The sequence below is a fragment of the Astatotilapia calliptera genome, chromosome 13 (assembly GCF_900246225.1).
Source record: "Astatotilapia calliptera chromosome 13, fAstCal1.2, whole genome shotgun sequence".
Taxonomy (NCBI): domain Eukaryota; kingdom Metazoa; phylum Chordata; class Actinopteri; order Cichliformes; family Cichlidae; genus Astatotilapia; species Astatotilapia calliptera.
In genome coordinates, this window is record NC_039314.1 from 23,668,785 (window position 1) to 23,792,662 (window position 123,878).

General features: G+C 39.9%; 5 protein-coding genes across 16 annotated transcripts; 2 read left to right on the top strand and 3 right to left on the bottom strand.

Moving 5' to 3' along the window:
- The first annotated feature begins 6,184 nt into the window (after positions 1-6,184).
- Positions 6,185-33,227, top strand: LOC113034860 (sprouty-related, EVH1 domain-containing protein 2). Its single transcript, XM_026189977.1, has 6 exons — positions 6,185-6,787; positions 22,015-22,207; positions 22,310-22,478; positions 23,554-23,618; positions 29,302-29,451; positions 29,558-33,227. The coding sequence occupies exons 1-6, from the start codon at positions 6,762-6,764 to the stop codon at positions 30,341-30,343; spliced, it is 1,389 nt and encodes a 462-aa protein (XP_026045762.1). The 5' UTR covers positions 6,185-6,761; the 3' UTR covers positions 30,344-33,227.
- Positions 33,228-36,208: 2,981 nt separating this feature from the next.
- actr2b (actin related protein 2b) lies at positions 36,209-49,760 on the bottom strand. The gene is made up of 9 exons (XM_026189427.1): positions 49,606-49,760; positions 47,381-47,491; positions 45,522-45,737; positions 45,228-45,300; positions 44,436-44,572; positions 43,902-44,051; positions 41,833-41,978; positions 41,233-41,365; positions 36,209-37,855 (listed from the first exon to the last, which is right to left on the bottom strand). The coding sequence occupies exons 1-9, from the start codon at positions 49,651-49,653 to the stop codon at positions 37,685-37,687; spliced, it is 1,185 nt and encodes a 394-aa protein (XP_026045212.1). The 5' UTR covers positions 49,654-49,760; the 3' UTR covers positions 36,209-37,684.
- Positions 49,761-52,005: 2,245 nt separating this feature from the next.
- aftphb (aftiphilin b) lies at positions 52,006-64,608 on the bottom strand. Of its 6 annotated transcripts, none has more exons than XM_026189425.1 (11): positions 64,262-64,608; positions 62,732-62,995; positions 61,512-62,575; positions 61,153-61,319; positions 60,519-60,645; positions 60,337-60,393; positions 60,000-60,122; positions 59,831-59,891; positions 54,206-54,292; positions 53,545-53,668; positions 52,006-53,446 (listed from the first exon to the last, which is right to left on the bottom strand). In XM_026189425.1, the coding sequence occupies exons 2-11, from the start codon at positions 62,958-62,960 to the stop codon at positions 53,308-53,310; spliced, it is 2,178 nt and encodes a 725-aa protein (XP_026045210.1). In that variant the 5' UTR covers positions 62,961-62,995; positions 64,262-64,608; the 3' UTR covers positions 52,006-53,307. The 6 variants fall into 6 exon arrangements, with proteins under 6 accessions (XP_026045210.1, XP_026045209.1, XP_026045206.1 ...); XM_026189424.1 differs by having other exon boundaries at positions 62,690-62,995; positions 64,262-64,607; XM_026189421.1 differs by adding an exon at positions 64,081-64,138 and having other exon boundaries at positions 61,512-62,995; positions 64,262-64,607.
- Positions 64,609-71,132: 6,524 nt separating this feature from the next.
- On the bottom strand, positions 71,133-80,932 carry lgalslb (lectin, galactoside-binding-like b). 3 transcript variants are annotated; one of them, XM_026189532.1, is made up of 5 exons: positions 80,437-80,932; positions 79,855-79,886; positions 79,625-79,672; positions 78,637-78,823; positions 71,133-76,163 (listed from the first exon to the last, which is right to left on the bottom strand). In XM_026189532.1, the coding sequence occupies exons 1-5, from the start codon at positions 80,467-80,469 to the stop codon at positions 76,020-76,022; spliced, it is 444 nt and encodes a 147-aa protein (XP_026045317.1). In that variant the 5' UTR covers positions 80,470-80,932; the 3' UTR covers positions 71,133-76,019. The 3 variants fall into 3 exon arrangements, with proteins under 3 accessions (XP_026045317.1, XP_026045316.1, XP_026045315.1); XM_026189531.1 differs by having other exon boundaries at positions 79,855-79,895; XM_026189530.1 differs by having other exon boundaries at positions 79,625-79,713; positions 79,803-79,886; positions 80,437-80,930.
- On the top strand, positions 79,829-117,299 carry abch1 (ATP-binding cassette, sub-family H, member 1). Of its 5 annotated transcripts, XM_026189528.1 has the most exons (22): positions 79,927-79,943; positions 82,340-82,601; positions 84,293-84,398; positions 87,227-87,375; positions 88,906-89,065; positions 89,915-90,069; positions 93,439-93,546; positions 95,028-95,121; positions 98,140-98,214; positions 98,462-98,642; positions 98,928-99,024; positions 99,109-99,277; positions 99,745-99,845; positions 103,782-103,852; positions 105,199-105,248; positions 105,600-105,656; positions 105,779-105,849; positions 106,303-106,391; positions 107,322-107,425; positions 110,942-111,101; positions 112,295-112,399; positions 114,200-117,299. In XM_026189528.1, exons 3-22 carry the CDS (start codon positions 84,327-84,329, stop codon positions 114,304-114,306), a joined length of 2,175 nt encoding a protein of 724 aa, XP_026045313.1. In that variant the 5' UTR covers positions 79,927-79,943; positions 82,340-82,601; positions 84,293-84,326; the 3' UTR covers positions 114,307-117,299. The 5 variants fall into 5 exon arrangements, with proteins under 5 accessions (XP_026045310.1, XP_026045311.1, XP_026045313.1 ...); XM_026189525.1 differs by lacking the exon at positions 82,340-82,601 and having other exon boundaries at positions 79,829-79,943; XM_026189526.1 differs by lacking the exon at positions 82,340-82,601 and having other exon boundaries at positions 79,829-79,943; positions 84,293-84,392.
- Positions 117,300-123,878: the final 6,579 nt, after the last annotated feature.

Here is a 123,878-nt window from a genome sequence, read left to right on the forward strand (position 1 = left end):
ATAATAAAGAAGGAAGAAGAATAAAAAGGAAGTAAGAGAAAGTCCAGTGTCACTGTACCATCCTTTCGGCACCATAATGTACCATAAACCCTCAGAAGGACTGTAACAGTTGCATATAATTCTGCAATAGCTGCTTAAATCACACATAGTTTTTCTTGCTTTTTGTTGAACAACAACATCTTTATATAAATTTATGGCATTTGCATGTTCTCCTTCTGCCTATCAGTGCTGATTTTATTAACCAAGAATTTTTGCCACAAATGTTCTGATAATTTTCTGCGCTGTAAACAAATAAAAAAATAAAAAAGTAAATTTAAAAAGTCTCAATACACAGTATTGTACTGGATGTAAAGATTTCACATATTTGTTATTTACAGTATGCTGCTGAGTCAGCTAAGTCAGGTATTGCAGTCCTATTCAGCGGAACCCCAGGGGTAGACCCAGATCTCCCCACATCTTGGTGTCCCTGGATGAGCTGGAGGAGGTGGCTGGGCTTCTCAGCTCAGACTGCTGCAAACACAACCCGAATCATGATGAGTTGCAGAAAATGGATGGAGTTATTTACAGCTATCTTTCCATATGTTTTCATTTATACAATGAATTGTGGAAACAAAAAACCCCATGGAGGGCAGCCATTGCCCTGACAGGGTTAATTTTGGATTCTGGAGCTGGAGAAACTAAAGGTTTCTTGTATGCTTGTTTACAGACCTGAAAGTTGCCGTTGCGTAACACGTTACTGATGACAGCTGTGTAATGTGATTTGTATAGTAAGTGGGCATTGTTAAATAAAAGCTGTATTTGATGTTGTACAAAAACTTGCTCTAGCTCTTACAAAAGGATTTGCATGGAAAGAAGGCTATGTTGGTTCTTATGGACCGCTATTTACAGCCTGATAACCATTTTGAAGTGTATGGTCACAAGTATAAAGTGAAAATAATGGTCTTAGTTCTCGAAATGCTGATATGAGGTTTTTGTAGAACAGCAATAATATTTGCATTACATATAACAAAGAATGGCAATACATGTGTTGTATACGAGCAAAATTAAAGACATTGGTTTGTTGTTGCTAGTCAAAGAAAGTAAAAGCAGCATCTCTTATTTGTCAGGTATTGTATGAAATATTACTGCCACTATATGATCACACAATTGGTTTGAAGTAGAATTTATAAAGGAAGAGTTTGAAAACATTGTGATGTAAGAACCTATGTTACATTAGTCTTTCATTAACTAATCCTAAGCTGGAGTCCTGAATGTTGCAGTTGCATTAAACACTGTAGATGATGATGATTTTTGTACCAAAATAAAGAGGAAACAACATTATGAGTTCAGTATCCCTTTGCCATCCTTTCTGCACCACAGACACAAGAGGACCCATCCATATGAACCCAAGGAAGAACCAAAACAGTTGCATGTAATTATGATCACAAGTGGTTTTGCTTGGTGTTTTTTTTTTTTTTGTGGCAAAGTAACATTTTTATAACAGTTTATAGAGTTTGCATGTTCCCCTTGTTCCTACTAAACTAATATATTTCGGTATGTGTTCCCATTTATATTAGAGTTTAAGTACTATAATAATTTTATATATATATATATAGCACCTTTCAAAACAATGTTACTGTCAGGGACCAAGCAGTAAAGCATAAAGGACACAGGTGTTTTAATTCAAAAAGGGGGTTTTATTGACCCAAAAACATGAAGATATATTTAACAAAGCCAAAACTTAAACAGGCAGAGCAATAAAAGAGGTCAACTCAATAGACTAAACTCAAGATAATAATTAACAAAACCTCAAACAAACATAAGATAAACTAACCTGCTGGTTTAGCTAAACCAAATGACACACACGGGGGAAAACAAACTGGCTGCCATATAACCAACTAATACAAAACAATTAAACAAACATGAAACCCTACCCCCCCTCCACCCCCCAGGCAATGAAGCATGTGGTTCTATCCAATTAGGCTGTCAGTGATAAACACCTTTTGCCAGACAGGAGGAGAAGCCAAACCCCAGGTAAGTCAAACAAAGAAAGATGCATTAATATAACATAAAACAGAACTTTGACCTTGCAAGGTTAATATGTGTGCACGCCATATAAACATTGGAAGGCGTGATCGAAAAATACATACATTTAATAAAGAAACAATATTGAACAATAAGTAGAATATATTAAAGTAGTGACTGTAAATTAAACTAAAGTGAATCAACCCTGAAAGGGATAAGCGGAAGCGAATGGATGGATGGATGGATGAATCAACGGGTGGTGAGGTGTGGAGCTTACCATGTGTGGCATGCCATCACAGTTGCAAAGTACTTCACAGGATAACACGCAACAATAAAGAATTAAAATTAGAAAAATTGGTCAATAACCATAACTCAAATTAAACGATTATTAATATCAATTATAGACAATTTTTTGTTTTACAATACAGAAACCCCATCAGCTGGACTGATGCCAACTTCGATAGAGATCTGCATTCCTCTCATGTATGACAAATTTTACACCTCTCACTATAGTTTCACACAGCTGCTATTGGTTTGCCGCTTCCTGCTCTTCCTACAAGGTTGTCTTGTGAATTTATTACACACCTGGAGCATCAAACAGCAGCATGCAGTAGATCTCTATCACAGTAGTGCTCTATCTAAGCACATTTCAATGCTCAGCTAGAGTACAAAAGTGCTATATAAGACGCAGTCCATTTACCATTCACCACACAGGCACAGTAAACTGGACTGGACTTTAGATATTTATAAATAAAACCAATGTAACTCCTGCATTTACGCTCACCAGTTCATTTTGTTTAAATTTTAAAATGTCAACCACCCCAAAAGGATATAAGACACCTCCACGATTGTAAAGTCCATTAAGTTGGTCAGTTTTTCCTCAGTAGGTTGTCTGTTGTGAACAGTGGTGAAGAATTATCATAATTACCTAATGTTTTTTCCATCTTCATCTGCGATTAAGAGTAATAGACTGTATAGACTTATTACATTCTCTTACTGTAGGTGTCACAGTATAATACTGTTCAAATGAAAGAAACTGATTTAAGTGTAATACACAGCATGTCTCCTCCTTTTCTAAAGTGACTGTTTTTGTGTATATGGACCTTTTTTTTGGAGTTTTTACACAATTCTTGTGAAAGTTGGAAATGGAACCACAAATGGTTTCCAGACATCTTGTGACTCAATCAAAATCACCCTTTCTCATTTACATTAACCACTAATATGAATAATGAGTACTACAAGTACAAGTTTTCTGATGCTGATACTGTAGATTTTTTTCTAATCCTTGCTTTTACATCTTTTACTGTATACCTGGATACTTTGCGGTAAAGTCATAATAGTTAATTAAACTGAAGTAAGAAGTAAAATTATGTGTGAAAAGTATTTTATTGAACTGGAAAGTTTTCAAGTTTTCACAACATACTTGTGTAAGTTTGATTTGAGACCACAAGTGGTTTCCAAATAACTCATGACTCAATCACATGTCACACAAATCGTGATCAGATGGACAAGTGCCAAACTCAGGCACAGATCATCTGTGAAAAAACAGACTTTTAGTGCACAAAAAAAATTAAAAAATAAAAATGTGTGGCTACATTGTATCACTACTGGGATTAATACAATGAGTGAAATTACACATTAGGAGGTCCCAGTTGATCAAATAGCACCTTACAAACTACAAGACTATACAACCTGATTCATTAAATGTGACTAGTTTTATTAAATGGAGTAACTGTTGAATGCAGCCATTCAAAAGTATGTTAATTATTGTAAAATGATACTATAATACATTTCCCAGAGCTGAGAAATGGAAAGCTGAGACTAAAATCATAGTGTTTACTCCACTGAAATAAATGGTATGCTGTGTGTGTGTGTGTGTGTGTGTGTGTGTGTGTGTGTGTGTGTGTGTGTGTGTGTGTGTGTGTGTGTGTGTGTGTGTGTGTGTGTGAGTGAGAGAACTCATTTACTGTTTATATACACTGGAGAGCTGTTGATGAATGACCCCTTAACACCCTAAGGGGAAATTTCTGTTGCATGAAGTACATACGGAATATAAAGCAAATATTAGGACAGCACAAGCACACAAAAACAACATAACTTCTGACAGAAACCAGACATAGTATAAAACACTATACCCACTGGCTGTACTTTTAAGGGGATCAAAGACAATTCTTAATTACAACTGCAACATGGGGACATGGTCTTGGATAATTCAATAACATTTTACATTCTATTATAGGAAAATCTTGACTTTTTTTTAATACAGTAAATAATATTTCATTACAGCAACTGACAATTTGACAAATATGCATATTAATCTTTTTGGGTCCCGTTAAATGTTATTAGCTGTATAGCTAGGGATGTCAAACTTATTTTATATTGCAGGCCACAGTGTACAGAAATGTAACTACACTTATAATCAATTAAACATCTAATATCAGAAAAAGAAGCCCAATTTCAAAAGTATGTCTCAGTTTTTCTACATGATAATAAAATGCTGCTGTAATAAATTAAAAATATCTGTCAGCGTGACTCTATGGGCTTAAATTGCAAGAAGTAAATGTTTGAAATGACAGAAATCTACCATTTAATTACTTTGGTGTTGCGTGAATGCCAATGGGGAGGTCTTTGTCAACAGAAAATGTTGTAAAAGTTGTGAAAATACAGTTAAATGTTGAAAATGTATATCCTTCACATTTTCCAAAGCCATCCAGTGGGCTGTGGAGGATGACTACATTCTGAAGTTACACGTTCAAACCACACCGTGTCAGTGTTGAACACATGGACTGTTTATATTTGGCGCATGCAACCATTCATACATTCTTTGTTTTGCACAAATGTCAGTACGCTTGCTGCACATGTCATAGTTTTACTACATACAATAAAACTTGCTTCTGCTAAATTGGCCCTGGCAGAGACGTCACTGTGTTGGAGAATACTGGTATAGCTATTATAGTATTTCTGTGCTTCTTTTATTTTTTTTAAGAGAAAAGTCCACATATCCCCACAACCCCTCGTGAATACATCATCAAGAAGTATGTTTCTAAAGACAACACTAAGTACATGTGCAACCTACTGTAAAAGTATGTCGTGATTACTGATATGAGGGCAAATGCTCACTGAGTTACCCTCTGTAAACATAAACAAATAAATTAATAAATAAATATTATGAAAAATTTGTCTTAATGTATCCTTGGAAACATATATTTTCATTAACTGCATGAACACAGACTGTGAAAACTTAGAGGGAATGTCTTGGCTTTACTTCAAGGTCTGACATTGTCCCCTGTGAACTCTCAGAATGACATTATTATTATTACTGGTCAAAACCAGTAAGTCCAAATGTGTAAGCTGTAGGAAATACCAGTTGAGGGCGCTACTCGACCACAGTAATAAACAAGACTTTTTTTTCTTTTCTGTCTCTCTGTTTTTTTCTTGTTTTTTTCTTGTGTTTTTTTTGTCTAGGCATGAACCTGAAAACAATACTGGCAACTGTTTGGGGGCAGGAACACAAATCTGGCAGCACTCAGAGCAAACAAAACAGGCTAATCATCTAACTTACACACACCTTAGCAAATCAATAGGTATTAAAGACCTCAATCCCCAGAGTAGTTCACGGCACAAAGGCAATAAGAGATTAGCAGATAGTCTCTCGCTGATATGGTGCTAAAAAGTTAACACGATTAGCCAGCAATCGCTTTTAATCTTTTTTGATTCATCAGGCATTATGTTAGTTTCTGAAGTCTGAACTTCGCCTCTTCCCCCCCCCCCCCCCCCCCCCCGAAAATTGGGGGTTTTTGTGAGCAACTCGGTGCTATTATATTGCTTAATAACGAGATCTATACTTTTAGATCTTATGAATAAATATTAAATAAGTAATATCATGATGATAATAAAGGCTGATTTATTGCGTTGAAGGGTGTTAACACTGGAATGTAGTTGGGGGGGGTTTCCTTTCTGTGAACTATCTGCACTGTGCCCAGTGAAGGATTTCATATGCGCACAAAGGTGACAATTGAGGTTTAAAATGAAGGATTTTCGAGAAATAAAGACGAGAGAGTGCGTTTGTCAAGAGACCCTTTGGCTTGCAGCCGTCGTGGGCCCTCCGTTAAAATGTAAACTACGTCACCGCTTCCGCCCCCTCCTCCTGCTATCCCTCCCCCTCTCCTCTCCCGCCTCCCTGCCCCGGCGTCGTTGGAGCTTCTCGGCCGCCTGCAATCCAACATGGAGTAGAGAGAGATGGGGCTCTAGCGGGGCCACCCCTCGGTAACAGCAGCGACGACGCGCTTTTTACGCACAACTGGAACCGGAGTCGTCGGTGAAAACATGCGCCTTAGGACTTAAAAACGGAGTGTGTGCCCTGTGCGCCCGTGTGTGTGTGAGAGAGAGAGTGCGTGCGAGTGTGAGTGAGTGAGTGAGTGTGTTTGGGCAGGGAGGGGGGTGTAATAGAAGACCGGAGCTGGATTAAGCTACAAAATTGTCCGTTCATGCTAGGTGATGGTGTGTTAAAGTTATAGTAAAGCGGGCATTCGCGATCCAGAAGAAAGAGGGTGGCTCCGGGGGTAAAAGAGGAAAATTTTAGGGGTAAAGAAGACGGAGGCGCAGCCAGTCGAAGGCAAGCAAAGAGCCGACACTCGCACAAAGGCGCAGGGGGATTTATGCGGAATTGGAGACAGAATCGGAGGAGCCACGGTGAAAGAATGACAAGCGAAAAGTATGCAACCGCCGTGGTACATTACCTGAGGTGAAACGAGAAAATGATAGAAGAAACACACCCAAACGAGTAAGTACTGGGACTCAGAAGATTTCTCTATATGTTTACTGCTCTCTCTTTTCTGTCTTTTCCCCCTTGCTTCCCTCCGTGACTACAAGTTAGAGGTGATTGGAGCAACTTGATGGAATGTGCATTCTGTGCAGATCAGTTCATGGTGTATGCTTTTTATTAATATTCTTTTTATTATTATTATTATTATTACGCTCAATTGGTTGGATTTGCTGTTTGATGGTGCTGTGAAGTAATGCATTGACAGTGCTGTCGAAGAGGGTTTTTAGGGCCCCCACCTCGGTGTAGACTCCAGGCTTGGGAAGGCAAGAGAGAAAGGAGAGGGGAGTGGGAGGAGGAGGAGGGGAATAAGCGTGGGTGGGTCGGAAACATTTTCTGAAAGGATCTGAAGCGAGAGAGCAGGCCCCTGTTGCAGCGTAACTTAGAAACTCCAGCACGCCCAGAAGTTACACCTTTTATAAATACACGCTCGGCGGCCAGCTCGCGAATCTTTTGTTTGTGCGTAGCTCAGAAGAAACAAACAAGCAAAAAAAAAAAAAACACTGAGCGGCGATTGCAAGGACATTTTCGCTTTGTTTTAGTCACATCTGTGTGTTTGTCTCTAACCGAAGGGGAAGTCTCACAGGATGTGAGATATCCGATATGCCTCATCCGCCATCTCTTTCTCAATCGCCCTCATTTGCATAGCCTACCACGCTCCATTCATAAAAAATAGCGATCGTAAACGTCGACTCAGCCTTAAAAAAAGAAAAAGAAAGAAGAGAGACTGGTCCGTTTTTCCTAAACTGGAAACTGGCGAAGTTGTGTTTGACATGCACACGCGGGGATCGTGCTTTTTCTTCTGCGAACTATAGCTTCTACAAAGCTGTTCACTGCCTAGGCCCACAGATACGTTCGTGTGCGAACCGATGGGCCTGCACTCAAGCGGTTAACGCTTAGAATTTGCTTAACAGCAGATTAATATGCATTGTGCTACCTTTACACTGTGTAGGCTGCAGAGCGCCAAAACAAATATAGATTATATAGCCTGTTCCTTTTTCAATCCTGCAGCCTTGTCAGGAAAAAAAACATATGTACAGACATACGAGCAGGCCTGCCAAACTATTTAATTTACTGGCTCCTGTTTGCATTTTTACAGCTCTGTTAGCCTAGCTGTATCGTCAGCGTCTGTCTCTGTCAGTCTACACGGGGCTGTGCTCGATGGGAATGCCTGCCTTGCAAATCTGTTGAGGGGGGTGGAAGGGCGAAGGGCACCGGAGGGGATGTTTGCGCTGCGGTGGCGTGACGCCGGCTCATTCATAAAAGCCTTCTAACCTTCAGCGCGTCCCCATTCATGCCTGCCGGCCGTACTCTGCTCTACGAAGCCAGCGTATGTGTGTCTGTTCCCGGTCCCAGGGTTTGAAAGAAGCAGGGACTGCGACCAAGCCTTTGTCTCTGCTTGTCATATGTTGCCAGACACACATTTGGGGTGGTGGTGGGGTGTTAGATGCAACCAAGAAATCAAACCACGCTTTGCTGTCTTGCCTGTCTTCTGAAACTCTGCATTTCCTGTATTAACATCTGTGCTAACTGTATCTTTATGGCCTTGTTCTGAGTCATGTGTTTCTGATAAACAGCGTTCTCATGGTGTGATGGGAAAAAGCACTCAAAAGAACCGTGGCTGATTGACCATCAATTGGCAAAAGAGGCCTTTTTATGTTTTTATGATTCATTATTTTACACTAAAATGGGCAAAAAGATCAGTTAAAGTTCTTGCAGTCATTAAAACCGGCCTATATAAGCTTCTAAATGCAATAACAGTAGATTTTTTTTAGTGGCAAAGACTTTACAAAAGTGAAAATAGACGCCACCGCATGGCAAAAAAACTGCTCAGGATCGGTTAGGGGAACACTCAAAGAGCCACAGTATTTCACAATAAACATCAGGTGGTTTTAATGTATGAACCTTTGGCTGCCAGATTTTAATTTATCTTTTGGTTTTATTTTATTTTTTCTTTTGGACTGAATTAGACTGTCTCAAAACGTCTGACAGCTGCAGATTTGCCATCGCAGTCCATATGTTTGTATCTAAATAGGAATATAGTCAAATAAAATCACCAGTAACAGGCCAAGGTTTTTTAATCCACATCTTTCTCTAATTGGCTTTTTGTTGCAGTAATAACTTTATTCTGCACGGTACAAAATCTCCTTTTTTGTATTGTTTTTTTTAATGTGAACCACTCGGCTATGTGGCCTCATAAAGGTTTTTATTGTCCAGTTACTGGAAGGAAGTGATCGGCTGTTGTTATCTGCAACTTTGCGTGTTGTGGCTTTCTTATCAGAAATTACACTTTTTGTGGGATTACAGGTGTGTCAGGAAGTAAGACACACCTTTTTATGTCATGTTGTGCAGCATTGTCACTGCTTCTTTTACAGCTTCAGTTTTATTGTGCGTCTTTAGCTTGTCTTTGTTGATCCATGCTATGGACATGGTCACATGCCCATGTGTCAGCCTACTATCAGCAGGCATTGTGTTTAGTAGCGCACACACATAGTTTTTGAGAGGATCTTTTGTTGACTGCATACCTTAAACTATAATGTCACTATCCTCTTTGGAGGATGTCCCTCTTTTGCACCGTCCTTCTGGGGACATTTATTACCTTTTATAGAAGTAGAAGCTCTCCCCTGCACCGAGAGTCACAACACGAGCCGAGGACGTATTGATCTAATGTGAGCTGCTGCAGGGTCAGCATGTGCACAGTCAGTATTAGACAGGAGATGTCCAGTGACATTCAGAGAAGGTCAACGTAGCATCGAAATATAATCCCTGAATAAAAGCACTCATCAATTGACCAACCCAGGCGTTAGCAGGCCTGCACGTTCCCCCAGCAGGATTGTTCTGTTCCTCGCACATAATGCTTTTCTCCATTAGCAGCATTCGAGCTAAGGTTAAGATAAACCATAAGAGGTGTCCCCACTAGCACGTTTCATTAGTGCATGAACCGTAATTAGTCATGTTGGAGCTGCACTTTTGTAACAAGTGCACGTTATGTTAAAGAAATACTGCTTACACTGTTATGAAACCTATTTTGTTGGCTGTACATGTTACCTCAGCTGGCCTTGTCTCTTGTTTTGTAATTCAATAAACGAGAACACTCTCAGATAGGTAGTTAGTGCAAGCTTTTTAAGAAAGCTCTAGCTTTAAAGTCCTGCTGTAAAGTTCAACATTTTAACACCTCGATTGACTCGCATTTTTAGTTAGTTTGCCCTGTGGCCTTTCAGGGAACTACAGGGCTGTTTTGGCATGTTTATTTGGGCTGTTTGTTTGTTTTTTATGGAAGTTGAAATGTAATGTATTTATTGAGGCCTTTGTCTTTTGTGTGTAAATTGACCTTGGGTTTCTCTAAGGATGCTATATGATTGTTATTATTCATGGAAAGTTGTTTCTGCCACTAAAAAAAAGTAAAAAAATAAGTTGAAATTTTGAGACACATAACTGAAAATTTAGACTTTTTATTTCTTTTCTTTTTTTAGTGTTGGAAACAGACTTTCATATTTTTACCCTCAGAGGTTGCCAATGAATTCTAACATGATGAACACAGTGAAAGGGTATATTTTACACAAAGTAGGATCTTTTTGTAATTTCAACCATAAAATGCTCCTAGTTCAGACTTAACTTTAATGTGTTTGTGCCATTCACCCTACCTGCCACCTAATATGAACTTTTTCTGCTCTTTTAAGTGGAAAAGCTCATGTATGTCGCTTTAGGAATGCTTGCAAGGGTTGTTTCACACTGTATCCGTCATTTACCAGTAAGATCACTAAACATCAAAAAGTTCTCCGAATGTGTTGCAGGATTTATTGCAGCGAGGGCAAAACTCAAACAGGAGACTTTGCCTCCATGTGTTGGGAGTCACTTTGCATTGCCTAGCAAGGCTTTGTTTGTTTGTTTGTTTCATTTGGAAATTTTTCTGTTGGTATTTTAGCATGCTTGGACGCATTCTACTGTCAAACTTGCATTGTAGATGGCTAACTGGTCTTTCATGTATACAGTGTTTTCATATACTGTAACAAGAGTACATAAATATAACAAAACAGTCTGGGAAGCATGCATAGACCGACCAACTCAGTGGTGGGAAAGAAACTCAGATGGGCTTGATTAGCAGCTTCTCTTTAAATGCTATGTTAGAACAGCAGAAACACGATAATATCCTAAAATAAGAAATACTCTTTGTATTAACCAACCTGCAAGACAGATGCAGTACTTTGAGTATCATTGTTAGTACAGCGGCAGTTTATTTAGGTTCATATCTGGGTAAATATCAAGTCCACATATGTGGATACACATAATTAACATAATAACTTCCTTTACAGACCTTTTGCATTTCTTCTTTCAGTCTGTACTCCCTCTGCACGCACACACATATGCACACATCATGTGGAACAGATCCCTTTTCACAGTGTTTCCTGTGTTTTACAGGGCAGCTCATCACTGGTTGCTATCCGGAGCCTTTATATAATGGCCCGTGCTGTTTATATCGAGAGACTAAACAATGGAGCCGGATTGTTTGTCTGTTTTTTTACTAATCTCTGCTCATCAGCTGACTAGATGACCAAGATTATAATAGCTCAAGTTTTCATTCACTCCACTCTGTGTTTTTCGCTTGTCACACCACATGTAGAACAATCCATTGGGCTGGTTACTGAAAACACTTCTTCTCAGTGTGTGAACCCTGTGAACTCCCATTTCGTCAATAACCACTTTACGTTCGTGCTTAGTTTGGTTTGGTATTTCATTACCCTAATAATTTACTTAAATCAACACAAACAGTGCAGTTTGCATGCATGCAGTCGGTTATTTTGTAGATAAATAAAACTGTACTGTGGGTTTTCTGTTATCCTGGCTGATTATTAATCTCAAACCTGTTGGCATTTATAATTTAGCTTTTCGTCTACCAGTGCCATATTTTCTTCTTGTATGATGGCTAAAATAATACAAGTGTGTTAGATAAAATGAGAGTGTACTTTGATTACTTTTTTACACTTGCTGATAACACGACCTAAGACTTTATTTTGCAAGTTTAAAGGGAACCTACTCTACTTTTCCTTAATGTTGCCCATGCAAATTAAACATACTCAGTTTTTCAAATAATGAGATCATCGTATGTACAAGTAATTGTGAAACTCTAGGTTTCAGACAGTTTTTTCTGCCCTTGGCTACGTATTATGTCAAGTTAGTCATATGAGGCTGTGAGCACGAGCGCCACCCACTCACTCTTGAAATCTTTTGTTTGCGAGCAGCACCCAGTTAAAATAAAGTTGGCTAAAACAGGTAGTTTCAATAGATGGACTGAGGGGCTGTGCCAAAGCCCGGTATACGATAAATGAAGCGAAGCCTGGGAGCTAGTTCAGACAGGAAACTTGAGCTGTACTGCCTCATGCACGCAGTTCGAGTGTGCATGAGGCAGTGCAACCCACCTCTCTCTCCTTACATCATGCACCAAACACAACTACCCCAATGTGGTGGTCTATTTGAGTTGAAGTATTTCCCACTTCTCCTGCAGACATGTCGGTGCATTTCTGCCTGCTTTTTCAACCCCTCCACCACCCCAGCATCCACCTGTGGGATCCAGGGCGATGTTTACTCATCGCTCACTAATTTCCGTGTGTGTGCAGGGAATGAGAAGCCTGGAGCCCAAGTTCGGACTTTGTTATTCTGCTGCAATAAACCATTTCAAACATGAGTTTTCTGACTGAATAAGGATTGTATTGAAGTGTTACTCTAGTAGTAGAGTTACAATCAAATAAAAACATTTAATTCAAAATCAGAACAATAGATCCTATTATTCACGTCATGTACAAAACAATCTCTTGTTTATTCACCTTTGCTAACCTTAGCTGAGCAAACTGGTTTTTAATTGTGAAATAAGTTCCACCACACTTTGTGAGATTCACTTTCATTTCACATAGTTTCAAACCAGATGTTTCAGGATAAAATGAAAAGTATTCCCACACCCATGAAAAGAGAAAAGCTGAGGTTGGTTAATCCCAAACAGCATCTTGAAAGATTTCAGCCGCTCATGTGTAGCGGTAAAAATAAGTATATTTAAACGAAGCCTAAATAGAACAGATGTCCTGCTGTTTATTATGCAAATAACTTTCCGTTTCTTTAATACCCTGGAGTAGCAACACGGGTAGACCAATCACAAGATAAACCATTGACATCTGACAGTTTAGATGTGAGCATCTACCTGATTAAAAGACCAAAGTTGGCACAGATGTAGATTACAGATGTAAAGACGATTAAAATAGTTTCCCCCCCTCCTTTCACCGATCACTTAACGGGTGGCCAAAGTGTCAGGTTTTAACGGAACCTAAGCGGATATCTGGTAAAGAGTCTTAAGTTGGTTTAGTCGCCTTTAAGAGGTTTAGAATCAGCTTTATTTCAGTAAAGTTCATGTTTAGATGGAGGTGCTGCTGCAGAGTCACCTTCGCACCGATGGCTTTCTCTTGGTGTACAAACACAATGCCGGAAACACTGAATAGCTCAGCGCTCATGTTCTAACTGGTCATTTGGAAATGGGATGTTTTCCTTTAACACTTCTCTGAATATTGTTGACCTCTCTGATGTCAGTTGACCCATTCGCACTCATTCACACTGGCAGCTTGTGCTGCCCAAACATGTGACCGTTCCATATAACAACAGCTGATTGACAGAAAGCTGATCAAACTTCCCCCGAGGAGCCTCCGGTGTCAATAATTGTGAATGAACTCTCTTCACCCAACCCCCAACCCCCACTCTATTGCCCTCTGAATGAAAGCCAGAACAGGAAAGAACAACATTGTAAGATAATTCCCCATACTACTGAGATTCATAAATCTATTTTCATATTGTTTTTACGCAGTGTGCTTTATAGCGTGCCTCTAATTAATGTACACGCTACTCACCAATTGTAGCAAGCTGCCTTGTAAGACACGAGGAGTTGTCTTACCAAGACTTTGATAGCAGCACACATTTTTGCCCACACATTTGATCAGAAATACACACCACTCCACAGAAGCTGTTTGTCACACATCCTGGTTAGCTCTGAGCTCCTTACCCCGTCTGTAAGGCCCAGCATGTTGACTACTTGTATTTCCAACCTTCTCTTTCAGTCATTACTCAAATCTCAAGACTGTGGCTGTGCTCTGTCCTCACTACAACAGTCTGGTACAAAGCTCACATTACCACTGACGCCCTGCCAATCTAACAGTCCACCTCATGCTCCACATATTACTTTTTTTTGCTATAGCTTCATGTCAGCATTTCCAGGTCTAATTGCCACACACATGACGTCCATGCTTGCACCTTTGCACAGAAATTATCATGCACATGAAGACTAGCTACACTGATAGCCTGCAACCTTATCACAAAATGAGAGAAAGCAGACAGAGGGGCATTGCTGTTTTCTGGTTAGATTTTTTTTTTTTTTTTTGCTTAGAACTTAGAGGGTCTACTTTTGTCTTTTTGTTTCATTGCGTGAATTTTTGTTGGTGAAAGAGTGCACAGTGGACGTGAGGCTTGTGAGTTGAAGATAGGGGAGTTCAGGGTTGCCACCACAACCCTTGTGCCCTAAGCTCTACGTTCTTGTGAACCAGAACGGTTAGCTTAAATAATGCATCTAAATGACACAATGTTCACCTTTGTTCAGTTCAGTCATTTTTGTACATATAGGAACAACTATATGACTTAATAACATTTTACTGATCTCTAAAGCTGATCTCTAACCACTCTTACAACTTCATTTCTGGTCACTCTGAAGTAAACTAACACATATTCACACATGTTTGGTCTGAACATGAGTGAAGGAACTCACAAATTTCAAAGTTACAGTGATGTGAAACAAAAAACATCAAGTCGAAACATTTAAGAAATATTTAATCAGCTCTGCTCTACATGTGGCCTTACTCACAGCAGTTACTGAGGCGGAAGTGTGAAACACTGTAAGCATTCAGTACAATAAAACAACCCTTATTCTGATGGACCTTTTTGTCACTTCCTGACACAGGGAGCATGTGTGTTGTGTTCAGATGTACATAGAGACGTGGGTGTGTGTATGTGTTCTGTTGATCAGGCAGAGGCGCGGCCAGCTATTCCTTATCAGAGGAAGTATAGCCACTGTTATCACACATGGTTGGGCTGCCCTCACTGGCCTTTTTTTTATCTGTCAAAGATGAGTTGGATTCCAGGCCTGATAACCAGTGCACTTCCGACCCCCTTTCACTGTTTTATTGCAATATTGTTACACACAGACGACATCAAGTATTGTCGGGGTTTGGCTATCTGTGGAGCACTTTTAACAGTGTATAATCTAAAAGAGTGTATTCAGTGTTTTTGTGGTTCAACAGCAAGTGTAAGCAAAATGGGGAATTTAAAACAGTTGAGACATAAAGGCAAATAACAATGACAGTGCAATAAATAGTTTTCACTCAACAGGTGTGTACTCCACCCACATCACATTTCCTTATTAGGATGACTCTCTTATAAGGTGTGGAGCAGGCATAAAAATAAAAAGAACAGAATGATTACTGCAATGAACCACTTGAACCGGAGAGACTGTTCTTACAAGTTCATGTTACACTGAATTGTTTAGACTTTTAGAGTGGACATGGAGTTCTAGCTAATGCAACAAATGCGTGTTAATTTAAATGAAAAGATGTTTCTGTAAGGATTCTGGTTTTCTGTTTGTTTGTTTGTTTACATCGTTTCTAAAGATTTGGCAGTAATATCTGAACCACGTGTACACAGTGCCATTGGATAGGGAGACATTTGCATTTTCATATCTTTATATTTACACTACTAACTGTTACGGAGCCTTATGCCAGCTGATTGCTTTGGTTTCCAGTAGCAACTTGACACTTGTTTTAGTTGTCATCACAGAAGGTGGAGACCAAAAACGTAGCTAAACTGAAAGTGAATCTGAACGAGTCAGTTTTGTGTTTACAGCTTGCTTCACTTGCCTTCAAGTGGAAAAAGATGAGCTGATGTAAATTTAACAAGTACAGAATTTACAGTTAATAATGTACAATAATAAATTCTACTAACACCAGTAGGGAGTCCCTTTTGAAGCAGAAAAATATGCAAGTAGTTGTGCCTTCTGATAGCAGCTTGGGTGAGGCCAAAACTGTCCTGTGGTCTGGTACAGTCAAAATGTTAAGTGTTAATTTCTTTATGAAAATATTAGGCGTAAAATCTTTACCTCCAGGGTAAAGAGGTGAGAGACCATGCTGCATGTTATCAGCACAGATTACAAATTCCAAGATATTGGTGTGGAGCTTGCATTAGGGTGCACTGCGTTGGTAATGAGCACACGTGAGAGCACCATTCATGCTGAAAGTCGACTTTGCCCAGGAAGTCCATTAATGCCAAACTACATTCTGCACATCTAACAACAGCATGGCTCCATAGATAGAGTGCAAAGTACTGGCCTGTCTGGACTCCAAATTTATAAGCCATTTAAAACATTTAGTATATTTTATTATACACTTAAAAAATGACAAAGACCCAAAACTCTTGAGCTTTTAACAGGCGAGAATGTTAGTTAAGTGTTCGTAAATGAAGAGGTGATGTAACATTTTGGTAAAGAATTGGGAAACACAATCTTGTTTCTCTTCAGATTATATAAATCTCTCACATTTTACTAAAAACTATCTAAAAATCTTCACTTTTAACAATTTGATTATATTACATTAAATGTTTTATTTATATTTTACACAACATCCCAGCTTTTTTGAAACAGAACTGTGCTCCAGCCTAGATTTTTTTTTATTTCTATTAAGGTAATGGCTACCATGAGCTCAATGAACTTGTTGGTATGATTGCATGCCAAGCTGCTGAATCTGGTGCTGTGAGGTATTGTCAGGCTGTACTGCAAAGCAAACAAAAGCAATTGGCTGGCAACTGCAGTACTGTTTTTCTTAAGAAATGGAAGCCAGACACACCTTGAACCTTTGACCTGAAGTCTCATATTAAATTAGAAATGGATGTGATGCATGATTTCCTTATCAGCAGGTAGGTAAGCTCAGCAAGCCTTTCTTCTTAACCAAGTCATTTTCTGATGCAACAAACTGTACCCTTATCCCGCCCAAAGAGACTTTGAAAAGTGTTTGCAGTCTCAACTTAAAGCTTGAGATCACAAACCCACCAAATATTAGACAATCATATTTTAGAATGGTCCATGTACAGTTAGAGATGCTGTGTACCGTATGTGAATTCCTCTTTAATTGGTGATTATAAATAGTCTACAAACTATAGTACTGTACAAAGTTCTCAAGAGTCACAGCCTCAGCCGTATTTTACAGATGTCTGTAGACACTCGCTGTTATTCCACTCTCCTGGTAATTTGAACAAAAAAAGTTCAAATTTGTTTTTTAGGGACACACGACGCACCATGTCCAGATATGTCATCCAAAAGGTTTTTCTGCAGCACATTGTTGGTGCAAAAGTATTACTTTATGCCTGTCAAACTGTGTTATACTGGGCAATTTTCATAGATTCAGCTAACAAAAAAAACAGGAGCAAATAATGTATTTTTGTGCAGGCTGCTAGTAACAAAAAGCTTAAATGTACATTTTAAAACTTGGTGCCTTGCTAAGCTTTCTATATGTGTAGAAACTAAATTATTCAACATTCATTCCTAGAGTTAGGTGCTTGAATGATTAACAAAAGAATATTCCTTTGAAAATGGTCAGGTATGAGTACTGCAGTGAAAATAAGAGAAAAAGTAGTGAATGTCCAAAGAAAGCCTTTGACTTTCAGGAAGCCTGGGGAACTATTGCTTAAGACAGGGGTGCCCAATCCCGGTCCTCGAGAGCTACCGTCCTGCAGCTTTTAGATGCATCCCTACTCCAACACAGCTGAATCAAATGGTTTGATTACCTCTTCAGCATGCCATCGTGTTTGGCAAAGGCCTGATAACAAGCCATTCATTTGATTCAGCTGTGTTGGAGTAGGGATGCATCTAAAAGCTGCAGGACGGTAGCTCTCGAGGACCGGGATTGAGCACCCCTGGCTTAAGACCACTTTAAAAAATACATGGACCTCAGGCTCCTAAAGAAATGAAGGATGGCACAAGACTTTTGCACGGTACTGTACCTTTTCTCAAAATGGGCGTTGCAGTCCTTTTTCAGCATCAGTACCTCTTGCAACATTCGTGTGGACAGAATTAGATTCACAGTTCCCAAATGTATGTGTCTGTAAGAATGTGTGACCATTCCAAGTGTATTAAATTAGTGTGTAGCTGCTGGTTGTGGTTGTCTGTGTGTCCCCGCCACAGATTATAGGGCCTGTCGGCAGACGGGGCTCTAAACATGGGTCACAAGACAGCCCAAAATGTGACAAGTTCATCTCAGAGAGCTGATAGCTGGTATCGTGTGTCTTAAAGCACATGTGCTTATATAGCACAGAATTTAGTGTTATTTCTGTATGTGGGTGGCCTGGATGTGTGGTTCTGTATGGAAATATGTCATACATGTGTTTGAGTCATGTTGAACCACTGTGGTACTTTCATATAAAAGCAGAGCGTGGATTTTTTTTAAAAAACATTTTTCAGTTTAAGAGCAGAAATTATGTCAATGAACCGAAATAGCTTATTCGTTCCTAAACAGGGGTGCAAATGCTCCAGGGTTACTTCTGTAGTAGCCAGTGGTTAAATGGGTAAAAATGACCTCAAGTGCCGGTGGTGAAAAAAACAGATATTATGATGTAATTATAAGATTGAGTGCACCTGAATAGGTTAGAAATATTAACTAAAAATAATGGGTAAGCAGTAGATACTTTGTACTCAGATAATTATAGATAAATGTTTAAAACAGATAAGCAATTGAAAAGCAATTTAATTGGAAGAAAATACATACATATATATTTTTGTCTTATGAGCAGTGGTTGTCAGGTGGTTCTGCTCTGTATCCTTAGTTGTTTCCCTTTTGCAGACACATTTGACACTACAAACATACCATAATCTGCTTGTTAACTGTATTGTATCGTCAACCATATAGATGTAAAACTATATTACCGCCTGTCTGACCTTTTGAAATTAATCTTGTCTTGTTTTTTGTCCATGATTAATAGTAAGCTTCTTTTCTTAAATTAGTACACCACCATTTCTATTTTTAGATTTCATTTTTATTTCCTTTGTTGCTACTTAATTTTTCCACACGGTAAAGTAGAGCTCATATAATAATTTTTACCTACGCCTGTTGTGGCTTGACATAGCAGATGAATAATATCTGCCTACAGAGTGTATTGCTATAGCCAGAAACAACACATGTGCATCTGTCTACTTTCTAACCACATACCTAATTAGTATTGCAGTGGGGCTGGATCATATCCCAGCTGACAGAAAGAGGCCATACATACTGGACAGATCGCCAGTCCATCACACGGCCAATAACAACACTAAATCTTTAATGCTTCACACTGAGTAATATTTCTTGCCAAGTAGATTTTGGGTAGTGTCTTTGAGTTTCTAATTCAAGTAACTTTAAATTTCTGAATGGAAACAAAAGCTCAGGAGTTGTGGGTGAATCTCTGGTTGCCTTTCTGTTTGTGCAGTTTGACTGCTGTCACCTAGTCAGTCTGTCATTCACTCAATTTTATGAATGTGTGTGGGTGGGAGCTGGCGAACCAGTTTTGCCACCTGTGTGTGTAGGTGTGTGTGTGTGCATTGAGTCCTTAGTACTGTTAGCTAATTATATAACAACGCTTTTCTCATTCACTCCCACTCATCCTCCCTCCCTCACTTCATCACTCTCTTTTTATGTTTGTCGTTATCTCTTCATGCTTCTCCCCCACACGCGTACACAAACACACATGAACGCACACGCAGCACAGCATCAATAGTTCATACATGGGTACATGCATGTGGATTGCAACCATGTCCATTGTGTACACGTATAGTGGTGACTGTCATGCTTACACATAAGAATACCATGTATTTTACTATCAGCCTCCGGTGTATTGTCTCCGGTTTCAGTTTTTGTCATCTGCTTTGTACTTCTTATAGAATAAACTGTATTATCTGTCAGCTTGTATAACTTGTGGCTCCAATCCAATGTTGTCTCATCTAAATGGTGCAGACGACTCCATTTCCGATTTAGGCACAAAGAACAAAAAGACATAACATGGATAACGTGGGACTTCTAACTAGGCTGCAGCCATTTTGTACGAGTAATTAGTAAATTGTTTTTTTTTTTTTATTCCCGTTTATTAACAAGAATTTTTTAAAAAAATTGCAGAAAATGCGATTTCAAGACTTATTTTATTACCACTAATTGCTGCAGTTTGCATGCAAGATGCTGACGTGTCTGCAAAAACTCGCCAACAGTACGATTTTAAAAAAAAGTCCTGTATTTTAAGTGAGCACACAATATATGTGCCTAGTGGATTTATCAGTCAGGCAGTTGAGAGCAATTTTTAAGTATACACTATTTCTAAAATTTCCCTTTGTTAAAAAAGGAATTCAGTTTACAGTCATACTAACGCCCTGCCACATGTACATGGGTATTTTAGAAAACATACTGTTTTTTTCTAAGTATTTTAGTCTTACTTCTATGTATTTTAAGTCACTGAAAACTGAACGTTTGAAAAATTCCTTCCAGAGTTAAGACTTTCCAGATGTCTCCAACGTCAGAAATGTGCACGTTCATTCCCTTTTTTCAGGTCAGACTGTGGGCTGCATTACTGTTTGTAGGCTTCTAAATACACAACATTTCTACAGGGTTAGGGTTCTATTACCACCTGTTGCTTAAGCATGCTTTTCACAGCACTTTGCATCATTTTCTTTGTATTCACATGTGTCCAGAAGTATTTCTCAAAAACAAAAGAGGAATATGTACATTTTATGAGTGGATCTAACCTTCACGGAAGAGGAAAGGCAATTTGTGAATGAACATCAAATAATGAACCTAAATTTTCTGTTGTTTGATGACTTGCAAAAACTTCACATCCACTCAAATCTCCCCACTGTTGTAGGCAATTTTATTTTAATTTATAGTGATGGTAGAGAAATAAAGTGATATGACATGTAATATGAAAATAGGGAAGTTCTTATTGTTTACAACCACTAAAGCGACAAGATAAGGGATGTTTTCACTAATAATCAGAGGGTTACTCCAGGAAAATATGGAGCAGAAGTGATGAGCTATATGATGAGGTTAGTGAGGAGATGATGGGCTGAAACAGCATTTTATTAAATACGTGGACTGTTTTATGTTAAAATGGCAGCAGTTTAACTTTTAAACAAGTTTTAAAACAACATAGCACCATATTAAATTTACATTAAACTTTGGGGTTGTTTGTGTGTGTGCATTCAACTGACTTGTCCTGGTACAACACCTCCTACTTGAGCACAGCGAGGACCAGGCAAAGTCGTGACTTGCAACGCCCTCAAACAGTCTGCCAGGGTGTGATTCCTGCTCTAGAATAAACTCTTAATGCACATTAAGAAAAGCATTGTCAATTTTCACAAGATGGGATAAGATGTTATTTTCTTATCCAAAGAGTTATTGTGTCGCGTGGAAAATATTACTGTTATTTTTCGGTTTGCAATCATGTGAATTTTGCTTTGACCTTGCGTTATCTTGTATTCATACATTTCTTTGGTTTTCCTGTGGAAGGAAATGATTGTCATTCGACATGTTGCCACATTTCAAGCAAACTGGACTGCACTGCAGCAAAACCAGAACCTGATGAAGAGATTAGATAGATACGGCTATAAATTTTACTGATGCTATTTTAGAAACAGTTACGCTTCACAGTATATTAGCGTACACACTAATTTGCTTAGCTCAGTTTGACTGTGGACAAACTAATTTTAGGCTTGTATTGTTAAATACAGAATAGTTTGCCGGCTTCGGCTTTGATGTGATTAAGGTTCCTCTATGACTGCAGCTACAAAAAGTCTATAAACAGCAGTGAAGGTTTTGAGGGGGTTTCCCAGTAACCTAAAGCATTAAGTTGTGTAACTTTATAGCTGCGGAGAATTTTTTTTCTGCCTCAACATTCTCCAAAATCACACTACTCACATAATGGATGATGCTTTTATTTTAAAGCATGTTTTAAGTTTAATGAGCATAATACAAGGGTTAAAAATGATTAGATCCTAAGCTTATCATCTATTGGAATCACCACTCTACTGTCTGGTATAATATAAACACATTTACGTTGCAGTCATCTTTGTGCTAATATCTTCTCTCTTCCTTTCTGTGCAGTGACAGCTACATCGTACGTGTAAAAGCGGTGGTGATGACGCGGGACGACTCGAGCGGTGGGTGGCTGAATCAGGACGGGGGAGCTCTGAGCAGGGTAGGGGTGTGCCGCCTGCTGCCGACAGAGTTGGCACCTGTGTTGGGCTCCACCAGCTCCCAGTTCTTCATCCGTGGTGAACGAATGCGGGACAACCAGGTAAAATACACACACGCATACATGAATGTGAGCAACAACGTGTCTGTTAAAGATCAGAAATGGATCCATGTTGTAAATGGTTGGTGCGTGTCGTATCAACAGGTGATCCTGGATTGCCCGCTGAGGAAGGATCTAGTGTACACCATAGCGACGCCCACGTTTCACCATTGGAAGGTGGAAGACAGAAGGTGCGGCCTATCCTTCCAGAGTCCAGCTGATGCCAGAGCTTTCGACAGGGGAGTTCGAAAGGCAATTGATGACCTGGCTGAAGGTAAACTGTGCTGCAATATAACTATTCAAATGTTTTGACAAGACAGAGAGAGACCTGTCCTAGCACCTATAAAGCTTCCAGAGCTAAAATATGCCCAGTCTCTAATTAAACACACCCAAACCGAAGCTGAAAAGCTTTATTGTCAATCGACGTCAGTAAACAGTCTCCTGTTGGGTTAATGGGCTCATTTGTTAGTTTCAAGTCTTACTGTATAAAACAGGACATTTGTTTTATAGATGATGGTACTTATCTGGGAAAGATAAAGCAAGATATGCTTAGTGGGCATACGGTCTTTGTAGACTTCACTGCTTTGTTTTCTCGAGGTCTGGTTTCAGAAACGTAAGACAGCAAATGCTCGTCTCAAGTCTTTACAACAAACCTTACTAGGTCATGGGTGATGGGTGGCTAAGTCCATCTTTTATATACAGTCTACAGCTGTGGTCAGAAGTTTAGATACACTTATCATATCTGCTTTAAAGTCATTAAAGATGTATGCTAATCATTGGAAAAAGGACAGTTCAAAGAAATCATCAAAGCCGAAAATTACCGTCACATTTATGTACATAATTGGTGTATGTAGCCTTCTGACCACAGCTGTATGTGTGCCCACCATAGTCCACTAAAGGCAGACTTCTTGTTTCAATCCCATGCTCCTCCTGAACTTTAAAAGCTGCAGCAGCTTGCTACTATTTCTCCAGGAATTCCACGTTCTAGTTATGACTAAACCATTGTTTGCGTCTTTCCGACTACATAAAGAAAAGGAAACCACACTACTTAATGAATAAGACACTCACTAGCTGGTTCAAGGTTTGAAGTTTTAAAGCATAACACAATCCACCGGTATAACCAGTTAGTCTTGGCAAGGACACGAATGAAGGTTAAGTATGTGGAGGAACGTGTACCAGAAAGTAAAGTTTGTTTTTTGTCAAGTTAAAAAATTTTGGTAAGGGACAGGATGAGGAAGTCAGGAGCTATTTGATTGCCATGACGTTATCAAAGGACGTCAAAAGATTCTTTGTTGTATGTAAAAATTAAACAACCTGAAATAAAGTTTATTCCCTTCTCCTGTCTGTAGGCTCCACGACCTCCTCTACGGCACTCCAGAATGAGGGGGAGCTGGGTGACGATGACGTCTTTACTGTAAGCACTTTATTTTGCATTAATAACTATGATGGTCACAACTTTTGACTCACAGCAGGCGGCATTACTAAGTTTCAGTTTGTTGTGGACACAGTAGATTGAATGTGTGGTTGTGTGCGTAAAGATTTTGCAACAAAATACGGCTAGCTTACCTAAAATGGGCTTCAGGATCACACGGATAATATCATCTATACAATGTCAGGTCTTCACAGCACCATAATCGCTGGTCATACATAATAAAAGTCTCTGTGATGTCTGTATACAACTCTCAGCTTTAGTCTCCACCACAGAAAAGAAGAAGCCAACACCTAGTGGCTCTAGTCACCACTACAATTGAACTGCTAGATCCAAAAGATCATCAAAATTATTCATCCCAGTTCACGGCGTCATCCATGTGCTCTGTAGGCTCTCTGCTGGCAAAGTACACATCAACTCTGAATGGAAAGATCCAAATCAAATGCTTAAGGCCCGATCTCTGGTAAAATGTTCATGCAAATCTCGTATCCGTTTGAGTCATCCTGCTAACACAAACAAACTAAACCAACACCCTGGCAGTGATAGAAATCATGCAGTAAAAGGCTCTAAATAAAAACAACTGGCCGTAGACTCAGCCAGCTGCTCTGTACTACAGATTAGACAGAGTTGGAGCTTTTCAGACATCAAACCACTGCAAAACCTTTTTAATGTTGTGTGTGAGAACTTCACTGCTCTGAAAATTAATCTCTCACTACCATCATGAGGTAAACAGAAGTAGTGTGCCTCAGTGGTCTGTGTGGTATTACTCAAAGGCAAAAGCTGAGCCAGGTTTTTGTCAACACAGCATCATTTCTCACAATGTCATCTGGAAAGGAACACATTCCTGGATTACTTTGTACACACTGTGTTTACCTAACTATCAGTGCAACAAAACAGAAAATAATTGCTGCTGTGATAACTTTATAGAGTTATAAAACGCTGTTGTGAACATTATAAGCTGTTGCACAGTGCTGTGCCGTTCATTAGGGGTTAAAACGCTGAAACTGGACTTCCTGGATCACATTTCATGTCTATCCAGTACTTTAAACAACACGCCTTTTCCAGCACCGCTACAAGCCTTGTTTTAATGCAGGTCGGATGTTAGTCTGAATGGCTTTTTAGGTGTAGACCTCCATGTGTGTTACCTTGACTGCACTAGTCCTATCTTAGAAGTTCCACTCTTCATAACTGGAGAAGGAGGCAGCAAAATTAGGATCTGGTCTGGAGCACACACTGATCAAATTTATTTCATCCATCGTTCAAAAATTAGGTCTGCTCAGGAGTTCACAGAGTATTCGCTGCCAGTCATCTATACCTGCCACAGTACAGGAAATGTATGCACACATACACACACACACCCTCCCGTAATCTGACACAAGGGCCAGCAGGCAGGGTCACAAGGTCACTTCCTGTGTCCCAAAAGCTCCCACTCTCCTGGTGACCCCACCCCCCTCCCCCACCCGCGCCATCCCTCTCCCATTTGAAACAGAGAAACACTACCAAACTAGCAGTTAGCAGCTGTTTCCCAGCTTAGCGCAGGGCCGGTGATTTACGAGAGGAAGTGCCTCGTGGTTCATCTTTGACTCGAGCTGTCTGTACGGGCCAAGACTAATAGGTGCTGTGCTGGGAGCACACAGCCACCACAGAGATGCATACAAACACTTGAGGAGTGGGGGGACTACAGCACTGTCGGAGGGCGGAGCAATCCCCTGAAATGGAGCAGCAGGTTTTCGCTAACAGAGAGGCTAAAAGTGCAACAAATCCACGGCAATTCATGGGTATTGTTCCATAAAATTGACCTTTTTTTCTCCACAAATGAAGACCCAGAAAGCCCACATCCATTTCAGTTAAATCCCCACTGACTTATAAAACAAAACAGTGTGATAGCCTCGATTTTTCCATTTCCCTTGTGGCCTAATATAAACTATTTTTTAGCACAAGGCTCACCCTGTTTGGTGCATGAGTCGTGCTAGCAACCAACAAAGCCTGCCTGAGGAAATATTATGCATTGCCTCACGTCTGCTTTTAAAACTTGTGCTGAAAAATGCCACAAGATTACAGCAAACAGCCAGCAGACCTACACATAGCATGCGACTGCATAAGAGGAAATACTAGGACACAGTCTGTATTTGTGATCTAAAAAACATAGTGGAATTAAAAACAAAAATAGGCTACATGTTGGGTCTGATTCTGAATCTTATGCTTGTGCCAGATATTAAAAAAATAAAAGTTACGGGGAATATTTCCCCACAGACATTCAGAAAGACACTCGAGTATTGTCAGGATCCAACTGGACTCATGAATGAAACCAGGGGGAAACAATTACTGCCTCGATTTGTGTCTTCCCTGCCCATTTTTAGGGTTTCTCTCTCAACATCTCTGTATTTTTCTACCTGACGACTGCTGCATAGCATATTGGAATATAAAACCCCTAAACATGAATATAACAACAACAGCCTTATAGAACATGTCAAAAAGTTACTCCTCTTCTAATGAAATGTTGCAAAGTGTCATGACTGTAAAATCACAGGTGGAACATGAGGGGTTTAGTGCTGCTTGTGTTCTTCTGTGCTAATGACCTTTCCTAAAGTTAGCAGCGGCGGCGGTGGCAGTTAGTGAGGCAGGCGGTCGTAGACAGAGGGAAATGCTGGAGCAAATTTACAGCCTTTGGAGGGATGGGGGAGGATGGTTGGATGGGCTTGGGGGATAGGATGGACATACTTCCCTAAATGATTCCTCGTTCGCCAAACCTAAACTTAACCTAACCCTTCCTCTGTCCCTCCCTTCAGCACATCTCCCCTCTCTGTCTCTATTTTGGCTCATTCACAACAGGGGGAGTGAAAGCTATAGATGCAATTCTGGGCTCATCCCAGGAGAGCGAGACAGGCCTGTTGAAGGATGAATCCTCCCGAGCTTTGAGTCGGGGCATGTTTTGTGTCAGAAAATAACTTGAAATGCCCTCTGTCCAGCCTTGGACCAGAATATATAGAGAGAGAGGATGTCCAGAAATACAAACTCTCCCCCTCAACTCCTCCCTTTGTCTCCCTGTCCTCTTGTGCAGTCTGAGCTTGCAGCTGAAAGTCTGGTCTGTGTTTTGAATTAGATGCAGCCATGGAGGCCAGAGTCAGACTGGTTTCAACCATACCAACTCCTCCCCCAATAATGGCTTCGCCAGGGGGCGGAGCCCAAAGCTGAGGCAGCATGTTATGTTATTTTTGGCAGGCTGCTCTGAGGGCTTTGTAAGAAAGCTAAGGGGAAATTCTCAGCATGGCAGTATCCATGTGGGGAGTAGGATATAATGGGGATAGCTTCAGCAAGACAGACACACACACACACACACACACACACACAAATATCAGATCTGGGTCATATAGTTCTGCAGAATAGTTTGCAGCATTGGATTTAGGCTTATTGGAGTGCCAAATATTTATATTTTTTTGGTGGTGGGGGGGAGAATAGTTTAGGAATAGTTTTAGAAATTCTAAATGATGTCAGTAGCTTCCAAATAAAAGTGGAATTTGCAAATCCTTAAAACTTCGCATTTCATTTAAAAACAAACTATCAGGTGTTGGTACAGAAATCCATTAAGATATTTCCCAAAGTACAGGATGAGACATCTTTCCCGGATTACTTGCTGTAGTTTTGAAAGCATAATGTTTTCACATTCTTGGTCACCACAGAATTTCAGTTGCTCAGTTTTATAATGTCGCAATATCACAGGTCCTGAGATCTGATAACAAGCTGAACAGGCTGCCCCCTCTTAGCCCGGAGGATATGGTGTCCAAATGAGCTACTCCTACTCTGCATCCTCCAAAATCCCAGTATGTGCAAAATGTCTTTGCACAGGACGGTTTTAAATCACCTCCCTGATGTTACCTGAAGTGTTCCTGAGCCTGTGAAGTGATTTCCACTTTAGACTCAAAGATCACAGCCGATTATTTTTGGTCTTGACCTTGTTTCTTTCATTCAGAGATTTCTCTGATATTCAGTGTTAATGATGATTAAATGCATAACTTCTGTTATTGAATGAGGTGTGAACTTCTCTTTATCTTGCCTTCTAGAAGTTCATTCACCAATCATGCCTTGATTGGCGTTTGTTCGTGTGGTTTCTTTTTGTGTTTGTTTTCTGTGATTTGTTTGTAAGCAATTCAGAAATTTTTATATATTGAATTGCACAATTAGCTGTATTATGTAAGGACAGCATGCTAACAGCTGGAGTGGTAAGCATAGAGTTTTACATGTTAGAAATATTATCATTAGCATGTTGGCATGTTAGTGTAAGCATGTAAGCTCAAAGGCATGACCATTGCCTATACACATAATGTCGCCTCCAACGGTAGCAATTCTGGGTTCATTGCTTTGCTCAAGGACACTTTATTATATCTCCAAAATGACAAAAGTAGTTGCCATTAATAGAAAATTCCTTGCATCTACAGCCACCCCTCTCTAAGGCAGATCTAGCTTTTTGTATATCTGTCCAGTAATAGTTGAAGAGAAGTTGGATAGTTTGAATTTAAAAAAAAAATCGAATCTAATTTGTGAAATAACATTTCTGGGAAAACATGTTGGAAATCTCACAGCTGTTGCAGATAGCTAAGAGAAGATGGTCAAGAAAAAGTAAGACATGCAAAAAATCGTTCTTGCCATTGACTTCTTGTGACCAGTCTTCCCCAAAGCAAGACAAAATGCAGAGGATACATTTCAAGCACAGCTTCTCAAACAGAAACACCTGCACCCTTTGCCCCACGGCTAAACACATCTACAATACATGCACTCATATTACAATGCTGATATGATTAGACAAAAGGAGTCCTTGCCTATCAGCTGGTGGCTAACAGAGGCTGACACCCATTGTGCATGTCTGAAATCGGCAGCGGTCTGACTGTCTTGTGTCTGGCCAGTGTTTGAGTTGGACTGGAGCCCTGATAGACTTTAGCGGAAAGGAGACGGGATACTGTTCACATGTGCACACACATGCGTGGAGAGGTGGAAAAGGGAGAAGGAAAGGTGGAATGTGGAGAAAGTGCGATTGAGGAAAGGAGGACAGGTTGACTGGGGAGAAGGAGATGATGTGTAGAGGCTTAAAAGGTGAGCCTGTGGATATGGTGTGTGTACAGTTTTTCTGCAGACTTTAAAAAAACATTTTAAAGGATGCTTCTGTTTCCACTTTTTTGGATTTAGGAATATTTTGTATCAGTCACTTGATCTTCATGAATGCTTAGGTTTCTTGTTTTCAGTCATTTTAAAAAAAATGTTAATTTAATTGATTCCCTTTTACTTTTATTGTCAAATACCCAGTTCATATGAATATACAAGACAATATATTCATACTGAGTCAGATAAGAGTTTTTGCTGTGAAAATATGTTAAAAAAATAAATTAAATCAAAGTGGTTAATTTAATTGTGATTTTAGGTGTGATGGTTCCTGCAATGTTTTCGTAAGTGATTCTTTGTGGCAGGTGTTGTTAGTAAAAGCTTAACTCGCATATAGCAGTCCAAAAGTGGATTGGAAAACAGAGCTCACACTTCCTGTTTTTCCAATCAGTGCTGCATGGAGGCTTCCTGTTTTTGTTTGTCCAATCAGGGTGTCCTCTCTCACTATTTGTTTGACGTGTGCAATCAGAAATCAGCTTTTCAGCCTGCATCCTGTGTTTGTTTGTCACCTCAGAATACCACAGACAGCTCATCCAACTCCTCCCAGAAACTGGAGACCTCTCTGCAGCCGCTCGAGTCCTCGCCCCTTCCCCAGAGACACAAGTGCCCGCTGGGATTTCACCACAATCCCTATCGGCTCTCAGACCACTACTACTTGGACCAGGTGAGACAAACACGGCTAAGCTGTATCCATACATATTTTATACATATATTTTATGAGTGAATTACTGCCAGTGTTGTTTATGTTATATACTCTCTCTGTTGTTTAGCCATTGTCTCGGATTCCCCGCCATGTCACCTTCGAGGACGAGGAAATCGTCCGCATCAACCCTCGGGAGCGCAGCTGGGAGCGGCCCGCCGAGCGTCATCGTGGACGCCACTCAGATCGCTCCTGGCTCACCGGCTACGAGGACTACCGCCACACAACAGTGCATGACAAATTCATCAACATGGACGACCCTGAGCCCAATGTCCACTTTGACAAGACAGAGGCGCAGAAGCACGACTACACGTACCCGCTGGCACCGGCCCTGTCGCCCTCAGACTCTGATCCCTCCCTTGGACCCTTAAACAGTAAGGGCCAAAACGTCTCGTATCGCCAGCAGTTCCCGTCTGTGGTGTCCAGTCAGCCTCGCTCCCTACTCCCGAGCTCCTCTTCATCCACCAATGGTGGGAAGGGGCAGAAGGATGACAGAATGGAGCGTGCTCAGTGTGAGCACTGCGGTGAGGCTTTTTACCTCTCCAGCAACCGGAGAGGTAGGTGCCAGGATGCTCCAGACCCGGTGCGCATGTGCATCCGACGGGTCAGCTGCATGTGGCTGGCAGACACCATGCTCTACCACTGCATGTCTGACCCAGAGGGGGACTACTCAGACGCCTGCTCCTGTGACGGGGGCGAGGGTAGCGGGGGAGGCTGTCTGGGCACGCGCTGGTTAGCCCTGTTTGGTTTGTCTTTGGTGGCGCCCTGCCTCTGCCTCTACCCACCTCTCCACGCTTGCCACCAGGTAGGGCTTGCATGCGGCTGCTGCGGAGGTCGACACAAGGCCCTGAGCTGAGCGGCCGTGCTTTGAAACCTCAGAGGGACACGACTCAAACCTAAACCCAATGCAAGGACAGGGAAAGGGAAGGATGGGGAAACGAACAGAAGGGACAAGTGGTCATGGCTGCTTACTCTCTTGCCTTGTTTTCTCTGGGTTTCTCTACAAATTCCAGACACTGAAATAAGCCAAAAAAGAAAAAAACTGCTGGTGCATTTTCTGAACGGCCTGGGAAGATAAGCTCCCCCTTACGGCAGACAGTTCTCTCAGCTCTCCACGTGGCCATTTGCTCTGTTTCTAGTGAGAGAGCACTCTTTTTCAGGGGGCCTTTTTTTTTTTTTTTTTATAGCTGACCTATATGTCATGTATCACATATGCAGGTACTTTATATTGTTATATTTGTACACTGACTCGGCGTCAAAGAACTTGAATTGTTTCTTTGTCCTGTTTTTCATTCTCTCCTTTGATGTACGCGTGGCCATTTTGTTTATACTCTATTCCAATATCAGGCCCGCTCAGCTCAACTCCAGCAACACGAGACATCAAACACTACATCTCTTTGCGCATGTGTGTTAGTGTGCGCGTGTGTGTGCGTTGATGGTATATGTGCATGCTTGTGCGCCTAGGCCTTTTGTTGTCTGTACTGCAGCTTATAGTAAAGCTCATGTATATAGTCTACATAGCTCTCCACCATCAACGTCTTCTTTGTTCACCGAGGCAAACGTGGTACTCATCTTAATCTTCGTCTAATATCCCAAAGATTCAAGCTTTCATCCTATTTATTTTTCTCTCTTAAATTGATCCACCATCAAAAGGGTGCTGGGCTATGATTCATTCACTGAATGAGACGGTGCCTCAAGTCACGCTAGCATCCGCCCCTGCTCCTTTCAAACATTATTTCAAACAGTGCCTAAAATCGCCTGAACCGGGAACCCACTGAGTCTTATTCCAGTCAGATTTTGGCTCATTTTTACTTACAGTGCACTTGGAGTAGTGTGATTTTTTTTTTTTTTTCTTTCTTGTTCTTTGCAGAACCTTAGCCAGCGGTCTGTGTTACATCAAGGACTGAAAAATCAATCCAATACCGTTTAAATTGGTGCCCATATGCCTTAAAATGTGGAGTCTCACTCGTCTCTTTTAAGATGTCTGCTATAGCGAAAAGTGTGAGCTTGGTTATGGCTCAATCAAGTCTCACCACATGTTCTTTGAAACTCCATTTAATCTATTTTTGTAATAAAAAAGAAACTCTTTTAAAAAAAGAGCATGTAAACTATGGATTTTAGTTTGCCAGCGAAGTACAATCACCTCTCCCCCGCCTGTCATTTATGTGCAAAAGCAAATGCCAAAACTCGTACAACTCTATTGAAAACATCCAAAATCACTCCCAAAAAAAAATGAATAAAGGTAAAACATTAATGCTGACTTTTTAAAACATGGGACTTGTGGGGTTTTGGGTTTGTGTTTTTTCCACTTTGTATGTCATTTCAGCAATGTGACGAGTCTGATTTATAAAATTGTAAAGAAAAGTTTGACATTTTAGGAAGCACACACAGATAAGACGTGCAATAGCGTCTGTGTGATAAATAAAAATGTAACCTAGATGCGGGATGTGGTTAGCTTAGCTTTGCGTAAACACTGGAAGCAGTAGAAATGGCCTGTCTGGCTGTCTTAGAAGGCACCAGAAACCATCCATCAGAGGGTCTAAGTTGAATCCATAATGTCAAACTATTCCCTTAAGCGCAGAATGTGGTGTTTTAATCCAGAGATTAACTTGCTGAAACCACATGTGACACATGTATGTGCTGTTCTTCTCAGTCCTACAGCAGCACTCGTTCCCTTCAATCCCAGATCTGTTGTATCATCCTAAGCACAAAGAGAGTAAAGTCATGCTTGAATATGGCATGACTACATTTCAAAAAGAACAAAAAACGTTATAGTCAGTTCAGTTGTCGTGGTTTGTGATGCTGCAGCTGGCCCATCACGCCCTCACAATAAGAGTGCAACACTAAAAGTACAACCACTCCGGTGCTAGATGATTCATCTAAGCCTGGGTGATGGCAGCATTGAGGATCAGAACGCAAACACAATGAGATTTTTAAAAATAAAGAGACGCAGGACATCAGCAGGATCCCATCGGAAAAGATCAGGAGTCTGAAAAACGTGAAATTCTGGAAACAAACATCCATCCCTGATTGTTTTGCCAAGGAAATGTCACTTACTGTAGTCGAACTACAGAATGCCTGAGGATGTCCTTTTTCCTTCCCCAGTGGTATCTTTGTCATACATCCTGTCCTGTGTACCAGTTTGTATGTTGTTGGTGTGTGTGTTTGCGTGTTGGCGTATATTCCAGATCTGCTCATCCTTTTCTGCTCCTTGATCCAAAGCTACTGGGATCAGCTGAATATGCTATGACATATGGACACCTTCTGAGTAGATTCAGATGCTGTAATTGATCGATCAGGGGCAGGGGCCAATCAGATTGGAAAGAGTGTGCGTATGTGTGTCATCTTTTACCTCCATCTTGTTTGGTGTTCTCACATGCAGAGCCATTTACAAGTGCCTGAACGCATCCTCATTATCTCCTTGTGTATTTAAATTGAAAAATTTAAGAAACAACTCCCTGTATTGAATTAGACCCATTTTTTATGCTTAGTATTTTTACCTCTGTAAAAAAGAGCAAAAAATTATATTATATATATCAAGTGTATGTTGTACATTTTTATTTCTATTTTTTTTAAATAACTGTTTCTAACATGTACAATGGATGTAGTTCTTGCTTTTCAAGAAGGAACAGGAAGTACTTTGTAGATACTGAAGGGTGGCCAGGTTTGTGAGAAAAGTGAAATGTGTGTCTTACCTTCCGCCTCCAATAAAATGAGAGAAAACGATTTTTAAAAAAGAAGTCTACAGCTTTATTTTAGTCTTTCCTTGACGATCCCACAACAATCTTCTGTTGATATTGGAATGTAACCAGCTCATAACCAGTTGAGTCAAGTGTCCTATTGCAGTGCAGACTAACTCACCGATTGCAATATGCTGGCAGTCTGTCTACATTTATAAAAAAAAGATCGATCATTGACCGATCTGTCTGAGAGTGCTAACTCTGGGACAGACTCCAGTTGTTTCGAGACAGGCAAGCAAGCAACTGCACTCGCAATCAGAAGTGGTCCCCCAAAGGATAAGGATGTTGCACAGTCAACCTCTGAGCAACCAGATCTTCATGGAAACTACTTCTAAAACAGTCTCAGACAGCAAAATAATTCAGTCACTGGGCAGCCATTGATTTTTTCCTAGTGGCAAGGTGGTTGACGTCCTGTTTTTACTCATGAAACGATTAGCTATGAACAACTGAAACAGTTAGCTAATTACAATATACTGACTATACAAACTGTTATACTCAACCCATCAGTAAAAGTAGGAGATACGTTATTGTAACTGTAAGCACACATCAGTTATGCCATTACTGATAAGTTTGTAAAGCTGAAATAAAATTAAGTTATATATTTTTTTCATTTGTTCATACAGAAATCAGCAGTGTTAAAATCACCTGGAGGTTTAGAATTCAGTGGTATGCTTAAAAGTTTATCCATGTGGTTTTTACTTTGACATGTACCACCCACCTAGGAATCATTGCACATGAAGCACAGCCCCTCATTGCAACAGCCCTCCCCAATGGCCGTGGTCTCCCCAGTGTGCTCCAAAACAACAGTGACACTACAATGACCCTAAGTAGAGAGACGTGTCCCCTTAGCAGTTTTATCTCAACTTCAGGCAATCAAAAAAGTATGCTGAAGCAACTGTATCTTCAACTTTTAAATCCGTAACATCTCTGTTCAGTTTTAGACCTGATGCAGAAACAGGACGTGTTAACATGCTGCAAAGGTAACTGTTGAACAAAATATTTGTGATAAGGAGAAAAAAGTTAAATCCTGCCTAACTTTGGGCATGGGACCACAGCCACCAATTCCAATAATAATACAAGAAATCTCCAAAGTCAGTAGGATTTATCCTCTGGTGAACCCTTCAAAAATAAGACCTGTATTTCTGTTTCTTTTTTGAGGTGGGTGGGGTTTGTGTAAAAAAACTGGCCTCAATTCCTGCTGCAGTGCAAGTCCAAGAAGATAGAGATTTAGAGAACAATGATTTATATTATTAGGTCCATCTTCCAGCATCTGAAAGAAATTGCTTAAATGTAGATCAAATATACTGAAAAATTCAATATAGGGTTATATGAAGTCCCTAAACAGTTTTAAATCGTGGTAGAACTTAGTGAGGTAATAGCTAACAGAAGAAGTTTGATGTAAGGAACCTAACACACAAACATCGTTATAAATCACTTTTCATGAAAAGAGAAAGGGTGATTTCACGAGGAGACCCAGAGGATTCAAAAAAATGTCAAAGCCACAAGTTTTTCCCTATGACTTTGAAACTTCTAAAAAGTTTTGCAACATATTTGATGAAAGAAAGCACAAAGAAAAACTGAGGCTAGTACAGCCTGTCTTATTCTCCTCAACATGTCTTCCAGGGGAGCTGCCTCCCTCCACAGGAGGAACATGTGATAGCCATCGAGGACGTCGAGCTGTTTCACTCAGGATGTCTCTGGAAAAGCATGTGGGCGATAATGATGGAGCAAGTGAGGGGAGGGGGAGGGAAAGAGAAAAGAGAAGAGAAAGAAGGTCCCTGAGGGCTTTTGGGGGCCTGCTAAGCAGCTCAACGGCTGCAAACAGCATCGCCGTCCACATGTGCAAGCATTTAAGATATCTGCTCGTGTAATGGGGTCAGCATGGCCCCTCTCTGGGTGCATGAGCACCGGCGCTCACTTCCCAGTGCAGTTTACAGGAATGGGTGGCCGTGGTCCCATGCCCAAAAATAGGCAGGATTTAACGTTTTTCCTTCCTTACCACAAAGATTTCGTTCAACAGTTAACTCGGGGAGTATTACCTTTGTAGCATTTTAACCTGTTCTGTTTTTGCATCAGGTCGAAAACTGCTTGATTCACTCAAACTGAACAGAGACGTTACAGATGTAAAGTTCGAAGAGATAGTTGCTTCAGCATACTTTTTTGATTGCCTGAACATGAGATAAAGGCTGCTGAGAGGAAATGTCTCTCTACTCCCACCCTGTGGATAATGCTTTGAAGAGAGAGTTTAGAGAGAATGTTTGGGCAGCAAAACTATAGGAAAACAAGTATTAAAGAAGAATTTTTTTATTAGTCTTAAATTGCTAAACAACGTTTATTCAGAAGCTGTTTGGGGGACCTTGAGTGCACCATTTAAAATGTGTAAAGTTCATGTTTTCATGTGGCGGATTTTTAACTCATTTCATAGCGAATACATATTCTGAAGTGACAGAAAATAAATTAAAAAAAAAAACAAAAACAAAAAAAAAAAAAACACAATGAAATGCTCCACTACTTTTGCAAACATCCTTACGTGATGCCCTTTGTGCTCTGATGGGGAGGAAATTTCAAACGGCGCTCCTGAGGTAATAGTTCAGGGTTAAGAGGGAAGTGGCAAGAGTCGAGGGATTAAAATGGAACAAGGCCGGAAGAGTCTGGGTGCGATCTTTATTTCAGGCACGGAAAGAGAGCCTCTTCCTCTGGTGGCGCCAGTCCTCTGCCGCTGTTCCATTTCCTCTTCCTCCTTCGGGTCTGTGAGCAGAGGTCTCGTCCTCTTCTGTGGATGAGCCTCGGCCACCTACACCCTTCTCCTGTCATTGTACTTAATCAACCCATTTAATCTGCCCCCTACTCGCAAATATAGAATTCAAAAGATAAATATTTACAAATCAATGGTCAGGATTTCTTATTCCGAGCCATAAATTTGTGAAACAGAAGCTTCATGTGCCAAAAAAAGAAAAAAAGAAGGAACCTGTCACACAAACATCCTTATAAATCACTTTTCTTTATTTAAATCAGCGTTAGGCAGTTATGCTATGAACAACACAGGAAAGTAAAAACAAAAAACTGTGACAAAAAGAAAGACATTAAAACATGAGATCCAGTTAACATTAACTGCACTTGGCACTGGATAGACGTTCATGGAAAGAGGAGAAAAAAAATATACACATTTATTGTAATCAAAATAGAAGTGCCTCCAGTAATCATTAAGTCGACCGTTGGGAATGAAAGTCTGGAGAACTTAAATAAGCCGTATAATATACTGTTTTAATTTCCCAGCTTTGCGATGCTCCAGGTGTTCAAATTTAAACAGATCTCATCCTAAAACCTGCCACTGCCTCCGTGCTTTGGTGGATCTGGAGGAACACGATGAGTGAGGTACTATAGCGTCGATACAGTTTGAAATATTGCTATAACTGCTCACACCCATTCGTTCAACTTCTGATTTATAACCAGAGAGGAGGCAGAGGCCAAGCTGTCTGACGAGGAAAAAAAAAAATACTAACCCTCCCCACACCCCATCACTGTGTCACCACCAACGAACCCCTAAAGTACCGTCACACACTCGATGTCAAGCTCAGGGGCTTTTAGTTTGTGTATTTGTCCCTTTATAAATCAACCATTAATTCTTCATAAAATAAGAAAACAAAACACATGGAGGACCTTCTGTTACTACAATACACTCCATTTACAATGGTAGCAGTGCACAGCAACAAAAGTCAATGAAAAAGAAAAGAGTCAAATTTAAAGATGGAAATCAAACTCATACATCCAACAAAAAAGGAAAAAAAGCAAAAACAAAGTAATCCCTCTCCCAGAAAAGAAAAGTCATGATATCATTTATAAAAACCGACATAAAAATGTGATCAGTTCTTGCTCACCCGGAAAAGATGCTCAAAGCGGCCCGTGGCTGTTTGTGGTGGACCCTGATTGTGACGTTACAGACGCTTACGAGTTGCTTAGAAACTTTGCATCATTTTATCTCCTCTACAGGTTTAACAAGGGAGGAAACTAAGCTTTCTGCTGAGGCTGGTCGGTTTACCCGACAAGTGTTAATTCACAACAAGCCTAATCTGCAGGTAAATATGCTGCATTGACAGCTCTTAACCTTCTCCCACCAGCACTCAGCAAGAATCAGTGGAAATCTGCAAAGATGGAATTGGTTTCTTGGGGCTTGCGAGGAAAAGTGTGAACCAATCCCAAACCAGGAGAGAAGAGAGAGAGGCAGAGAGGCAGAGTGGAGAGAGAGAGGAGAGAGCGGGAAGGTGATGGCTGGATTCCCTGCGGTGTTTGAAGGGAATCAACGGCCGAAACAGAGAGGAACAGGGATAAATAGATATATACTCTGCGATGTGGGCAAGGGGTGGAAATGTGTGTGCATGTCGTGTATGTGTGTGTTTGTGTGTATATTCATGTGTGTGTGTGTGTGTGTCGTGTGGGTGTTCTGTCCGTCCAGTGCTTTATCTGACGGTCACTCCAAGTTTTTCCAGCACACGGACTCCTTTCTCCTGGTACTCCTCCCGGGTCAGCCAGAAGTTGTCCTTGTCCTTCATGATGTCGGCCAGCACGGCTCCACCCAGGAACACCATGTGCTTTCGCCTGGGAGGATCCTCAATCCGGATCTTAAATTTCTACAGGAAAAGAAACACAGAGGAGAATGATGAGTTGCCAATACTGCTCAAAGTTCCCAAAAGTCTACATGTTTTTCTAATCAATGTCAAGGAGATTTATATCAAAATTCGAGTGGTCTAAATCAGATAGAAACTAACTTGATACAAGCTTAAGATCAGAAGATAATTAAGATAATTAGGTATAATTATGATAATACTTTTTACTTAACTATCAGTTCTTCCTATGAATTCATGGCTACCCAACTCTTGACACAATGAGCTCCTTGGCTTCAGATGGCGTGAGCTCTCTTAATAAAAATAGTTTAACCACAGTCCGCTGTCGAAGCAGCCTCATGTTAAGTTTATACACATACACCGCCTCCAGACAGCCGGCAAGGCAAGCAAGCAAAAAAAAGAAAAAAAAAGAAAGAAAGAACGAAAAGAAAAGAAATACAAGCAGTTTTTGCTGATTTCCACAGTTGTCCACTTTTTAACATTGAGAAAGAACAACTGGAGTTGAGCTACTGAAAATATTTCATGTGGTTCAGACAACAGGAGCTGCTTAAGTTAGAGACTACAGGAGGCAGGACACACAATGTCCTCTTGCTAGCATTAAATGCACTTAAATATTAGTTGAGCTTTTTGCACACTGGCGTGATCTGATATCTGACAGGGCCTCTGTACTGGACAACTGGCAGGATAAGGACCAGCTAATACATGACCAGCATGGTGGTGGATAACTGCACTCTCACATGCACCTCGGCCAGAAAAGTGTTAAACAGGCCAAGACTTTCCTCAAGACCTAGCGGGATTTTTTCAAATAAATTAAAAAAAAACAAACAAAAACAAAACAAACACCAAATGTTTGAAGGAGCTTCTATCGAAAACATGCTGAATTCAATTTTTTACAGTCTAAACCAACAGCAAACTTGAGAACTGCGCCATAGTAGGATTGGACAGCTTGGTTTAGCCAGGTGTAACTAACATGTTTTTTTTGTGACATTTAAAATATAAAACACATTTAAGTGTGTTTAAACCTTCCGAGGAGCTTCCGCTTGCAAAAAACCACAAGAATAAATTGAAAATTGGAAAATCAACCCGTGTTCACTCGCAAGTTTACTGTTAACAAATAACAGTAACGTGAATTTGAAGCGCTAGCTTGCAGGGCACCTCTGTAGTCCATCACATACATACATGTGATTAATAACTGAGGTCGATTTTTTTTTTTTAAATGAGCAAAAACTGTTATGACCTATGAGACATTAGGAAACATTTGGAGCCAGTATGTGACCAGTCAAATTTACAGTGCCTGTAACTGGGAGGCTCTTCATTTAAAGGCTCTTGACAGGTGACTGCATGAGGCCTCTGTCTATCACAGGCTAATGTGGGTATTAACAGAACACGACAGTGAGGTTCAGGAACTGAAAATCCCATTTATATTCTCCATAGGGATTTGATTATGAGCCATAATGTTATAATCATCTAAAGTAGATTTACTATGAGCTACACTGTGAAATGATGGTTTCTACTCCTGCACCAACCACAAATCTACAACATATCAACCTTGTTTTAACAAAAATAAAGAAGTAGTGAATAACTGAAACGGCAACATCTATGACTGAAGGAGGTCACTGTTGTCATGGAAATGTTAGTGTGAAACTGTAGAAAGACATTAAACAACACCATTATTAATTATAGAAACATTTTACTACCTTGTTCGTGTTTTTACATTTCTTATTTGGTATATGGATTAAAGAATTCAAAACAAGGCTACATGGCTACAGAGAGAGCACAAACAAAGAATAACCTGGAGACTGTACACCACTACAACACGTAGACTTTTACTGCAGCTAAAACACACAGCTGCCACAAGAAGCTGACTGGTCCGACCAACAAATGCTAAGCTTTTAGTCTAATAAAATGGATCCTGTTATCTGCATTTGTCTCAGGAGTTTTCCAGCTCCTGAGGGAAATATAGGAAGAAAGCTGCCTGCATGGAATCGATGCGACTGAGAGCTCAGAGACAGACGCGAAAAGAATAAACTTTCTATCATAAGACCAAAACAATCAGGTGACAGGCAGTAAAATGCTGCTTTAAGACCCAGCAGGAATCACAGCGTGAGCTGATAACTCTGTGGTTTTATCACGACAACTGAGACCTTGCAAATTACAGAGTCATCTGATCAATTGATAATCAAAAACACAGACCAATGCTGCTTTAAAGCGACCTCATGACAGCTGTGGTCAGATTCACAGGCAGTCCAATTTGTGTTTTCAGCACAGAAAAATGATAACACAAACATCTCCTTCAGCACAATCTACTTCTGTGTGGCATGTTTAAACACTCATATTTTCACCAAATAGGGCAAAGGATGCTGCTTCTGTTTGTTGCTCACGTGACTGGCTGTCTAAACGTACTAACAAACTTGTAAAGGTGCAAGCTACACAAGGAGGTGGTGTATTTGCCATATTCTAGCAGGAAAACAAGTGCTAGCAAGACTGACTGTGGTTTAGTTAACGCTAGAGTTAAAACTGACATTCAACAAAGCAGTTTCTTTCTAGCAAAAACTCATCAGCATCTTTTTAGTTCTGAAGAGTTTTCATAAAGGGAAAAAAAACCTATCATTGGATTCCCACACTAACTTTGCAGACTTCAATTCCAAAAAAAAAAAAAAAAAAAAAAAAAAAAAAATGAGACAATCTGGGAAAATTGGGGTCGATTGCAGTTGCAGGCAGAAAAGTAAAGCACATAATGATGTGTTCTTTAAACCTATGAGTCATCTGCTGAGCTTTGTTTATAAAATACTTCTGTTTAAAATCATCTGTGTCTTTGGGATACCGACATGAAAAGGTAGAAATATTTTACCAAAACAAATATTTGTCACTATGAAGTTAACTGCACGCTTGTTTAAATTAAAGGAGTGTCTGGCCTCTGGCACTACCTTGTGGTAGTTTGTCTACACTGCACTAAAAAATTCATAAAGCCAGTCTTGTGCTTGAAACGGGCAAGGTTCAGACATGATAGCTGCATGCGGTTTAAGTTCAAGGTGTGTGAAAACACAGCGAGATGTCATTTACATCCTTGAGAAACATGTTCCCTGTGCTTCATTCTGGCACTTCAATGCTCTCTAACATGTGGGAAAAGCCGTACTGAAGATCTTTAACAAAATGTGAGAATCAGGGGAAATGTTTTACTTCAAACCAGAGGCCAGATGCAGACTTCTATGTTCCTTTCTATAACTAGAGCACTCTTTAAAAATCACACTGGATAGATCTAATGAGCTAAAATCAATGTCCCAGTTTTTCAAAGTGACAATCATACTGTGAATCATATTTGAGCAGTTTTTGCTCACAGTCAGTACTACATGTCACTTTATAGGAGAGGGCTGGTTTCTCACCGAAAGCTTGTCCACATCTCCCTTGAGCACACGCTCCAGGTACAGCTGCTTGAGCTCCCTCTCCAGCCGAGATGGCAGGCCGGGGTACATGGTAGATCCGCCTGAGAGAACGATGTGTTTGTAGAACTCAGGCCTGATGACAGGAAGACAGAAAAGGGTGAAAGCAGGAAAAGGCACATTTTCTCATTTTAAGTCAGCAAATGCTGGAAAATGTACTTTCCAAACAGATCTTCAGTGACTTCAAGAGAGTAAAAATAAATTATTGAACTTAAGCAGCAAAGGATCAGTCATACTTAGTTGACTTGCAAGTGTTTACATTTTTTCCCCTTGTTCCATTCTTTTAAAGACTCATGATCAATTTTCAAACTTTCCATACTGAACTCTAGACTTCACAAAATATTTAGTTTTAAGTCTAAAAGCCTCCATTGCTTAAGGGAAAGCTGTGATCAGCTGACATTGCCATTTGACATCCATCTATCTATTGCTTGCCAAAACGTCTGCCTCTGCTGAAACTTCCTAATGCTGTGGAAACACTGAGTCACCCTCAGGAAAGCTTTTTATTGATAGTGGAGTATACATGTGCCCTTTTGTTGGCCTCACCTGGTGTCTATGTCAGCTGCTTGGATGGTGTTGAAGAGTAGCTCGGCCACTCCAACGCCCTCCACGTTGATGAGGTGGGGCTGGAACAGAGCCTCAGGGGCCTCAAACCGCTCTCCTCCCACCTTGATCACACGGCCATCTGGCAGCTGGAGTTGTGTGGGAGGATGAGAAAAAAAAAAAAAAGCAAAGAGGGGGAGAAAAAAAAAAAACATGACACTAATGAAGAGGTAAGATTTAATGTACAAGAGTGCCCAAGGGTGTGAAACTCTACAGTGAGAATCATGATTTAAACTGAAAGGAAGGTTTAACTTCTCAAAAGAAAAGAAAATCCTACCAGACTGGTGACACTGTACAGCAAGTTAGAGCACGGAGAGTGCTGGCCTCAAACTGACTATAGTGAATGCATGTGACTATAAAAAGGCTTCATTCAGCCAAGGGCAGTGGGAGGAAACAGAGCCTAGCCACTGCCGCAAAGTGGCTGCACAGGAAATGATGTAACGCGCAATTCAGGACCTTTCGGCCACAGGTACATTGCCCTCCTTGTTTCGGCACACAAAACCATACTTACACATACATGTTCACGCACCTATTCACCTACACGCACACAGTCGCCTACACTAACCCAAACACACATGGTCAGAGCGCACTGAGACACAACATGTGCTCAGAAAGGCGTGCAGTAACACAGACACCAGGACTAACGTTTGGATTCTGTGGTTCTCTCTGCAGGGAAATGGACCTCGGAAAGAAAAGCAAGCCTGACGGAGGAGCACTGCACCCCCATATGTCTGAGTCTCAGAGAAAACTGTTAGTCAGTAGCATGGTCCTGTACCAAAGCTGCCAACTGCACCAGCAGTGGGCATGTGGTAGTCTACTTAGCTCAGTGCTGAAACAGATTTAGTTACCCCATTAGTTTTGATTATTTCAAAATACTGCCACTTTTGAATAACAAATCCTTTGGGAGGGATTCTGTCTGCACCGGTGCTATTTTAGGCAGAAATATGAAACTTGTGCACATGTGGAGTGCGTAAAAAGAACTCATTTTAAAGGAAAAAAGTAAACAAAACAAAAAAAACAAAAAAAACGTGCAACCCCTCAGGGCTGGAAATTTGCTGACTTGTAAAAACATTCAACCTAAATAAAATAGATGTTTAACATGCCAAAAATATACATTTCAGAATTTCAATCGGTTTTTGCACATTGGTACCTGTGATGGGTAGGGCTGCTTGGTTACCGTGACAATTATTTAATAAATATAATACTCAAGGTTTGGAAAAATTATGGATTTAAACTTGTTTTTTGATGAAAAAAAAAAAATTACAATTTTTTTTAATATTTAGTTTTTATTTAAAGCTTCTTTTGACTGCTCCCTTATTCACAAGGTGTCATGACAGGATATATCTGCATATTTGATTTGGCACAGACTTTTACCCCGGACACCCTCCCAGCAATTTTTGCCTCTTCTGAGTCTTGAACTGGAGACCTTTTGTGCGTTAGACAAATGTGTTAACCACTACAAAACAGAACCAGATTTTATTCATTTGTTTATTATCATCATTGCAATTTGTAATTTTAGTGTTTGTTTTCACGGGTTGTGTGTTTTTGGGAGTGGAGTCGAAGTCTTGTTGTTTAAATTTGCTGGATAAATGAAAGTGATATGACTCACTGAGAGCCAAAATTGGAATAAAAATTTAAAAAGATTCAATGCACAGAGCTGCTGACTCGTATACTTGAGTTAATGACTATTAATGTATGTAGATTTTTGTTATTGTTATTTTACTGCATTTTTGTTATATAAAGCTCGGCTTCTTGAGTGACTAATGCACACAATGCCCATGTGAGGGCACCAATCATTTTTAACGCCCTTTTTATGCAAGCTGCAGTGTTTTGATAACACTTTCCAAAACGGCACACCCTAAAATCTTTTATTGGCGTTCATAAGGCAACTGTACCGACCAGCTTGGGATTAACATCAAACATGTGGATCAGTTCTCTCACAATGTCACACCAAATGTAACTGCATTTGTCAGTGACTTATTACTGTTAAGAATAAACATGCGAGTGTCTACCGTGTATGATTCCACCAGCACGGTGGTCTCGAGCGCCAACTTCTGCTCCTGTTCGATGTTGTAGCCTACATAGCACAGCTTCTCCTTCATCATGCGCACCGTCTCAAAGTCTGCAGAGTGGTTGAAGGCATAACCCCTCAACAGTAACAACTGCACATGGAGAATGAGAAAGAGGTCAGGGAATAGGGAAGGAAAAGCAGAATAAAATGAGACTCTTTGGCTCACTTAATGTAATCTCCTAATATATCAAGTTGCACTGGAGGAGCTTTTCTAAATTAAGATCTTCCCATTAAGTTGCAAACAAAGAATCTGATGACATATGCAAGACTTCACACACAAAAAAGACTAAACTGTGACATATTTTTATACGCTGCAAAACATATTCAAACTTGTGCATTCAGCAGCACATTTTGGAAGTCGGATGTTAGAATGGAGTTCTCACAGAACCTGCTATTTAAAGATTAATCTAAGAATATTTTGCCAAATCTCCACCTCACATAGAAACACTTTGATGACATTATTCAAACTGGATACCTTGATGAGGTAGCGGGTGATGTCCCTGCCTGCGATGTCCAGACGTCTTGTCAGGTGGGGCAGACTGAAGCCCTCATACACAGGACAAATGTGCGTGACACCATCACCTGAGTCCACCACCACACCAGTGAGAAGGCCTGAAACACAAACACACTCTACAGTTAATAACCTGCAATTCTATCAAGCAAGGAGAATTTTATCCAGAGTGTGCTTGCAGCTGCTGATTACTGCTGGCTGGGTAAACACACACACACAAAAACTGCTGCAATAACACAGCTAATGTAACAGTTACCTACTTATAACTGCTACTGAGCAGTTATAAGTAGGTAATTGCTTATTTTAAAAAAAAAAATCTGATAAAAATAGTAGAATACTAAACAGACCTCACGCAAAGCTGTGTTTGCACAACATATCAGCTGATGTCAGAAGTACTGATAAATGTTTTGGCACAAATATGATTGTGTTAGTCTGTAAGAACAAACATTTTGACCAAGAAGTGTTTGTGTGGTAGCTAAATACTGCTACACAAAAACTTCCACAACTAACTTTAACAGCGGTCTTGTTTCTAAGTTTAATGACGTAAATAGTAATCAAGAAAATAGTACAATACGTTTTATAACTGTCCGCTTGAAGGGCCTATAATTGCACTTTAGGGCTAAAATTAATTTCTAGATGAGGCAGTTTAAGGAAGCAGAAGAACAAGTCTAAAATGTCTGTGACATGAAAGCTGTGTTATGCAACAGAAAAAGGTTAGTGTCCGTTTTGACTAAACATGTATGTAAAGGCCTCTACCTTGGGCATACAGTGTCAGCACAGCCTGAATAGCAATGTAGACTCCTGCAAACTGGTAGGTCTCAAACATCACCTGTGGTAGAGGACAGGAAGTACAACTGTTGAGAAACTTGACACACTACAGCAGGCAACGTGGGTGCAAAATTATTTCTGTAGCGTAATGCAGAAGTAGCACACAATGAAGTCATTTCACGGAGGATTAACCAAACTGCAACTTCTGCTATGCTTTAAAAATCAATTTCCCCCCGAAAGACTGCAAGATGCTGCCTCTGATAATGACAATTTTAATGTTACCTCGATGATTTTCTCACGGTTCTTAGTGGGGTTCATGGGGGGCTCGGTCAGCAGAATCTTGCAGTTGCGGGAGTCGATGTTGAGCTTCTCTGGGCCAAAGGTGTAGTCCCACAAGTGCTTCATGTCATCCCAGTTCCTGACAATGCCGTTCTCCATTGGATAATTGACCTCGAGCATGGAGCGCAGCTCACTAGCCTCATCCCCCACCATCAGGTCCTGCAGGAAATTTAACAGAGATAAATATTTAAAAATAGTGCAGCAGAGCCCTCAGGATTGTGGAGCCCACTGTGGAACAATCAGAGTCACTGAGCAAAAGGATGAGTATATAGCCTCGGTCTGGAAATTAAACTCAGTCATCTCATTTGCCTACTTGCCACCTGAAAACTTCTGTCATGTGACAACAAAAGCATTCATGTAGCACTTTGAGTTAAAACGCAATTACCCACCATGCACAACAAGGCATCATTTTCCATGCATATACACCTGGAAACACTTTCCTTTAGCTACAGTACACCACTCGTTTAAGCCACATTCAACTATCTGCATGCAAGGCACCCCGGCTAAATGTAAACAACTGTTGGGTTAGAGCTCAGTGTTAGCCACACAGTCAAGCATCTCACGTTCCACTTGGAGACATCAAAAGCCTACTGAAGGCAGCCATTTTATGGGTTCATCCTGTGCTCTTTGGCATTAATGAGTACCAGTCACAGGCATCGCCTCCATGTGGTGTCATTAAAGAAAAAAGAAAGAAAGAAGGGGGGAAAAAAGGAAAGAAAAACAGATGTGTTTCCATCTCCACCACAGCTGTCTGCCATGCATCCTCAAGTATGGGCACTTCCTCTATACTTAGAATAAAGAATAATTATTTTTCATATTGGACATTAATCAATTAAAATATGCTGACTGCTTCAAAATGGCTGGGAAAATAGATACATATGATACATACAGATACAGAAAAATCTGATCTTTGGCACACATTGCTCTGGGTGACATTTTAAGTTGTTTTCAACTGAAAAGTGCTTCAGGATTGGTGGGAGGGTAGCTGTCAGGATGCAGCAGGAGATCAGAGACTTTGACAGTGGAACCGGTCCAAAATCTCTTTTAGCACTCCATCGATAACAGCTGGCCTATGATTCACTGCAGCTATTTCTGCTAACACTCTCAGCCTGGAGAAAAAAAAAACTGCTGTGGATTGGCCTTACCAGCCAGCAATACCCAGCTTAGGACCCAAAATCAAAAGGTAATGAGGATGTACAAAAATGGGATCAGAATGAGTGATGAAAAAATAAATTCATGAAACACACTGGACAAAACAAAAGAAAAACTCAATCAAACAAGAGGCTTAATTTTTAATTTCATTATATGACTCAGCTCTCTATAGCAAGCAAGAATCAGAAGCACACACCAACCTAAACTTACCATTTTCTGGACATTCTACTTCACCAGGAGAGGAACAAAACATGGAGGAAGAGGAGGCAGATATATATCAAAAAAATGAACAAACAAAAGTGGAAAGGACAAGGAGAAAGGTAGAGATAGGCACCATGCCAAAATAATGTGAAGCTGTCAAGACATTTACACCGCTGCTGTCTTGCCTGCTAAAATAAAAGGACCTGCTAGTTTTGATGTGGGCTGGTGTTCAAAGCATTTTTCAGAGATTCATTAGGGTGCCAACTCTTACAACAGTCTATCTTGACTGTCTATTACTTTGACACTGTGCTTATATAAGAGACTGACTTTATTCTGTAATGTATATTTCACATCTTGATTTTTTTTCTCTCCTGTTTTCAACTTATATTTTTGTCCGATGACCCATTTCCTTGAGGGGGAAAAAATGCATAAGCAGGAACAGTCTGTACCTTGATCTCAATGTTTCCCACTTTGGCTGTAGAGCGAATGATGGGTCTCCCAACAAGTGCAGGGAAGATGTGCTCTGGGAAGTTGGAGCCTGCATAGCCGCACTTGACAAACTACAATAGAGAGACAAAAAGGAAAGAAAACCAGAGCACAGAGGAAGTGATTAGAAAATACTGATAAGATCAATTCTAGAACAGAGCTTGAAAACATTACTATCATCCTATTGATAACAAAGACCCCAATTACCATTCAGAATGAGCATGTTTGATGACGATGCACGTTTCATGTACTGCATGTCTAAATGTGGTCAGTTCCTGCATTAATTAACTAAAAAAAAAACTAATTTAACTAAAACTAATTTCCTTTTTAATGCAAAAAACAAACAAATCTATTTAACATTAATATTCTGCATCTGTGATTTTCACATTTATACAATGAAAACCCCTCTGTGTTATTACCAACAAATAAAATATTATTAGAACCATTTGTAAAAATCAATTTTGTGAGAGCTACAAAGACTATCATTTACACCAAATGGAGATATAGACAATTTGCTGTTCTTTGCGCTCAGCTAGAATAGTTGCACGAGCTCAGATAACCAAAGACCAGGAAAAGATAGCATCAGGGGTGCACTGGTGTACGATTACCTCTAAAATATCAGCCGCAAATACCGTTACAGGAAGTTGTTTTAGCTCTAATTAAAATATTTGGCTGTTTTCTGATTCTACACACCCTTTTTTGCACCAGTTTAATTTGCTTTGAACCAAGTATAAAAACATTTTTTGCATCAATACACAGCACAAAATGTAACCAAGTAACAAGGGATGCAGACTGCAAACATGCAATTTGGAAACCGTTATGGTAAAATTCATTGAAAGACTATCAAGAGTAAACTAAACAATAAACAGTCTAAACTTTTTTCTGCATGGGAAAAAGAAAAGAAAAGAAAACGCATTTGCATTGGACTGTGAAAAAGCATGCAACAACGCTCTTAACAAATCTGCTCGTGACATATACGGCTGTGGTTCAGACTCGTCTCACTTCCTCTTGACTTCTCAGTTCAACTCTGACACAGGGCTGTTTTTTCCCCTCTGTTTCACAGAAAGCTCTTGAAAGACTCACAACTCAAAAGAGCCTTATTAGTCAGTAACATGCTGAGCCAACATCCTCTTTGACTGCTGACGTTTAGACAAGGAAGCCTGCACACCCCAAAAGAAACAGTGCTACCTGTGTGTGTGCAATAAGCAATTTAGAAGCATAAACAAAGCTCAGTAAAGTTTATATTAAATGCTTGATGGCGCACAAGCTGAGTATTTTATTAAGAGCGAGTACAGCTATAAGGAAATACAGCAGTATATCATTCATGTTGATAATTACTATTGGGGACGAAAAGACCACAAAAATGTATCTGATGTAGTGCAAATATGAGCAGCTTTTTGGATGGTGGTTACTTTCCTTTGTGGTGGGGGCTCTTTCGCAATGTTTCATTTTACACACCCATAACTTCCGAGTGTTTAGCCCCCAATTTTAATCAATAAGTACATGTAAACACACAGCCGACGTGCAGATCCAAAGATACGTGCAGAAATACACCTGCTGAGGTCTTTCCGGACTCCTTACTAATGGATGCTTGGGTTAAATTTTTAATGAGCGAAGCTGCGGAATGAGAAAACGTAAAGGTGGTTCCTCAATTCACCTGACACGGCCTAGCTAGCATTACACCTAGCCGACACTGAGTGAAAAAACATGTAGCTCCGGTCCTTGGAAAGCAAACCCCGACTACAGCATGGAAAGAATGAATCTGCAAATTCCGTGTGGTTTGCCGAACAAATCGCTGAAATGACTGACGTAGCTGCCAGACAGCAGAAACCAGACAGCCAGCTGTTAAAAGCTAACTAGAAAGGCTAGCTCGGTTAGCTTACTAACCGGTGGTTGCACCTAGCACGTTAACTATTAATTAAGGGAGTTATGCAGGAGGGAGCAATACAACTAGAGATTTTAATTGAATTTTATCCGTGCATTTCCATCCAATCCGCGGGCCGTTTCCGCATCAGGACTGGATGAATGAAAATTAGCAGGCTAACTGGCTAGCTACACACCCAGTTAACGCTAGCTAGCTTGGACGGTGACAGACCCACTTCCTGTTTCAGCAAATCAGTCGACATAACGGCTCCTTTTAGAGCAAGACTCGAGCTGGTAACACGCCGAGCTAAAACGGTAAGCTTACCCCGGTCCCATTGTCGCAGACCACCACTTTCCTTCCCTGGCTGTCCATTATGTAAAAGCCCAGTTGCTGCTGAACCTCCCTCAACTTTCTTCGGCAAAGCCGGAAGGAAGACACACCAACCCGGCCGAAAGGAGGAAGGGAAGGGTGCTCATCCGGTGTGTTCAAATGACATACATTCTCTTCTTCATCTTTGAATTCGTCCCATAAAACCCGTTTTATTTATTTATTTCAACTTTTATTTTATTTTTTTTAATTTCATATCATCAACCTACATACAGTTAAAGAAGGAAGGAAAAACACAATCACACAAATAATTACTGTGTCACAAACCATCTACATATTGTGCACGCATGAAGTTGTGGTTAGAAGTTTACGTACTGCATAGCATACTTCTTTAATGACTTTAAAAAAAAAACAATAATTAGATGCAGTTATTTATTCGGTCCAGTTTTGATGTGTGTTTTAGGTCATTGTCATGAACCTAACCTGGAGTACCCAGCTGTGTTCTGGCTTTAACTATCTAGCTTCTGTCTAACTACTACTATCTTTGCAAGAATGTGGAGGTGGTCCTACTCCTTTATTATTCCATCCACTTTCTGCAATGTACCACAATTACTGACAGCAAAATAGCGCCAGAGAATGATGCTAGCATCACCATGCTTAAGAGCTGGTACAGTGTTCTTAGATTTGAAAGCATCATCTTTGCCCCTCCACACATACCCTCTGTTATTGTGACCAAGTAGCTCAGTTTCTGACACTGGTCTTCCAGCAGTTTCCAGTTCCTTGGAATTTCTCATTGTTCTGAGTGTTGGCCAGTGAGTGCTGTCAAACAAATTCTTTTTATGCTGCCAAAGACAAACTACAGTTATAGTCAATCATAATCACCAATGCGAAGTTAGTAATGAAATGAAACTGCAGAACCTTAACTTTTAAAATATTTGAGTGTATATATATATTTGAGCCTGCATGTGCACTTGTGATCTTGTGTGGATTAGAGAAAATCCAAAATAAATTCAGATTAGTGTTTTTTGAACAAAGAAAGATGTATGCTGTACAATCGTTCCATCCTGGGAAATGAACAGTTCAAAATTACTAAGAAATTCAGGCCCATGATGAGCGTTCCACTTCTGACCACAACTATATTTATAAATGGCTGCACACAATCCATGTATCGTATACAAATGTATTAATTTAGAATTACCCTCCCACGCTTCCAGACATATTTTTATTTAGTATAGGAAAAAGGAGAGAACAAATTCCTTTTAGCTTATTTGATTAGTTTCTGATAACACTTACAATCCCTCTTTTCACATTATAATCATGGCAAAAAGAAAGTACACCATCTTTCAATTCACAGGTTTTACAAATCAGGACATAATAAAAATAATCTGATCCTTAGCAGGCCTCAAAATTAGGAAAATTAAACCTCTGACAATCAACTAAATGACAGATATGACACATTTTGCTAAATGACACATATTACAATGTGCAGTGTGTGTAGGTGTTAAGATTTGGATTTGCTTTGCAGCCACGGGCCCTGGGCTTCTTGCGGTTACTGACTCGACCATGAACTCCTCTGCATACCAAATTATTCAAGAATCAAATGTAAGGCCATCTGTCTCATAGATAAAGCTTGGTCAAAACTGGTTCATACAACAGGACAGGACCTTAATATAACCTGAACCTCAATGGGCTGAAGCAACACTGTAACAGAGAGTAGGGTAAAATTCCTCTGCAAGAGACAAGTCATACAGAAAACGATTACTTTAAGTTGTTGTTGCTAAAGGAGGCTCCATAAACTATTAATTTATGGGGTGTACTTAATTTTTCATAAACTGCTTCTGAAAGAGATGTAAATAGACTCTTCATTAGACAGAACCTTTGCAAAACAGCTTGTGCAGACTTCCGAAGTACTGAGTACGTCAGCTGATATCTTCAATACCTCGCTGGAGAAATGTGCCAGCCTGCTTTAAGGCCTCCACCATTTTTCTGTTTCCCAAAAACAATTAAAATTCGCCTTGATGACTACAGTCCTGTTGCTTTGACCTCATTAGTAATGAAAATGTTTGAGGATGTTGTGTTGTCACATTTCAAACCCATCATTGACCCCCTCCTGGATCCCTTGCACTAAAGTTATGCTTTCAACACCATCATCCCAGCTCTACGTCTCTCCAGGCTGAATGCACCTGCTCCTACCTACACTGGGATTAGTGACTTCCTGTTTGACAGAAGGCTGCTTGTGAGATCAGGCAGGCCCATTTCAGATTCAAAGAAGGTGTTCTTACTTTGACTGTCATGACTGTACATAAACCCTTCGTTTTATTGTAAAATGACTATAGGAAGCAGCTGTTTGTTTCACAGGAATGTGCGCAAGTGGACAACAAGCTTGTCACGGCAGTATTTCAGGACAATGTTTTTATACTCCAAAGCACCTCAGTAACATAAAATCACTGGAAACAAACAAATGAACAACAATAATGCTAAATATTTTCTAAAATAGTCAGGAACATGTAGCCTATTAGTTTGTGGACATCATAAAACATAAAAACAAAAAATCAGCCAGGAGCAGGAAACAGGAAAAAAAATATTATCATCAAAGAAATCTCAAATACTTTCGTGACTTGAATATGGAAACACATGTATGGCATCCTAATACTAAAACAGACATAACAGAATACTGTAACTGGCATGAAGCAAAACTTTGTAATAGAGGAAGAAAAATGAAAAAGTGAAGACAAAAGTGACCTTGCTAAAGCTGAAATTAAAGAAACAAAAAAATTGTTTGAAATGTATATTTCTTTAAAAAGGCCACATTACATAATCACATTCTTTCTGTCTTTTATATGATTTGTCTGTTATAGCCTTACATTAAAATAACCGTGAGTCGTTTTTAGGTAAAAATAACAACATACATATAAAAATATCCATTTCGACTGACATGTTTCCTGTAACAGACTAAATAAATCTGGGTAAAAGGGACGTTAAACCAAACTAAATCACAACACTGCACATTGAGGAGAATAATACTTTCACACACTGTACTGTTGCTGCTGATCTTCCGCAGTGCAGTTTGCAGTTTGCAGTTTAGTATGCTTTGAAATTTGAATATCCTCATATGTGAGGATATTTTTTTACTCACAACTTTCACCCTAAAAGCAGAGGATAGCCAGCAGGTGGAGTATTTTTACTAAAGCAGGAAAATCAACCTCTCGTTTCCCAATAAGTCTCTATGATTTCATGTGACCTCACATGTAGTAGTATACCTATTCTATACCTCTTCAAACAGCCCGTGTTGAATCAGCTACATACATGGGAAAGCAGGCCAAGGCCAAGTGAAAGATTAAAGGGTTTTCTCATTTCTCTAATTTATGCCTTCTCATGTCCCCTGTTCTTCCTCCTGTCTCAGTTCCTAAAATGCATCTGCAGGTCTTGCTACAAGAAGCTACAATCGAGGATGCACAGGTATGTCCTTTGTCCTCTTTTATGCACTGAAGTGTTTCACTTGCAGTGTATAAAAGAGTTTTGCAGACAGCTGGAATAAACAGTGGAAAGAGAACTCTGCACACAAGCAACCATATCACAATGTGTTTAAAATGATCAGTTGTGTTATCAAATGTTCTGAACTCTTCTATCTGTGTGTGTTTAACAAAAATATCTCAAATTTTCACAATCCAGTTTGTTGTAAATATAAATAATGTGTTGTCATTTTGGAGAAGTGCATGCTTTGGGTAGGAGCACGCTTGGGAACATGAGGACCTTGGCCTGCATGAAAGACAAGTTAGGAAGCACAGCGATCACCCTGGAAGCCTCTTCACTCAGCTCTTCACTCGGCAGGAATTTTCTGTCAGAGAGCACACGCAACCAAACAGTAACAGTTAAACTGGCTTTGAATTATTTCAATTTAAAACAAAAAACAGATCATATATCAGATTCACTGACCTCACTGAAATGCTCGTCTTCTCTGCGGAGGACATCAGGCGATTCAAAGTGTCCTCTAGGTGGCTGCTGTTAGTGTTGATTTCCAGCTTGCTGATGGTCAACTCATACAGCTCTGGATCAATTCCTTTACACAAAAGTGTTTCGTTATAACAAGACATACACCACAAGCAGCATTGAAGGCAGGGGTGGGCAAATAATTTTCCCAAGTTCCCAAATGAAATTGGGATTGTTGTGGGTGGATGCATTAAAAAGCTTATAAAGAGATGAGCCCACTCCCAACCAGTCGTGGCAGATGGCTGCCCCTCTTTGTGTCTGGTTCTGCTGAAGGTTTCTTCCTGTTAAAATTAAGTTTTTCCTTCCCACTGTCAGTAAAGTGCTTGCTGATAGGGTGTCTAATTGTTGGGGTTTCTCTGTATTATTGTAGGATCTTTACCTTATAACATTGAGAAGACTGTTGTTGTGATTTGGCATTATATAAATAACATTGAATTAAATACATAAGATTAATATTGAGCAGAATTGAGTTCAGCTTAATGGTCTGGCCTTCCACAACAGTCCCAGTTTCTAATGTGGCCTCTTGAGAAAAGTATTTGTCCACCCCTGATCTAGGCTCATTTCTGTATTGCTCTAAGTATCACAATTGAAAGGTGTAGTTATTTACCTGGAGGGGGACTCTGGCTTTGGGTGCTACTGCTGGACCTGCTCTCATCCTCAGGACCAAAGTAATCCAGACTGAGAGCAGAACAGTCTGTGCTAGCATAAGGGAGAAAGAAGAAGAGGTCTGAAGCTTTGTCTTTTTATCAGGACAGTCAAAGGAAATGGGTACAATCATTAAGGTAAATAAAAGAACCTCAATGGCATGTGGTGTCAGCAGTTTTGTTTGTTAGAAGTTATCTACATGTACTCTCCATGACTTGGAGTGTACACTTGGAAGGCAAGTATATGTATATTGGTATGTTAGTTTAAGTTTAAATCAGTGTTTTGGAGCCTGCTGTGGTGGAAGTCTTTAAGTGTGTTTCACTGAGAACACCCAGTGGTGTTGTGTACTGTAGTGAAACCTTTTTCACAGAAGACATACTGTGACTTGTCACAACAGGAATGTAACAAGGGCTTAGTTACCATAAGTCACATCAAATCATGTGCCACAAGAAATCCTCTAACTTTATACTTTATACTTAATGTGTCCATGATATTTTTTGTGTAAATAAAGAGCAGAGGTTTTTTTGGGCACACTAAGTTATATGTTAGAGCCATGTTACCAGATGAAGAATAAATATAACCAGCAGTGAAAATTTGACTTTAGACTCAAATTGAGGCATTATTGTTCAGTCATGTTGTCATTTGTAATGCCTGTTAATGTTAAAGTAAAACTGTACTGACAAAACCAGTCACAACCAGGAGGCTGCCACTTCACTGCAATGAAGAAGGTTAAACAGTAGAGGTCAGCAGAAACACACCGCTAAAGTTGGGTTTATTTTAGTCCGTTTCCCTTTTAAGTTTTATATGTGATTATTGTGTGTAATACTAGTGAATGGTAATGCTAAAAGGTTCTAGCTTAAAGATGAAATAGAATAATCGAATCAAATTAGTAGTCTTTTGTACTAATTGATGAGGATTGCCTCCTCCTGCAGACTCTGGTGGATTTGTCCTTATAAGGTCATGAAATAAAACCTTGTCATTTGTAGTTAAAAAATGACCCCAAGTTCTGATTTTTTTCCATTTTTGTGTGCAACTGAAGTAGTCTTAAAGGTCAATTAATACCAACTAACCTTGTGTAAACACACACAAACACACACACACAGTCTGACTAGACAACCACACCTGATTACTACCAGTCCTAACTAAAAATAACTTAGAGATTTTCAGAAGCGCAGAGTCAGTTAAATGACCTTTCAGCAACACAATAATCCTAAATCCAAAGAAATTCTGAAGAACTTAAGAAGAAAGTGATAAATACATCAGTCTGGGATGGGTTACAAAGCTATTTTTGAGGCCAGTTCATGTAAACCCTTGCAGACACATGGCCTCCAGATCCACAACGACACATTATCAATAAATAAAGACTTTCCAGGACGGCTCATCCGGGAAGTCATAAAAAAAAAAAAAATAGAAGTCAGCAGAAACACATCTAAAGAGAAAGATGTAAGAAACTGTGCACAGTGGGCAAAAATGAGACCCATGGAAGAGTGTAGACGTTATAGCATCTTTTGAAGAAAACGAAGGCTTATACAGACTCTGCTAAGACATACTCTACTGGACTCAGACATTTTGGGTCAATGTTTTAAAGAATGATTAGGATGAACTTTTTGTAAGAGAAAAAGTGTCACACCTGGTATAAACCAGACTCAGAATTCAACAAATTGGATGCTTTACAAAGAGTCAAGCGTGGAAGTGTTAGTGTTGTGAATGCTGTTGGTGCCAGTTGGCAGAGAGAAACTTGATATTGACCAAAAATCTTGTAGAGCAAAAAGTAGTTGCGGCTGCTCCTGAAGGGTCACCACAACAGGTGGATCTGCTTTGTTACGTTTCGGTGTTGTCAGTGTTTTGTTTTTTGCGTGACTGTCATGTATTTCCTGTTTTACTTTGAAAGTCTGTGTTATCTTAGTGTGTTCAGTTTACTTTTCCTTGTCTCGTCAGGTCTAATTTGCCCCAGCTGTGTTTCCCTCCTGTGGTCCATTCCCTGATTGCTCCTTCTATGTATTTAAGCCTTGTGTTTCAGGATGTCATGGTCGCGATCTCCCCCCCCCCCCGTGTTGTAAATAAATAGTTTGTTATAAATAGTTGTCAATGGGTTTGTCAATGCTTTTGTTATGGGATATTTTCATTTTGGGATTTTGGTGGAGAGCCTTCGTGGTTTTATTTTCCTTATTTCTGTTTTTCTACGTTGCACCCCGGTTGCCTAGGCCGGGGTGTAACAGCTTGGATTCTCCTAACGCACCCCTCCCATTTATCTGGGCTTGAAACCAGATCGATGATTACGCTAGCATGTCTGGGGGCTCTTGCCAAAAATCCCAGAACTCAGTTTCGAGTGCAAGGGCAACCCTGGTGAGACAATGATCTAAACATAACAGTAAACAAAACACTTCCAAGAAGTTCACTTCTAAATGGCTCATGAATTGAATAAAATTCCATTTTAGTGTGAGCTAGTTTGAGGTTGGACTTGAACCCCACTGAGATGCTGTGGGAAGATCTGAAAAGAACCATTAGGCCTCAAAACCAGCCCCCTAAATGTGGCTGCACCAAAGCACAAAGCATTTGGTTGTACGTGTTCTAAAGGTGGCACAATTGGCTATTAAATTCAGAGACGCGATTTCTTATTACTTATAAAGTAATCGCGTCTCTGAATCACATTACAGAATTACAGAATCATTCCTCAAAAGGCTCAACACAATCATTTAGTGCTAACTGAATGTTTTTATGTAAAATCTTGTTTGAATATCTGACAGTTTGGAACACAAAAATGACAAAATGTAAATTAGATGGAGGTTAAAAAAAGTCTCTGCTTTTTGGACTTTTACATTTGTCTTGCAAAAAAAAAAAAAAAAAAAAAAAAAAATCAATAAATAAATAGAAAAGCCATGCAAATGGTTAAGCTTTGAGTAATGTAACTCTAGTCAACCACTGAGAAGAGTGGTTTTGTCACAAAGTGATAAAAGAGTGAAAACATGAAGAGAAGAGAAGACAAACCAAGCAGAAAGGATCAACCGATTTATTTCAGTATTTACAACTATTTCCCTCTACTCTGATAGCAGTGCATTAATTCTCAATTTGAGCAGTAAATCTGAATAAATTAAGAGGAAAAAAAGTTTTTTGTCACTGTAGGTCCAAACATTATTTCACTATTTGGGAGAAAAAAAAGCACTCATTAGAAAATGCTTAGCAAAAGGCACAACTCATTATTTTAAAAAAAGAAAAGAAAAAAAAAGTGTGTGTTTACAGGAATAGTGCAGAAACATGTTTGATTGATAATGAAACACTGAAAAGCACTCAAAACCCGTTTTCTCAAAATAAAGCAAATTGGAATCAAACACTGCCACACAGAACGATCAGATCTAGAATCAAGTGCAAAAAAACTAAAAGAAAAACAAAGAATTAAGTATTAACTGACGACATAAAAATCACACCTGCAAGCTTTAACTGTGACTCCTCCTTTGCAATTTTAATTATGAAAGCCTGCTTTCTATTAGGACAGTAATCCCACAAATTAAATTTATCCCAAAATTGGCTTCATATCTAACAGAAATAAATAAATAATAAATTACAGAACAGACGACACACAGTTACATAAAATGATGTACAATAATAAGATTGCATCCTGCATCTTCTTGTATTAATAGATTTGTTCTTGCAAACTAGTAATGTGTTTTGACTTTCTTTCTGCACTCAGCACCACTTACACCCTGCACACTGCCCTCTGCTGTGCAAGCTTCATTATTACAACTTTAATCTTTGTTCTGCCCTATGTTTAGTCTTCTATGTGTTGCCGATCTAAAAATAAAATAAAATAAAAAATTACAAATAAATGAAAACAAACAAAACTGAACTCAGATGATCGGGAGACGTAAAATCTCTTTTCGTACAGTTGCCTGAGGACCTGCAGACTGAAATCATCCAGATTTGAGCAAGAACATTACTGCTCAAGTCCAGGAAATGGATGTAGTAGCTGCTCAGTGCCATCCTTAGTTATATACATGTATATATCAATAAACACCATCAAAAAAGATGCTATGTTTCATGCTACAAATTAGAAATGGATTTTATATTTTAGTTAGTAGTCACAATTCACATTTTTAGGTTAGTAAGCTATGCTTTCAGCCACGCTGCATGTCATACATGGAAAACAAACTCTTTGTTAGAATTATTTAGCACATTTTATTTTACCTTTACCCTCTTAAACATTTGCAGCAGCAAAATGATTTGCGTGGCAAAGTTTGTGTATACTGCTGTTTTACAGCAATGACAGAGCTATATCTTTTTTAGTGTGTTGGTTTGAATCCATGTCGCATTAAGTTATGAAAGAACCAGATGGGATTTTCCTACCTGCCCTTTTGTTTTTTTGTTTGTGGTCTCATCAAAAAGTTCTGCAATTCAATTGACAAATTCAAATTAACAAAAAAACAAAGAACTAAAAACAAACAAACAAAAAAATACAACAACAAAAAAAACCCAAAAAACTGCACCCCAGCAATACTTGGCTGAAGTCCCCTTCAAGATCATCTCCTTAATCTTTGCTTTCAAAAAGTTTGATGTTCATTATGAAATTAGGCAGTCATGCTTGAAGTGATCCAGATGTGCACAGGGAGATTACACTGAAGGGGAGATTGGCCATATTTTAATCTAATTTGCGTTTTTCTGTGGACTCTTGGAACCTTTTTTTTTTAAAATCATACTTTTTGATCAAAGAGAATATTTAATAATTTTTAATTTATAACTCACGATTTTTGGAATTTAGGATGAATACAAACGTTCATTTGAAAACTGCAAAAACATAAAACTGAACAGTACAATAAGTTATGATTCTCATTGACTTGATAAAACATTCCTGAGCAAAAAAATAAATAAATAAGTATACTGGTATAGATTATTCTTTTTTAATTTGTCTTTACTAGAAATGTCTAATGGCTGACTTACAGTAATTCTGGCAACAGGTTGACGATATTAGTACTAAGGACCTGGGAGTTTGACCCCCACAATAGCCAAAAATTAAAAGAGACCAAAAAAAAAAAAAAAAAAAAAAAAAAAAAAGATCCTTTAGAAGAACAAATCTGTTGATTATTCAGAGTGCACGTTATTTTCATGCTCAGTGAGTAAACCACAAAACAGAAATGAAACAGGTTAGTATGCACATCATGTCTTCAATAGGCTTCTTACACATCAGGTGTGAGTTCATTAGAAATTTTCCATAAATAAATTAGACTGAGATCATTTTTTTCCTCAACAGGACAACAGGTAAATACAACAGGTGAAGAAAAAGAGCAAAAAGGGAGATCAGCACAGTGTTTCCCCTGTTTTTGGTCATGATTTCAAAATACTGGATGATTGTTATTCTTGAGAGGAAATTATTATTAAAGGAAAATATTATATTTTGATGACATGTTGTGATCCCGTATTACTGCAAAGTGCCTTAAGGGGAAACACAGTAAATTCAAAGAGAAAAAGCACATGCTGTGAAGATAGTGAGAAGCCCAGAGTTAAATCTTAACAAAAGGTTTGGTTTGATAATAGAAGCCATGACTGGTAGTCTACTTCCGACCCCAGAAATGTGGGGCTCGGCGAGGGGACGTACCGTCCTGAGAGCTGCTAAGGCCACGACCGCTCCAGTCCAGCTGGCTGGAAGGGAGCTCCTCCTGCCACGACACAAAATTGACCTTCTTTAGTGGCATTTTAAGTTATTCCATTCAAGTGTAATGCTTTGTGATTTTGTTTAATGAGTCAAATCAAACAGACAAGTTTACCTGCGCTGAATGTGTTGAGGGGCCCGGTATATCCCGGGGCCCTGGAGGTGCTTGTGCTGTAACAGCTGTGCTTCCTGAAGAGCAGGCAGCTGGCACGGCATCTTTGGTTGGCTCAAGCATTCCCTGAAAGTGACAGAAACTGATATTCCAGCTGGGAAACACTGAATAAAGATACATAAAGAGCAACCGGTCCCACAGGGAAGCGACAAAGCCCAGTATGCTTTAGTACTACTGAATCTGTCCTCAATTCACAGACAATCAGACAAGACACAGTTTGTCTGATCTCCTACCACACACACCAGTGAAGTTTATTCACATTTACTGCAGCAAGACTCACCAGACTGGATGCAAAAGCAGGCACAGTCACAGACTGCTTATTTCTCCCAGTGAACACCTTGGAATTGGGAATGAGCAAGTGTTAGGAACACTATAGCATTGGAAGATACCAAGAGAATTTTTGGTCCATTTTAGCAGCAGTTTAAGCCATGTAATGGAAAATGCTACTGATGCCTAACTCACAACGTTTCTTGTGTCCACGCCAAGACAACTGAGCAGAGTCCTGTTAGTATGGGAGCCCCCCCATTGAAACTGGAGCCCAACTGCATTGTGGACATCCTGATGTGGCCTCAATATCTCCTGCTGAATCCTGGAAGGTCAGAAGAAAATTTAAAAGCAGCTAAGATTTTGAGAAGTTATTACTTTATCTGCTATATCAAGGAATGAAATTCTAAAATGTTAAGGATACCACTACAAATTGAAAAATTTATGCACTAATGTGATTAGTGCAAACTAATCGTATAGGGTACATCTTCAGACCAGATTTCTATTAACCCATTCATGCATGAATTATGACAACCTCAATCAGGATTTTTTTCTTAAATATTTTTATTCATCTTTAGGCAAAAAAGATTTTTGAACTTTATTTTTAAACTATTTTTCAAATAGTTTTTGACATGTCCACAAACATCACCTTTGGAGTGGGTGGCAGGGTATGGAGTGACACATCAGTGTCCAATGTAGTGGTTTATGTGCACATAAAAAAAAAAACAAGAAATCACAGAAAATTAACCAATCCTAAGCCTGAGGGGAAGTTGACAGACTAGCTGATGGCTTTCCAGATTGGTTAAGCCATAATTCAGGAGTTTCTCCTCACCGCTGAGCACTGCTGGGGACTGGTACCTCCTCCCCACTCTCAGAGAGATGCTCAGCTTGAAGCAAAGCACTGAGGCCAACCAGCTCCTTCTCATCTTCCACAGCTGGAACCACTACCTTTGGGAAACTGGCTTGAAGGATTTCCTGGACACGACAGGGCAGTGAATCCTGGTCAGATAGGAATATAAGATGGTTCATTTTTAAACTAGAATTTCAGAAATATCTATTTATCTTTTTAAAACATTAATATGCCTTTAAATAGCTTAAATTCTTTTTAAAAATTGGTAACATTTAATAATAAAAACAGACAACCGATAATGTAAGCAGAAGTTTAGGTTTTTAAATAAAATTAACTTCTACCTGAGAGCTGTTTCTTCTTGTTCCTTCCACTCTGTCCTGCTTATTCTTTTCCTCATCGTCTACATCAGTCTGCAGGCTGCTGACTGGTGCTCTGAACTGTCTCCAACTTCTTCCATCCTCTGCACTCTGGTCATTGAATTCCACCCACGACCCCTCTTCATCCTCCTGCGTGGGCGCCGAGCAGAAATCTGCAAAGCTGTCACTCAGTGGGAGATTTCCCAGAATCTGCACCCCTGCATCAGCTGTTTGAAGATCTTCTTGAGGTCTGTGATGCTCAAAACTGCTGTCAGTAAAGTCAGCAAATCTGTCTTGCAAATTTGTTCCAGATTGTGACTGTTTGGAGGTAGCAGAATTTTCCTGAGTCGGATATTCGTAGTGATGAATGTCCCTGTCTGACTCAGTCTGGTTGAGGTTTGTCACATTACTGTTTCCAAAAGAGTCAGAATGTCTGCAGTTTCCCAGGTCTTCATCTTCATCAAACTGGTCCCAGTCAGTTTGATCATCTTGAGAAGCAAGGGATGAAACATTTGGTTCCAAATCTGCAGAAGCAACCTCAAATGACAAATCATCACTGAAGGATGCCAAGTCCTCTGACATAGGCTCATGCATACTACATGTTTGAAAGATTTCTTCTGCATCTCCATCGTCCTGTACCTCAGAGGTTTGAAGAGAATTAAAGCTATTCCTCCTTTCCCTCTGACTATCCCAAGGCTTATCTAGCTCCTCCTCTTCAGAAGGAAAACTCCAATTTCCTGTAGCTTCCTGAGGCTGATGATGGACCTGAGATGGTTGCACAAGTGCTGCATCTCTTTTCTCCCTGATCTCAGTGCAGATGTTTTGTTTTTCTTTGTGTGCACAGTGATATCTGGGCTCAGATTCCATAATAAAATCCTCTCCTGATTCATGTATTTGTTCACTAAAGGTGCTGTTTGTCCCTTTTACTCTCGCATCCTCCTGCTCTGTGTTAGCCAGTGGAGAGAAGCCACAACACCAGGGGTGTCCCGTCTGCTTTGTAAACACAGTGAAATCAGCAAACTCCGTTTCCTCCACAGGAGACCGACCACCTACAGAAAAAGTATGGGCCCCAGAGTTATGTTCACTTTCAGCAAATCCATTTGTGAGGTGCAAAGAAGGTTCAGCATTATAATCCTCCTGTCCTACATCCATCTGAGCCTTACCAGACTCCAGCTTCACTTCGGATGTAGGCTGGGATTGTTCACCTGCGCAATTAGAGCTGCAACTGGGTTGATGGGTGGCTGGTTCTGAGGTTGGAGAAGGAGGTCTGAAACTAGAAGGTGACTCAGTTGCATCAGCAAAATTAAGAGAGGAGCAGGACATCCCGACAGAAAAGTCCTTAAACTCATCCTCCTCTGATGCCACCTCCCCATCACCATCATCATCCATCAGAGGCAAGGAAGAGGAGTGCAAGGGTATGATGTTGGGTTCCATGGGTTCTCCTTGCAGGACCCAAAGGACTCATGCACCTGGTAGAAGAAAGTGCACACAATCAGAAAAGAAGGATAAAAAAACAAAACAACAGCTTCTGGGAATAATTTCAGTGTTAAAGTTATTTGCTTAATAATTTATACTTAAAGGTTCTTTTTGGATAAAGCTTATATTTTCGTCTGGATCAAATGACCCTGAACCCTTGTTGGGGGGGGGGGGGGGGGGGGGGGGGGGCTTTCCATGATGCACTGAGCATTTCTTCCGTAATCATTTCTTTTCACTCTTTACTGCATTCAATCACTAGTAGTTATTAAACTCTGGCTCCTTCTACCGTACTCTCTTTTCTCCCATCTCTGCTCTCTTCCTTTGCTGGTCACGGCAGATCGCTCTTCCTCCCTGTGCCTTTTTCTACCAGAGGTTTTTTCCTGTTAAGAGGGACTTTTTCATTCCCACAGTCACCAAGTACTTGCTCATAGGGGGTTTTCCGATTGTTGGGCTTTTCTTTGTAATACTGTAGTGTCTCTCACTGATTAAATATTCCAATAATAAAAATGTGCTGGAAATAAGCAGGCCACGTCCCCTTTAAATATGAATATTTTTTTTACCTTTTAAAAAAAAGTTTTATTTTTATTTTATTAGCCTGGCTCACCTGAGATCAAAATAGCAGGCAGGTGGAACAAAAGACCAACTGAAATAAATTTGGCACAGCCCTGTGATCGTTGATTTCCACACTTGTGTACATGGGACTGCTGGCATTCTGCAGAGTTAAATAATGAGGAACTTGCACATAATGTACACAATGAGCAATCTGATTTCCTCATTTCAAATATCACCTTCTTTCATTTGATCTATAAAACCACCTGCATGACTCTCCACCTGGTTCTGATCCTAAGACGCAAGAGAGGCCAGCGCTGCCCCGGACAGTAAGCCGATACGGGAAACAATATCCGCAGCTTTGTGCTACTTAGATGAACAGCACAAACCCGAAGTCTTAGCCCTACAGGGTCACAGATAAGCTCTTAACGCAAAAAACAAATGAACTGGAGTCTATTCTGGTTCATTCTATTTAACAAATGTGATCATGTGAACTCTGCGTGTTTCTGTATTGAACAAGTTAACGCACGCCTTTTGTGGGCGAAAACAAGCACCGCCGTCCTGCCATTTTCTCCAGCCTCTTCATCCTGGACAGACAGACAGGTGTCATCGTGGCATGACGTGAACAGCTGAATGTAGAGTCATGTAAACGCAAACTGTTCACGAAACTCGCTAATTAGGTAGCACTGATGCAAAGAGAGCTTACTCACCAATAAATAATGGGGTTAAAATAAGGTAGTTCCCAAACGGCATTCCGCTGTCCTGTTACCGACACAGAAGCTGATTAGCTGACATGGCCAGCGGCTAGCTCATGTAGCCGCTGTCTGATGCTAGCTGTCCGTCAGAATCAGCCAGACAGTGACAGGCCGTTTAACGAGCAATCCCAGCTCTTTATTTATCACCTCTCGTTCACTTCGCCTGTCTGTCAACGGTGCAGCCCTTCTCCATCCTCTCGCGGTCTCCGTAGGCGTCACCTGGGATGCTAAAAGTACTAAGATGTCACACTCTGCTCCATCCACAGTGAAGGGAGTAACTCAAGGTCAGCGTCACAGATGGGGAAAGGGATGCCTCTTCAAATAGACGATCTTCGTTGAAGAATATCGCCTCCTACTGGAGGAAATTTATTCCTAAATTGCCTTTTTTTAACCTCCACTTTGTTACTGTCACTGTAAACAAACGAATGAACAAACTATGTTTCATGGATCTAAGTTAGCATCCTCAGGTTTGCAACTGTGGGAAATATATTCTTCCTGGTGTTTATCATGTTTTTTCACCTGTATCAGGTTATCTGTCCATAGGAGTTGCCCTTATCTCATATCCTACAGTACAAAGGCTTAGATCATTTATGGAAATGTGTGCTTTATCACTGTCTATAATTATTCTTTTTTACTGTGCAAACATTCAAAGCAAACACATAAAATATCAGAAAATAAAAAATAAAACTGGGTCGAACTGTGTGAAGACTGGGCTGACTTTTTCTGCTTCAGCATAGCTGTTTGTATGGCAGAATAAAAGAAAGTGTCAGGCTTTACAGGCCACATAGTTTCAGGATTTTCTTTAAGTGATTGGTTTGAGATTTTTAGTTGGATGTTGTTACGGTCTTTTCTTCCTGTTTGTTTTGTTGTGCCTTCCTGTTTATCTCGTTTCTCCATTTCCCCCTCCCTTTGCCTTCATGTTTCAGTATTTCTTTTCCTCTTTGCAGTTAGTCTGCCATCGTGAGTATTACCTCTATTTGATTCCAACTCTCTTCAATCTGTCATGTGTGGAAGTGTCTTGCTTCTCCCCAAGTAAGCTCATCTGTTTCCCCACCTCTTCTTCCCTGAGTTCCTTCTCGCTTGTTTTTGAGTGGGAGTTTCTATTTGTTTTGCCTACTGGACTTAGTGTAACATTAGTTCTTTTTGGATTAAAGGCTTTTGCATTAAAGGCTTAGCTCTTGTTTATTTAACTTGCCTCTGCCTCCCATTGTTGGGTGCAGCATGTGCTAACACATGTAACTGCAGTAATGTTACATCTGATCTGTGTATGATCTGAATATTATTACACAGCGGTTCCACTGATGATTTTCACATCATTTTCCCCCTAACTAAGGGTGTATCTGTACACATCATTCATAAAAGATGTGTATTTTGAAAAAATGCAAACATTCATCACTAATACAGATTTTTATAGGTACCTTTGAAAACACTCAAGGACACCTTACAAATTTAATAACAATTTCAAATTCTGAGGCAAGTGGACATGCAAAAAAACTCTTTGAAAGGTAGATGTTTAAAAGGTTCAAAAAAGTTAAAGGAACCCTAACTTTATTAATTTTTTTAAAAGTAAGATGTATGTATGTATGTGTGTGTTTTTTGTCCTCAGATGAGGTTTGAAGTGTCTGTGTGGTGCAGCTGGTCTGGTCTGTCTCTGTACAGTCGAGGCTGCACCCACCTACAACAGGTGGAGGCTCACCAGGACATGCACACCTCACAAGTTCCCGGCTCTCTCGACTCGGTTGAAGACGGCTTTCTTGGAGAGGGCGAGGGCAGTGAGGCACAGTCCCCCGTCCCTCGACGCCCCTCGCGATGCCCCTCCTTCTTGGACTAACCCTCTTCAGAGGAGCCGTGAGAGCCAGGAACTTGTGAGTTTTGTATGTCCAGTCAGGCATCATTCATACCTGGTCTGTAGGAAGTTCCTGTCAGAAGGAAGATGGACAGTGAACATTTTAAGCCCACTCGGCAGCGACAGATGGCCACCCCTTCCTGAGCCTGGTTCTGTCGGAGGTTTCTCCCCGTTAAAAGGGAGTTTTTCCTCCCCACCGTCGCCAAGTGCTTGCTCATAGGGGATTTTTGGGGCTTTTTCTTTTTTAAAACCAACCGCTGATAAGTCAATCAAAGACTAATTTGGACAATTGGGAAAAATTAAATAAAATAAAAAAATTGGATAAAATGCATGTGTCATTGTTTCATATTGATTTCACATAACATACCATTTGATTTCAACATATTTTTGTTACACTTGCAGTGGTTTTTTTTATGATCCTGTTCATTTTAAATATGAATATAAATCATCTAAATAGAAATGGAAAACTAGAAAAAATAAAAATATAACTTTACTAATCTGGAAGTTATTTGTCATTTGATCCATCATTCCCACAGTGGAAACACATTATTTCATATTATGTTCAAGTCAGTAGTTAAAAGTATAAAATTTAATAATGTCTATTTTTAGTTTACTTTATTAATAAAGACATTTTTAAGTATTTTAGAAACACTAACATCATACATATCCAAATATGAAGTAATGTTTTAACTCCCATTTACATACAGACCTGTGGCCAACTTTATAAACCATTTTGAATTTTTTCCAGCTGAGGCGTTCAAAATAGATATACTTTTGATTGTCACAGTGTAATTTGGGCAGCTGCCTGCCTAATATAACATAACATCACCACAATATTTTATATTAAATGAGGAAATGTATCTTTGTTTCCTCAGCTAAGACTGCTTGCTGCTGTAGCTTGTGTTTATCTTGAGAGTGACATCTGATTTAAAAGCAAGGAGCAAAAGCCACTGAGCACCATCGGTCAGCACAGAGGCAATGCAGTTTGGTGTAATTGTTAGCCTAGTAATTCACAGTAATATATTTCTCACACACAACCTCAACCTCTGCCTCTCAATGTGAGCAGAGACGCAGCAGCATCTTGTTTCTACAAGAAGCCTGATTAAAATGTGAGGCATTTATACGGTGTACGAGATTAATAACAAATATTCACTGTCTGCAAACCATACCAGGGTGGACTATTCATTTTCCCAGTGGGTCACATGAAAAACTGAGACTGGTGTGGAGGCTCAAACTACTAAGCTGAACTCAGTTCTAATCAGTATTAATTTTATTTCTTCATAAACTGCTACTGGCATGAGTGCATATTACAACTTCACTGCGACAGTATTACTTATTTTCCTTACACACAGACCTTATAGGAGGTAATTGAGAGAAAAAAGAGGGGAGGATGGAGTGGGTGAGTAATGTCATTAGGTGAGGTCATTTGGGATATTTTATGTCCTGGCAATGAAGCGGAAAATTATTGAAATTTAAACTGGATACATTTAAAATTGCATTGTTTTTCTGATGCAGCTTGTATTTTATGCAAAACATGTTAAATCTTGTGGGAATGTTCACTTTCAATACAGTTCAGTTATGCAGTGCTGAGTGTCAGACATGCTAAGGCACATGTAATGAAATAACTTGTTTGAGCTTTTGTAAAGAGTTCATTTTTAAATTTTTACACAAACGAGACTTTTCTCACTCCGGTTACTGTTTCAGCTTCACAAAGGCTTCAGTGTTATAATGAAGAAAAAGAAGCATCACTTCAATACATCAGCCGTGTTGTCAGTGATGTAATTTGAGATTTTTCCTTTCAACACTGTTTAAAGTACAGGCTCCCATGTATGGACTGATGTTTTGATCCACCTGCTTCTCTGTAACCTGTGGGTGAATCTCTCCATCTCCTCTGGGTAATTATATTTTCTACTTCATTTACACACAGCTGGAAGAAGGAGATGCGAGTAAGGTCTTTATGTTTCTGCTTGGACCTTCTGTCCCTGCAACCCAAACCCAGATAAGTAGCAAGATATGGATAGATGGATGAGTAGATGTCCTTTTGACATAGTTGTGTCATGAAGTAACATGAAAAAATAGTTTAACCAGTGCACTTTAGGTCTTAAAAACATGAACAGCATCTCTTAAATATATGCATCCATTTTTATCTCAAGTCTCAAGCATTTCCTTAAAACCATATCAACACAATCCAGTGAAGTGAATTAACAGTTTCTCCAAAGACAGCTGCTACATGCAAAGGAATCAAAATTCACAATGCCATCTTCTCAATTCTGTTGGAAAAATATGTCCCATAATTTTTTAAATGGTTAAGAGACAAAATAACCATGTCTAATGTAGCATCTGTGATTTAAACGAAACACAAAACTGTATCAGTTTTCAATTGAGTACGTTGTGTATGATTTTGCAAATTTAAAAAAAAAAAAGCACCATGATCTACTTTAAGGAACACAAGCAGGATATTTTGGAGTGACCTGACTTGAAAACTGTGCAGGTGGATATTAAAAATGCTGCATCTTCTGCAAAGCAGCCTAAAAATATCCAACTACATCAAAAGTGCTTCACTGAAAAGTGGGTGAAAAGTTTTTAATCATTAATGGAAAAAATGCACCAGTTGTGCATCAGTGATATGAATATCACAAAGTCTGCTAGCTAAGGGTGCTGCAATCTAGAAACACTGTTGTCTCTTCCTCTAATTTGGGGCAGTTATCATCACAGTGCAACTTCACCCTCAGCTCTGAGCAAAACTGCTAAAAAATGTGCAAGGTGCAGAAAAGGAGGGAGGCGATGGATGTGTGAGGCAGAAAACAGGATTCAGAAAAATGCTGAGCTCTGCAGGCTTCAGGAATAGATTCTGAGTGAACAACCACAAATGGTTCTTTCTAGGTGGAGCTCTTTTCCCCTCCATACATTACTGAGGCGCTGAACCATGGTGGTGGTCCAGACCTTTTTTAATTTGTGCCCTCAGCCCTGGGGACTTAGTGACTGAAAGACTGCTAAACCTCTGCTGGTCACTGTAGATAGTCGCAAAGGAAATAATCTGAACTGTTGAGCTGTTTTATCATAACTGAAAAACATGCAGTAGCTAGGAAGAAATATTCTCCATTAGCATTAATTAAAAAACTGAGCACAATAAGGTCGGTTGTCAGAAGAAGCAGGCACTCTTGGCTCCCTGGCACACCGAGCTGAAGACATGATCTCTCTTTGACCTTTGCACAGTGGACCGTAAATGAGCTGTTTACTTTTTTATCTCTACAATATCTCAGGTAATATCTTGAATTGCTGCTGTTCTGCATCAAGTGAGGCAACAGTGCAGTTTCTCTCCTGTATGGACTCTTTGATGAACACACAGGGGCACACTCGGATCAAACACTTGTTATGTCTGCCTGAATGATTTGTCATGTTTGCATGTATTATGAGGTCAACATCCTCTTTAAAACAAGCACAGCAAACACAGCAGAAGTTTATCTCAGTGTGAGATTGTAAATGATTAGATATTTTTCATGGATGTTGCACATGCTGCCAAGTACTCTTCAGAGACAGCAGCGACCTGACTGGAGGCTCCATGGCATGCCTTCATCTTCTTATTCTTTATTTACATGTGCAGAAGCAGAGCAGTCTGATGAAGGGGCCTGACAGATGGTAAGTCCTTCTGTTTCAGTATAAAGATTTTGTGCTGGAGGGAAAGGACCCAGCATTAATGTGAGCTCCTCTTCTCCCTCTTTCATGTGCAGAAATAATTGATCTTGCCTCTGCTGAGCCTCTGAGTTGGGACTCTTCTCCGGCTGTGAGCTGAAAGATGAAAGAGGAAGAATCATTTCTTCTGAGAATTCAGGTGCTTCTCTTAAACATGAAAGAACCTCTTTTTTTTTTTTTTTTTTATCAGGGATCAGGAATAGAAATATACCAAATTATCTGTTGATTGTCTGTTTTTGTCCTTGCATTTCTGACTCATTGGGAGAATTCCATTATGAACATACATATCCTAGTGGAAATTTAAAATATACGATGTGAGAAATATGAAGTGAAACTGCAGTGGATGCATCTTGACATGTAGACGTGGCCAAGATGACCACGTATTCACTTCACACATATATGAACTGTAGCTATAACAGCTTCAACTCTTATGGGAAGGCTTTCTACAAAGTTTACAAGTGTATCAGAATTTGTGAGGTCAGACACTGATGTTGGATGATAAGGCCTGCCTCACAGTCTCCACTCTGATTCATCCCAAAAGCATTCGGTCAGATTGAGGTCAGGACTCCGTGCCGGCCGGTCAGATTTTTCCACACCAAACTTGCTCATCCATGACTGGTACGCAGTCATATTGAAACAGGAAGGGGTCTTCACCCAACTGTTCCCACAAAGTTGGGATCTGGTGCTGGCCAGAGGGGCCGATGGCGCGAAATGGCAGCCTCGCTTCTGTCAGTCTGCCGCAGGGCAGCTGTGGCTACAACCGTAGCTTGCCTCCACCAGTGTATGAATGCGAGAGTGAATGAATAGTGGCATTGTAAAGGGCTTTGGGTGCCTTGAAAAGCGCTATATAAATCCAATCCATTATTATTATTATTATTATCATGAAATTGTCCAAAATGATTTGGTATGCTGAAGCATTAAGAGTTCCTTTCACTGGATCGAAGGGGCCCATCGCCTGAGAAACAACCCCACACCATAATCCCCCCTCCACCAAACTTTACACTAGGCACAATGCAGTCAGACAAGTACCGTTCTCCTTGAAATCACCAAACTCAGAATGTTTTAGAGGAGGAGCAGGGAGGAAGAATTCCCTTTTAACAGAAAGATACCTCAAGCAAAACCAGAGGAAGACATCTATCTGCCATAACAGGTTTTGGAGTGAGGGGAAAGAGAAAGACAGGTCTAAACACAAACACAGGAGACTAATATATATCATCAATCTCCTCATCGATATGCATCTATAACCTTCAAAATTATTTAACACAAAAAGTGATCAGAAGAAAAAACTCAACGTAAGAAGTTTATTGGTTTGCAAAGGAGCTGTTTTTACAAAAGCATAGAGGGGGGAAAACATTTGGAGCATGTATTGTGTTCATCTAAACACTGGCCGTGTGCACATTCTCACAAAGTTTACAGTCAACTCTATTTATTTCGGGAATGTGACATCATGTGGTAATTACAAGTGCTCCTGTTTTCAGCAGATCAAACAGCCAACATGATGCGTGAGATGAAAGAGTATCAGGGAGATCAAAGTTACTGCAGCCGGCACACGAGTGATCCTCCGACTCAGTACATCCTTGAAAACAATGACAGGAAACTGTTGTGCAGTTAAAAGAAAAGCATCTGGAAATGGGAAAGGTTGCAGTTTAAGACAATACTCTTTTTCCATATCATTTGTAATATTTGTACACATCAGAACCCAGAGCCAAAGAAAACACTTTCATTATTATAAAAGACTCAGCTTTTCAACGCGCCTTCATATAAACAGCAAAACGTTAGCTATACAGTCAGGATATCTTTACCACACACAAAGCTGCTGGTTATGGTGTAATAAATACAAATGATAACATGATCAACCGCACAAACACATCAGCAACACATCAGCCTACTTCTACTCAATGAACACCATGAAGTCATTTTAGCACCTTTTAGAAAACCGCTCTTTAACCTGGTGAAACTCATGGGGAAATGATTTTAATTCAATACTCGAGTCCACATTAGGCCATAAAAAAATACAGCCCAAAAGAACAGACAGTGGATAGATGGCAAAAAGAAATAAAACCGCATGCTTGACTGAAACAGAAACTGGCAATACATAGTTGGTACGTCAATCTGTCGTCTTTCCAAATTGCCAGGTACTAGCTTACATGCACAACAAATGCTTTCATGTGTTTTCTTCAAAAATAAAAACCCTGAGTCCACGTACATCCAAAGTCCGAAAGGAGGGTAACAAACAGACAGACATGGGTAAAAAACAAAAACAAACACTCCTTCTCTTACATCAGACTTGCTGGATTTTAAGGGTAGGAAGAGTGTAAAGATTTACTTCACTGAATGGGTATAAAAGGGCAGGTCCTAAATAACTGGGGTGATTGTGGACAGTAATTTCACCTGGGTTACCATTAGATTACAATCAGCCAGAAAATGACATTCAGCTTTTCAGTTACATTTTTAAAGTGTTGCAGAGAAAATAAAATAAGAGTTACAAAGAGCAATAAATTATGATTTCCCAAGGTTGTTCTTCAAAAGATGTGGGATCATTAGGAGATCAGAAAAAGAGGCCTGCATATTTAACAGTAAAAATGCTTTAACTGTTTTCTTCTCGCTGTGAGTTTTGCAATTTTTTTTAAAGTGCAACAGTACAAAATAGGTAAGTACCCCACAAGCTTATCCTGTACCTGCACCACATCTAAAAACCTAGAGGAAAACAAACTGCGCTCAGCTGGAAAAAAACACAGCAGTTCCAGAAACAATTTGCTAATGGCAGAGTTCAAGTGTACACTATGCTGAGCCAAACAGACTCCCAGCTCAGCTCTGCACACATATAAAGAGCTCCCTGGAATGAGCACAGGAAGCCTTGAATTGTTCCTCTCCCTCCCCCGTACCTCCTGCTGCTGTCAACACAGTAAACTGAAGACCCAAAACATGAACCTGCATCACCCTTCAACACACATCTTGTTTTTACATCACTCAAACATACTTCCATGGACTATATCAACATTATTACAGTAAACTGTTACTAAATATGGTCACCAGAATACCAATAGCATCCAACAACATGCCCAATCAGCATAATTACATGTTATTTGGACACATTTGCCCTTGTAATACTAAAGTAAGAATGATTCACACACACACCTATCCGTTACACTGCAATTCTCAGTACCACGCTCGTTTGTGTCCAGAATAAATTTGGGTAAAACGAGGAACTCAGGAAGACGCTGTCTGACCAACCAGGCAAAAAGAAGCTTAGAGTCAGCTCTAGGAGCAGCGATGTTATTGCTATATCAAAGGAACTAGCAAATACTCATGCATGTATAGAAAGCAGCCTTTCTGCATTTTGACAAACGCTGCCCACAGGTAATGAAGAAGTTTCCTTAGAGTTTGCCCACAAAGGAAGCCTCATTCATGGCTTACTCCAATTTTACAGCAGCAAAAATTCGATCCAAAAACCATCATTGGCTTATGATAAACACAGAATATGTGAGGGTGAAAATGTCAAAATGTCTGAGCAGTTTTGTGCAGGCAACTGCTGTTCACTTCTTCAGTGTCAAACTGCTAAAAAAAAAGTCCTCAAAAGGGATCAAACAGGCTCATGAAACCTGGTTTAGGTTTTACTGTCATAAACAGAACCAGCAGCGCCGCTTTCCAACATTTACAAGTTGCGATCATTTATTCTGTGAATTTCTATTGAATAGTTTAATGATTTCTAACAATGTAATAATTCTAGAAAAACAGCGTACGCCATTCCATTTTTCCATTATTGTGATGCATGATACTTCTGTACCTGAATGACCTTCAAAATGTACTATTTGTATCATGACTTTGGTTTCTGTTACACCCCCTAACGTGTTATAAATGTGTAACAAATCACATTTATGAGCAGTTTCAGGAAACGTTTCAGTTGTGAAAAACCCCCTTGGCTAACCCTTCATGTGAAATGACACGTGCCTTGTTCTTTTAAGTGTCTGGGAAACAGCTGCAGGGCATCTGCACCAGAGTGTATCTATTATTCATGAACAGCTTATCAACGTTTATAATTTCAGCTTTAGAAACCCAGGAAGCTTTAATGATTTATTAACATTTCTAAAAGTGGGACTGGTAATAACCGTTTACCAACTTTTAATAAATACAATTTTAATTACACACAAAAGGGATTTTTCACAACTTGGCAAATATATTCAGGCTAATAACTGACCCATGAACATAACTTAAACTTAAATCATTTTTCTTATAAAACCCTTTAAAGAGGTCAAGGCTTCAGCAACAAAGAAACTTTATTGCTGCCCTAAGCCATTTGTCTAGAACAAATCTGGCCAGCTTTTTGCAAGAGCTTTGTCTTCCTCAGACTTTTCCTTCTCCTACCTGCATATTAGAAGTAGGTGAAGTTGTGCCAAAAAACACAAATGCATAAACAGAAAAAAAAAAGTACCTTTTAATGTCTGCAGTGAGTTTTTACATCTTTCTAGAGTATGGAAAAAAAAAAACAAAAAAACCCCCCAAAAACCTGATAACGCATAATCAACGTTGATACTGGAAGAGTGTAAACAGAGCACCTTAAGATTTCATACACACAATACTTGTGGGTTTAACTTGAAGATCTCTTCTCTATATTTTTTAGAACTTGCTCCCTGCCCCAGTGAAGGAAACTGTCATAAAGAAAACAACGCATAAGAGACCAGACATTTGTGTTAGTTACACTTCTAAAACACAGCCTGCAGCGCTAGGAAAGGATGAGACTGCATCAGTGTGGGCAAGATGCCGATGAGGAATGATTCAGGAAAACCTTTTTCTTTTTTTAAAAAGCCATGAGACACACAAGACCTATAATGGACTAAAACAGCACCAGCCATACCACCAAAAACTGTGACATTGAGAAATTAATCTGTGCATCACTATATCTTCTATGCTACTATTAAAGAAAAAAAAAAAATAAAAAAAAAATAAACAAAAAAAACATCAACCCTATACATTCAAAGTACCCCCAGGATCTGACCCCTGACTCCAAAATGTGTGACTGAACCTGCACCCGGCTGAACCTGTGACCTCGATGACAGCACGGTTTCTTCTTCATATAAGGAGTAAAACTTCTATCTTATTTTAGTGTTCAACTCTGATGAGGCTTGCAAAAGAAAAAAGGAGCAGAAGTCAAATTTTAAATAACATTTCTCTGCAGCTCTACTGCCTCTATAGCGCAATCTACTGACAGGAGAGTGGCTGTAGTTAAAAAAAAGAAGAAAAAAAAAGAAAAGTGCAAACTACCCAGACACGCTGTGTTAAGCATGGGATGCTACATCTTGTCATGATATAATCCTCATTTTTGAGTATTTAGGTCAATGAGGCTGCGACGTGTTACCATGACAACTGGAATAAACCCAAGGGATGCAGAGGAGTGCCAGCAGAGTTGGATATACATCAGCAGAGAGAAAACAGGCCGCTATGCTGTCTTGTGTTGTGCTCAGATGAGTTTTTGAAATAGTTACACATCCAGCTGTGTTGAGCTCAATCTAACTAAAGCATATCAAATATACATATATGTCCAGGTATATTTGAATTGAAACCAGTTGCATCTCGCATAACATCATGTATCCGCCTGATTTGGGAACACTGCTCTGGCCTGTCTGAGTTTTACTGCACATTTGTTCACGTTGCTTGGTCAGCAAAAGATTTAAGAGGACGCTTGTATGTTTAAACAAAGTGAGTTGAATTGAGTTTAAGTTTTTGATTTTGTTCTATCCATGAGCAACACTTAACTTTCACTTTAGCTGCTAATTGTCAGATATTTTTATCTAACTGGTTTTTTCAAACCTCCACACCTGCCTCCATCTCAAATTCCCTAAAGGATTCGACATAAAAGTGGAATGTCCTATAAATAAGCTACAAGTTCGCTGATCTAAAAACTGGGGCTACAAGGGAAAAATACCTGAAAAATGGATCAAACACATTCACCCACAAAGCACCATCACATCAGATCCTGGTTCAACATAAAGAAGAGGAAGAAGAAGAAGAAACAGCAAAGCAGAAAAACTTTGATCCAGTTACTATGCTGATGCAGTGCTGTACGATGGGCTATGGATGATGATGTAACAGGCGCACGTGTGTGTGTGTGGTCATGTGTGATCAAGTCCTTGCTTCACACACGACTTGCGGAGCGGGAATTGGTCAGAGGGCAAGTTAACCAAGCTTGGTAATCTGTAGGTCTCCTTGTATTCGTACTGTGTCGATAGAGGGCAAAGATTTTACTTTGTGATAAAAGTCAAAGAGCTGGTGTCCATCCACGAATATCCGGAACCTCTGGTGCTCGCAGTGGATCTCAATCTGCAGAAGGAAGAAAGACATGGAGAAAAAGACAGTTAGGCAAAAGGTGGAAAGAAAATACCGCACTTTAACCGCTTTTGACTTCATGACAAGTAGAGACTGAACACACTCATTCCATACAGTCACAATAAGCAGAAGAAATTGGGTGGGTGGAAAAAGCTGTGTCAGAGTTACACACAATCACCTCATGAGCTGAAGGGACGCATCTCACTTTATACAACCATTTCTTTCTCTGCTCGTTAATATAAAAATATTATTTGTGCAGTTTCAATTTGAGTAAACAATTACAAAATAGATTCAGTAAAGGACTAGATGTTACAATCCCTGATATTGCATTGCTTTAAATGGAGAAAACGTTGACGGATGCTTGTTATGAGGAAAGGCAGCTCAGAAACTTTACCAGCGGCACACATCGTTGTGTGCCTCAACTTTCGGTCTTTTACCCAAGCTAATCTGTCATTTTTTCTTCCTTGGTTAGGGTGCATGATAAAGACAACCGCTTGTAAAGAGAAAGACCAAATGACCCCTTACACTGAGGATGACTATCAGCTATTTTAGTTGATGTTAAAACATTTAAAGCTCCCAAAACGTTATTGAATAAGTAGGCTAGAGCTAAGCCTCGCTCTCATTTTCTTCTCTTGTTTGTACGTGTACACACTGAATCCTAACAAACCGACAACAAAAATGTAACTGCATAAACACCTCCGCGTGGTTTATGCCAGTGGGGGGGAATTTAAAAAAAAAAAGAAACCGTCAAACAACTCAAGGCAGAATGTTTTAGATGAAGCAGCAGAAACAAACCATCCTGCTCTGAGACCACAGCACATCATGTGTCTCTCCACATGCCCCTGGATTCAGGAGGGAGTTTGTTTTAAACATTCTGCATGGCAGACTTAATCTCCAGCCTCCAGCTTTTGACAGAGTCATGACTGTGCCGACCTGCTCAGTCACGCTGCAACCACAAACAATGACACTTTATCAGAGAGCTGACATTCAACAACCAGATGCAGGGTTCACCTCTAAAAATAACTTAAGTTGTTGTGTCTGCATATGCATATTTCGCATTCTTAAAAAACAGAAAGAGTTTCTCTTTGTAAAAATTCTCATGCATCCACAGCTGAGTTTTAAAGATATCAGACTGGAAAACACACTAAGCAAAAACCCTTGACTGGGGCAGGGATAGCTCAGTAGGTAGAGTGGTAGCCCCATGATCGGAAGGTCGGGGGTTCGACTCCACTGAACGGCTACCCTGAGGTACCCCTGAGCAAGGTACCGTCCCTACACACTGCTCCCCGGGCACTGCACTGGCGGCTGCCCACTGCTTCACTGGGTGAATGGGTTAAATGCAGAGGAACTATTTCCCTATGGGGACTAACACGCACACTTTACTTTACTTTACTTTGACCCCAGCAATTAGGGGATCCAGTGGCTCTGTTATGATGTTGGAATAGTTTTGCTCACATTGTGTGTGTCTCCTTAGAAGTAAGGATCACTGTAAATCCATAAACTTATGGTGGAGTGGTCTCTTCCAGGACTATAATGTACCCCATCAAAAGGATAGCAAGGGGTTACTGAATTGTTTAAGTTTGCAAAGGAGATTAATCATATGCACTGGTTTTGACAGTGAACCAAACTCAGCTGCAGTGCGCACCTGTAAGAGACTTTGGACCTCCTTCTCAAGCAGATCACGTCACAATCACTATGCAAGATAAATAAAAATAGCTCCAGCAATCAGTGCCAAAATACATTTTTACTAAATTTGTACACATGCACTAGAGTCCTGAACATTTCGAGACATTACGCAATAGAGATGGTTACAAGTACACAAATTACCGACCCAGTTGCTTTGGGCATTTGCCGTCTTTTAGCCTCCAGCTCCTCAAGTATAACCTCTATATGGATTTCACAGAGCTGCCAACACTGCAGCAAATGTTATGGTGCATTTCACGGTGACGTGTGGGTGTCGTGAACTTGGCACTTTAAACAGACCTTCGGCTACACTGGAGAAAGAACAACTTCATTCAGTGTCCTGAAAACATCTCGAGAAACTTCATGCTTTGTTCTTCGCTCCATTGCCACTATTGTATATTTTTAGCTGTACACCATGTGTGTTATTCATGTGCAGACTTATTGGAGCAGAATATGACATTAAAGAGCTAACAAGTCCTCGGGTGTTATGAGATTACTCATCATGCATATGCCCTGCTGCTCAACCCCCTCCACCCTCCAACTCCAACTCATTCAGCACACCACAACAGCTGATGTGGTCCTAACGCAGTAAACAGGCCACTATATGGGGTACAGGCTCTATTTACATTACAATATGATGAAGCATGGACAACATTTCCTGTTTGTGTTCCATTATCATGCTGCGCAGATAATCTCACATAACTAATTCTGAAAATATCTCTGCTACAGGCGACTGCTGGGGATTACCCAGAATTATTTGATGTGAGAAAAGGGATTTTTTTACCCTAAAAGGCTGATCAGGGATGAAGGGAAAATACACAGTGGACGCCTCCTCCTCTGTCCATTTCCCAGAAACCCGAGCGATGCGAAGGAACTGACGGTCAGTGAAACGAGCCGTGAGTTTCAGGGCCACATCAAATGGAGGCTCCCCTTTCTCTGAATCACGTCCGCAGGTCAGGCTGACATCAAAGCTGAGGGTATGAAAAAAAAAACAAAAAACAAAACCGGGGTATCGGGTATTCAGGCAGGATGCAGTGGTAAAGCACACATCAGATAATCTGGGATAAATGAGATGCATAATTCTGCTGCGTAAGAACAATTCTCACCAATTGTGAGTTAATTATGCATAATCCCTGCTGCTAGTTCTGTTTATCCACCCTCCCCTGCTGCTGCTGCACAGTTATGCGTCTTGGTGTAAGTTTATGGTCACAGTTACAGGCATCAAGTTTCTAAGTAATGAGACGCAACAAAGAAAGACTGTGTGTTTAGGCCTTGGAGCTGTTCTGTCTGTTGGGACATTCACATGAACTTTGGCATGGAAAACCCTCCCAGCAGCAGGCACTAAACAAGATGAGGTCATCGAGAGGTTTCTTCCAAGTTTGACACAAGTTTCCATGTAGGGTAAGGACACACCCAAACAAATCTGCTTCACTGGATCTCTCTCTTTTTTAAAAAAATTTTTAAAAAAAAGAAAATCCCCCCCTTTTTCTCCCTGCTGGTGAGGGAACGCCCTGTCTCTGCATACTTAAGGAGCCACTGTTCTTTCTGGCTGCCTACGCATTACTCAGTGTGTCCTCGAGTGGCCGTGCAAGTCTGACTAGCCTAAGAACAAAAAAAACAAAACAAAAACAAAACATCCCATCTCTAACATCCTTTAGCAAAGAATGTGTACTGTGCAGACGTAAATCAGAATGTTTTAAATATGCAGAGATAAAAACATGGCTCCAGATAAAGAGTGTGTGCATGCATGCCTTTGTGAGGTGTTATGTTACCTGTCTGGCTCCAGGTCCACGATGCCCATCACTATTATCTTCTTCCCCGGCCGCATGCCCCCCCGGATGCGCCCGCTGAATGGCACCGTCTACGCATTGCACACATTGAATTTATTACGCACAGCCAGGAGCGAGCATCAAACAAGGACACTCGGGAAATCGTTTAAATATTTCATACCAGGAGGCGTGATAAATCCTCCTTGTCAGGTGAGATGAGGCCGGGGTTCCCCAGCGAGTCATTCAGGTGGTCTTCTTCCACATTCTTCAACACCAGTGACAAAAGACACAGGATGCAAAGTATCATTTATCGCTCTGTCAGGTAGGATATACAACTTGCATGGCTGAGGTTAAAGGCACAACAAGAGGCTACAGGCCTATCATTCAATATATGCACAAGAGTGTGGCCTCGTACGCGGCGTGCAACAACAATGACGAGGTGGCAGCAGACCTGTCATGTTGTTATCAGCGTTCCTGCCGGGAGCCATGAGTTATTATAAATGAGCCCCACATTTGGCACCATCTTGCACTACGATGGAAATGCGCACCGGCTGGGTGGCCTAGAAGAGCACACACCGCCGGTGCATTTCACCACAGCGTATTGGATTTCCCAATTTCCTCCCCGGCCACAGATGAAAGAGGAGTCGCCCTACGCTCTGAATGCGCTGCGCCCGGCGCTCCGCATTTACAATAAGCGCCAGATAATCGACCTAACGGTGCGCTTAAATCGCAACTAACAGGCCCCCATGCACAGAAAATAAATACCAACACACGTAACCCCGGATCGGTTCCCCGAAAACCTTCAAAATACTCACTACTCCGTCCTTCTCCGCTGCCTGCACCGCCATCTTGAGCAGAATAGCATAGGATGCTGATTATCGGAGCAGAGGCAGCTCTGCCGGGGAGCGTGGTTTGTCAGCGTCGTGGCACTGACTCAGGAGGATATTCCTGTTCCTGCTCCAGTACTGCTCCTATTCTTGGGTCCTCGCGTCTGACTTGGCCTGAGAGAGAGCACAGTCACCTCGCAGGATCCCTCTGCTCCACTGAAATGGGTGGATGTCTGCTGACGTATGCTTTATAATAATTACAGACCAAAAGCTTAATCCCCGTCTGTTGGAGAAGGCTAATCAGACAGATTTCCCTCAACCCTTCACCCAATTAGACAACGCATTGTTTGGATTCTTTGGGGGGTTTCTAGGTTGGGATAACAATCCAGGACACGACTTTTAGCTGGTTTAAATAAGCGGTTACTTTATGAGACTGCGCTCGCGTGTCGTTTATCCAGTTTGACTGTGACACAGACTGGGGGGTTTTGGCCTAATTGGCCAAAGTGGGCACACTCAATACTTTGGAATGATTAAACAATACTGTAGGGCTCAGAGGCGTCAGGGAGTTAAAAATAGCTACAAATGGACCTGTTTCTGCTCACTTGTGAGCCTGGGACATAATTGCTTTTCACCGAATGAAGTGGACAATCCCACTGTCTGTTCATTGACTTTTGCAACCCTCTCCGTCCTTTCTGTATGCTCTCTATCTATTCAACCCCCATCTCTGATCGTTAGCCCGGCTGTTGTTTAGTTAAACTGGTCCACTCTGCCCCTTTGTGGATATTTAAAGGCATTACACGCTAAGCAAATCAATGCACTGTGACTTCAGTGATGCACTGATGTTCCCCTTAATACAAAACGCTGCAGCGAGAGTACTGACAGGGTTAAGAAAGATAGATCATGTTTCTTCTATACTAGATTTTCTTATTTCTTGACAGAGAGACAAAATTAGAAATGAGTATATCAGAGGAACAGTTCAGGTTGAGCATTTTGGAGACAAAGTTAGATAGGCAAGGCTGAGATAGCTTGGACATGTGTACAGGAGCAATGGTGGATATTTTGAAAAAGGGATTTTGAAGATGGACCCAGAAGGCACGAAGAAATGAAAAAGATCACAGAGAAGATTCATGGATGTAGGGAAGCAGGGCCTCCAGAAGGTCTTGCGCGACAGAAGAGGATGCTAGGCTTAGGTAGAGATGGAGCTTTGACGACCCCTAGCGGAAGCATCCGAAAGACGAAGATTAGTTTATCTTTAGTGGTTCACTGTTGAATCTATCATTGAATTTAAAGTCCTTCTCCTTACATACAAAGTCTTGAATAATCAGGTCCCATCATATCTTCCAAAGGATTTGTGTCTCCTCCCAGGATCAAACTGGAGACTTTTTGTTTGTTAGCCAAGTACATAAACCCCTGCACTATTGAAACACCCCTTAACAAGTTATTAGTTCTTATTATTGCTGCAGTAATAACACTCAAATATCCTACATATATCTCTATTCAATGCATTACTCGTGCCTCTAGTCCAGGGTTGGGCAACATGTTTTCCAGAGGGCCTTCCTGCCTTATGAAACGTCACACATTGATGACACTTGCATGGTGACATATGAAACAAAACATGGTTTCAAGTTATGCTGAAAATTTTACATTACATAAAAACATAACTCAAGAATCCCATTTATTCACATTTAAATCAGGGTGTGTTTACATAGTCTGTCCAGTTAGGAAGCACATACCATTTTGAATCCTTTACACCTGCTTTGGTGCAAAAGAAAATGACAATGCATACACTGGAGAGGCAAAAACAAGACAAATGTCAGCAGCTTATTCAGTTTTTCCTAAATTAAACACATCCAGGCCTGCCATCACAAAAAAGATTTGCTGTGTCTCCCAGCACAGTACAAGAGTGTGGAGAATAAACCAGGAGGTGGGCTGTTACATGAAGAGATGGACAGTGTCTACCCAGCAAAGAAGAACAAGAAGAGCACTGCCAGAATCCTGCAAAATGACCTCCAGCAGGCTATTAATGTACACGTGTCTGGCCAAACAGAATCCAGGAGGGCCATGTGAGGGCTGAATGCCCTTTAGTGGGACCTGTGCTCAAAGACCAGTGCCTTCCAGCTTGACTGGCATTTGCCAGAGAAAAAACAGAACTGGTAGGTCTGCCACTTTTGCCCTGTTCTCATGACAGATGAAGTTACAGGCATCTTAACATTTGGCACAGCCTCCGTAAACTGTCCAGACTCACAGAGGCTCAGTGTGAAGAGAACACTGGTGATAGCATAGAAGTTTAACTGACTTTGTGTTACACTGCGATGATCAAGTGTTCCCTTTTTTAGCAGTGTATTTAAACCAGTGGTGTCGAAGTGTAGAACAGCACGCTTCACAATCTGTACATAGTATCAGCCGTCTGGTTTCATGTCCTGAACTCGTAGTTGCCCCCCCCCCCCCCCACACACACACACACTCTTTTTAAATAAGCCACAACATTTTTTCTTAGCTGTCATTAAGCATTTCTTTATATTAGACACTAACATGGAGGAGGAGCTGAATCTAAATCTCATTTTTAATGATTTCAATGCTGAGGTCTTTCTTTAGAGAAGGATAAAGTTGTCTCCATTGCATTAAACCCATCATATGTATTAGGAGTAGCAGGCAGCCACTGTGTAGCACCCAGTGATCAACTCCAAATATAAACCAGTGCCTCAGTCAAAGACATAGTGAAAGAAGAACATGTAATTTTCTGCACAAAGGGGCCCGCTGCGCCAACATCCAGCCTTGCAGTGCTGTCAGCGCTGAGAAGCATTTTGTTCATGGTTCCTTGAAATGTAGGAAAAAACTGAAGTGTTTTAAAAAAAATCATTATTTGTGGAAACAGCTATGTGGGCGATGACATTGCATGGTCATTGATTCCTTCTCTAATGTGCAATCAGTGAGAAAATTTTGTGTTTCAAACGGGTTTTTATTTACATTCGATTTTTGCATGTATTTTAATGAAGATGCAGTGAAGAAAAATCATAACCATGATCACAAGCATTTCATATGAGTCTGAATGTGCAGTGGTTATCCTCCTCCTTGATAATTTGTGCAGTTCTCTGTAGAATACGGGATAAACGCTTCTGGTCCAAAATCCTGATTGATGATATTAATGTTCAAAGCACCGTTTGTGGGCTTCTGTGTGTCCACCCATAACTTATAAAGTGTTTAAGGTTGTCTGTCACTATATCATAGATACATGTGAAAAATAATGAAAATAAAAACTGGAATTATAAACTAAACTGTATAAAACACAAAGTTTGTGCTACTACCAGAAACACAAACATAGGAGCCAGGGGAAATTTCCCTTCTTTCATTCCGTAACAGTCATTTATGTGTCTGTGTCACATTCAGTTTCATCAATCAGTGATCAAACGCCTGCTTGACCTCGTTTCATCTAAAAGTCTCTTGTTTTTGTGCTTCCACCTAGCGGTTATTTTTGGAACGACATCATTACAAGAATCCATCGGTTAGTTTCACTTCCGTTGCTTTTGCAGCAGCAGTTAATGTTAGAAATGCCAAATGAAATGATATTAGCAACCTGGTGAATTCTTTTATTTCTTAAAAAATATATTATTAATCGAGCCCCTGCAGCTGCTTACAGGCTAGTGCAGCTCCGCATCAGCTAAAGCTGGCACCAAATTCTGGCCAAATAGATCAGAAAATTGCAAACTGCATTTCTGTGCATCTGTGGAATCGCTGAAAGCAGATCAAACAGCTCGCCTGACTTAAACCTAAAAATTCCCAGAGCTCATCATCTATCTAACTCTCTCCTTCTCCCCCTCTCTCCCTCATTCTCTCTCTCCTACAGAGACCCAGCCGGTCCGGCTGTCCTCCCTGCTGCCATGGCCGCGGAGGCTGCCGGTAGGAATGATGCCACGCGTGGACCTGCAAACAGCACAGAGATGGAGGTGCGGGTAAGATGCTTTTCAGGTAGTTTGGGTCGCTGTCTTTTCGCGGGAAGCCTCCAGGATCGAGGTGGTCCCTCGACAGCAGGCCTTTGTGCGCCGCTGCAGAGATGGAGTTGGGATTTATTTTTTTCATTTTGTGTCACATTTCAGGCCAGAGCTCCATTTTTTCCCGTAAAGCAGGGAGGGTGGATGAGGGTTATCTTTCAGAGAGAGCGACCGCTGAGCATCGCAGCGCTGCTGCAGCGCTCACGTCCTGCGTGAAAGGGAGAAGTGAAAGCGCAGCAGCTGGTCGGCTGCAGAGGGCTCGGCTTATAAATAGCCCTTCGTTGACTTCTCTTTCACAATTTTTATTCGGCAAATGTGTCTTCCTGAATTCGGAGAGATTTAAATACGGCCGTCAAGCCTGTTTTCTTCCACTTGGTAGTGACGCAAATTGGCAACAACTTGGCAGGCAAGGTAGGAAATTCTTCCTGATCAACAGAGCAGAGCCTGTTATGAATGAAAAGCGAGCCTCTGCTGGGCTGATCGAGGTCATTATCGCAGTGTACAAGCAAAAGAGGCAATGTGGTGTTTTCATCAAGTATAGGTCTGTCCATCTGGTCAGATGGGTGGAAGGGTGGGATTGCTACAAAAAAAATGTGTTAGGAGAAAAAAAATCACGCTCTTAAAATATGTCATTAGTTTTTTAAAATTTTATTCCCAAGTATTATTTTGGGGACATCAGAAAACATATTGATGATTATGGAGCGCTACTGAGGTTATAGCACCAGTTAAAGTGTGTGTGTGTGTGTGTGTGTGTGTGTGTGTGTGTGTGTGTGTGTGTGTGTGTGTGTGTGTGTGTGCGTGTGCGTGCGTGCTATTGGCGTCTGTTCTTCATGCCTTCTTCAGTTGCTGGCTCTCAAACTCAACCTGTTCTTCCACTTTGCATTCATGCGGACGAGATGTTTGTGTCAGCTAATGTTCAAATGCTCTTTACCTGTTGACTTCAGTCTTTGGCCTCACTTCTCAAGTGCTCTTCATCCCTTCCACATCTCCCTTTTTCTTTACATCGTGTCCAATGGTGAGTTTGTGCTCCTTCAATCGGTTTGGTCTCCTCTAGATGAGGTTAGCCTTGTCTTTTTTCCAGGCCTTTCTCATATTCAGTGATGGATAGTCAGCGTTTGTTTGCATTTTAAATCAATGTGTCATCTGAAGTGGTTACAGTTGCCACACAGAATCAGGGTGACATGTCTGCAAATGTAGGCTAAAGTGCCAAAGGTGAGGCTAACCAAATGCAGCAGATTATTCACTGCAGTCTCCCTAATCTCCTTGCTGGAAAATGAGAGATTCTGGATTAAAGGAGGGAGTTTGGTGGAAACCCGTGAAAGAACGCCGTTATTAGAGATTACTGGACTCAGGATTGTTTTACGACCCACATACTTGGTCTGATGCAGCTTTGTAGTGATGCAGAGAAATTAACAGGAACATGAGAGTATGCTTGGCTGTTTCTGTGTGTTGTTTGGTCAGAAGTGAGATTTGTATTTGGCTTTTGGATGAAAGGGCAAACAACTTTCTCTTTCTGCCTGTTCAATTGTTTGGTGATTGGCTTATGAAAAATAACAGTTTGTATTTTCAGCTTCTTGCACTGAAGTCTTTCAAATCCAGCCTTGTTTCTCCTGCTGAAGGAGCTGCAACCTTCTCCAGGGGACTAAAACTCATTCAGGAGTCAAATGTTGTTACTTTAACAGTAATGATGGATATTTTATTTGTAGAGATGGCTAGGCTACACAAAATTATGCTTTTATTTTTAACAAGTTGAAATTTCCATTTTTGAAAAGCAGAAAATAGCACGGTACAGTATGGGAACATCATCTAAACTCAATTTATTTGTGGGTCTATAAGTGTTAAATATGTGTAAGCATTGGTTAACTGAGGTTCTGGAGAGAATTACATCAACATGTTATGGTTATAAAAAAGACACACTTATGTCAAGGGTGGTTTCCCCATATAAACTAACAGGTATTTTGTAACTATAAGGAATGGAAACTTCCTACTTTCAAATTCCTTGCATTTGTAAACATAACTGGCCAGTTCAGTGGGAAGATTCGTCTCTGTAAGTGGCCACTTAAATATTTTTCAAACTTGTGAGTGAGCCTAACCGCTGTGACAGGCAAACGTGTTTAAGTGAAGCACATGTAAAAATTGTGGCAAATTAAGTGGTCGGCTCTTCCTGGTGGGAATATTTAATGATGGATGCACTTCATTTCAAGCACTTAATCAACAAATAGGAAAACATGTTAGAAATTAAAATGTGGCAACAGAAATTTGTTGTAGGAAACTTTTTTTTGCGGCATCTTCTAATCAATTATTTGTAGAAAGAGGAAGACTAGACAGTTATCCTACTTCCTCTTTGTATTTCAGTAAAAGCCTTCACCACAACAAAACCTTCACTTCATGTGCAGAAACGAAATGCACAAAGTTAAAACATTTACTTTAGGTTCAGTACATGGATGCTCTGTGTTTAACACAATACAAGACTTTGTGTGTCATTGCATAAACGTTGCGAAAGGTTGACTATAACTACAGATTATCTGCAGCATATTTGACATTATTTCACTGTCATATTTCCTGCTATAAATCCTTCCTTATTGGAGGAATACAAAAGCAGCGAGGTACATATTCTCCACTAAAGAAAATATTATTTAAAGATATTTGGAAGGTTTATGCAGGTGACAATATCTATATAGACTACAGCACGAGAAATCATTGTTGTAACGTTAAGTCTGCCAATACTGAGCATGCTTTTAGACTTGCATCAGGAATGTTGGTGTTTAACAAAATGTTCTCTCTTCCAGCTGAAGGAGGAAAAAATGAAGGCTGATCTGGAGGCGCCTCTGCCGGCTGGACAGGAAGACTTTGCGATCCGGTGTCGAGATGTGTGCCGATCGTATGGCAAACTGAAGGTCCTCAACAACCTGAACCTGGCTGTGCCACAGGGACAAATGTGAGTAGATAATACCAACACAGCCTGTTAATTTAGAGCGTTTTAACTGGACAAGATTATAAATGTTCATAACAAAAGTCAAGTGTAAAAATCAAAATGTAAATACTGAGTGAAATAGTGAAAAGCTGAAGGTGTTTTACTTCCTGTATCACTAACAGCAACAAATATTTGACTCTTTCTTTTCTTCTTGGTGAGCAGATAAATGCTTAACCTGCAAACAATGCTGACATTTCTGGGTTAGGTGTCGGGACCCAATTCAAGCTGCTCATCTTGCCTTCACTTTTGTCAAGCATCTATTGACTGATTAGCTGTTGAAAGCTTAATTTCCTGCAGGATATTCAGGGTTATCTTTATAAACATCTACATTGTTTCTCAATAAGGCCTTAATGGGAAAATTCCACTATCCCACAGGGGAAGGAGAGCTTAGCATGACACTGCAAAGAAATTTTCAACCTGATGTGTCGGTGACAGTTCAGCTCTAAGTGCACACATTTTGCTTCTGGTGTCGCTGTCTCTTAGTTCGTTCCGTTGTCAGTTTCTTATAGATGATCTACATTCATTTTTCTCTAATATGAATCTGCATTCTTGAAGTGACAAGTATGACAACAAAGAATGGGGCCACCAAAAACGTTGACCTATACTTTGTGTGCACAGGAAAGCATTGTTACATGCTTTCCTGTGCACACAAAGTATGTAAGAGAAAATAAAGTCAAATGAACAACCTGGCAAATTCTTGAAGGTTTCTCATGTTTCTTGCTAGCTGGAAATATGTAAAACATGAATGTGAAAAACCAGTAAAACATGCAGACAGAACGAGTGTTACAAAACCCCACTGTGCTCTTGGAATATAACTTATATTGTTCCATTATGTTATTGTTCATTGTTTTAAACCTGAGGATAATTATCTCATTGATTGTAGAATGAGTATAGGCACTTTAACTTTCAAAATTATATAAATAATATAGTCTTTTATCAAGTTTTTCAAACTTAAACTTAAAAATGTGTTGAACTGTCATTGGCCTGTCTCCCGTCCAGCTATTTAAGCCATCAGTATTTCTAGACATACCTGATAAAAGTGCATGTGATAACAGAGTGCAGTGCAAACTCTGTGTGATGTATCTGAGACCGTTTGTAGCCTAGATATGAAAAAATACAATTTTTGATGTATCCAAAAATGGCTCTACATGAAAACCACTTTACATTCAGCAGACGTTAGTTGTAAGTTGACATTATGTATGAAAATAGTCACAAAGCCATTGCAATTTGATTTTTTTAACACTTAGCAGCATTAGCATCTCAGCGTCTTCAGAGGCTGGTATTAGACTGAAACGTCTAAAAGGAAATATCTGTCTCAGATTAGATTCCAGGAACACCTTTTTTCTAGAATGGTGAACTAGTTTCCTTTCAGTTAACTCAATAACCAGAAAGAGCAGCATTCCCTAGTCACATACTTTTGTACTGTCCCAGTGTTTCCCTCTGCAGGATCACGCTTTAAGTTCTATCTGAAATTTTTGTGATTGTGTTTTTCAGTTATGGCCTTTTGGGGCCCAGTGGATGTGGGAAGACCACACTTCTCAAATGCATTGTGGGAACTTTGAAAATCTCACGAGGTCACATCACTGTGCTAGGGAAGCCGCCTGCGTTTCCTGGCCACGATATTCCGGGGAAGAAAGTCGGATACATGCCACAGGTAAACACCACATAGTATATATTCCCATTAAAATGCGTACCTTTGCTCTTGTTTTAATTTTTTTGAAATACTCATGTGCCCAAAGATCCTTAACATATTTGAATAAAGCAGCAAATTTGTTGAAGTGACACAAAGGCAGCCCTACCTGGTTTTATGTATTCTCTATTATTTGGTTGTTCTTAAAAAGCCTGTGAACTTACAATCAAAGTCCTTGCAGCCATTTGTCCACAGAAGGTTTAAGCAAGTGTGTTCTGTCCAGAAAATTATCACCCCAACATCCACATCAGCTGCTTTAAAGCCATAAAGATTGTATGAAGCCTTGCTCTGGGGCTTCTGTAATTTGGCCTTTGCTGCAATGAGCCACCTGTACCTGAGTGAGCCCCATTACTGTCATTAGGTATCTGATGAAGTAGATAACACAGCATAGTATTTGTCGTCTTGTGTGTAACCCTGACCATTGCATTCATTCATGCAGGAAGTAATCTGCAACCCAGAGTGGGAGGAATGTGACACCTTGAATGTTTTCTGTTACAGCAATGCGGACAGATGCATCTTTAAACTAGCGATATATACTGCTTTCTTGAAATTGCTGTTGCATAAAAAATGTATATCTGCTGTTATGTAAGACTTTAATCCTTCAACAAAAAGTACCAGCTTTAATCCTTCCCAGGAAGCAAGAAAATAAAGTAAAAGCAGTAAGAGTAAAACAGATGCTAACTTTGTACATGTAATAGATTTACATCCACTGGTGCAGTTGTATTTGTCCTGAGGTGTGCTGGAAATGTTGGTGTTTGTGACTCAATCAGAGCATCAGATATGAGTTTCATTTTCTGCTTTTGTGCTGCACAGGAATTGGCGTTGTACAATGAGTTCACCATTAGCGACACCCTGACCTTCTTTGGCCGAATTCACGGCCTGACATCTAAGGAAACCCAGGCACGCATGAACTTTCTCATTGACTTCCTGGATCTACCTCAGAAGACCAGTCTGGTCCGAAATCTTAGGTAAAAACCACATATGATGCAGCAGTTGACCTTACAGATAGAACGATTTCAAAATCCAATGAGTAAAAGCTGATCTTACCCTGTAAGGTTAAAGTTGTAAGAGTGATCATCATAAAAGCGTATACTAATATTGAAAGTGTTTTTTCTGCAAACAGTGATGTGGTTCATGGATGTTAGATTTGATGCACGGAGATGTGAACTCATGCATTATTTCCCTAGATACAGCCAATTTATGAAGGGTAGCACTGTGCTTTTGCAGATGTCTGTGTGAAGACTTTAAACCCTTAATCTAAAATCTGTATTTATACCACAGGCTGTAAACCCAGGCTCAGTAAAACATTATGACTTTTCTGATAAAGCACCAGGTGAAACTCAGGGGCAGTTGTACAGTACATTATATTCCCTTGATTATCACTTTCCATTAGTGGTGTGAGGTTTGACTGATGCCAAGATACCCAATCAAATCTTACCTTGCAAGGCAGCTGGGTTCTTGATCACAGTCATGCGATAATCTTATCTTGCCATGTTTAACGCTGTACTCTTATACCAGATCCACAAATGTAACTGTAGTTGTTTAAGGAGCTCCTGGCCAGTAAGGTAGCAGCCATAGACACAGTTTAGCTGTGACAGAAGACAGTTGGACAGATGGAGCAATAATCAGCCACTGACACCAACTAGATGGTTTGGTAGACTAAGGAACTGCTAGGTTTTTAAGTGCCATAGATTGCAGCTTGTTTTTCTTCTTAGGCACTTTCTATCCTCCTTGTGCTATTGATTTTACTGGATGCAGTTAGCATATTGCAGTATCTCCATGACATAATGCTCACATTGCTCAAAAGTAATTTGGCATACTGGTTGATAGGGAAAAATGTTTATCCCTGACTGGTTGGCAGTGGTTCCTGGAGGTTGCTGGCTGTCACTGGATGAAATCGGTTGCAAAGAAGGTGCTGTACAAAATTGCTTTGGTTGCTAGCAGATTGCCTTGTTGCCTGTAATTTTTAAGTTTGTCTGGATATACTCACTATCATCTAGCCAAGTATTAATAAAACTTGCAAATGTACAACGCAAACAGGAAATGGAGAAGATTTGTCTTCAAAGTAAAAGTAGCGCCTCCATGCCATTGCCAACATGTTTCAAGGTGCAACTTTTACTTTGAAGGAAAAAAGTAAAAAATGTATCACACTTTTCAGTTTCACTACAGTGTGAGAGTTGCTGGACAGTGTTTGTAGATAAATTCATCACTTTCATCTAAAATACAACCAGTTATAAGCAATGACATGGAATCTTTTGCCAACTGGTCAGGAAATACTCATTGTTGTCAGTGGGTCACTGACCAGTCTGTCGGCCTTTGTGACTGGGCTTTAGCAATCATTTTCCAAGCAACTATCATCAACATTCAGCAACCAGTTGAAATACTCATATTTCCCCCATACAAATGTCATTGCCAACTGGTCACAGATCAGTCTCATGCGTGGCCAGGGCCTTATTCACTTCACCCTACATTGACACCATGATTGCCACACATCCAAAATGGTGTAAAAGTTAATGTTGCCTGATTACTTGTAAAGTGTCTACAAAACCTCAATAGTTAGATATATTTGTCCAAATCCAATAATTTTTTGAAGTAGGCCTTAAAAACATTCAGTTTGTGTTGTTTGAGGAACTGTTGGCCGGTTGCTCCACAGCTATGGCTTAATCTTCAATGTAATCGAAGATAAATGGATCATCTGTCAACGTGCTAACTATACTAGCAAGCTATCCTGACTGCTATTTTTTAATATTTTTCAAGCAGCTCCGAATTCCTGTTTTGAAAGGTGGCCCTGGTTTGGAAGTCTTTTATGCAGAGATTTTCTCACAACAACATAAAGAACTGTCTACTGACATGCTAACTATATAGCTAGCTACACTGACTGCTTGTTAGTTTTTAAAGTCTGTCAGACTGCTGCTTGTTTTCCCTAATTTGTGCTTTCTGTAGTGTTTTGCTGATAGGATTGGTTGCGTAACCGATAGTAGATAGACACTGATAGAGAAATGGGTCATTCAATCACATGCCAAGGTTTTTTAAATGTGCCGTATGCTTCAAAATAGTATGCACAGATGACTTTCCAGATGGTTCTTTTTAATAAAGGTCAAATCAAATCTGTCAACAATTTTCTAGTTTAAGTATATAATGAAGTAGACTTGATAGATTACTCAAATTCAGAACCACAGTTAAAGCAATGAGAATTTAGTTTAGTAATGTACTTTGGAGCATTTTGCAGCTATTGTATAAACATTAGCATTTTTCTACTGTGTTTTTCATCAAGGGAAAGTTCCACAAGCCTCCCAAACTATTTTTACCCACAAATTCAAACCAAAAGTAGACAATCTGGCAACACTGGTTTGCATGCTTTTGTGTAGCCATCAAAGCAAAGGTCCCTAGAGTCCTAGGGATATTATGTGAAATTGCCTGCATATTCCAGTCTCCCCTGCTGTTCATAGGCTGCAGCAAAGTCCCTATTTTCACTGTAAAGACATCAAAGTTTGTCTTTTTCAATCTTATGTGCTTAATATACAATATGTGCCCCAAAGTAAAGAGCTTCTCATAAGCAAGAAAGAATTTCTGATTATTCAGAAGTTGTCGCTCTGCATTCAACATCACTCCCACTTGCGTCACCATCCAGACCAAAAGTTTGAGCACCACTACATTGGCAGCTCACTTTGAAACATGCAGCATGATATTTTTTTGTGAACAAGTGATCATATCTGCAGAGTCTTTATGACTAGTATGAAGCCCGCTGCAGCTCTGTTTGCTTGTTGTTATCTAATCACAGTGTCATCCTTTGCACATCAAAAAAGTGAGAGCAAAAAGCCTCATTCTTGAGATGACATTTGCCTTTCTGAGTTCCTGTTTTCCAATCTATGGTAATAACTCCTTGAGGCCTGTTCTTGTTTTTTTATGCTTTTTCAACCAAAAAATAAAAGAATAGTATCCTCCTTTTTACGCTCAGAAGCTTAGTCTGCATAAGCTGTAAAACCTCTGGAAATTATTGAGCGAACTCTTTGATTTAATTTATTTTTAGAAATGTTACTAATTATTCTAACTATAAGAGATATAATTGCTAAAGCTCCGGCAGATCAATGCAAGTGGCAGATTACTTTATGGCCCTTTTATAAGAGTAATCACCATCTCCGGATTCACAACCCTGGTTCAATACAAAGAGCCTTCTGTTGTCCAGGAGGCCCTAACACCAGTTTTCATTAGAGGCTCATTTAATATTCATGGTAAAGTTGGTAAAGATTTTGCAACAGGCTGATGCCTCAGCTTGTTCTTCCCCCATCGTGGGAGAAGATTCACTCTGTTGCCCTTTGATTGCTTTTGTGTTACAGTGGAGGTCAGCAGCGAAGGGTGTCTCTCGGGGCGGCTCTGCTCCAGAATCCAGAGCTGCTCATCCTGGATGAACCAACAGTGGGAGTAGACCCTGTGCTCAGATCCAAGTATGTATACCGTCTGTCTTCTCCTGTATCATGCAGCACACGTGCACCGTTGTTTTCCAGGTGATGTCACCAAATATTTTCCTGCATAGAGAAATGTTTTTGAGGCGCCAGAACTGAAGGAAGATTACTACCAGTGTAATATAGTTATTTTTGCCACTTTTGTTAATGAGAGATTTTCATAATTCATGTATAATAGATCTTTTCATTCACACATAATGAGAAATAAAAGAAAAAGTAGTTGATCCTAAAGGGCAAAATAGAAACCCTGCTGTCAAGCACAGCTAGCAAAAAATCATAAACTAAAAAAAGACATCAAATTAAGAGATTTATAAGAATGTATCATTTTAAAAATCATTTTTAAGTCTATGGCATGTGCACCAGTTCCAATCCCTTCAAAAGTCCTTACAAAAACGTATTTGTGATTTTTTTTTTTTTAACATTTGTACAATAAATAAAACTATAAATGTTATCTTTAACCAAGCTGAGGACTCTAATGCAGGACACCACTCAGTAAAGGTTTGCAGATTTCACTACAAAAGTCAGAGAATATTGCAAGGAAGGAAATGGGGAATCCTGAGGTGGAAGGCGCAGATGCAGTGGTGCTAGAGGCTTGGCAAGTGAGCTGGTGGGCAAGTCCAGGGAGCACGGGGCATGTCTGTGAGTGGCGGTGAGTGGACAGGCAGAGAATCCGAGAAGCTGAGGTGATGTGCAATCTTTTGCACAGGGCGACAAACCAAGGTAAGACTAGTGAAAAACATGAACCTAACAAGAGAACGGGAAGCCTGAGCAATACTAACATACCAGTAGACAGAGCAGTCAGGCAACAAGTGAGAGGACAAGCCTGAGCTCATTTGCAACAGGTGCAAATGCTGCATTTGCACCTGTTGCAAAGATGCAGGGCCAAAAGGGCCAAAAGGAAGCCGCTTGACCAGACACACACCCACCCTGGGAAAGAGAAGCCAATAGAACGCAAGAAGATGAAGAAGTTCCTAACTTTTGTTTTCAAGGGGCAGCCCATCAGATGAAGATTACTTAAATGGACAGTTGTGTTTTCCTATATTACGGCATAATTAAATATCTTTTTTATCCAGTTTCCTCTCTTTTGAGAGCCCACTGGCATCTTTATATTTTTCTATATAGACAAAAGTTAACACTACAGTAAAATTACATTTCCACTAAGATCTCTGCATGGATTTATCATTCTCTCTCTTATTTACTCAACAAGATGGCTAATATTTAATAAAGTTTTGATAAAAATGTGATAAAGGCTACACCCATATTCATGCATCGATAAGCAAACACTGGTGAAAGCATACTGTACCCCCCAAATGTGTTACTCCAGTGTCATTGTGTAATCACAAAGCCTCTTAAGATCAGACGGCTGGCAGCAAAGCTGTTGCTGGCACAGCTGCGATTTTGAAGCAAACTCCATTACTGAGTGGGTCAAGTGTTTCAAGGATTTTTTTCTGTCTTCTTTCTAGGATCTGGCATCACCTGGTAGAGATTGTGAAGACGGGAAAAGTCTCTGTTATTATCACCACACACTACATAGAAGAGGCCAGGCAAGCCAATGTGGTGAGTTAAAAGGTTGCTGAATAAATGTGAATATGTTAAACACATAAATTAAGGGGAAATGGGACTTATTCAATAGAAAATCAGTTGTGTCTATGAATGTGTGTGTTGATTCCTGTTTTGTTTTTACTCTATAAATCGTTTGTACTTTTTGGATTTTCTTGAATCCAAAGCTCAGTAAAGGTTCACTTGTAGGTTCTCCTGTCTGTAGGAAAAACATTTTATTTTAAAGTTAAGATTAAATGGCTGGTTGGCCTTGAAGTTGAACCTTTGCAACAGAAGAATGAAATGTGTGCTTAAGACTTTGCATACTCTGAACTCCACCCTGTCAACAAACAAATCCAGGTGCTATAAAGAAAACACAGAGAACTGAAAGCCAGGCAGGCACACACAGTCATCATCTCTTTGTAAACCTTATAGAATAGAGTCGCTCTAAAGGTCAGCAGAGCTTTCCAGACTTTAGCTCCTCATATTTACAACATATTTCACTCATGGTGAAACTAATGCTTGGCTCAGCACAAATCCATTCATTCACTGAGTTCATTCATTGTTTCACCAGTAATCTCCTTTGAATATATAGTCTGTAAAACCACATTTTCTCAGCATGTTTATACTCTCAATTTTGGCAGAAGCATCATATTTGCTTGTGCATAGCCTATGAAATTTTGTTTGCAAATGCATAAATTTGTGCAATGAAAAATATTGATGCCATTTAGTTTAAATTTAACTTGAAGACTGGAAGCAGATTGGGGACAAACTGTATAGGGACAGTTTTCTAAAGCTGAAGCTGCTGGCAAGGAAATGTGCAACACAAAGAGCAGTTTTGAGAATACGTGCTGTTTTCACTGTCTCTACCTTAGTTTATAATGAGCTAATCAATAAATTGCTGAAGAGCTGAAGAGATTTACACAGTAGCTCGTGTAACCACAAGTGTCAAATGAAGAGTCAAACATTAGACAATGGCTCATACTTAAACCTACACTTGTACCACTATTGCACTGCTAATAGCTCTAGACAACAGTACAAAACAACCGATTGATTTATTGATTGGTTTTCTATTAGTTGAACGTAACATGTAAGGTCTCTTCTCTAAGTATCAGGTAAACATGTAGAAATCTTACTTTTTATAAGATTTTAGAATAACTCTATCAGTCTCTCGCAACATTGGCACAGTCTTCTTTATGGCATCATTTACAGTTTTTTGAGGTTTTGCGGGAATTCATTTATGCATAGCTCTCTTTATGTCCTGCCACAGTCGGGTTGAGGTCTGGAGTTTGACTGGGCCATTGCAACATCTTTCTTCTTTTCTTTTTCAGCCATTCTGTCATAGATTGGCTGGTGTTCTTGGGATCACCGTCCCATGGTATCAGCGAATTTTAGCTAGCAGACAAACGGCCTCATGTTTGACTCTAGAATACTTATGCAGAGGAGTTCATGGTATACTCAGTGACTGCAGGGTTCACAGGACTTTTGGCTACAAAACAAGCCTAAATCATTGCCCCTCCACCACTGCATTGACAGTATGTATGCTGTATTTGTGCTCGTGTGTTGAATGTGGTGTTGTGCATTATAGCTGAACATCTCCACTTTGGTCTCATCTGTGCAAAGGTCATTGTTCCAGAGGTTTTGTGGTTTGTTCAGATGCAACATTGAAAACCGTTGAAAAGTTGTGCTGCCATGTTATTCTTGGAGAGAATTTCTCCAGGCAACCCTTCCAAACAAGCCATACTTGTTAAGTCTTTTTGTAATTGGACTGTCATGGACTAACATTTAACGCGCTGAGCTTGTAGAGTATGAGATGTACTTCTTGCGTTTCTTTGATCACTGTCTTACCTTTGGGCAGAATTGCTGGGATACCCACTCAAGAATATTCAATTTCAATTTCACTTCAATTTTATTTGTATAGCACCAAATCACAACAACAGTCGCCTCAAGGCGCTTATATTGTGGCCATTTGTTAATGCAGTGCTGAGGTGTCACCTGTCATAGAAGTGGTCACATTTACTAATCAGTTAATCAAGTTTATGTCTGCACTTGGCTGCTACTTACTCTCTTAATTCCTTTGTTTTTCCAAAGTTTACTGTCTTTCATTTTCACATGACTGCAAATTCACCACCGAGGCAAGGGCATTGAAAGGTCAGGTAAAAGTTTTGTGATGGTAGGAATTCCACAGAAATTCCACAGTCAGAAGTGGTGATGGTGGCTTCACACAGGACTCACAAAGTTCAAGCACTTTATCTGTGTCACAATCATTATAACCTGGATCCAGAACGTCTCCACTAAAACCAGTCTGCCCACTCAGTCCTATCAGGCATGTCTCCATTTTCACTTAAAACGATATCTGTGTGAAGGACTGAGACAAATGGGCTTATTTGTTCCTGTCTTCGTGATACTTTGACAGACGTATGTCAACTGACGGAGCACCCAGTGGAGCAATGCATCACTCCACAGCTGAGGAATGAGCTTTTACCATGTCAACATGCTTCTTGCATGCACAAATCTTTTGCTTTCTGGTATAATAAATAAACTCTGATCACATAGCAGCTGCAGCCTTTGTTTATCCATGTTTGACCCACTAAAAAAGACTAATAGGATAAGAGTACCATTCACACACAACAGAATAAGAAGTAGTTTGCTATTTTGTAGATGGCTAACAAATCCACTGTTTGGCTTATCCTGATTTACCGCTCTTATACAACTTTAGAAGCTTATTCAGACAACTGTGTGTTTTGGCTCCCTGACAACAGCTATATGCGATACACTTTGGATTTCTATTAAGATAAGAATTAGCATTTCTTTTACAGAAGATAAAAAAACATACATTTAACATTCATTCAGCAACATTCAGTGTGTGTGTGTGTGTGTGTGTCTATAACAAAATAAATCATCTAATTATAAATATATGATTATTTATTAGTACCCTTTTACTTTATAACTAAATAAATAATTGCCAAGAAAAAAAATTAAGTCACTCGTTTTAAAAAGAGAACCTCTCTCTTCTTTCTTTTTCCCGTTGTATAGGTCGGTCTCATGCGACATGGCCGGTTGCTGGCTGAAGGTCCCCCAGATGCCGTCATGAAGCAGCACTGTGCAACAGTGAGTACTCTCAAATCCCAGTACAGACTGTGTGGGTGCCCAGGGGTGGTGATAGTCAAGGCATGGAGGTTGTTTAGTTTGCTTTTTGCTTTACATCTTATGTTGATATGAATAAAAGTTAACAGTGAACTTTTTTTCCTCTTGCAATTAAAACTATGGCTGTGGCACGCTTTCGTAGTAAACCCTCCAAATACACAGGAGGCTAAAAAAGGCTTGTGAATTTTAGCCCATATTATCCGTCCTTCAGACCCTGGAGCATGCCTTCCTGCAGCTGTGTGAGACGTCAGACCAGGTCGACTCTAAACGCGATTCCAGTTCTCCAGATGGAACGTTAGACAAAAGCCAGTCATTTGAGAATGGGAAGGATGAGAGTCAGCCAATTCTTGGAGTCAGATCTCCACCTGCAGAGGAAAACCTCAAATGTTCAGGTACCGACATCTAGCATTTTTTCTTTTTCTACCTGTGCATATCATTTAACAATGGGCCAGGAGTTTTATAGCGCTTCTTTAAAATCAGCTGCTTCTGACATCAAAAAGTAAAGGTACGAGGAGTGGATGATAATAATAATATAATTGCAGGTCAGGTTGATAAACAATGAGTTGAAACTCACTAAAGCTTTTTAAAGAGGAGGCACAGATTAAGGTAAACATTTTAACCGCTGCTGTTTTAAAAAATATAAGTTGCAGTCACTTATATTGCATTTTTGTGTTCAGTGGACTGGAAGGTGCGAGCCAGACATGTGCTGCCAAAGTGGAGGAACATCGCAGCCCTGATGATCAAAACATTGGTGCGGATGAAGAGAATGCCGGGGTATGATGCAGTTAACAGAGGTTATTTGTCACTGTCTATAAGTAACCAGTTCATTACACTTTATTTTCTACTCTGTGTTGGCAGCTCTTTGTGTTTCCAGTTCCTGCTGCCCGTCATCCAGGTCTCCCTCATCTGTCTGTGTGTCGGAGGAGATCCAAAGGGCATCCAGGTTGCTATAGTGAACAATGAGACCTCCCCCTCTGCTTTCAGCCAATCATTCCTCTCCTTCCTGGACAACTCGAGTGTGCAGCAGGTATTTGTTTTGGCCCTAAGAGATATGAATCCTTATCAGCTGTGATGACCTTTGGATTCTGAATTTGTTGACTTTTCCTTTGTTACTGTAAATCTGCTGGTAGGTTGCACATGAGAAAGTGAGTAAGTACAATTTTCAAAGTAGCAGACTTCTTTCTCAGCTGTTAAAATCTATTTTCACTCTAAGCAAATGAGTTTCACAAAGGAACAAACACCAGGACTTCCCATTTCTGGGAAATCATTGAAGAGGAAAGATTGTTTCTCTCTGTAACAGAACCATAGCTGTTCAACAAACTGTAACATACATAATGTGCAGAAACTTTAATTGATTTAGTCTGACCTTGTGCGGCAGATGGTGAAGTTCAGACTGGTTGAGGAAACATGGTGTAGCATATGGTCCATCTGCATTTGAAAATGAAACTTAGGACATAGAATGAATTGAACCTGCTTCTTTTTTTTTATCTGCAGGTGAACTTGTCCCACAAAGAAGCTTTTGAGGGAATCTATAATGGAGAGTACTGGAGTGTAATCGGCTTTGGCAAGAACTTCACCAGCTACCTGACTAAACGGTAAGGGACAGAGCGTCATGGGCCGAGCTGATGTGCTGGATCAGCATCTGTAACTGATGTTATGACTGCAAAACATGTCTGCACTCAATGTTCATTGCCCTCATGTTACTTTAGAAAAAAATGATTGACATACCTTTGAAATACAAAGACGTGGGATAAATAGCCGCACTGGCATTGGAGGCGTCAGAGCAGATGAGTTGAATAAAACTGCATTGTGTGACCTAAATGTTTGACATTTTTCTTGGTTAGATTAGCCAACATTTCATGTACATGTTATATTTGACCTGTTTATGACAAGTGTCAGCTTGAGGATGTTGCTTGTTTTCATGTACCTTTGCAAACAAACAACTTGCTGCCTTTTTCTTCCTCATTGCCCTACTTTTGATAGTTCCCTTTCAAGCAGCACATGCTGATGTCATGCACCTACACGTGGGCAGAACAGGCTGTGTACAGACGTTTGTGTTTGTCAGTGGGGATTCTCAGTAGTCAGGCAAAGCAGACAGATTTTGAAGACGAGTCTTTGTAATGCATGGCAGCATTCCAGCTGCATATCACAAACACGCTAAACACCGACACGAACAGTCCACACCTCAGGGAACACCATGCACCTATTATATACCTTAACAATAATTTCACAAGTTGGTGATTTACTTAATTAGAAATTCGGATTGGAGGATGGTTGTAAACTCTTTGGAAACTTTGACTGGAAGATTTGCACCAGCCTCCATTATAATTATAAAAATCTTCACAATATATCCAACTAATATTTCCCCTGGTGATAGTGCATAAAATCCAGAAAATCCAGCGTGTGGTTTGCATTAAGAGAAATTATGACCTCAGGTAAATCAGTGCAGCTTTCTTGTTGCCAGTGAAAACAAACAGCATGACTGACGTGATCAAACACATCAGCCCTGATGTATTATGCATAAAGGTATTTGTGCAATCATCCGGAGGAAAGTACCAGATTCTTATGGATCTGAAATACTGAATTAAAATGTTTTCAGTCCCAGTACACAGCTTCCCAAAAATATCCCAATAAATGTTTTTATATTTGTTTTAATGAGCATTACAGCAAATAATATATCATTTATTTATCTGCTTCTACTTAAAAGGACCACATAAATCAGCTTAATATCTTGCTTTTCTAAGTGGCTTTAAAACTGTTTTTATTAAAATGTTTAATATGTTCTTCTGATGGTGAATTAATCTGAAAGTAAATTTTTTTCCACATGCACTCTCTGTTGTTTTGATACACATAAAAGCTCACAGAGGCCACACCACACCAACTCACACCTCAAAATCATGTGAAGGTGAGTCATTGCAGCAGGGTTGTTGTTCAGTCGTCAGTCACAGCGTGAGACTGCAGGGTGGACAGTCTGGTCCTTCCTGTCCGTAACACACCTGAGCAGGTTGCATCTTAGCACCGACCAATAAGATGCTTATTCTTACCAAATCATGTGCTTCTTATGTGACAGACCTGCCTAAGAAAAACAAAAAGCTTCTTCTCCCATGTCTTCTGGCAGAGTGGTACTCTGGCTGATTCTCAAGCAGATCTTAATGTTATCACATAAGCATGAAGCAGATTTTTGTTTCCTGTTAGGAATCATATGGATAAGGCAGGATGGATAAGGAGTTCATGCAAATGTATTTTTGGTATGCACGTTTTAATATCTTATGAGAATGAAGATATTCACACCTATCACAATCTGACCCACCATTATGACGTTTTTTTCATCTTTTTTCTGGATTCATTTCAAAGCTGTGATAAATTCCCTACTGAGGTTTATTCTTCAAAAACAGCTTTTGTTTATGGCAGTTGGTGGCTATATTTTAACTCCTACCTGGTGGTGGCACATATATAGATGAAAAATCTAAGATACAGTCATTTGAAATTGAAAGTACATCCTCTTTCAGTTGTGAGGAGCTGGACATGACATGGGGCGAGAGGCAGGGTACAGGTGGCCTGTTTATCACAGGACTAACAGAGAATCACACTCACATTCACACCTATGGGCAATTTTGAATCATTAATTACCCTAACCCAAATAATTGCATGTCTTTGGACTGTGGGAGGAAGTCGGAGAACCCACGCAAACACGTAAAGTCCGCAGTGAAAGGCCGCAGCCAGATGGTGGAGTTGAACTCAGGACCTTCTTGCTGTGAGGCAACAGTGCTAATCACCGTGCCAGGAAATAATAAAAAAAAATTCACCAGGCCTTTATCAGGATCTACGATAATTTAGATATAACCTCAGATGAACAACTTGTGATACATTACAAAGACTGATAAATAGATTTTTACAACAATCACAATAACCTTTATCAGACTTTATCAGTCTTTGACGTTGTTGTGAAGGGATTTTGGCCCAGTTATCACTTCAGCTCATCGAGGTTCGCACACATTCATTTATGCACAGCTCTTTTATGAACCCTCAACAGCACAGGCTGAGGTCTGATCTGGACTTTGACTGGACCACTGGAACACCTGCTGGTGTTCTCGGGATCATTGTTGTGTTTCATTTTAACCAAGCTTTGTGGCACAGATGGACTCACATGCACTCACATTCTTCCACAACCTCCTGGTTTGTTCAGATCCAACTTTACAAACCTAAGCTCTGCTCTTACGTTCATTTAGAGGGAAGAGGCTCTCTTGGCAACCTTTCCAAACAAGCCATTCTTATTCAGTCATTTTGTGATTGTGCTGTCATGAACGTTAACATTATGTCAGAAAAATGCATGTCAGTAAGTCTTAACAAAAAAATGAACGCATACTTTCCATGCTTTTTTTTAATAGTTTGCTTTGCTTTTTTAAAATATAAAATAAATTGTATTCTGTCATTTTCATTTTATTGGGATTTAAACCTTAATACAAAATTTTTTCTTAACAAAATCTCTTCTTAGCACCCGTGCAGTATCTTCATAGCCCGCTTTGGGGATCACTGTTGTAAAAATAAAACATATATATTACTACATATACATATATCTAACATATAACATAATAAAAAATCTAAAATGATAAAATACCCTCAATTTGAAGCTTTTAGATGTTCAGCCATGTATTGGCATCATCATCTCCTGAAAGGATTAAATACAACAACTACCAGTAGATTTTTGTAAAAGCCTAACTAGGGACAAGGCAGAAAATTTCCTGTAGCTACAAACTCTCTGTGCAGCACACCAGTTTCATACTTTGTAATGGAACTATGTTAAAGTGCAACACCCTTAATCAAAATTTTAATCTATGCACTTACGCAGACAGTAAGTTTGTCCAAGTGAGACCATCTGAAATAAATACTTTAAGGAATTCCAGGCTACACATATCTGACACGCATTATTCAGTTCACTGGTATTCAAGAACAAAGTTACAATTTAGTAATAGTAAATTACACGTGGTTCAATGCTCTCAGTGGCTCAGCTAGACTTGAGGCATTGCTTTAATTGTGTCAGAGAAATAATAATTAGCCTGCTGACCTTCTGAGTTTTAAATAGTGCTACCAGCCTGCAGTCACATGCATACATGACTCTGTTTATTAATTCACTTGGCTGCTTAGTTTATAAGGTCATACACTCCTTTCATAAGGTTCCATATCAATAACCAGATTCCTTAGGAAAAAAATGAATATTTATGTTCCTATGCACCTTCCTCAGGTTCACCGGGTTTGTAGTGTCCTAATGGCCAAATTCTTCAACCTGGGTCACTGAGATTAGATTTCACTATCACATAGTTCAGTAGTGCTTTATCTGTCTCTATCTGTCTCTCTCGTATGCTGTCTATCATTTAAACTTGTCCTGCCAGACAAATTTAGAAAACCTGCAGATTCAGCAGATTATCACTCACTTTTCAGCTTGTCATTGCGATATTTACATTCTAGTGTTTTGTTAGATAGACTGAGGTTCTACTTTTTTCTGATCATAATTCTGGTTCCTTATTGCACAGGATGCTCCAGCGGCAGGTCTCTCAGGAGATAATCGATGGAGGATCAATACACGTCTGGCTGGACCAGACAAGTAAGATACAAACCATTTTTGGATAATTGTTGTTGAATGAAACATACTGTGTGCTTTATTTATGTTATACTAATGTATATTGTACATATAGGATTCTCACATACATCAAATTCCGGCATTACATCAAACTACTGCTTGTCACTGGTGGTAGTATGAAATGGTACCTGCAGATCATTCGGCCTGCACAAGTAGACCTCTTTGTATTAGATATTAGTACCATGTCTGCTGTTAGGTAGTTTACTGTCAGACCATAAACTGGTGCAGTAGGTTCATCCTGGTGGAGGACAATGCTGAGCCTCATATTGTCATGATCCTGGGTCTTTGACCCAGCGTTTTAAGTTTTAGGTAATGTTTGATGTTTATGGTTTATTTTCAAGTTCATTAGATTACCTAAGCTCATTTACGTTTCCCTCACCCTTTGTCTGTGAGGCTGTTTTGACTGCATGTCTTATGTTATCAAGTTTGTATTGTCATGTCTTCTTCACATGTTTCCTGTTTTGTTTTGGAAGAGTCTGGTGTTCTTTGTTCATTGTAGTTAGTGTTACTCTCCCCTGTATTGTCATTATGTTTCATTCTAGTCAGCTGTGTTCTCATGTGTCTCCACTTCCCCTGATCACCTCATGTGTGTATTTAAGTCCTCACTCTTCCTTTGTTTGTCATCAGGTCGTCTGTTTTTCTCGCCATAGCCAGAGTCACAGCCATAGTTAGCTTTCATAGTTTGTTCCCAGTTTAGGTTTCTGTTTAGTTATTGCTCTTCTGCTGCCCTCATTCTCGTTTGTTTCTTTCGTGATCATCAGCCACAATAAAAGGCTCGTTTTTGTTTAAGTTCACTCCCTTATCCTCACTTGTGTTCGCACCTGGGTCCACCACACACATCTCCGCACGGTCTGTCTCCACAAACCGTGACACATGTGGCCAAAGTGTACAAGTAATTCCTAAATGCGACCTCACATATTGGTGCATTCCAGTGCAGCCATAGACTGTCCAGGAGCTCACTGATACTCCAGGTCAGGGAGGAGATCCTCATAGGACACCGTAGACCTTCTAATCAGGAGTATGCCCAGATGTCATGTGGGGGCCATGTATACTTCTAAGACAGATAACACAAGCTGGCCTCAATCTGTGATTTCAATTTCTGATTTCTGGTATAATTTTAAATCCAGCCCTTAAAAGGTCAATAAGTTTGGTTTCTACTCTATGTCAGCAAAGATTTTCAACCTGAATATTTCATTCATCAAGAGCTGATGTGTGATTTACATGCTCCCTTTAAATTTTGAATGGTGAACATTAAAAAATCACTCTGACAAGACGAAGATGCTCATGTTTTCCCTTTTTTTCATTCTTAGATCGGCAAATTGCCCTCATGGTGCAGAAGAAACTACACCAGGCCTTCCAGGTACAAATATGATGTGAAGTCTATGCTGTATACATAAAATATCCATGTTTCAGTGAACAAGAGCCATCACTGAGCTTTTAGCCACAGCTTAAGAAGCCTGGTTGTTGATTGAGCCCATAAAGTTATCAGGACAGCGTTTACTGCTGGCCATTGGAAAATAACCCAACTTTTCAAACACCTCCCATCTTTTTTAAGCGGTCTGTGGACGAGAGCCGTTGTGAACTAGAATTATGTAAACAACATTAAACTGATTTGAATATTTAATGAAAATACTTAAAGATGATAAAGAGTAGCCCTGATTTTTTCTTAAAAAAACAGATGCATCACTTATGTTTTGCCCTCTGTCTGCAGGCATTTGTGGATTATAAGCTGGGTGGCATGGCATATATGGTTGCCTTACCAATAAAGGTAAGAGAGTTTATGGAAAAAAGCAACTGAATGTAATTAAATACTGTAAATACTTAAATGTATATGAATTTATACATGCTGCATAATAAAGTAAAATAAACACTCTTGATTTCTTCTGCTAGTTTGAGGAGCCAATCTACGGCAGCCAAAACACAGACTTTACTACATTTGTGACCCCTGGAGCTGTGCTCAGGTCAGTACACTGTGTGCTGGTTAAAGTATAGGGTAGTAGACACCTTACTATACCTGTGTCGGGGTGATTGTGGCTCAAGAGTTGGGAGTTCGCCTTGTAATCGGAAGGTTGCCGATTTGAGCCCCGGCTTGGACAGTCTCGGCCGTTGTGTCCTTGGGCAAGACACTTCACTCGTTCCCTACTGGTGGTGGTCAGAGGGCCCGGTGGCGCCAGTGTCCGGCAGCCTCGCCTCTGTCAGTGCGCCCCAGGGTGACTGTGGCTACAATGTAGCTTGCCATCACCAGTGTGTGAATGTGTGCGTGAATGGACTAGTAAATACAAATACAGGCCTTTTACCATCTGTGTTTATTTCCTTTTGGTTAATTTTGTGAAATTTTTGGCATCAGCTCATAATAACAACATACCACCTTATCATTTCACTTCTACCTTCTCTTCTTCCGTTGATCCCTCCAGTATCACCTTCTACCTGGCCGTGGGTCTGACAGCACTCTCCTTTGTCCTGGAGAGGAAAGAGGGGCTTTTGGATAGATGCTGGGTCGCAGGTGAGCCGTCAAAGCTAACATTGCTCCCACACTCACACGCGAATACAGAAACCACTGTAGTGGTACACATGTTGCACCTGTACATATTAATGCTATGCAGGTTTTGAGTGTGCAAGTGCATTTCCACGATAAAGAATGACAAATCTTTCTGTATGGTTTCTAGTTTTAAAACACTCCTACACTCAAGTGGGAAAAGGAAAAGAAATTATTCACCCTGATAAAAAATGTATATATATATATATATATATATAACTGTGGCTTATTGCCAAACAGCTTCAACTAAATCTGAATGTTAGCTGTACCTATAAGAAGCATGTTTTTAATTTCTCTTGTCAAGATTTGACAGTCTGATCTAAAAGTCCAATTTTGGATTGTTTGCAGAACTGGTGTGAATCACATAAATGGGAAAAACCATCAAATAAACTGAGTCTGTGTTCAGTATTAACCATATAGTGGTGATAAGAATCCAATCAATGGATTGTTTCAAGTGTAATTCATGACTTGACCACTAGAGGGAGTAAGAAGATCACAGTAGGGTTCAGCAGATGTCCTTGAGCAAGCAGACACACTGAGAACCTTTTGTTTTGATCTTCTTATAAACTGCTGTTTTTAGCATTGAAATGGATTATGAGTTAATAGTAATCTCTTATTGAGTATTTGTAATTATATCAAAAATGTGTTATAGTTGCAGGTATCACATGTGACTTAGTTTGTAATAAAAAAAAGTATAATATAGCTGAGCAGTTAAAAAGTTTATGTTTATGAAGCAGTTTATGTTTATCCTCTGTTATGATTATGATTTGATAGATACTGGGAACCCATAAATTGACTGCAACATTACGTAATTGATTAAATAATTGATGTGAATGTAAAATGTGTAAAGATCTTTTAGTGAGTTTATTGAATTTTGTCTCTCTGTGTTTCTATCAGGTGTGAGCTCTCTGGAGACGATGCTGGCTCACCTCTTCTCTCAGCTGTTCGTCATCAGCGTTCAGATCATCCTGCTGCTTCTTATGATGCTGCTCGTCTTCAAGGTAGAAGTAATAAAACCGAAAAATAACACAGAAACTCAAAATACAGACGTAGTCAGATGAACCTTTGCAGCAGTAAAAAATGAAGTCCACAGAGAAGAAAGTGTCAGCAGGGGAAATGAATGATAAAAATAGAAGCCTTAAGAACGGTTTGGTTATATAAACAAGGCTGACTGTTATTTTTACCTCACAGTATAACAGATGTCACCTCACTGTTTGCTTCTTTAATTGATTTTCTGTGTTTGCTTTCAGTCAGTGTAATGCCAATAAGTGTTTGCAAAGCCAGACCACAGGGTCAGTCCTGTTTAACCTTTGCTGAGACCACAACACGGTCACTTAATGTTAAACACTTTAGGTTGAAACGTGGTATTTCCTGTGCTCTTTGCAAACTCATTGTGTGAGGGAGATTTTCTTTGCTTTTTAAAACGGCCTCTGATATGGTTTCGTTCAACATGCAGGGAACAGCTCTGACATACTGAAGGTTAATCCCTCGCCGACCTTTTACCATCTTCATTTGCATTTTTCCTACATCATCAAAATCAGACTTTACCTGCAGTGGATTCAAGTCATAATTTTATGATAATTTTATTAACCTCTATTTTTTTTTCAAGCATATACCTTGTTTCCCTCATAAAAATTTAGTTACAGTGCACTCAAGAGGAAATATATCACATAAAGGCCACTTTCCACTTTCTTCTATTGGTCCAAAACAGTTTCATAACATCACTTATGTGGCAAGACAAAGTTCAGCTACTCTATATACACATGGACTTATCAAACAGTGCTGCTTTTCACTATATTATGACTCGAGATTTAATGTAGAATCGCTGATGTCATGAAACATGTGACAAATCTTGCCAGTTTTCATTGGCTATTTGCTGTTTTATGACTTGACTATGAGGACATGAAAACTTGTCTTCACATTTAAAGACTTTAAACAGTGGCTCAGTTGTGTATTGGTTTACACTAACTGACTAACAAGCAAAAAAAATCCTAAAAGGAGATACAAATCCCTTTGGAATTGGGCCAGGAAGAATATATAAGGGAAAGTAGCTTCTTCTTTATTTAAAGAATATTAATCCTTCTGACATCCAGTGAGAAAAGTATCTGAACTGTTAAACCCAGAGTTTTATGGTTTTCTGTTTTTCATTAGTTTATGCTGTTGTTATGTTGTTGCTGCTAAAGACATTTTTGGTATTTTATTTATTTTTGTTGTACTTTTTTTAAAGTCTACTTTTAATTTTTATTACCATTAACTTAAATGTCCCAAGTTCGATTAACTTTAATATCCTTGGCTTTAATGACCAAACCAGTGGGAACATCGGGATTTCCTTCACTACTGATTATTGATAGACATCCATATGAAATCAATAGAGAGAAGAAAGAACAGAGTATAAATGTGAGTGTGCGTTTAGTTCATGCATGGACCTGCTTTTATGCGTACGCTCCTCTATGTTAGTGTGTGTGTGTGTGTGTGTGTGTGTGTGTGTGTGTGTGTGTGTGTGTGTGTGTGTGTGTGTGTGTGTGTGTGTGTGTGTGTTTTAATTAAGGTGCTCAAGTCCACAGAACCCACCGCTCCATAAATCACTTCCCGCTCCGGCCGTATCCAAGGATCACTGCAGGATCACCACAACAACAGGCCTTGATTGCTGTGGCAACCGAGTGGTCATGTGGTCTCTTGGTGCAGGTTTATTTTTGCACGTTGTCAGGGGAGACGGGAAGTGTCTTAACACTCCAAGGAGGGCACAGACACACACACACACACAGTTTAGCGAGGGAGCTTATCACCTGGAATCTTGTGAGGCAAGATTTCCAGTCTCTGTTTTACTGCTTTTATGTGACTTTGAAAAGTTTCATATCTCATTTACATCACAGACCAAAGTTCAGTATCAGTGATATTTCTTTCCATTTCTTGTGGTATTTTTGGCTGAAGATAAGTCCAGAAAATCAAAGTGCTTCTACGTTTTTTTTTGTTTTGTTTTTTTATCTTTTCCCCGCTTTCTTTTCATCTCATCTTCTTGTTTTTTCCTGTGTTATTTAAAAAAAAATTCCACTGATTCAAAGTTGCCCCAGGTGATTTAGTATTGCACTCTGATATGTTACATGTGGTGGACACTTAAACTCCTCTCTGCAGTGTCTGATTTTGTACACCACTCTTTAATGCATGATAACTTCCCATATTAACATCACAGGACCATTTCACTGGTGTATAGTCAGGGTAAGAACTATTTGTCCTTGTTATCTGTGGTGAAACTAAATGTTAAAACTCCTTAAAATGGCCTTGAATGTCCAGGGATGGAAAAAACAACCATAACTTAAAAACGTAATTATTACACATTAGGAAAGAGTTTTCAACTGATTAAGACAGAGATTAGGATCAGCCCTGCAATCTCATTTCTTTCTAACTCCTCACCTCTATTTATTTATTCATCTTCAGACTTCTCTTTCCCCACAGACCATGCAGATATGATAAAATAGTGGAATTCCCCTTTAACAGCCACACAAGATGATTGTACATCATGTCGGGAGTGAGCATGCAGCAAGCGCTGGTGTAATTTCATGTCCATCAAACGTCTTTCACAGCTCCTTTTTTAAAATGTATCATATCATGGTTTTCCATGGCTTTAGCTTCATCAATAATTCTGTGACACAAACATAAACCATCACAAACATTTTTTAAAAAAACTACTATCATCTTCAAATAGTTTTAGAAACTCCCAGCAGACAGACAATTGTAATATATTTTACAAGAAAAGCTTACATTGTTTCTAAGTTTTAAAAATCTGGTTGTAATGCTGCAGTTTCTCTGTGTTTATTCAGCTTTTTCTACTTGTGATAAGAAATACTGTGCTCGCTAAAACAATATTGAATACTTGACCATCTTTAGCTTTAATCACAGCACATTAGCTGTGGCATCATTTTGATGACCTTATGCAATGTTACAACATTTATTTCCAAGCAGAGCAGAACTGATGATGAGATGCAGACAGTCAGCTCACCTCATTTTTGGGGTACATAATGTTGCTGAATTAGACCTGACAAAATGAAGCAACCCCAGATCATAGCACAGCCCCCGAGAGGCTCACAGGAAGTAGACGTAATAGGTGCATCACTTTATCCACCTCTGTTTTTACGCTGATACACCAGTCAGTCCGGAACAGCGTAAATATGAGATTATTCCCTTTTCCCATTGATCCAGAGTTCAATCTTTATGCACCCTAGCAAAGAGGTTTTCTTCACACTGTGCAGAAAATTATCTCACTTAGTCGTTGAAGATTTTTCTTTTCCAACCATATGATTTTTAGTAATTCCATCACTGTCTTAGTAATAATTCGATGGAAGGCCCTTACCCATGTTTATGATGCTGGAAGTACTGCTTTGTTCTAGCTTCCCCTCTATTTTTCTTAACTGTTAGGTCTGCTGCAGCTTTGCATTTAAAATGCCCACAACTTAATCAAGCTTGTTATCTTTTTCTTACCCCTGCTCTTCATCTCTTTCTCTCTCTCTCTGTCTTTGCAGAACCCTAACGAAGGGTCCTTGGTGCTCGTCATAATTCTGATAGTCCTGCAGGGTGTCACAGGCATCTCATTTGGCCTCGTAATCTCATCTGCAATCGACGACGAGCAGAGCGCCAACCAGGCCGCTCTGGGTATCTTCTACCCCAATCTCATCCTTAGTGGTAAGCAGTGAGATTTACTGTTGTGAGTGTAAAAAGCCTTAAAAAGCACAGTAGGTGTGAGTCTGAGCATCACTGAATCAGGGAATTAGAATCTGATTAAATCATCTTTGATGTTGTGAACTGGGTGTAAGCATTTGTGTAGGTAGTGCAAATAAATGGTGGTTTTATTTGGATTAAAAGCTCAAAACTTTAGAAGCTGTAGGAGGATGTGTAATATTTTGTATATATACATTATGGGAAATGTGTTTATCCTTTGCTGACACTGATGTGCAAATAAGCTTACAAAGACTAAAGCCTACTGCCTAACTCACTGATGTTTAATCATTTGTAGCAGATTTTCTTTAATTTTGGTTTTTCTTATGCACACTAAGTCATCCAGTGTTTTCATATCATATCAGACTTCTTGTTAGCAGCCCTGCAGTTGCACAAACTGGTTGCTAGTCTTCCCAAGGGCCACGTAAAACAACAACAACAAAATCCAGTGAAAAAACATGCAGACAAGAAAAACATGCCTGAAATATACAATGAAGTGTAAAATGCTCTTATATCAGTGTGAGGCATATCAGATTTGTGATATAATTTTGACATGCTTGTTATTCCTTTGATTAAGTCCCAGTTAATGATTCATGAGTAAAGAAACTGATATTTTTGAAGATATTTTTGGAGGATGTAATAGTTACTCTGCATACATCTGTGATGTCAGACCACACAGAATAATAAGAAATTCTTTAAAGGCTTTTTCTTATTTTGATGCTGTGGCCTAAAAGGACGGAAACAGCAGTGAATAAAATCTCTCCACTGCAGTGTTCATCCTGTTGCTGTTCTGCTCTGGATCTTCCAGCCATATCACAATATTTCCATCTTTGAACTCTGAGTCCAGACTTCCTTAGAAAAAGATGGAATTCTGAACATCTGCAATTCAAAGCAAAATTTGTGTGCTGATGAAGTGATTGCTGCAGAAGAGCTGCTAAATGCACTGTGAAGTGAGATTAGTTTTTCAGCTGCTCAGACTGAACTTTGAACCTGATTTGGAATGTGAAAAAAAACAGAAAAAAAACAAGAGAAAGGGCAGATTATTTTAATGCTTCACAGCCTGCTTGTTATCAGAATCTAGACACAAAGCATTCCTGCTGGAGGTGTAAATGATATCTTACCCACATCTGACACATTGTCCTCTCTGTCCTGTCATGTAGGTATCATCTGGCCCGTGGAATGTATCCCGTATCCTCTCCGCTACCTTAGCCTGGTCCTTCCTCAGACCTACGCCTCAGAAGCCCTTCGCTGTATCATGTACAGAGGTAACGCTCATGCACAGAACACATCACACACAACAACAGTTTAACGTCATGTGTTGTTGCTGCGCACCATATGGCATATTGGTAGCGTGTAAGAGTTAGCAGCGTGTGCACGGCTCAGATGATTACGTTATGAACAACGGAGCCAGTTGACTAAATCATTAATCAGCTCTGGGTCCAGTGTAACTCATCTCTCAGGAGGTGTAGTGGTTTCATCTGTCTTCCAATCTTTTCTCCTCCTGTTGACCTCTGAACAATAAGACTTGATGACAGCACGAGCTCCCCTTGTGTTATTTGATACAGAGGAAGTCGGAGGAGCCATTTCCTGTTTGAAGGCCTTATCGTATAGATGTGGTGGAAAAAATCTCACAGGGACAAGTCCACAATGTCAGAGTTCAATTTAGGAAATGAACTGCCACCTTTCTTTTCTTTTACCATGGAAAATGCAGCTTCATCCTGCCACATTTGCTAACTGGACTTGATGACTGTTTAATCTCATACAAGATGTCCCTGTCTATAAATGCAGACCCAGATTTAAGATCAATCTATTATGCTTTGTTTTATTTTCTTTTTTTTCCAGGGGTCGAAACTTGTACTAAAACCTTTTTGAGATACTGAGGTCAGCTTATATATGAGAGATCCCTGTGAGATAAAATTTGAGTCTGCTCGAAACTTTTGGTTTCCCCCACCTTCAAAGGGGAGCCCATTATAAGAAAACTGGCATGAAGCAAAATGAGCTACAACAGCTTATTTCAAATCGAGGATAAACTAAGGGGCGCTCTGAGGTCTATTTTAAAACATGCATAGCAACTCTAACAGAGTCCAGCAGACATGAAAATTTAACAGTAGGTCAGCTTTAAATGAGTTGAAGCTACATCTGTGAGTCACTTTAGTTCTTTTTTTTTGATTGATAATTTTTTAATAGACAGAAAAAAAAGAGACACAAGTTACAAATTTCTAAATCTCATCACGTTGTGTCCACTTTTTGTAAACCCTTTCTTATTCTTATTGATATAAAGGGTTAGTTTACTAAAGTCTTGGAAAACTATAAAATTCTTCAAAGACTGTCGGCTATTAAAAAAATAAGCAAAGATTGTCCCTGATTTTTATTGAAACACCGGGGTCTCTTTCAGCAGCCTTGCCCTGTCTTTGATCTCTCCGTGTCCACTCTGACCACTTGCAGGTGTGCGTTTGCAAAACAACAACCTTCAACTTGTATTTATTTTGTCGGAAGAAGTTGCAGGGATCAATCTGTTAAGCCGGGTGGGTGATGCATACCACAGTTTGGGGGAATTTCATCAAAGGTCACACACAGGTTACATTAGAGCTTCCCACTGGCAGTCTGACCCATTGGACAGTGTCACAGTGCACAACACTGTAAATATATCTAACAAAAAATGTAAAAGCATGCTCCTTTTTTGCACAATTGATCTGACATGCCTGACACGTCTCTGAGTTGCAGCCCAGCTCCCATTGATGGTCCTCAACATGAAGAGTCAAATGGGTACAGAAGCTGATGCTTGCTCTCTGCACAAATCACAAATAAAAGGGTGGTTAGAAAGAAATCTTAAATTGGCACGAGCTCAGGGAAATACACATAAGTGCATATAGAGACAACCTTGAAGTGAGGGGGTAGAGTTTCTGCTTTCTTGTAGGTGCAGTCTCAGAACTTTTTGATCACAGTTTGCATAAATCTGGTGCTGAAATCGTCGACCTTGTCTTTTTCTGTGTCCACTCTTTGCTTGTTTTGTCTTTTGTTTTCTTAATCTATGTAGTAATTGTAGATATAAATCTTCCCATCAGGCTGGGGTTTGTCTCGGATGATGGTGTGGCGAGGCTTCGCTGTTACCCTGGGCTGGAACACTTTCTTCCTCATCCTGGCGACAGTCATCCTGAAGCTGCGGACGTGACAGCCTCACCCCACAGAGCCTCCCTCAGAATGGGGGGGGTGGAGCTGTCAGGGGAAGTCCTGAAGTCAACGACTCACCAGGGCCTCCTGCATGTGGATGGACTGGGGCAACAGCAAGAGGGAAAAGGGAGGAGAGGGGTTCACTGTGGTGTAATAGTTTGATGGGTTGAATGCATCAGTCGCTCTCCTCCAAATTATGTCTCTCTCACACACACTTACAAACATAGACTCCTGGGGTCCCTTATCCAGCTGCCTGAAGCTGCAGCAGTTGCCTTTGGCCTGTTTAAACGCAAGTGTGAATTTAGGATGCTGCACACAGAAATACACAAAGTAGAAAATCTACATGCACAATATGTTATTTAAGTATCGTGTGTGGTCCTTTAGTTTGTTTCAATTCTATCCGTAGCTTCTTTAACTCAACACCATCTGAACGGCCATGCACCAGCTCAGGGTCACGTGTTATTATTTTTGTTTGGCCTTAGTCTTTAATGCTACTAAAGATTTTTCTGTAATACACTTTATATTACATCAAGTGGAGCAGCCCATTTTTTGGGGGGTGGGGGGAAGTGAATGTAACTGTCCTTGCAGTATATACTGTCTATCCTGTGTATATTTGCATTAAACAGACAAATCTGTTCAAGTTTATATAAAAAAGAAGAATCTTAGCACAACAGAAGCTTTTCGTCCACAAGAAAATGTGAAAATGTTTTTCAAGCAGAGAACCTGAGTGGAGGATTGTTGCATAATGTCGTGGGACTAGTTTTAAAGTGCTGATTGCATCGTGTTGCTCAGAAGGTTCTCACCCACAGAAACACCATCTTCTCTATCTGCTCGCTTTTGATGTTTGTGTTCAGCTTTTTGTCCTGTCTGGTTATGACTTGACAGGAAGTGGTTTCATCTCACCGTGTTACCAGGTGCTGAAAAATCGTCACGTAGAGGTGCATTATTCAGCCTGAAGGTTTCCTCTTTTTTTGTGTGCCTGCGTCTCTTTTAGGAGGAGATTGGTGATGGGGAAAGTATTGGTACTGTATCTGTTTTTTAATTATTATTTCTCTCTACTTTGCTGGACAGAGTGGAGGTTCTTGGACAGATTTCCTTTCGCTGGTATATAGCTGTCCTAATCCATACAACTCTATTTTTTACACAGACTTTTTATTAATCTTTCTTTAAGAATAATACAGATTAAAAGCACACAGGAGTAATGCTGCTTTGAATTAAACATGCTATGGAAAGTAGGGAGAAAAAAAAAGGGAAGAAAAATCAAATGAAAATGCAGAAATAAGGTGTTTATAGTCAGAAAGCTTGGTTTTCCTTCCTTTTTTATGTAGGAGTAAACTGTAATGAAGAAATTTTAATTTTGACTTTGGGGGTGCTTTGATATCCTACAACAGATACCACTCTTTGTTTGGGAGGGTATGTTTCCAATTAGAGGTTAGAATAAACAATGAGAAAAACAATTTTAAAACAAGACATGCCTATATCTCACAGGTTGTTTATTTTTCTGTCTTAAATCTACATCATAGGTGCATCATAACCAGAAACCATGCACAATAACCTGATGTGCACCTCCCCAGCAATGTAATTATATGTCACACTGATGCAAGGGCAGGTGTAAATGCTAGAAAACCATGTGGGCCACTTGTGTACGCTACATCGTAGTGTCTGCATAGATTCACTGCAGAAGAATAACTTAAGTGTAAACCAGTGAGCTGTCTGCCTTTACCCATAGCATCATGTCTTCAGAGGAATAGTTTGACTTTCTGGTGGCCTAATAATAGGGGAAGATGTAAACCGTTGGCTTAGCTTAGCGCTAATACAGGAAAGGGTAAAACAACCTGCCCAATTTAAAAAAAACACAAAAATATTTAAAGGTTAATACATGTTTTGGTTCATCAAAAAAATATAACTAAATGACTGAACTAAAATAAAAATAAGGACCTATTCAACCACAAGTATTTTTTTGCTGTTCAAGAGCTTTTTAAGAAGTGACATTGGTAAAAATCATTTTATCTATTTTCTCAAAATATCAACGTGTTTCTTTAAATGTAAAAACCTTTGAGAGACCCACAGTGCTGCAAAAGCACCAAACCAGCATTACATGTCGTGCCAGTCTAAGATTTCGAAATGTTTACATTCATTAATGTTTAATAAATCAGATTTTACTTTTTACCCAGTTTTTGTTTCCATCCTGTTGATCTAAAAACACATACTGATGCATAATGTTGGTTGGTTTTTTACCCATGATGCAACAGTGCTGGTAATGGCAGTTATATCATTAATATGTCCTTTAACAAGATAAATAATGAATCTAAATGATTGTAAGTCCCTCTGCTTGCTTTGTGTTGGCTTACATTATGGCTTAATGATGATGTGCATACACCATGCTGTGTACTGAGATTTTCTTGCACTGTAAATCTGCTCTTGCTGCTCTGCTGTACATTCATCAGTGTTCCTGTCGCACATTTTATGGGACATTGTGTTCTTGATTGGTAGAAATAGGGGAGCGTTGACGTATTCATCTTATTTAAACAGCTTTCTATTATGTTCAGAGGATTTCTAAATGGACTGTGAGGATATACTGTAGCTCTGTTCATATTCTTACCTCTGTGCCTCAGTTGACTTTCATCACACGATAATGTGTCTCTATATAAAATCATGTTAAAGTGGTGGTAAAATTGGTACAGCTCGTGTAAAACTGTTGCTGATTCTGTGAAAATGCTTTTGTTTTGTTTTGTTTGTTCTTGGAAAGCTGATATATTGTTGCCAAAAACTCAGTTTGATCTGTGTAAAATTTCTGATTTTTGTTCAAAAGTGCTTTGAATCGATTACTGAGTCATAATCTTGTGTTCACTACTTACATTTACTTTCCCACACTCCAGTACCTACAGCTAAATAATATGTAAACGCAAACATCTGAGCAAAAGCCTGCATGTCTTTGCATCTTATGATTTACATGAACTGCAATGATCCAACTAAAGATTCTGATTTAAATGAGCTATGGGGATTCTCCTGTATTGGTTCTATAATACTAACGACACCACAAGAACAAGCATATCAAATTAACCCTTTCACGCATAGTGGTCACTACAGTGGACAGCTATTCAAAGGCTGTTTTCTTGTATTTGTGTCATGTTGGTGGTATACTTGCACATAAACCTCTGCATTGGACACTGATGTGTCACTCCATACCCTGCCACCCACTGGTTGTTCAATGTTACTATAGATGTATGACGTGTTTCATTGTAATTATTGTTATTAAACCCTGTCATGCATGAATTATGACAACCTCAATCAGAATTTTTTTCTCAAGTATTTTTATTCATCCTTTCATGCCTAAAGATTACTAAAAATGCTAAAAGATATAATCCTGATTGAGGTTGTCATAATTCATGCATGAAAAGGTTAAGTATTTTAGACAAGATGGATGCAGCACAACATTCACTGACCTTTAGTTCTGCGCCACCAAGAGATCTGCATTTTTCATTGCTTTGTTATTAATTTCAGCATTTAGCTGAACTACTGCTATGCCTTACTGCAGCCTGCGCAGCTTTGTGGTGTACCCTGCGGAGAGTAACGGCTGCTTGTGTCCTTGAAATGTCCGATTTCCCTATTCTGAAAATGTGTTTTCTCAGTTAATCTCGATAAGCCAGTTTATCTCTTTTTTTTTTCATTTTGAGGGAACGACAAGAAGTGGTTGCGCAAATCGTACGTGTTGCAATTGAGTTTTTTGCAGTCAAATCACTACATTTGTTGTGTTGTTTGTCTGTGTTGCCAAGCCACCATCAGCCAGATCTGACCAAACACCCGTAATGCCCTCAGAAAGCAGATTAGCTGAACTATGAGTGTCGAACACCCAAGCAAATGTAATCGCTGATGATCTTATCAAAAATATTTTATGTTGTTAAGAAATTTTAAACAATTTTTTTCAGTGAATATAAGTCTGAAAGTTTTCTTCAGTTCACCTTGATAGCATGATTAGAAGCAGCCAAGTCTTATTCAGAGTTTAGTCTTTTTGTAGTTGGAGTATTGCAGTTCATATAAACAATGTTATGAAGGTTTGTGCTGCCAGGTTGAATCACATCCTCTCTGCTCCAAACTCTACCTCCGCTGTCTCTCCCTAAAGGGCATGTAAAGCATTTATACTCCTGTGTTGTGACATTTATGCACTGTGAAAGTGGACAAGCGTGTCTGCATTCATGTATTCTCAGACAATAAACTCGTCTGAAAAATCCTCTCTTTGTCTCCTCCTTCTGAATATTGGAGCCATGCCAGATTTCACTCGATGCCTATAAAATCCCCGCAATTCCTGTGGTTACGATAAACACCCGGAGGCCATGCACGATGGATTTATTTGATGACTTCATAGTTGCGTCATTGTGTTTGTTACCTTAGTGATGGAGAGGACCCCACTGCGTCTTGTATTCTTATCTGACTGCTTGACTGTTTGAACTCTGTGTGCCTTTGTTTGCGTCAGATTAATGTTATTAGTGCTTTTGTTTGTTTATTCAGTCGCATTGAGGGGACTCAACTTTTGGGGACTAGAAACATAAGAAAAATATATGATCAAAGCCCAAGGGTTGGGGTTAGGCTGGGAATTTAATGCATTTCCTCCTCTGAAGTGATGGAACATGACTATGTGTGGTAAGCATGCCTCATGGCCCATTGTTCATGTTTATGGGAGATAATGAGTCTGTGCATGCTTGTGTGGGTTTACGACCTGGGCACAAATGTTTCTTTCATTAAACACATTCAAACATAATTATTGTGTATGAGCTGTCAGCGCACTATCTTGAAGCCACGTTTGTGCACAAAGGAAAAAGTGTATTTACACAACTGCAGAAAACAAACAAACAAACACAAAATACATATTTTGTAATACAACTCAAAATATTTGTCCAGGACACGACTTAAGACGTGACTTTAAGCCTTGACTTTAAGCCTTGACAGTTTTCTGCATTCATCCTCTTTTCAAACACGAACATCAGCATTAACACTGTTTTTCTTCGGTGTGCACATTTCCTTATTTCTGCTCGCAATGGATGTTTTTTTGGCTCTGCACCATATATTACATAACTGGGCTTTGACACAAAAAGCTGTCATTGTTTGATATATTTGCTTTAGGTGAGCACACGCTGCCAGGCTGAAAAACAAATCTCATGGGATGCCAAACTCAACATTGCATTAGTTCATCTCTCAGCACTTTTCATCTCGCCTCTCCTGTCTGTCACACTTAGTCCCAACCCAGACTCACTTACTTGAAGTCTATAAAATGTATCTTAAAAAGGTTCTCTCTTCCTAAAACAGTGAGACAGTATATTTTCTCCAGTGTAAATCAGTAGCACTGTTGTTTTTCAGGAGTTCAAAGAATAAAAATAAAATCGTTGCATTGTGCAACAGTGCGGATATGTTTTTGGACAACAACAGGGTCCGATGCCCTTAGCAGACTTTTGCATTTTTCTATTGTTGTGCAGTTTGTTGGGAAAATGAGGATTCCATTCAAGACAGAGTGAACTCTATGAGCGGAGTTGTTCTTGATGCTTAATATACAGCCAGTGGACTCTTTATTAGGTACACCTTTCTGCACAGGGTTGGACTGTGCCTTAATTCTTCATGTCACAAATACAAGACAGTCCTGGAAACATTCCTCAGAAATTTTGGCTACAAATCCATGATGCTCAACACATCACAAAGGTGCTCTATTGGACTGAAATCTGATGGCCGTGGAGGCAATGATCTGAGCTTTGTGGCAGTCGATTTATCCTGCTGGAAGGCACTATCAGAAGACACTGCGTTCATAACACTCAGGTAGACTGTAATATTTTAATAATGCTCTGTTGGTACTAAGAGCTCCTCAACATTACACCACCAGCAGCTGTCTGAACTGTTCATACTCTTGATGCTTTTGTGTAGTTTTTGCCTAATTCTGTCCCGACTCTCTGAATGTCTCAGTAGAAGTGAGACTCATCAGACCAGCCAAGGTTTTTCCAATCTTCTATTGTCCAATTTTGGTGAGTCAAAGTGAATTGTAGGTTCAATTTCCTGTTCTTAGCTGACAAGAACGGCACCCTGTGCTTCAAAGTTCAGCGTATTGTGTTTGACTTAATGCTCTTCTGCATATCTGGGTTGTATCCAGTGTGGTTTTTTGAGTCACAGTTGCCTTCCTGTCAGCTTGACGTCGCCTGACCATTCTCCTCTGATCTCTGGCATCAACAAGTCATTTTCACTCAACGAACTGCTGCTCGCTGGATATTTTCTCTTATTTTGGCCATGCTCACTGTACACACGAGAGATGGTAGTGTGGGAAAATCCCAGTAGATCAGCAATTCCTGAAATACTCAGACTGGCCCTTCTGGCACCAACAACCATGCCGCATTCAAAGTCACTTAAATTAGCTTTGTTCCTTTCTGATGCTTTGTTTGAACTTCCGTAGATCATTTTCATCATGTCTGCAGGCAAATGATGAGTTTCTGCCATGTCGTTGGCTGATTAGATATCTAACAAAGAGACCTGTGAGTGTATGTGTGCGCAGTCTGTGACTGAGGGTCTCAGATGACTTCTTCACATGGAAGGTGAAATTAAATGGCAACAGGTATTGAAAAATTTGCAGAGTAAACCTGAACATATTTAATTACACCCAATATTAACTAAAACCCTAATCAAAAGATAAATGGAGCCAAAATTCAGATATTAATACTGAAAAAAATTGTTCATCTTAAAAAAAATCAGTTGTCTTCTTCTTCCCGTTATTATTATTAGTAGTACTAGTAGTTCTAATGACTTATGATCTGTGTTTACATATAAAAATAAATGATGTTTCCTTCAAGAAATGCTTCATGTTGACTGTTTAAAATTTACCACATGTGCTTGTGTGCTTATGTGCATGCAGTTTCAGTTGTGAAAATCCCCACGCAATTCTCTTTGCCATGTCTTAACTGCTTCTGTGCACTCATGCTGCTCTAAATCTAACATTTCAACCAGGCTGTACACCTCATAATGCAACCTCTGGAAAACAGATAACAGCCTTACTGACAGGCTGCTATTAAAACAGTCCTTCAGTTCAGTGTGAAATAAGAGACTGGTTGTCTCTCTACACTCTATTACAGGCGTTGGTGAGCTTGGTGTGCTACCTAATTACTGTCAGTGACTCTGCAATTACACTCAATGACACTTAAATCAACTCTAAGCGTTTGTGTTGTCATGCCGATGCAACTGACTCACAAATATACATATATATGGTGCAATGTGAACAAATGCACAAACAAATTTGCAACAGTAGGAGACGAGCATGGTAAAAAGGCTCTCTGGGAAACTGATGTAACTGATGAAGAAACTGATGAAGGAAAATTCAGGTTACAACTGTACACATCTGGATGACATTACTTCTAATCATTTTGAGACTCGTCATATGTTTATTCTCAAAAAACGTTCCATTTTTTACTCTTCCTGAAAACATCACGGTGTAGTTGAAGTTAGTTTGAAACGAAGCCTTGCATCAAATTAACTGCTGTCCCATTTAACAAAGGGGCAATAAACCAGGAGAAATACAGCGCACCGCATGCTAGTGGTGCACGTGGCAATAAAAGTTATGATTTAAGGGGATGCAATCATGTGGGGGATGATTTCATCCCCTCAAATGGGACACAATCAGCAAACCCAGAACAGATTAAACCAAATAAAAGCTGCATTAACCGCTATCAGTTGCATCAAACTCTGGAAGAGTGCACAGAAGAGATAGTTACAGCAGAAAATGGCATCGTCTGTTGGAGGAAATGTCTTATGTCTTGTCAAATAGATATTACTTATCAATGTGCATACTGTACAGTAGTTAATGTATTGGTTTACAGAGGCTATAAAAAGCTGAACTGAAGGCGTCGTCTGTGGATCTACCCATTCAATTTTCCTGTTGATTTAAAACAGATGTCGGGTAAATTACATCTGTACAAAAAAAGAAAAGAAAAAAAAGAATAAAAAAATTTAAGTTCACTTATTTAGGTACAGAAGGAGATCGAGACATTCATTCCCGAGTTTCAGCACTTTGTTCAGTGCTTTGTTCATCTGTGGTCTGTAATAAGCCAATAAATCACTCACATCGCTACTAAATCACTTTGAAAAGGTCTAAGTCATCATGTTTGATCTCTGCGAGACCAGTGGGAAGCCAGATCTGAAATGTTGTTATCATATCAGGGACTCTTCAGTAGCTTCGGTTTCAGTGCTGCACAAGTCATTCAGAGAGTGAGACTGTATGCACGTTTGTATCATTGTTTCAAATGATCTAAGAACTAGAGGAAGGTACATTGTGATTTATAGTGTGTGAATGTGAGGAAGTTTCACTAGTTCACAAAAAAGTTTTCCACACGGTCAGATTCATAGACAACGCAGCATTGTGTTCTATTCATAGCATGAGATACAAAAGGCCTGGAACCTTTCTAGTTTGGCTTTAATAGCCCTATCCACCCATGCCTGCCACTTCATTAGGTACAGGTTGGACCCTTTTTGACTTTAGGGCAGTTTCAGTTTTTACTGCATAGATTCAACAAGGTGCCGGGAGCGTCCCTGGACATTTTGGTCTATATTGACATAACAGTATCACACAGATTTATCGGCTGGGCATTTATGAAGTCAGTCTCCTCTTTCACCACATTCCAAAGCGACTCTGCTGGTCTGAAATCTGGTGACTGTGGAGGCTATTTGAATACAGTGAATCCATTGTCTGTTTGAGTCTAACTTTATGACATGGTACATAACCCTGCTGGAAACAGTCATCAGATGATGGGTACACTGTGGTCCTAAAAGGATGGGCATGGTCAGCAATAACACACAGATAGGCTGTGGCTCATTTGGTGTTAAGGGGCCCAAAATATGTCAAGAAAATATCCTCCACATCATAATACCACTAATAGTAGCTTGAGCTGTGGATCCATGCTATCATGTTATTTGTGCCAAATTCTGACCCTACCATGTAAATATCGCAGCATAAATAAAGAATCATCATGCCAGGTAACATTTTTTTCTAATCTTCTGTTGTCCAATTTTGGTGAGCACATGCAAGTTTGCTTTTCTCAGCTGACAGGAAGACTCAATATGTTGTGCCTTCATAGATCCTCTTCTCCATACCTTGGTTGTAACAAGTGGCTATTAGAGTTGCTGCTGCTGCTGCTGCTTTCCTTGCCCCAAACCTTCTGCCCATTCTCCTCTGATCTCTAGCATCAACACCACCCTTTCACTCAGAGAACTGCTTCTAACTGGATATTTTCTCTTTTTTGGACCATTATCAGAAAACACTAGAGAAGGGTGTCTGGGAAAATCCTAATAGATCAACAGTGAAATACCCAGACCAGCCTATCTGGTACAAACAACCATACCATGGTCAAAGTCACATAAATCCCATTTCTTCCGCATTCTGACGCTTGGCTTGAACTTCAGCAGGCTGTCTTGACTATGTCTACATGCCTACATGCAGTTGCTGCGATGTGATTGGCTAACTAGATGACTGCATTGCCAAGCAGAACAGCTGTACCTAAAAAAGCGACTGGTGAGTGTATATTTCCAGTTGTGTATACAAAGATCTACAAT

Bases quoted from the DNA above. Each gene is read 5' to 3' on its own strand.
- LOC113034860 (XM_026189977.1), top strand. From the start codon at position 6,762: ATGATAGAAGAAACACACCCAAACGA. The intron at 22,208-22,309 runs GTAAAATACACA...TCGTATCAACAG, and splicing joins AACGAATGCGGGACAACCAG to GTGATCCTGGATTGCCCGCT. The intron at 29,452-29,557 runs GTGAGACAAACA...TCTGTTGTTTAG, and splicing joins ACCACTACTACTTGGACCAG to CCATTGTCTCGGATTCCCCG.
- actr2b (XM_026189427.1), bottom strand. From the start codon at position 49,653: ATGGACAGCCAGGGAAGGAAAGTGGTGGTCTGCGACAATGGGACCGGG. The intron at 41,979-43,901 runs GTAGACACTCGC...ACACAACTCCAG, and splicing joins TGCTGGTGGAATCATACACG to CTGCCAGATGGCCGTGTGAT. The intron at 37,856-41,232 runs GTGAGAAACCAG...CTTTTCCTGTAG, and splicing joins GAGATGTGGACAAGCTTTCG to AAATTTAAGATCCGGATTGA.
- aftphb (XM_026189420.1), bottom strand. From the start codon at position 62,960: ATGGAACCCAACATCATACCCTTGCACTCCTCTTCCTTGCCTCTGATG. The intron at 60,646-61,152 runs GTGAGGAGAAAC...CTGACCTTCCAG, and splicing joins GTCCCCAGCAGTGCTCAGCG to GATTCAGCAGGAGATATTGA. The intron at 54,293-59,830 runs GTACGTCCCCTC...ATGCTAGCACAG, and splicing joins CCTTAGCAGCTCTCAGGACG to ACTGTTCTGCTCTCAGTCTG.
- abch1 (XM_026189525.1), top strand. From the start codon at position 79,837: ATGAGGCCGGGGTTCCCCAGCGAGTCATTCAGGTGGTCTTCTTCCACA. The intron at 105,657-105,778 runs GTAAGAGAGTTT...TTCTTCTGCTAG, and splicing joins TGGTTGCCTTACCAATAAAG to TTTGAGGAGCCAATCTACGG. The intron at 105,850-106,302 runs GTCAGTACACTG...TGATCCCTCCAG, and splicing joins ACCCCTGGAGCTGTGCTCAG to TATCACCTTCTACCTGGCCG.
- lgalslb (XM_026189530.1), bottom strand. From the start codon at position 80,469: ATGGCGGTGCAGGCAGCGGAGAAGGACGGAGTA. The intron at 79,887-80,436 runs GTGAGTATTTTG...CTGGTGTTGAAG, and splicing joins CAGCGGAGAAGGACGGAGTA to AATGTGGAAGAAGACCACCT. The intron at 79,714-79,802 runs GTATGAAATATT...TGCAATGCGTAG, and splicing joins AGGATTTATCACGCCTCCTG to ACGGTGCCATTCAGCGGGCG.